Below are 137,008 nucleotides of genomic sequence, written 5' to 3'. Positions count from 1 at the left end.
GATCTACTCAAGTAGAAGTACTGTTACTTGATTGAAACCATACTCAAGTAGGCTACATGTATACATATATTTTTGGTAACAATATTATCTCCCTTGCATACAGCAAATATTTTATGTATAAACTTAAAAAAATAGAGACGAGATCGTGCACAGTTGGAACTTATGGTAATTTAATTTCCACAAAGACATCTGTAATAAAAAATAATTATTTTGTAAATAAAATAACACCAATAAATTCAATGCAAAATAAAAACACATAATATGCTCTAAGTATAGCTAGATTTACTAAGTCTAAAACTGAGAAAATAACCTCTGTTTAATGACATTTTGGTGTGATCCATTACATTTAATCTGATTGGTCGGCTAACATGTGATGCATTTGATTGTCATCTAGTCACTTCATTTTTTGTAGTTTCACAATGTCCTGTTGATCATTTTAAAACAAAAAAATTAAAATTTTATAATGAACGGTCGGGTGTAGAAATGTAATGAATTACTTTACTTTACTTAAAATGTACTTAAAGCTGCAATATGTAGAATCATGAAGCACTCCACACTTCCCCCTACCCTCCTAAAAAATCTCACCGGTCTTACGCTTGCGTGCACGTGCACAACTGTTGAACTCTTAGCGACTGTTTTGCGAGTCAGAGGAACATCTGCGGACTCTGTTCCTCCTAAACACGTTTGTGCCTTTATTCTGTTGCTTCTCCACCTCGCTTTTCCTTTTTCCTCTTGCTTTGTCGTGTAACCACTGTGATAAAAGCCACGTTAGAGACTTCAGCTTGAATAAAATGCCATGGGACTGTCCCTACTCTCAGATCGGGAACTCTGATTGGCTGAAGTCCAGCGTCAAGCTGCTGTATTTTAAAAGCTCATGAGCTTTAGAAATACAGGACAGGAGACAGAAGAAGAGGTTCACTGTCCACTCAGAACACTTTGGATTACAATATGCAATACCATATAATTACATATAGCGGCTTTAAGTATAAGTAAAGTTACTGATTTAACAATATACTGAAAGCACAATATGCACAGCTATAACATCACATTACACTCTCACCTTAAAACAGTCGACTCTTCCCCACCCCTTCCATTTTCCTACCCTGACTCCCTTTTCCCTGTACCCTTCCCCCTCACCTAGGTATAACATTGCCCTCTTTTTTGATATTCTCCCTTTATCTAGGTTTTTCTTACCCTTCCTTGGAGAGGGCTGGTGATGGTCACATTTATGCAATAAAATAAATTCATTTATTTAAGAAAGTGTCTATTTGTACGACTGCTGTACGGACAAATCCCGGTGCTATAGGTACGGTTGCCGAAGTGCACGTACGTAGCGTCTTAGGGTTAGGGTTAGGATTTGGTTTAGGGATAGGTTATAACCCAATATCGCAACAATTTTTAGAGTTAGGGTTAGGTTTAGCGTTAGTATGAGTCACACAACCTAAACTGGCCAATGACTGACCTATCACGTGACCTAAACTAGCCAAATAGGGACGCTGCATACGGATAGAATGTAATGTCGGTATATTGGGTACGGCAACCTTACTGATAGCCACTGCCTTTATTTAATTGCAATAATAAACAATGCATCACTGTCTGCACGGTGCGGCCCCCAATTAGCTCACTAAACTGCTCACTCCACACACCTCAACCAGGACCCAGTCGGGCCAACAGCACAGTCTGGTTATGCGACTCATGCCCAGGACAAGGCTCAAAAAAATGGGCAACGGGGCCTTTGAAGCCAATGCTCCCCATCTGTGGAACGCCCTCCCAGACCACCTCAGGGCCCTGCAGACAGGTTTCGGGGAAAGGTTTAGTCTTAGTCACGTGACCGAAACTGGCCAAATAGGGGCACTGCGTATGGATAGAATGTCGGTATATTGATAAGGTAACCGTACAGATAGCCACTGCCTTGTTTTAACCCTGTCGTCCAATGTACCACTTTGAGATTTGGTGTCAAATGTAAAGTGCATTACAAATATAATTAATAATAATAATAATAATAATTATTATTATTATTATTATTATTATTGTTGTAAAAAGATTGCACTTTTATGTTGTGTTGACCTTCGACAGCATGTGCAGACAAGGAAAACAAGATAAAAAGAAAGATCCTCCAAAAAGTACAAGTACTTATCTGTTACTTTCACCTCTGCTCGTCTCCATCTCAGCACGTTCTCTTGTTTCGCTCAGTTTCTGGTTTCCAGGTACTTCAGGGTCGTCTGTTATGATGAGAGGTCACGTGTTTTACAGGCTGCTGCCTCCCCGTGCTGTGACAGCAGGGGATCAGAGCAGGGATATGGATGTGAGCACACTTTAGCTGCTTGGAAAAAGGCAAACAGGAAAAGGTCTGTTTTTATGACAGTCCGGAACGTAACGATGCACCTGCTCAGTGATACGGTTGGTTTTGTGTTGGTACCACACAGTTTGGGCGTTAGGTAGCTGTGCGTGCGGGGTCAGTGGAATAACGGTGAACCTTTACAGCAGCTGTGAGACGATGCAGGCTCACGGGTTTTATTGCACATCTGCTCAATCCTAATAATTCCTGTCTTTGACGTGATATTCAAACCTGGACTGTCAAGCAGGGGAGTGCATGGACCTCTGGGGAGTTGGATGCTCATAGCTGTGTTAAAAACAATCTTAATGTAATTTTTATCAAAACTTTGGATGAACAAAACTAGTTACATACAGGCTGGTATGGACATAGACATCACATTCGTCTCACATGTGGGCAAAAATATAGGACTTTACCTGCAGTGTGAACATAGCCTTAGTCTCATTTATGATATTGTTTATGTTATATTTTACATTCACTCGAGTTGAAAAGGTCATACGCAGAATAAATATGTAAGTTTTGTATGTCCAGAATTAGCCTAGTTACTTTTAAAATTGCAATTTTTTTTGGTCTTTTTTCCTTTTCCAAAAATACTGTCTTGTGTCATTATTGTGGGCCCAGTATTGTATGTCTTTGTTTGGTGTCCCTCCCTTAATATTTAGTTGATCTTTTTTTTATTCAGCTGACTAGAAATAAACTCAAACTCAAAAGATTTCTGAAAGCTAAAATTAATATTAAGAGTAAAATATAAAAATGGGTGCTGTGTCACCACTTTCAATTTCTCTACACAAAACGCAATAAGCACAATATGCACAACTATAACATCACATCTAAATTTCACTTTAAAACTGTCAACTCTTTCCCACCCATTCCATTTCCTACCCCGACTCCCTCTTCCCTGTTCCCCTCCCCCTCACCGAGGTGCAACACTGCCCTCTCTTTTTATATCCTCCCTATAATAAAGTGTTTCTCACCCTTCCTTAGGAGGGCTGGTGATGGTCACAATTTTGCAATAAAATAAATGCATTTATTTAATTGCTATAACAAAACATGCTTTGCTGTCTTAAAAAGATTACACTTCTTGTAGTGTTGACTTTCGACAGCATGTGCAGATAAAGTAAAAAAAAAAACAATGATGTATTGGGTTTATATAGTTTCAAATTGCTGGAGCGAATGCCAACATCAAGCTGACCATTATAGCATCATATGGAATTGGTGTCTTCATTGGCATTCATCAGGATTTAAGACATATTGAAATCAAAATCAAAGACTCTATAAAGACAAAAGAGATAAAAAAAAAAAAAACCACAGAGGGGATAAAAGCAAATCACTTTCAATGGACCTTCAAAGTTCAAAGCCTTCATAAATTTAGCAACTAAGAGCTAATGCACACACACAACAGTCAAAAGCAATGCCACGTTGGACAAAAAGAAACGTTTTAATAGCTTCCCTAAAAGTAAGGCCTAACGTCACAACATCAGACAGTGATAAAACGACATGAGGAACAGGATCTAAGGCTGATTTACAGCTGCTTTGATAATAGAAGAGATGTGATTGGAAACCAAACACAGAGAGTTGCCTCCAATAAAAACCAAAGGGAATTGTTGTAAACCAAACATCCTGCATCTATAAACATTCATTTAGTGCTTTTTAGTTATTGGTGCAAGTAAGTTTTCATCTGCAGAAGGTTGGAATGCGAAAGTCATCATTTCACTCAAAAACTGTTCTTGCTCAAATATGAAGCTCATAATAACCACTGGAACGCTGTATGGCGAGCACTTTTCTCAGGGCAAATATCATCTTTTCTCTCAGCTCTAGCATATATCTTTGGTTTTTGATTTATAATATTCAACAGAAGACTCCTGAGCAGACATGAAGGCAGTATCTCATCCGTACTACATTTTTAACAAGCCTGCACAGTCCAGCAGGAGCAGATTTACTGTATCAGTGCAGACAAAGGGACATGGTACTAATCATGTCTCACATGCTATTGGTCAGGATGAGTTACCTCCTATTTAGATTGTATTACAGAAGAGAGCAAACCACGTCAGCTCCACTGTACCACACACCCAGTATATCCTATTCTATTCTACTCTATTCTTTCTCAACATTTCACATCTTTCTGGGGATCAAGAAATTCCTTGGCGGCGAGATTTACGATACGATTATTTTTGCTTTCTTGTTCAATTTGTGATGCAGGTGTTTTTTTTTTTTTTTTTTTTTTTTTCATATTACGCCAAATATCACAGATACTGTAGTTCCTGCACAATCTGTCTCTGTTCACTATTAGCACCAGATTTGAATGATATCATTTCTGCTCAATTGCCAGAGCAGCCGCTTCTTCTCATATATAAGGGCAACAAATGCCACAGTCAGCAGCCCGTGGAGTCTAATAGTCCTTTGTTCTGTTGTCGAATACGACCTACAAGAATGTGGATTCACTCTTTTGCATGATGGAAAGCTGTTTTTAAAAGGCTCCACCAACATTGCTCATCAAAGCAACGTGTGGTGCGCATGTGGGGAATGGAAGTTCTATTTCGTTTGATCGTGCCCCATAATAACTGTTTACAAAAACAACCCAAAAGGAATAATGAAAGGCATTGGCTAAACTAACATCTTACACATCAATTTCTTATGCTAACTCATCATCTCATCACCTGTTCATCAAAGTCAATCAGGGAGCTAGGTAAGGATAAGGTATTAAATGTTAAAGGGAAGTGTAATGGAAATGTTTGTATCATTCTTAGGCAAATGTCGTTGGATCCTATGCAGTGTTTACATCAGTCCATACCTGATTTTCTTTCTTATTTACATTTTAATCTCCACATGTCCTTTAATATCATTTCATTTATTACTATGAACAACACAATGACGTGTGTTAGATCTTTCAGACGTGTATGAAGCTCAGTATTTACATATGAAATTAAATCCGCTAGAGAAGTACAAAAACGTACCTGTTCTACAAAGACTTTTAACAAAAATAACCATACTAGGCTTTTGTTGAGCTTGGAGTTAGAATTCACCACCTTTAACAGTTTGATGCTTGAGTTCTTCTGAGAACAAGTTTGGATGTTTTCCACGAGCATACATGGGTTTTCTTAGAGTACTAGTGTGATTGTGTCCCCCACAAAATTAAAAGAATGTTAAGGCTTGCTTGATCCATTTTGATCCATGAAATAGAGTAATTTGGAAAAAAAAAACCAAGTTGGTGCCTTTGTTTCTTTAACCTGATCAAATCCAGGTATAAAATACACTCCACTCAATAATACAATATCTAAAAGCATTCAGCACCTTTATGCCAATCAAGAGGCTTTCCATTGACATTAGATGGCTGACACTTACAGGGGCCTTCAAGAATGGCACCTTATTTAATAAAAATATTTATCACTCTGTTCTAAAATTGAAGCTAAAAACTACATATTGTACGATTTTTTCTTATTTTTTCCTGATTTATACTCAGTTCTTGCTAACCTTGCCTGCAAGATGGATTCTCCGGGTGTTCACAAACGCCAGAATCCATCTTGTGCTGCTCCAGCTCTTACCCTTCGTAAGCGAACCGAACTGGTTCAAACCAGTCATGAGGCAGTGTTGTGGTTTAGGGCAGGATATCCGGGTGTGACAAAGGCAGAAGCGTAGAAGCAAAACTGGTGTATGAGCAAGTTGCGGGGAGAGGAACTTGCTGGGCTACCGCTATTAGCATAGCTTTGAATCAAAATAGATAGATGTCGACGCAGGAAGATGAACATGTAGAAGCTGCTATAAACTCAGTTTTAGAAGAATCCAGCATTTCATTTTTGAACCAGCAACAGCGAGAGGCACTTTGAGCATTTTTTGACGATAAAGACGTATGTTTTCACCAGCGGAGCCTTGTAGTTGTTGTACCCATAGCAGCGTCTCTGCTGTGTGATTGGCTAAAACAAATCATGGTGGACAGGCGTTTCGCCCAATCAGCTTCAAGCATTCTGTTCATGCCCCTCCCTGGTTCCGAAAGGATTCGCCAGACACAGACCCAGATCGATGTGGAGAACTGGAGTTAGAGGGAGGGGCTACACATCAATCTGACTCTTGACAGGTGAAGTATTTGCTCCTCCACGTGCATTTGCTGTATAGAGCTAATTTGCCCCAGCATTATTCAGTTGCTTAACAAATATGCTTTAAAAAGGTTGCAATAAGTGTCCGATCCTACAAGTGGATTACATACACCGCACTCTACCTGCCCTGGGAGGGAAGAGTGGGAACATATTTCTTCGGTGCATTTAAAATCAGCACCTCCAACCATGAAGACATGATTCTCAATCTGAAAAGTGGAGGAAAACAAAGTGGAGGAGTTTAAGTATCTTGGGATCTTGTTCATGAGGGAGGAGAGGATGGTGCTTGATCAAATTGCAGATCTGGGGGTGGTCTGCATTTATGTGGATGCTTAACAGGAAGAAAGTGCCAGTCAATTTATTTGGATGTTTGAACAGTCACTTCAAAACTATGAATACTTGGAATTATAGTAACAACCAACCATCTGCAATCTCAGGTTTGATCTAATCTGTTTCAAGGTTGCAGAACATTAGAGATCAGTCGTCCTGATGTATGCTAGTGCAAAGGGAACAAACAACTATAATATTTATATGATTTATAATGGTCTATTCTCACATTTTCACTTACTTGACACACATAATAGCCACTAAAGGCTTTTTTTTAAATTACAATACAGCTGAAATTGAATGTAGTCATCTATTGTATTTATTTGACTAATTCAATGTTTCCTAAGTCTGTCTGACTTAGAGATGAGCTGGGCTGCAGGAATGAAATAATGTATACAGAGTGTATGTCGCTTTAAGCAACGCTTTGAACATCCGAGCGTAACAGATGGGAGCGAGAATAACAAAGAAATGCCTGGAGTTTTAACTCAGCGCTTTGATTTTTTCAGAGGGCTTGAATGTTTCTAATAATTTCCTCTTGAAGTCAAGCTGAGAGAAGAAATGTGGCTTTGTAAAGACATTTCGTAAACACAAATTGGTAAAGCTTCTTACCCACGGGGATGGTTTGTTCCACAAAGTAAATCTGCATTCAGCAAAGTACACACTCCTCTCAACACTCACCAATTGTCATTACCAGCTGCGTTAACTTCAGCTTTAAGCTAATTTCGTAGCACCGTTGTAATTAAGAGTTGAATCGCACGGCTTGAAACAGCTGGGTTTTCTGAATATCTACAGGTGAAAGTAACAGATTACAAGTACTCGCGTTATTGTAATTGAGTTACTTTTATGGGTACTTGTACTTTTTTGTGTATATTTTGTCAGGGCAACATTCTAAACCAATAGTTTTACTTGTACTTAAGTACGTTTTAAAAAAAGTAAAGTAATTTGTTTCATTTCTACACTCAACCATTGCTGAGTAAATAATTATTACAGTCAAGATCACTTTAGTCAAATAGTTTTATTTAGCATGCAGTTTAGATTTGGCGTTAAGGCTCTATTCTGGGACCTCTTTGTCATTTCCACACAGCTACGTGGAACGAAGGGAGCTCCCCTTCGCTCTTCCATGAGCAACATGAAAAGGCATAAGCAGAGAGAGCGGTCAGCAGGACCCCCTTGGTTGTGAGGTGTTTGCAGACAAAGCGTGAGGAAGTGGGTGTGTTGCTGTCATTTAAATTACTCTAGCCAATGGGAAGCATGGAACATAATCAGCTGGATAATTACCTGAATTTAGGGGACGGATGCTGTCAGATTTTAACAGCTACGGTCAGAGGATTGGGCTGGATTAACTTGACCGCCTGAACTAACACAATGCTCAATTTTTTGTTTTAAAATTATCAACAAACATTGTGAAACTACAAAAAAGGAAATAACCAAACAACAATCAAATGCATCACATCATAGCTGACCAACCAGATTAAACGTAATGCACGGTGACAAAACAGCATTGTAACTTTTACTTTGAGTACTATTCAAATGAGCTACCTTTTTACCTGTACTTGAGTATTTTATGTATGACTTACTTGTACTTGAGTACACTTTTAACCAAGTATCAGTACTTCTCCTTGAGTAGTATATATCAGTACTCTTTACACTTCTGTGAATATATTTCTTCAATGTGGGTAAGCCACAAAAAAAGAGAAACTACCATATCAAAGCCATTGGTTACAGCTGGAGACTCTAAAGTAAACCAGGGACCCTGGGATGAAATAGTATGGTTAGCATTCTTTGGATCTGTTTTACATGAAACTAAGTGAACGTAGCAAGAAGACTCCCAGGCTCTCAGAAGACTGTGATAGGATCATCTGCCTGATAATCCTTTTTTATTTCTCTCTTTGAACCTCTGATATCTGAGAGTATGGTTGGGGACGTAACCAAGATTATGAAGATAAACCAAGGAGGACTGGAAGGTTGACAGTAGTGATAGCTTTTCAGAGGGAAAGTGTACGTTTCCCTTTGGATTTGGCGATGGTCCAGCCATGTACTTTCAGTGACTTAAACGATTTGCGAAAGGTGAGTGCGTCTTTTCCTCTGCGTGGAATCCCATCTATAATTTCTGTTTTTAGATCCCTAATAAGTCACAGGTGACACACTATCCCACTCTTGGCAGTATTTTTCAAACATGTGGCGTACACCCTTGAGCTCCCACTGGTTGGTTTTCTCACTCCATGCTGGGTTTTGACTTTACACAGTGGCCATATGGCTCTGATCTCAGCCCCAATCTGTCAAGGTAACAGCACCGAGATAAAGAATCACAGTGTGGCTCCAACATCACAACAGGATCACAATGTTGTATTAAGTATAGAGGGAAAGGTGATCGCTTGTCTTGACTTGAATGATTACCGTCACGTCACATCTGTACCCGAAACATTTCCTGGAAATTACACGATTTCACCCTCTTACATGCATACAAAGTTCTTTCTGTGTCTTTTTTTTTTTCTTGCAAAAGTGTTGAATTTATACAAAAACAGTGTCAAGTTTGTATAGATGGCCTTTGTTTTTGAATGATGCACTACATATATAAGGATAACATTATATAGTAAAAATGCTAGTTGTAGCACTGGGGGGGATCAAAGTCTATAATAGAAAATGCGTTTCAGACATGGTTTCCAATTTTCCGTTTATTTGTATTTTCTTTTCTTTTACTTTTTTACAGTTTAATTTCCTTTCAAAGACAGGAAAAAATGTCTATTTGATCCCTCCCCAACCATCTGGCCCCGTCCAAAGCCACGCCCCCACAAGCTTAAATGCACATCTGACATAAGAATAACAAATCCCCACCGAAGCAGAACAATACTGAGCTGACCGACAGAAAGACAACAGCCTCTGCATCACTTTTCTGCCCTAAACATCCTCATGAGTCCTCAATATTGCATGAGAAGGGAGGGACAGAGGGGCTGTGACGAGACATGAAGGCATCTGATTGGTTCTTTCTACTCAGACCGAATGGCAGGGATTGGTCAGAGTTTTTACAGGATTCCAGCTGATGAGTCTCATTCTTTTTGTTCTTTTTCGACAGAGGTCTGATTTTTTTTTGTCCCTTTTTCTGAATACATAATGTATTGACTACTCTCAGGATGGAAGGACCAGTTCACCCAGTATAACAAAAAGTGTTTCTGAACAGGTTTTCGACTCCACCTTTAAAATAATGTATGTACTTGTAGAAATACATTATTTTTGCATAAAGTTATTTAGTTTCTCTTTGTCTTTTATTTTTTAATCCAGCATATCAGGTCACTTGACTGTTAAATTTATGCTAAGGTGTTTTTATGAGTATAATTTCTTACTTAGGTAAAAAAAAAAAGACCCAAGTTAAAGCTCACATGGATGAAACCTGTTGGGCTTTTGTCCTACAATCCTGAGGCCTTTCCCTGGGGTGCATTTTCATGAATTTTGGCAGGACGGTATAGGTTGGTGAAAATTTTAATGCTTAGTTTTTTGATGCAATTTTGGGATTCGTCAGCATCTGCAATTTTGAATTCAATGGGCCAAATTTGGCTTTTTTTTTCTCAATTTTTGAATCTTTAAAAGCAAACTCCTCCAAGAGCGTTCATAATTACTTTTATCACCTTTAGTTATTATTTATTTTTACAACTTTTGTTGTTTTTTGCGTTTTAATTTAATGGACTTTGCTTTTGAAACAACACTTTGAAAAAAACCTTCACAGTACAAAGGTGTGTCTTTAAGGTTATGTGGTTGAATAGTCATTAAAAAAAATAAAATAATAATCAAACTTTGAAATCTCTCAATTTAAGCTGGAATAATATTGGCATTGCTGAAATGTGTGCAAGAAGATAAAGTTAACAATGTTAACAATGAAAAAAGCCAAAAAAAAAAAGAAAAATGTATCCTGAGAATTTCACAAAACTCTATTTACAAAGCTGATATTTATCTTCAATAGCATTGTGCTTTATTAATGACCTTTCAGGCTGACATGGCATTTCCTTTGCGGTCTCCATTTGTCTGAAACACAATACAAGAAGTGAAAAAAAACAGCACATAATGTTTAAACACAACACAACAACTAATGGTGCAATATTTAGAGGTCACCTTTCTATTTATGGCTTATGGATATATTTCATTTCTCTATTACACTGTTGTTTGCGTCAGACTGCAGCTACAGCGTGACTCACAGCTGTTGATGAGTGATCCGCATTCATCTGACACATGAGTTGTTGCAACAATGGATGTGGAGATATCATGCTTTAACTGACTGTCTGCATTTGACTGAAATATGAAAAAGAGTCATATCGATGGAGTAAAGGCCTGTCAAAGACATCACATTACGGTTCAGTCGCAGGTGCTGTAAGGGTTGATTTAAAGGGAGGATGTAGGAAGTGGGAAAATGGATGTGTCTCCAGATCAATACAGGAGAGCAGTGGGATTTCAAAAGTGTAACTAAATCAGCCTGTGGTTGGATCTCCTGCTGCAGCCTCTGTGTGTCCCCCTGAGCTGGTGATCGGTGTGTGAAGAAAGTATAGGGACTGTGGGGTCAGGACTCTGAAAGAGCAGCAAAAGGGCTTCAGCAGTTGAATCGTCAAAAGTTTTGTTGATTGCAAACGGCTTTGTTTCCATGCAGACTCGGATCAATATCCATCGACACCGCGGGATCGTTCAGCGTAAAGGCTGAGAACACAATTACCATGCTTAGATGTGCATTAGTGGTTTCGGAGTGGTCGCACCAAATTTGGTAACAAAAATAAGGCATAATGGACAAATGTTGAAACAACCTCAACGCGCTTGAAACCTAACAATCGCTAATGGATTCTGTACTCTACATTGTCTTAAAAACAAAGTTGAAACATGCTCGGTCTGAAGTACAGATTTGAGAGCGATTACTTTGGAGAGCTATGCCAATTTTAAATAAACCACTCCTAATGTTTGATACGTGAGGATATTTGTAGGTATGTATATTACACATTGCTCCTAAATCAAGGATAATCTGTAATGGAACACTCAATCTAATCTTTTTTTCCAATAATATGGGAATCATGCATTTTTTAAATGCCCCAAAAAAGCTTTTTGTGTTTAATATTACATTACACGTATTAAAACACCTTCCAGGATGCATTTATCATATAAACCAATCAGACATAATATTATGAACGCTTGCCTTACACGATACAGGTCGCTGTTTAGCTGCCAAAAACAGCCCTGACACATTACGACATGAGATCCTTCAAGAACTGTGAATGTGTGCTGTGAAATCTGGCACCAAGAGGGAGCCAACACAGCTGGTCCATTAGATGGAAAGGGCGGGGGTCTGTCCAGCGTGACCAAACCACATCTGATAGAACTGAAATCTACACTGATGTGTATTAGCATTAGCATGCTAACAAAAGATGAAACATGTTTATAGTCCCTTTGAAGCAATCTGTAAATACATTGTGTGCGGACGTTATACCTTACACCAGGGGTTCTCAACCTTAGGGTCGTGAGACACTGGGAGGGGGTCGCCAGATGCCTTCAAGTAACTAAGAACAATTTTACCATTTACACCAAACTTGTCACTTTATCTTGCCATATTTTTGCTTTTTCAAAGATCTTTTTGCTACATTACTCATATTTCTGCCACTTCGCCATCAAATTTTAATGCCTGTTCTGCACATTTTTTCCACTTTCAAGACATTTTCAACACTTATAAACTCTTTCCATCACTTTTCCCACCTAATTTCACACTATTGTCACTTTTAACCTCTTTTCACTGTACATCATGCGTATTTTTTTTAACCAATTTAACCACATTCCCATGGGTCATTCCCATTATTTGCCAGTTTAAACTAATTGTTCCCACTAAATGTTCCAATATTGACATTCTTTGAAACCTTTTTACCACTTTTTCTGTCATTTTTGGGCACTCTAATTAGCAACTCTTAGACAGTAAGTGAAATGTGATGCAAGACAACAAAGAGACAACAAACCTAAAGTGGCCAATGTTAGGTTTACTGTGTGGACAATACAGTCTCACTTTATTGTTTATATGCTGTTATGAGTAAGAAAAGATCAATAAAATCAATGATGTTCAGATAAAAACGATCAAATCTGTCATTTGTGTAATTAGAAATGATACCATTTAATCTAAGGTTGATAAATGTTAATTTAATCTTGAGCTCACTCATCTTTACACCTGTTGAAGCAAAGACACTAAGAAATAAAACAGGAAAATAATCATATTCATTATTACTGTCTTGGTATGTTTTTGTTGTTGTAACGTGTGAAATCTACAGCATTCTTAGCATATTTGTTGTGTTTTTTTGCTTACATGTTTACATTTTTCCCCATTTTATTTGGTTGAAACATTTTCTGTTATCCGAGCCGTGGCTGTGATGCATGAGAATTATAAAACACTTTTTAAAACTGTCACACAGTGCCTAAAACAAATGTTGTGAGATCACCACTGTTTTCAGTTTTTGGTTTCATGTTTAATAAGCGACATGTGTGACCACAACAACTAACAAATCATGTGGGTGCATGAATTTGCTTCCTAAAGGCAATTTTTATCAAACCATAAAAAGCTTGTTTACGATCAAATGAAAAAAATTTGGACAAATTGTGTCGAAACAGAATTAATCACAATGACATGTCTTAGTAATTAGTTACTTTCAGTTTGCCACAATGAAGTAGTAATTCACTTTCTGAGGGGATGCTATGGTTTATTAGCCTACGATGTCACTGGTCGGTCCCAGAAACACCCCCATATTGGATTTTCCGCCCTTCAATTTAATTACAGGGTAAGATAATGAAAGAAGACAAGTAATAACTTTAAAAAAAAGGTAAACTTTTAAGTTTCATATTTCATAATAATTTTTCTTACATTCTTCTAAAATTATGCAATTGTTTCATTGTCATTACATTTGAAAGGAAATCATCATGTTCCTATTTTACTAGCCATTACTTAATAACTTTTAACTCAAGTCACATGTTTGTACAATTTAACAATTATGTAATTTTTTTAAAATTTTTTTATAAAACTAAGATTAAGACTTTTGTTGTAATTTGCGCTATATAAATACAGTTGAATTGAATTGAATTGGTGACTAGTGCTCCTGTAAGAACAGGCCTAAGGGCACCTCACATGCTCCATAAAGGCCACGTGGTCATGTTGGTGACCCCTGATATAGTGCAATCTTTTTGCGACAGCTATGCATGTTTTATTATTGTAGTTAAATAAATACATTCATTTTTTTGGGCTTAATTGTGACCATCATCAGCCCCCCTAGGGAAATCTTTATTAGAGGGAAAGACATAAAAATAGAGGGAAGGGTTGCACCCGGGTGAGGGGGGAAAGGAACAGGGAAGAGAAAGTTAGGGTGAGACTGACTTGACACTAAGCTTTTTTGGTTGTACTGAAAGTGTAATGTGTTGCTACTATTGTGCATATTGTGTTGTAGGGTGTAATCTATTGAACCAGTCCAGTGATAAATGTGGAGAGATGTGACTTATCGCACCCCGCCACCACCGCCCTGAGGCCCCCCACCAGCACCCACCCCACAAAATAAGAGGAAATTATACAAAACCAAAAAAGCACAAAATGACAGAAAAACATACAAATCAATAGAAATATACAAAATGACAACAAAAACACACAAACCCTTTGTTCTTTCCTGAAATTTTGTAGTGCCGTGGTTCTCAAACTGTTTTGGCTCAAGTACCCCCTTTCTAATTTCTGAATCAAAGTACCCCCTTTGTCCGACTACAACATTTTGCTCTATAAAAAACAACTGTAGATCATAATGATGGAATGAACGAGTGATAACAGACATTTTAAAGAATCTAATTTTATAATAAATGAAAAGAAACCATATTTGGTGCAGTGGTTCCCAACCTTTTTTGGATTGTGACCCTAATTTCAAAGATTTTTTTCTAGAATTATTATTTTTAACATGTTTGAGCTCGGATAAAAAAAAAAAATGTTTACTGTATTTTTGTTGAACTCGATTCACAAAGTGAAAGTAGCGGAATACAGTTGTTTAAAATTGTGTTTTAATTTAAAAAAAAGAAGAAGAAGAATTAAAAAACTTGCACCCCGATGAGGGGGGAAAGGAACAGGGAAGAGAGAGTTAGGGTAGGTCATTAAGGAGTGAATGACTTGAAAGTAAGCTAATGAAAAGTATAATGTGATGCTACTATTGTACATATTGTGTTGTGGGGTGTAATCTATTGAACCAGTCCAGTGACAAACGTGGAGAGATGTGACCCAATGCACTCCCCCAGTCAACCCAGTGTATGCATTGTGTAACCTGACTCTTTTGTAGTGATCCAAGCTACAATGGCTGAGTTGTTGGAAGGAACCCCTACTCCTTGTCACTGATTCACCCCTTTTTTCTTCCTCTAATACCAGTTAGACACTGACCAGTGGAGACTGGGAACACCCAAGAAGAGCAGCATTTTTTTTTATTTTTTTTTTTTACAGATGCTCTAAGCGGGTCATTACAATGTGGCCCTTTGTCAAACCGGCTCCAACACATTTGCACGCCTACTTTTCCCCCATTTCCAACACATCAGCTTTGAGTAGAAAACAATCACCTGCTGCCTAATATATCTACACATGAACAGGTGCTACAGCTACATGTCAGTGTTTCTAATCTTATGGCTACTTGCTGTATGACACACAGACTGTGCTCGCTTTGGGAAATTTCTGGAGAATATTTTTTTCTGATGATCGTTTGTTTATGTGCACAGCTGTGGGGTGGAGGGGTGTTTGTAAGTTTGAAATGCAACAAATTACTAACAACGTTTGCTTAAATCCAATGAAAATCAAGATTTCTGTGAAAAATAGCTCAGATTTTGAATAGTCAATGTTAATCTTGAAACACAGTGGAGGCTGAGCTGCTGCTGGATTATATGTAAACTCTGCTTAGTCGCCTCCTAGTGGTGGAGAATAAAAATACACCTTCTAGTGCCTGTAAAAGAGCAGATGACTTGAAATATAAGCACCATTGGTGACAGCTTTTGAAAAGTCCTTAGAAACACATCATTCTATACACCACAAAATGAACTGACATGCAGAAAAATACAATCAAATGCCACGCAACAACATCAGTGGATCCTCTGAAATCAGGCCGATGAGGAAAAAAACCTGTTGAAAAACGTTGGATCGTACGCAATAAAAATATGGAGCCTTAGTGATGTGAACATGATAGGACTCGATGCAGTGTGTGGGACTTTTGTCACTTTCGTCAGCTTTAAAAATGTGATTCCAAAAATGAGAAATCAAGAGTTCAGAAATGCAAAAAACTGATGTTTTATTTATTTTTTTTTTAAAAAAAGAAAAGAAATCTGCTATAAATGAAATTTTGATGTAAAAAGGAAGACTATTGCTGTGTTCGAAATGTCATACTAACGTACAACTCATTCTAAGTCTGACGTCAAAATGAGTATGTGGTGCGTTCACCTTAGATAGTATGAAAAGATTGAGTACATAACAAATACCTGGATGTATTCTATATCAGAACATTTTTTAAAGTATGCAAGGTGGGCACACTACTCATACTCAATCGTCCCATGATGCATTGCGAGTGGAACATCAAATCATCCCGTACCAGCTTCAAGCTAAAAGTCAAACATCCCCTTTTCAGAATCAGAATCAGAATCAGAATCAGAATCCGAATCAACTTTATTGGCCAAGGGTGTATGAATACACACGAGGAATTTCTTTTGGTGACCTGTGCTCTCTCAGGTAGTGTAACATTAAATAATAGCAATCAACTAGAATAAAGAAAAATAAATAAAAAAAGAAGTATAAACATAAATATAAGAGTAGTTAGACTATGTGCAAACTAAATAAAAATAACAAGATAATAATAATAGTAATAATAATAATAATAATAATAATAATAATAATAATAATAATAATAATAATAATAATAATAATGAAATAAAATAAAAATACAATAATAATAATAATAATAAGATAATAGTGCAGTAGTGCATTGATGAGTAGTGCAGGTGAACATTTAAATGAAAAAAATTATGTCCATGAACATTTCGCAATGACAGGTTGATCCAGGGTTGTTATGTTTAGTTCCAGGTTATTTCACAGAAACAGGACTGACACTCTATGACTGTTTAGAGTTGATCAGAGTGACAGCCTGGGGGAAGAAACTGTTTTTATGGCTGGTTGTTTTGGCGTACAGTGATCTGTAGCGTCTGCCGGAGGGGAGGAGTTTAAACAGATTGTGTGCAGGATGTGAGGGGTCTGCAGTGATGCTACCTGCCCGTTTCCTGACCCTGGACGGGTATAAGTCTTGGATGGAGGGCAGGTCAACACCAATGACCTTTTCTGCAGTCCTGATTATCCTTTGTAGTCTGTCTGTCTAGTTTGGTTGTAGATCCAAACCAGACAGTGATGGAGGTGCACAAAACAGACTGAATGATGGAGGTGTAGAACATGATCAGCAGCTCCTGGGGCAGGTTGAACTTCCTCAGCTGTCGCAGGAAGTACATCCTCTACTGTGCCTTTTTCCTGGTTGTGTCTATGTGAGAGGTCCACTTCAGGTCCTGTGAGATTGTGGATCCCAGGAACCTGAAGGAGTCCACGGTAGCCACTTTGCTATTCAGAGTGGTAAGGGGGGGATTTCTCCTGAAGTCCACTGTCATCTCCACAGTCTTGAGCGGGTTCAGTTCCAGATAGTTCTGACTGCACCAGAGAGCCAGCTGTACCATCTCCCGTCTGAAGGCAGACTCATCCCCATCCCTGATGAGACCGATGACGGTGGTGTCGTCTGCAAACTTTAGGAGTTTCACAGAGGGGTCCCCTGAGGTGCAGTCATTGGTGTAGAGGGAGAATAGAAGTGGGGAGAGAACACACCCCTGAGGGGTGCCAGTGCTGAGTGACCGGGGAATAGAAGCGTCTCTTCTTCCCCTCCAACCTAATGCTTTTTAAATAGGGCTCTTGTTTTGAAGTTAACCGGAAGTTCTGTCAGTAGCACAACGGAGGGTCTCCCAAAATCTTCAAAATTTTGGCATGAAATGTGTTTCCGTGAGTTTTATGGATCAAATGACCACATGTTGATTTTCTACTTGGTCACTTACTTAACTTTCAAAGCTGGCAAATCAACTGAGATACTTAGCCTTAGTGTGCTTCCGTTTTTTTTTTTTTTGTAGGTTCGAAATACATCTTGAGAAGCTTAGAAATACACACTTCAGTGGGAATGTTCATTATCCTAATTATACTTATAGTATAGTAGACTGTGTTACCAGACCTTCAGCAAAGGTAAGGTCAGAAAATGTTTCATACTTTCTACAGTGAATGGTACAAAAGGAAGGATTGACTTTGTGGATGCGCCTCACTGAGGCTGTTCCGAGTTGTTGTTGTTGTCTTTTTCTCCATGTTTCTGTGTTTCCAACACAAACAACGGATGACTTTGTTGGAAATTGCTTTATACAAATAAAATTGATTTGAATTGAATTAACACTTGCCAGCAGAAACATATGAAATTGTCATTGGTGGTCTCGATTTGCAACGTGCCTACCCAACCCTTGTGGTCACGGCACGTCACTGATAGTACGGAGTGTGCCATTTCATACAGATAAATTAGCTTGACATGGCCCTACAGTGGTTCCCAAACTGGGGGTGCTAAATTGGCCTTGCTGTACCTTGATGTCAAATCTATGGAAGCTGAAGAGGGCCAAATTAACACACGACAGAGAGCAGATGGTGGCTCTCTATCGATGAATGCCTTAAAGGATACTTGGGTTTAATAACAGAGAAAATATAATCTCTTTGTATGTAATCTTTTTAAGAACTTTGAAGAAATATTGCCAAAAACTTATTCTGTTCAGAAGAAAAAAACAGTTTTGGAAGAGGTGGAGCATTTAGTCCCGTCTGTGGCTATTGAAGAGCTACAAAAACAGATTAGGTTTTAGCCAGTTTGAATGGAGATTGTTGTTGTATATGGTGAATAGGCCGTAGTCCGCTATAGAATTGACTTTAATAACAAACCTTATTTTCATTAAATTTTGACTTTAATTTCAACATTATATTTCAACTTCCATTCGTCCACTTTCTGACCCGCTTGTTCTTTCTCTCAGGGTCCCTTTCAACGGGTGTTAGGCAGGGGTACACCATAGACAGGGCGCCAGTCCATCACAGGTAAACACACAGACAAACAACCACTCACACACATTCACTCCTATGGGCAATTTAGAGACTCCGATCAACCTAACAGTCATGTTTTTGGATTGTGGGAGGAAGCCGGAGCATACGGAGGAAACCCACGCAAGCACGTGGAGAACATTTAACCTCCACACAGAAAGGACCCCAAGTGTCCACCCTAAGGCTTAAATCCAGGACCTTCTTGCTGTGAGGCGGGCGTACTAACCACTAACCCTGGATTTCCACTGGATGCGTATCAGCTCCGAAATTGCTCTGCTGCGTAAATGCAGTGCAATTTGCTGTCCTTCAATCTCCACCGCCTCCGGTTTTGGTGCGAATCTGTTTCAGCAAGGACTCAGAAGATTCACATGTAATTGTGCAATATATATATATATGTGTTTCAACTATGGAAAAGTGCAATATTTATATGTGAAATATGATTTTAAAATTGCTCGAATTGAGCTAAATGTGGCATCAACGGAAAGGTCTGGACTCGCCGAGTCCGAATATGTTTTTGGTTTTGGGTAGAGTTCAAATTACACAATTTTCGGGCCGAAATTTTTTATTCCCGAGTTCGAATATGTGCTCGGTTTTTGGTTAGAGTCTGAAATGAGACTTGGAGGGTCTGTGTTTTGGTCAATGGATGGAATTACGATCTGACTTGAACATGGCGTATTTCATTTTGAAAATAATCCGGAAATTTTATTCTGTGTCTATGCAGTATTTCCTGTCCCGCACGGACTTATTTTTGTTGAATTGTTGCAGCACAGCTCCAGCGTCTGGCAAAAATAGAAGGGCTGCGTATTTACTGCAGAGTGTTCCAGCATGCTGCAGCAGAGACAGATGAGGTGGAAATGGGGGCATTGATATTAATGGGAACATATCAGCTGTGTTGCAGTTTGGGAGAAGTTTTGGATGCAGTGAAAACTCGGGGTAAGCCACCATGCGCCCTATATTTCCATTTTTTTCTCAAAATTTCAACTTCATTCTTGATCTTCTTTTTTACTATGGACTTTATGTTTTGTTCAGCGCGTTGAGATGACTTTGTTATATTTTGCGCTATATAAATAAAGTTCAATTGAATTGAAAAATTTGACCAAAATTATTTCCTCCATCAAAATTGGCCCTAATCCTCTTCCGCAATTATTTTTCTGTTGAAAATCATGATGCTGATATCGCAGACCGATTTTGGTCCGCGGGCCTTGAGTTGGACACACGTGTCTTACTGTTTGCCCAGATGCGAACACCTGGCTCTCTGCACTAGGGACCAATGTGAGTGCGTCAGGCAGTGATGCGGGTCTGTTAAAAAGCTGAAGGGAGGGGCGGGCAGGGGAGCACCGGGTGATAAACCGGATTCAGGACGAGCCCCCCTCTTCTCCCCCTCCCTCTGCAGTGCACTTGCAACCCAGCAGCTCTCCGCACTCTGCACGGATCGCTCTCCTCTCCTCTCCTGTGTCCGGTGCGCACCGACAGCCGGGGACTGGCGACGCGTCATGGTGCGAAAGCATTGAGACAAAATACCGCCTCGCTGGGATGGAAGTGAGTTTTCCTGCTGCTGTTTCTGCTGCAAACTGATCCGACCCCAAAGTGAGTCCCGCACACTGAGCCAGGATGACTGCTGCCTACCCGCTGCTGCTCCTGTGCGCTCTGGTAAGTTACCAGCTGCTACTGTACCTGCGCGCTTACAGGAATTAATCCTCCAGTGATGCACGGGCATTACTCTACACCACTTTTTAGTGACGTCATAAATCATTTTCGTTCATAATTTCTCTAAATGTACACAACAGTTAACCCCAAACCATCCTGAAAAAACTATTTTGAATGGTTTTTAATGCTTTCTTACACAATTATTGCGTCATTTGAAAAAAAAAAGTCAATAGGTAAAAGGTAGAAAACTGATCAAAAATTGTGTGTGTGTGTGTGTTTGTGTGTGTGTTCGTGTGTGTTTGTGTGTGTGTCCATGATTTGATTGCACTCCAGATTTCTGTCCAAGGTGCAGGAAAAAGAAGCTTCAGTGTCCTCCTGTCCCAGAGAGGATAAACCAATCTATAGATAATTCATTGATAAACACATAATCTGATAGATATGATCGATCCAACTAAACTGATCCCACACTGTACAATATTACAGTATATTTAAAGGGCATATGTTCTTGTTAAACAACTAAAGCTGCATGCATGTATAAACACACATCAGCTGATTTGCCTTTTAACTTTTATACGCACCCTCATACGCACACGCAAACGCACACATGCATGTTTGCTCAAATCTCGCTTGCTTGGTTCTTCTTCAGTCAGAAAAGGAGAAAAAAAAAAAAAAAAAAAAAAAAAAAAGTTAAACAGCATTGCTTGGCTCTGCCTGTGGAAAACTGAGGTTCCAACTTCCCATTGGGATGCAATCAGACGTTCAGGAACATGGGAACGTTCTACTGGCAGACGCCTTGTCTCAGACTGTTGGTGTTTTGGGATATTTTGCAGGAATAGATAAGAATTCTGCAGCTCACAGTCACAGACAAGTCAGAGCTACAATTATTTCCAAGATTTCATGAGGTAATAAAAAAATATTCTGCTGGAAGCCACTTTGCCCTAGAAACACTAACTTTCCCCATATTTGAGAGTATAATTTGCTTTGTGTTTTATTGTTTGAGCTAAAAATAGACTGAAAGAAGTGCACCGACCCATCCTAATTAAACAAAGCAGTCGTCCTAATGACTTTCTTTGCTGAGAATGTTGAAAAATGTGCGTGTGGGTATGAGTGGGTGGTGATAGATGGCAGAACTCTGGACAGCAGCTGGTTTAATTGGGCTGTGTGTGATCAGCCTTCGGACGAGTGTGGGGGGACACTGTTATGACAGCTGGCTGAAAGACGATTGATGGACGCTCTCGCACTGTGGTTGAATTAAATTTAGAAATAAAGCCACAAGTTGAGCGTGAAATTGAGGGAGTACAAGACAAGCGTATCAGAGCTGGATGTTTTCTAGTGCGTCTCTGAAGATGATTCCCCCTGAACAAGTCATTAATCTCTGTTGGTGTTGAGTGAAAACTCCAGAGATGACAGAGAACAGGAAGCTGCTACTTCATTCACTTGTATGTAGAGGAATATATAGGAATGCAGCCAAAGTTTGCACAACCATAGGTGGAGTTTGAGATTGTTGGCCCAAAAAAATACAACTAAATATAGAGACCATGTCAAAATTCACGCCAACCACAATGGCCACATTTACATGGGAGCTTTAATTACTCTTTAAAGCAGAATAAAAGTTAATTCCTCTTTAAACTGGCCTCGTAAACACTTAATTCCTAATGTTAATTTAATTCCGAATTAAACTTAAATCCGAATTAGGTGGCTGGTTTATTCTGATTTTAATTCCAAATGAAATAATTCCTCTATTTTGTAAACACTTAATTCCTCTTTAAGTTAATTCTGGTCGTTCTGTGCATGCGACTTGCCGCTATGACTCGCTGGTGACAGCATAATCCAAGATGGTGGCCCAGAGACTAATTTATTTAATAAGAGCTTTAGAAGACATGGATATAATGAAATGAAACACCAGAGCTTCACTTGTGACGCACGGATAATTATAAAATTATTTTTTCACTCAACATCCTGTGTAGGGCTGAACAGTTTTGGAAAATAATCGAATTGCGATTTTTTTCCTCGATATTTCCTCGATTTAATATGCAATAATTTTTTCAAGGGCCTCTTGTCATGTATTTTTCAATGAACACAAGCAATAAGTCAATCTGTTTCATAATAAACAATTTCAGATTTATTTAAACTTTAAATAAATATAAAATATACATTTTAAAGCACAGATTACAACAATAAAAGAAACAAGTGTCTGGCTTTACCTCTTCAACATATCTAACTAACTTCACATTTCATGACACATGTAAACATGTGGACTGCACTTCTTAAACACTCTGAACTTAACAGGACAGTACAAGACAGGACAAGAAAATAAAAAATAAAAAAATTGCAGCTTTTGCGATTAGATGCATTTTATGATATAGCGATAATATCGCAAATGCAATTAATCGTCGTTTTGCCTTAGTTCTGTGTAGTGGAGGCATATCTGCTATTGCATTAACCACTGGCTTTGATTGACCAAAGTACGGACTTCTATTTCCCTGATGTGAAGAAGAATTGCGCAACAGAAGAAGAACCAAAGTCGCATGACTCAAGCGCCTTGTATTTTTAAAAGAAGAACAAATGAAATCATATATTTAGTACAGTCCCTGTTTTATGGCACTTAAAATATATGTATTTTATCATACATTCTATTAAGAATTGTATTTTTTCAAATGAGTTTGGAAAAACTGTGATGAAATGCTTCCTCTATCCACCCTTCCCGGCAAACTTTGAGTATGTCTCCAACATGCACAGAATGAATCTGTGTTGAGATAACATGTTGGCAAAGTGGGAAGTTTTTCCGATATGAGAACATAGAAGGCAGGGAATGTGGAGCAGGAGTGCGACTGCTGCTCAGGGCATGAATTTCTGAATGAAAAAACAGAGTCGTCAGAGAAGGAGGGGGAGGGGGGATACTAAAACTGTTTTGTTTACTCCTGAGAGGAGGGGAGAGGGTGACAAAGGGGAGGGGGAGGCAGATAGATGCTGATACCTGGGGCTACGCACAATTTACGCAGCGATGGAACAATGTCCACAAATGAGAGCGTGCGTGAAAAGCGCTGCTCAGGAGCTCAGACCTGCTGGATGATGGTCAGTAGATCATCTTCAAATGGTGCTGATCGACTGATTGACAGACGCTGCTGCTGCATTCATTTAGATCAATGCCATCAACAGATCAATAGGACGGTTTCTGTCCAAATCTGCCTGTTTTTAAGAGCAAAGTTACAGGACCTAGCGGAGCACCCACATTCAATTAGGGGGGAAAAATGTACGTTTTAGGTAAGATTTTAAAGTTTTTTTTTTTTTTAAACAATATTTTTGGTTATTTATTTTGTTTTCTACATTATTAAATGTTTGTACAGCAGACAGAGAAGTCCACCAGCCTCCAATTGAACTTCTCCAAATGTCATTTTGTGCTTCTGTGCACTCACCTCTCCACATTGAACGAGCAAAATGCTAATATAAATAGGGCGGTCTCTCAACCACGTCAACCACGGCAGGTGAGAAAAACGGCGCCACCTAAGGAATTAGGGACTCACCTGGTTTACCACCCTTTATTTCAGATCTTAATGAATCCGCCCCATAGTGTAGTAATAATGGGACACTCTCAATATCGCCTGGTGAAAATCACCCAAACTTGTGCCTGTAGGAAAAAGTGGGCTTTGGAGAAGATAGTGAAGCTCACCCGGAACCCAAGAACCTCTGACAAACACAACTTCATGAAAATATTGTAAATACGTTTGCTCAGGTGGAAATCACCCTCCGATAGTGTTCTAGGGTTAACACCAGACCAGATGAGAACTAATGCTGTAAAAAACAAAACAAAAAACAGAGTTCAAGAAATGAATGAATGAGCGAATGAACACATAAACATGTCCATGTGTGTATGAGGTGACAGGAAGCACAGGCGAACCCACACCAAGTCTCACCTTTAGACATTAATTAGGAGCGGCATGTGTGTAGTTCTGTGCACGCTGGATTTTATGCTTCCTGCCTGGGCTGCAGTGTGTCAGAAGTTTACTATTATAGCTGATGTGTGTGTGTGTGTGTGGGGGGGGGGTTATTAGAGGCAGTTTAGATGACCACCTCGCTCAGAGTACGTCCGATACAGGCAGCGACAACATGATTTATGATGAATCCTGATAGCTGTTAGGTTTGAGGGACAGGAGAGACACCTGGAAGTCATTTTCATCAATTTGTCTTTGTGTGTGTTTGGCGGTCCAGGAGTGTGTGTTTGTGTGTGTGTGTGTGTGTTTGTGTGAAAGTTTACTTCCAGACAGCTTGTGCTGGTGCTGCTCTGATGATGTGTAATGTTGTTCCACTGTGCTAGGTGGCGTTATTGCTGGCGTCTAAGACTGAGCGGGCCGTGATAGTCCCCTGTGACTCTGGTCATTACACCAACAGTGGGGAGTGCTGCGAGGAGTGTCCACCTGGAGAGGGAGTGGTCAAAGAATGCGGGGAGACACAGACAGTCTGTACCCAGTGTTTGGACAGTAAGTACACACACATTTTTTTTTTTTTTTATTCCTTTTATTGCTTTGTTTCTTTTGGGGTGTTCAAATAAAGTTATTTTAAAAACAAACAACCAAATCCTAACAGGATCATAAAAGACATGAAGCTCAAACTTTCCTTTTAAAGTTGTTAAAGATTTGTTCAGTAAGTGTGGAAAAAGCAGCAAAAACATTTATAGACATATGATATTTATAAATTAAAAAAATACCAGTAATGCTTTACTTGAAGTTTTGTACATAAGGCTGACATTACTTTGTCATTATCTGTCATTAGCACGAATAAGGAGTCATAAAGGCTGCCATTAAGTGTTGTTTGCTAAATATGACACCTTTAGAGCTATGTTGGCATTTTTTGGGTTAGGTGGAAGGATCTAGTGGGGTTAGGTAGGGTTAAGGTTAGGTTTAAGGTTAGGGTTAGAGGCTAGGTAGGGTTAGGGTTACGGGCTAGATAGGGTGAGGGTTACGGGCTAGGTAGGGTGAGGGTTATGGGCTAGATAGGGTGAGGGTTAAGGGCTAGATAGGGTTAGGGTTACGGGCTAGATAGGGTGAGGGTTACGGGCTAGGTAGGGTGAGGGTTAAGGGCTAGATAGGGTTAGGTTAGGGTTCTTTAAAAATAGCACTGGCCAAGGACATCCTCTCACCCCCAGGTAAGATATCCCCTTTATCATTTTTAAAAAAAATTTAAAAAGTAAATTAATAAAACAACCAGTTAGGGTTAGGGTTAGGTTTGGGAGGGGCAGTTAGGGTTAGGAAGGGGGTAGGGTTAGGTTAGGTTTTAAGGAAAGGAATAGGGTTTTAAAATTTAGGGAAGAGAAGGGGGTCAGGGGGATCCAGAGGTGAGAATAATAAACAGTGGAATAACTAATAAATATATATTCTAAGATAAGACATTAAAATTGGTTAAAACTGGCTCCTCCCTGAACGTTATAGGTTATTGTCCTGTTGGATTAAATCTAATAAAGGTTGAGAGAGTGAGGCCGGGTTGGGTTCCCATAGTGAGGGGGCTACAAAGGGCAACCTGTTGTGATTATTGGTAAAATTGAAGTGTTCTGAAATTTTTAGTTTATTGTGGTATAGGTGAATGTCTTTACGGAGTTGGAGTATGTTAGGAGGTTTTGGTGTTGGAATGAATAAGGGTTACGGGCTAGGTAGGGTTAGGGTTATGGGCTAGGTAGGGTTAGGGTTATGGGCTGGCTCGGTAGGGTGAGGGTTACAAGATAGGTAGGGTGAGGGTTACGGGCTAGGTAGGGTTAGGGTTACGGGCTAGATAGGGTTAGGGTTACGGGCTGGCTAGGTAGGTTAGGGTTCTGTAAGGGTTCACCTTACAGGCTAGGTAAGGTGAGGATTACAGGCTAGGTAAGGTGAGGATTACAGGCTAGGTCGGGTTAGGATTACGGGCTAGATAGGGTTAGGGTTACGGGCTGGCTAGGTAGGTTAGGGTTCTGTAAGGGTTCACCTTACAGGCTAGGTAAGGTGAGGATTACAGGCTAGGTAAGGTGAGGATTACAGGCTAGGTCGGGTTAGGATTACGGGCTAGGTAGGGTTCGGGTTATGGGCTGGCTAGGTAGGGTTAGGGTTTGGATAACCAACGGCTCCTAATGAGAGCCTTCATGACACCTTATTCATGCTAATGACAGATAATGTCGGACTATCTTACAGATTGTAATGTAACAAAACACCATCAGGTCCTATACAGGACTTCTCATTCTAAAAGGCGGGATCACTAAAATTGAGATATTGTTTCCATGGTAACCTTTTCATTGAATCAAACTTGCTCCCCAGCAGGATAGATATATATTAGGCCCAAGAATCACTGTGTGAGCTGCAGACAGAGAACAAGGACATGGTTGGATGCTTTCAACCATGTTCAAAAAGGAAAAGGGATTGACAGTGGTGCCAGGAATATGTCAGTAATCATTTCAGCTGGAGGTTGAATAGTTTATTTTTGTGGTAATGAGTGCTGGGGGGGACTAACATTACATTCAAATGTAACACCAACCAAGACTTGTGCTCCACATTCTGATAGTGAAACCAACTGTAACGTTTCATAAATGCGTTGAAAGGCATAGCATTACAAAATATTTCCACACGTTATGAAACGTGTGCTGTTCCGAGTGAGAAATACACACACGTTTCACTTTCAGTAACACACGCGTCTTCTCCACAAAGCTTACTGTCAACAGCTTTCATCCTGGTTATGGTCTGTTTCCAATATGTCAGTCTGAAAACGTGCTTTTATTACACATGCTCAGGTGAACAAATGCTTAAACAGATTGGAAATGTAACCCAAAACATCAAAAGTCAGTGTTGCATTAAACTTCCTCCAAAAGCATCAAATGAGAATGGATTAAATTCAACATGGAAACAATCAAAAAGGAACGTATTCATGTGCACAGCTGGGAAGTGACCGAGAAACGACATGTCACCAATAGGATTACACGTGTCTGATTATTTACACTTACGTCATCTTTTTACACACATTCACATTCGGCTTGTAATACAAACATAAGGTTGTAGAAACCTTTACTTTCGTAAAGTGTATGATTTACCCTTTTTTTCAAGCACCCCAAAGCAAAATAAAAAAGGCAGGAATTTATTATGTTTGATGCTCGTAAGTGGCTCCAAATGTGTTCGCTCAGAGATCAGCTCAGGCTGTGAACCATTAGCACTCACTCCACACATCCAACCTAGGAGACGTGCCAGCATCCAACCAGCAACATGAAGGAGAGAAGGAAACAATGAATGGCAGATAGATGATGTTAAGTCTAACCGTATCTAATCAAAGCAGCTTTCCCTTTCTCTCTCTCTCTCTCTCTCTCTCTCTCTTTTAGACCTATGTGGTGCAGGTCTGTAGCTTTGTCAATGTGTTAAGTCACATGTGTCAAACTCAAAGCCCTTTAGACCAGCGATAAGGTTTTGCTGGCCCAGGACCCAAAAGGTTTTGTAAAAACTCCGATACAGCCTCCATTTTTCACCAAAATAAATAAACGTGTCCTGGTGTCACGGTCTGAGTTTACCTCGTACTGAAATCGATTATGAGCATATATGTGCATGCGCGCGTATGTAACCCTAGCCCTAACCTTCACCCTAATCTAGTTTAATAAACTAATAAAACACGTGTTCGTTCACTTTGAAAACAAAAATAAACAAAACTGAATTATTACTTTTTTGTAGCAAAAATTCATTTTCAGGTAGTGCGCATGCGCATATATGCTCATAATCGATCTCAGTACGAGGTAAACTCAGAAACAGTATTTAGCGCAGTGGTTATCATCCTTTTATGGATCGTGACCCCATTTTGATATCAAGAATTTCTGGCGACCCCAAAGACATTTTTTTTTCTAAAATTTGTTTTTAATCATGTTTGAGACATTTTGTTCGTTTACTGCATTTTAGTTGAACTCGATTTATATTTCACAAAGTAAAGGTATAGAAATACAAAGACACATTAAACAACCATTTAAACAACATGATTACAAAAACAACAAAAATGTGCGTTTTAATTAAAAAAAGGATAATAATTAAAAAATTTCAGAACTCTTATTTTAATTTCTCAGAAATTTCAGGCAACTCCACACAGGGTTCTGACCCCAAGGTTGAAAAATACCAATTTAGTGGCTCCTGATTAGATTGTGTTCATAGTTTTTATCATTTCCGGTCATCTTAAATATATGAAATAAACAGCAACTTTTTGAACCATTTAGCAACAAACCATGTTTAAAAAAACACGTGAATTTCTTTTTGTGACTTTTGACCAGATTTACAGCAATATTTGTGATATTTACCTTTTTCTCAAAAATATGTCAATGTTAAATCTAAATATTAAATCTAAATCTAAACGTGAAATTTAAATCTGAATGCGAAACGTTGAATCTAAATCTAAATGTTAAATCTAAATGTTAAATCCAAATGTTCAATGTTGTCTATCTACACTTGTCACCCCATACTTAATCTGCTAAAATCTTGATACTGTATCATGACTTTTAAAGAGTTTCTTGTTGTGTGATGGTTTATGAATAATAATAAAAAAACAAACATTTGACAAGTCTTTGGTAAAATAATTTCACTGCTGTAAACTGAACACCCTTTGCACCATATCTAACATAATGGGAGAGCGATCAATATCAGCGTTCACGGCTACGCTAATGGTAGAGCGTAGTAGACGGAGACTGACACAAACACTTGAACTAATAGCGACGCAGCCCCTCTAGCCATCTACTTCTGTTTTTATTGAACACTTAGAGTTTAGATAACATGGCTGCTTTTCACATGGTTGACAAAACATACTCTCAGTGTGTGTGTGTGTGTGTTGATCAGTGGTTGTGAACGTTTTTAGAGGTACTTAACCCTGCATGTTTCATCAGTGCATTCACTGAACCCTTCGTAATTACCTCTGCGGAGGAGGTTATGTTTTCACCAATGTTTATTTATTCGTTTGTTTGTCTGTTAGTAGGACTGAGCCAACAGTGCTTAATAGGTTTTAAACCACCATGGAAGATTCCATTACATTTTGGAGGGGATCCGGATGAATATAACGATTCTGGATCAGTTTCAATAATAAAAAAAAAATCCCTTTTTTTTATTATTGGCAAAATTTCAAAAAGTCATATCGCAGCTCGAACAATCTTTATGAAATTTGACTCATTTATGTTGGGTTGGTTCTTCATTTACCTTACAGATTTTCATCCAGATTGGATTTCATTGCAAAAAATGGAGGTGCCCATTTATTTCAACCTGTTGGTTATCATTGGGGATCATTTTCTCCCAAGTCTTTACAGTGTGAATCACTGATTCACAGATCACTGCTCTTATTGGAAAAATAGAATATGATTTATTTCAAACATATGAAGATATGTATTATATATTAGGGGACACTCACGTAAGCTTGGGCTGTTTTTTGTATTTTTTTATTTTAGAACATTTTACAATATTGCCATAATAATTTTGGAAAAATTGAGACTTCTTTTAACAATTTGGATAAAAAATTTGATTAGGAAAATGTAAGAACTGCTTATTTTGTGAAGCTTCATTGAATTTGTGTATTATTTCGGAGAAATCTACCAGAATTAGTTAAATGGTAAATTACACAATTATTCATGGTTTTCCTGACTTTTTTTTTTATCCCTGCTGCGGGCCAAATTTGATGCTCTAAAGGGCCGAATTTGGCCTCCGGCCCTTGAGTTTGACATGTTCTAGTTGGTTGAGTTTATTACTCCTAATAAAGCAATAAGGCCGGACTCCTATCCAGTTTTAATTATGATCATCTTTTATAATTTAGTATTCAGACATTTTAGCTTTTATAGATTTATCTCCTTTATTTGGTCCTCCTGTAATGAAAGAGCTGCAGCAATGATTACAAATGGCAGAGAGCCAAGTCTTTACATTTATAGCACAGCAGTGGGAACAAAAGTCATCGAGTGCTGTGAGTCAGCGTCATATAAAACAACTCTTTCAAAGTCAAAGTTAAGAATTTCAGTAGTTTTAATGTTATTTACATTAAAAATGAGGAATACTTTGACTTCCCCCTGCGTCAGGACTTAAAACACTTCCTTGACGTCATGAGGAAATTTCCCTGAAGGTTTTTACTTATCTTGGAAGCACAGGCGGAGAAAACCAAACACCGGTCCGAATCCAAATACCATGGGCCTGTCCCTCAGGAATACTGTTTTGATGGATATTTTTCAAATCCCTCCATCAATTCCTTCTGTACAGCACCACCAAATCCCACCATGTCTTGTTTCTTTTTACCCCCCTAACTCCCTATTTCTCTCACCATGACTCATCCTCTGTATTATTGTATAAAAATAGCATTAAAAAGGCATGTCCCAAAGGGCATGATCTGCTCGCTCATTTATCAAGCGCACCGTTACATCAATGGCTGCATCTGCTCATTTGATCCTGCTAATTAAACACAGTTGAAAAGCCTATTGTACACGTTAATAGTGAGCAATTATCCTGCTCTGCATTACAGAAACAGTGTGTATACTGGAGGTAAACAGTAAACACAGATACTCACACTTCACGTCAGGGATGCACTGGGACAAAAACTCCGCCATGGCATTTTCTGTCCAGACCAGCCCACTACATTATCAGCGACACCACATAGAAGCCATTATTAAGTCAGTGATGCTCAACGTATGGCTTTTTACGTCTTAATTTTAGTTATTATTCCCCTAGAAAAACTTTTTTACTCCTTTTTACCTACCGTATTTAGGGCGCTATTTTTTCCTTTAAAGTTGATGTGACCAATGTGGCGGTGCGCTCTATGTGTGAATTTTTCAGTCAGTCACACGCGTGTCCAGTGAAATCGGCTGTCAGGAGGCAGAATATTACTAACAGTGCCCCCCCTACAGCAGAATGAATGAACTGTAACAGTCACTGAACGTCATGGTGAACTGAACGTTCAGAAATAAGCTTTGGATAATGTGAGGAAAGGTAAAGCTCTCACAGGTTTAATAACAGGACAGATGCGTCATGGTCCATGTGCAGGACGGCGTCTGATCGTGGAGGGAAATTGCGTGACAGCAGAAGTTATACATCTGTTGAATATTTGTTTTTGTTTATATCTTTATGTTTCTATATAAAATAAGATTGTTGATTCTTTAAATAGAATAAAATCCCTGTAATGGATGTGATTTCATGTGAAGGAAACTTATCAGCTGAAACTGATCTGAATACGCAGACACATCCGTTAACCGGAGTACAGCAGCAGCCTATACCTGTTCGTTCTGATTGGCCGAGTCATTTGAAGGGCACCCTCATCAGCCAATAGGGTGTGGCCTATGTCACAGTGCAGCCTTTACGTGATTTTTTCTTGGAAAATTGCTAAATTATTGGAATGTGGCCAATACATCAGTGTATTTAATAGCGGGTATTTCCTTTGGCCATTTTGCAACACTTTTTTCAGACTTTAGCTATACCTTTCGCCAATAAATATCCCTTTTTTCTATTTTTCGTCCATTTTTCCAAGTTCTTTTTGACACTTTATTCAAATTTTGGCCACTTTTCATCTAAATAAGCTTTTGCCAAATAAATACCACTGGTTTCCCTTTTTCCCTACATTTTGCCTCTTTTTGTTCCACATTTTTGCCCTTTTTCACTATTGTTTGCCACATTTTGCCCATTTAAGCGACCTTTTGCCATTACATAGCACTTGGTTCTTCTTCATTTGCCCATTTGTTGGCCACTCTAGACTTCTTTTGGCACATTTTAGTCACTGTTCACTCTTTTCTTGCCACATTTTTGCCACTTTTGGACTACTTTTGGCCACCTGCCTCCACTCGCTGGTCAAAAAAAAAAAAAAAAAAAACATGTAGTGGACCGGCCCGGCCCAGCCCACTTTGGGTTGACGGTCCATCGGGAAGATGCCCGGTATGCCAGATGGCCAGTCCACCCCTGCTTCACGTCCATTGTGAAGGAGCTGAAATAAAAAAAAAAAAAAACAGTTCCACATATTTATGGAGCGCCTGCAGGTCTGAGTAGAGTTCCTAAAGGTTAGAGGCTAAAACACAACTGACCTCAGAAACTAATGCTATAAATACATTTACTAAAGTGCATCAATGAATAATTAAAGAGTAAACTTCAACACATCCATTTCCGGTTTCACGGTAACTAAGGGCTATTCTGTATTTACCACAGCCTACCCTAATTTCCCACTTCCTTCCGATGAACCCGCTCCCCCTCTAGCCCCAGACTGGGATGATTGCCAGCATCAGCAGCATTGAAATATTTATTAGTCTCCTCCACTTTTCTCTTCTATCACGGGAGACAAGACGACCAGAACTGCCTACTTAGTGAAACCCTCAGAAAAAAAAAAAAAATGGACTCAAGATCAGTGAGGAGGAAGGAAAAAGCTCTCCAGTCGATGTGGATTTTGAAAGGAGGTCGACTGGACAGATGCTCACTGGGGATTTGAAGACGGAAGGAAAGTGGAATCACAGACTTGTCTGGAGCGTCAGGCACAGTTTCCAGCTTTGGATTAGGAGGGATGAAAATGAAGGAAAAGGGGATTATCCTCCTGGCAGGTCTTTAATTGTCAAATAGTAGAGTTCCTTAATCCAATTAGGACTTGTACTACAAAAATGGCATAACTCAGTGGTCCCATTTGCTATTTAACCAACAAAACTTTTTTGATCATGTTAAAAAATGTGTTTGCCAAAATTGTATTTAATGTATGCTCATGAATGCACAACAAATCAATGAAGTGCCTAAACCAGAGTTTGCTACTTTGGATCTTTTCAGAAAGATATGAATACAATGTTAAACCACCCTTTATGTTTAGGGCCGTTTACTGCAAGAAAATAATCTGATGGCTGTTTTACACTCATTATGATACACTTTTTTTCCTCTAAATGTCAGGATTTTGAATGCCTATCCTCACTAGAAGGAGTATTTAATCTAATTAACTACTTTTTCAAGACCCTTACTGTTTTATGAACTCATCAAAACCCACAATACCCTCCTACAGATACAATATAGACATAACTACATAATCAAACTTTAATGAATTAACTAAACTAAACATTGATCCATTGTTGGACTAAACTACAGAAGATCTGCAGTGATGTATTTAATCACCCTATTCTAATCCTTCTCATAGTCCCTGTGAGGGTAATACAAGTTGTTTATGGGGTGATTGGGGGGTCTTTCATCTCTCTCTGTTTTCTCTGGCCAGAAAATCGCACTTGCAACTTTCCCTGCCTCCGACCCGGAGGCAAGACGTACTGCTTTACGACGGCTCAATACAAACTAATGCTAGATTATGACCAGCCCCGTGGCTGCACAGGGTTGTCTACAAATTCACGTTTCTCAAACTTATATCATGGCGGAGCCTGCAAAAAAAGGCAGAGAATACCTTTGTCCGAGGAACTGAGCAACTACATGCAGTGACAGCTCAGCAGCAACACACAGCAATCACGTACTGTCGTCGCAGCAACAGGCACGCACACACACTCACAACCCAGTGCTCCATCAGGCAGCACACACACAAATATCCATCCATTCATTTTCAGAGCTGCTTTGTCAGCACACAAACAAACACATCATACACATTTCCACACTCCCTTCCATATTACTTCCGCATCATTCATTTATTTTACTTGTCTCTCTTCCACATACTGTTCACATGGTCACATGGGACTATATGTGTGAAAGCACCCTTAGTGTCACTGTTGTATTAGGATTTTTCAGTGATCAGTTGCTAGTGTCTTGGGAGAGCAAAGGTGCGCATGCATAGCTGTGGGGTGGGGCAGGCGGCAGGGGGTGTGGAGTGTTTACGACAGTGACATAACCAAAAGGGACCTTTAGGAGGAGTGCTAAGCGCAAGTTACTTAGTTCTGCTTTAACAGAATGGTTAAATCCAAACAAAAAACAACACATTGTTAGGAATAGAAGAACTAGACTGCAATTATATAAGTCTCTCTGAACCCCCCTTTATCATTACCACTCTCAAACATAGTAACTGCTTTAAAAACCAAGTGACTGTCTCCACCTTAACTGTGTGTTAAAAATCCCTGAAGATTGCGACAGCTCCAGAATAGAATAGAAAAATACCTCTTCATTTCATGGGAAGAGACTTAGGTGATATATATATATATTTTTTTTCTTATTAACTATGATTAACCGGCCCATCCAGTTCTCTGGGGGCCCACCCACAATCAAAATCCTGGCGCCGTTATTGCCTGTAATTTGGACTTGTAAAAGTATAATTGTCTGTGAATGCCTGTGATGGACCGGCATTATGTCCTTCATGGTACATTGAATTGAAAAACAACAGCATTCAAAAATCTTTCTCTACTACCATGCCTTGCTAACAAAGTTCTTACATAGCAGGTCAGACACAAGTGTAACAAAGCAAATATTTCATTTCCAACCAGTAGAGAGGAGATCTCTCTGACCTGCAGTATATTCCCAATGATCACAATACAGAAGAAAATCACACACAGGATGCAGGAGTTACTGTTGATTGTTAAATTGCCGTGTTTGGTCTCCTTTATAATAAGCTTGTTAATGTAGAAACACCTGTTTTCAATATGGAGTAAAGCTAAAGGAACCTGTGAAGTGGGCGATAATTACACAGAAACAATTTGAGTTTTAAAATACGAAAAAAGCCGTCACGCATCACTCTGAAAGTCCGTTAATCCTAGAAAAAGGTCTGAAAAGGAAACCCCCTTTCATTTTGTATACTGGGGAGGGGTGGGGGGGCTAAATATCCAACATTCGCTAAAAGCTTACACCTTAAGTGCTGATTGTGAGGCAGTTTCAATGCCATCCAGAGCTACATTATTGATGACACTAATGGGACCCAACCATATGAGTGTCGGAGGGGAGGGGGAGTGTCTCCTTGAGCTGAGGTGGCACATTTTGAGTGCCCCCGTTTTGGACCACGTTGTCCTTTACCAACAGTGGTTTTTATGACCAAACATCAATGCTCTAAACTGCACCGATCATTGCTCAACTGGGGACAATTAAAAATAAAGGTTCATATTTTATTCAATAGGGCACTCCCTTTATCATTTTTGATGGCTTTTAACTTTCTTCCACTAGCTTTTAAAAGAAAGCACTGTCACATAAATTACACACACTCACCCTGAGCTCTGCTGTGTCTGTTGAACACTCACTGCATATGGTCACGTTTAGACTTGTTTACACACAAGGGCTCATGCATGCACGTTAAAATTAGCAGGGCAGCTTGCCTGCTGTGGGATAATTGAAACGAATGAGTAGGGGAGTTTTACCGGTTAAGCTTGAGTGCAAAGAAAACAAAGCTTGCAAAACCGTACTAATCATTCACCTCTTTTGGTCTGTTAGTTGTCTAGGCCTGAACCGTTCACCTGGTGTCACTAGAGCAAAGGGTGATGTCAAATATGAAGAAAAAACCAGAGGGTATCATGAAGCTGACTCTGGAGGCTGGATTTGGACTTTGAGCATGAGCTGCTCCCTACCTGTCTCTGTACCATTACCCCGTCTGTCGCACTGGTCCATCTGTGTAATGTGACATGTCTCATAGGCGGCCCCTTTGCTTTGCTGCTGTATACGAGGTGTTTAGAGCGTTAGTTGGTGCCAGTGTTTACTTGCCAGCACTGCTTACAAGGAAAAAGCAAGTGCTGGGACATTGCTGCGGGGCATTTCACACTACACACAGTATGCTGTTGCTCAAAGGAACAGCCGTCAAGCTGGTTCTCACGAACCCCAGTTTAAATCATATGGAGATCCATACAAGAGCTGTGTAACAGTTCGTCACACCAACAACTGTAAATAATTACATTGTTATACTCTTTATCCAGAACCAAAATTATGGATAGAAGAATTCTAAAGGCTTGTGATTTTTGGAAAAAAAAAGAAAATTGCAGTTAAAAAGCTTGTAGTTGGCGGTCCACCGCCTGGACGAGCCCGTCTCTCGGCGCCCCCTAGAGTGTTTCGGCTAGAGGCCGAATTGTGACCACTCTGCCAATGGCAGAAGGAGTGTGTACATGAGGCAGAGCTCCAGCTTTGATATTGCTTCTCCCATCGGTTTTCCAAGAGATCAGGCCAAACGTGGTGTCAGTAGAAAGGTCTGTTCCCCCGGATCCGAATATGTGCATCATTCTTGAGTAGAGTCAGAACTGCACTAGAGCCAAAACAAATTTTTTTTGTGGTGCAAATAAAAGTGCTCATTTTGTCAAAAATATGGTATCAGCGGACAGGTTTTATGTCCCAGAGTCCAAATATGTGCTTAATTTTTGGATAGAGTCCGAAATGGGCCCACTGGTGTTTTCTTGCTTTAGTGTTACTACTTAGCAATAATAAGGGAAGGCAAGAAAACATCCCCAGTAGCCTAAAACTAACCTTTATCATGAAGGTCTTTCTACCTACTGCACACCATCGTTACCGCTTTACAGCTTGGCTTCATATGCGTAAATGCATGGGAATATCCCTGTGTAGCGTACTGCTCTATAGAAAACTGACATGACTTCTGTTGTGATCTGGTGCCAGATGCCATTTATTGCATAGGTGCTTTTACCAAAGGAAGCTGCACATGCTACCATGTGGCTGTTATCTAAACCGACTCCTTCGAGGGTCATGACTCTCACTGATGTCAAGGACATGCAGTAAAATATGGAGGGCAGTGTTTGCAGTGAAACAATTTTTTAGCATCTCGTTCAACCCATAACATGCACTCGAAGGGCTCACAAACACACTCACTGTAGCTCTATGCATAATTCAGCAGGGCATCCAATTAAATCTGAAAATAATTCTATATAAAATGCAGTATTAATGGAAGACTATGTGCCCAGAGGAGCAGTTGGAGTAAGAAAAAGCTACTTCCACAACAACATGCCGCACGTATGTCAAACATCACTGAATAGTAACTCTGATGAGTTTGATTATACTTGAAAAGCAGAAGGTAATTACTCACCAGTTTTCCCCACTGTCTGTTTAACATTGTGCCCTGTGCATTAGCTGTGGTCTTATAAAGTTTTGCTGCTCACTACACTGAAGGAAAAATCAATGATCTTGTGCCTTGAAATAAATGTGTTTTAGATACTTGTATTGATTTTTAAGGTGTTACTTTATCTTAATATCCTTCAAGAAAAAGGACACAGTTAATCGACTGAACCACAATGAGTGCAAATCCTGTCCAAGGTGCTGTAAGACACAAACCAGAGCTGTGTTTTTTTATCATTCTACTAGGTCTGACCATATGCAGAGTTTGAGATTCTTGCCAATATGAATTAATGTACTAATCTAACTGTTTTTTATTAATATTTTCCATTTCTGTAACATATGTTTCCGTGGGAAGTGAGAAACGTCTTCTCGATTCCCTTGTATGTTTGTGCATGCAAATAAAGCTGACTTTGACTTTGACTTTTTGACTTTGACTTTGACTAAAGCTGTATTATGGACCTGCCAAAACAAATTCAAAATGTAGCTTGAAATGTTTAGCACCCTCTTGTAACTTAAAGAATGAGAGTAAAGTTGCTCAAATTAAGCAGTGTTATTATTTATTATGTTCTCCGTGATATTTCATACAACGCTCGATACATGTGCTTTAATATGGGAGATACACTTTAACGTGGAAGGATAGACTTGCTGGCAGTTGTAAATCACTGAAGTTAAACAACAGGTAGGAGAGAATCAAAGAATCCATATGGATTAAAAGCATTTAAAAGTCCAACAAAGTAGATTATGGCATTAAAAGCCTAACAACGTTACTCCGCATTCTATGTGCTTCATATTTTGTCACGGGGAGGCTGGCGGGAAGATTATCACAACACCGCTCAATCCACCGCTTTATATCCAGACAAGCGCGAGGTTTGCTCGTTCTCTGTTCCAGTCGGCTTGTTTTCTCTGTGTATCACTACAAACATCAGACTTATGAGACTACAAATCACCCACGGTGTCTGCCATGTTGTAAACAAAGCTCTGAGCTGCTACGGGAAGCAGGAGGGTCAAATGTCATCAGCTGCAGCCAATGGCAACACCATTTTTATCATTTCCTAGTCACTGTGTTTTTGGCACTTAAAATATTTGAATATTATGTAAATTATAATTAAGAATGTTTTTTTGGGGGCGATGCCCCCCCGGCCCCTGCAAACTCCGCTTATGGGTCTGACCCTTTAAATAGATTGTGTGCATGGATCTCATGAATTTTGTGATCAGTTTGGTGAATCTCTACATCTCAGATCAGCTTCAGAAAAATGGTGCATCCACTCTACATCAGCCAGTACACAACTTTTGATTTGTAATTCATCAGATTCTGTTCCACAGTTAATGTTGTTTTAATGGATGCTCGCTGGGATGAGCTTTAGTATCTGGCTTGTAACAGGCTTCATCCAAATAAAAAATCTGACGCTGAGGTGAACTTTTGTTTTGGTTTTACCAAGACATGTCCACTCTTATCAACCTTTCCGGTCTAAATCCATGGAAATGTCCGAAGTTCCCACCTGATGTGAACGCGGCTAAAGACACTAATAGACAAGTGCACTTTCTTTTAGTCACTGGGCAACACTTTACTTTAAGTTTTATACATAAGGCTAACATTATGCCATCATTAGCATGAATAAGGTGTCATGAAGGCTGTCATTAAATGTCGTTCGCTAAATTATGACACTCCTGGAGCTATGTTGGTGCAAGATTCAGATGGTTCTCTTACAGGGAGTAGCTGAGGTGCCCGAGTGAAAAATTAAAAAAAAAAAAAAAAACTGATGAAGCCAGCTGATGTCATAGCACTGGACATTTATTTTTCCACATCACACAGGATAAACAGTGTGTCCCCTTCACAAACAACAGGTCATATCAACACAGACTCACATTTACAGCCCCTAAATAGATAATGCATGAGTGAGTGAAGTTCCACATTTAGCCCATTTCAACACCCACAATAAATGTTTACAAATTCAACAAAAACATTTAACAAAAATAGGTCTTCATTTATTTACCATTATTTTTTTTAAATATGTATAACTGATACTGTACCCTTTTACTTTAAGCTTTCTAGTTTTAACCCCCCCACACACTGTACAGGTTTATGGAGTGCATAAATCTGTACAGTGAGGGAAGGCCCCGGCTCTCGCTATGGAACAGGAAGTCTGCCACCATATTCTGCTTCCCAGGGACATAGCAGATGTTGAACTTGAATGGCTGGAGGGATAAAAACCACCTTGTGATCTGACTGTTTGTGTCTTTCATGGACTCCATGGACATTTTTGGGTTAGGTGGAGGAATCTAGTGAGGTTAGGTAGGGTTAGAGTTAGGTAGGGTTAGGTAGGGTACGTTTAAGTTTAGGGTTTGAGCACTGGTTCCCAAAAATTTCACAGTCCACCTAAAGCCATGTACCCCCTACTCCTGTACACCTAATAAATATGATGTCATAAAATATAGAACTACAGTGAAATTTGTCCCTGCATTTTACCTATCCTGTTGAGGAATAATAATAATAATAATAATAATAATAATAATAATAATAATAATAGCCTAGCATTAGCATTAACCTAGCATTAACGTTGTCCTAGTATTAGTATTAGCCTAGCAATAGCATAAACCTAGTGTGACGGAGTTTATCATTCTCTGAACTGTAATTTCACTCACACGTGACAAAGGCCATCGAAGCCGCCACTTTGTTTGACGAGAACATCAGAAACAGGACAGAGAAGTCATGCTTCTGTTCAGTAATTGTGTGCACGTTCAGCACGGAGCATCTCTAAGATTAAAAGGGTTTACTCAACAAAGCACAAGCATATTGGGATCGATATCATAATGAGCACAGCAGCCTTTTGACTCGCTCTTTACCAAGAGCATCGTTGCACAAATTACTAAGAGCCCAGTGGATCAATGTGTCCTTTGTTCTCATAAATGTACAGTAAACATGATTAATGTCATTAGACTGAAGACAAAGGGAGAAGGAAATATGAGGAGAAAAAGATTTGAATCCTAAACTCTGCCCCATTCTCTCTCCTTCCTTTTGTCCAATCTGCAGGTGAGACTTTTTCTGAGAACTACAGTCATACAGAGGTATGTGAGCCGTGCACCGAGTGTACCGGCTTGATGCGCATGGATACGCCCTGCACTGACTCCAACAACGCTAAATGCGTCTGCAACTATAACTTCTTCTTCAGCAAGGTGACGGGCCAGTGCGAACCGTGCACGGTGTGCCCGGTCGGACAGGGCGTTTACTCTCAGTGCTACCATGCTCACGACACTGTGTGTGAGGAATGCGTGGATGAGACCTTCTCTGACCGAGAGAGTTCCCTGGAACCCTGCCTGCCCTGCACGATCTGTGAAGAGGATACAGAGCAGAAGCTGGCTGACTGCACACCGGAGAGTGACTCTGTCTGCCATAGTAAGTATAACACAGTGGTTTACAAACTTTTCACAGTCCCTTACCCCTTCAGATAATTGACCTGAAGCCTTGTACCCCCTATTCCTGCAAACTTAAAAAACATAATGATATAATGTCATAAACAATGTAGCCCAATAGTGATTTTTTTCCCCTGAATTTTATCTATCCTGTTGAGGAATAATGAGCTTAGATTAGATTAGATTAGATTAGATTAGATTAGATTATACTTTATTTCTCCTGACTGCTGGTCAATTTATATTCTCATTTTCAATGTTGTAATGCAGTTTTTCATTTTCACTCAAGTACCCCCTAAGACAATATGTATACCCTTGGGTAGGGCATCGGCCTGAATAACTTTTCATTATCATATGCAATAGAAAAATGATTATTTTTTATGAACCGTTACGATCAGTTCAGTGACAGCCAATTATTGACTTCTATGGTATAAGACTAAGATATGATTGGAATCCATTTTCACTGACATATTACAGTTACACAGTTGTTCCCAAACTTGTGGAAAATTTTGGAACAGTTGTGGCAAACTGGGCTTCCACCTGAACTTTTCTGTATAAAAACGTGTATTTTTGGTCTATTGTTTAGTATTATCACCAAACTTGCTGCAGTTGCTGTCCATACATTAGTTAAATTAGTTCTGCTTTTGTAGCCTTCCCTACTGAGAATTGGCTTTATACTGTATTTGATGTAAATCTCTAGGTTTGTTTTGGGTGGCTATAGATTTCTGTATTTAAAACATGATTTATTGTCACTCAGTGTCATATATTTCCAAAATTTTACATCATCTGTAACCACAATCTGAACAAAAATTAGCCATGTAGGTCATGTAGAAGCTTAGAAACACATTATTTGTTATGGGTATGTGATTTTCGGAGAAAAGTGGCTGGGGCTAAAGAGGTTTGTCTCTTTTTTTTTTCCTGACATTTAATGATTTGGTGTGGAAAAATGAAATGTTTGGAGCCCAAAGCGTGGTAGATGAACCATTTTTGTAAATACAGCTGCATATATGCATAAATATATTTTTTCTGAAGTTCATCTTTCTTATCAAAGGCAATGTCATCCAGGAGGGTGTGAGCATCTACTGAGACTGGTTTGAATGTGGGCCGATCCTCCAGAATGAACCATGATCTGAGATTCATAGTGGTTTGAAAATGTTCTCATAATTAACAGTGGAATCTAGAAGTAATACATTATTCAAGCTATTTTGAGGTCGGTGCTACCTCTATAGTGAAAGAGTTTGTCATCCCAGCCAAAAGTTTTCTCACAAAATATTGAAAAAAAAAAAAAACAAAACAAAAAAAACGTGAGGTCTAATTTATTCACGCTACAAAGCATTTTGCCTTATTGATGTTTGGCAAGATAAAACTTGTGTAGTAGCTGTTGGGGCTTCTTCTTTAGACTGACAGAGTAAAGCTTTTTAAGGCAGGTCAAGAAAGCGTGAGAATGCATGTATGTGTTTATTTTTTTAATATACAACTTAGTGCCATTTTTTCTATTTGAACTTTTCAATACAATCCAGACAACTCACTAGAACAGACCGTTTCCTGTGGTTCTGGTTATGTCTCATGGTTAACCTTTGCTTATTTTGTGCAGAAAAAGAATCAGCCACTTTTACCAAACTTTGTACTTATTCAGAGGTGAGAAAAAAGCTTCAGACTGTTGCGTGCGGTTGTTTGATATCACAGGAAGTCTCAAACATGCAAACCCATCCTAGCTTATTTGTACCACACCAAACATTAGGGTAGAAAGCAGAACACAAGTTTCATTCCATTTCAGACCGCAAGCAACATTCTGCCTGTAAGTAATTTAGAGCCGGTGCTAAAAGCGTCATATGTCTAAATTACATCCAAACAAGCCACGAGGGGTAGCAACTACATGTGTCCATGTAAACAGGCATGTCCAGAAGTTTGCCTAGGACATACTGTCAAGCAACAGGAAGTTGAATGATTTACTTTTAAATGGTTCAAGACTAGTGCAGTGTCAAAATGGAGACCGTGAATAATCGGCGCTCTCACCAAACAGAGGCTAAGTGTGGATTAACAGAGTAAATGCGGCTCCTTCTAAAGGAAGCTATTAATTGTCTTAGGCCAGACAGGGCATGAAATCCTACTCATCAGTGGATCCTCAACCTCGGATTCCACAAGACAGAATGCCTGAAGCGAAATTGCTTACACTTTTCTACATAAAAATGCACGAAATGTTCAGTGCTGCTCACAACAAAAACAATGTTTTCTCACTAATGGACTTTAAGTAGAAATTTGTGGTTTGGGTTTGTTCCGGGAAACGTCTCCAGTGCTACTTTGTGGGCTTTAATACTGACCAGTGAGATGATTAAAAAGCTCTCGATATACAACAATCCGACTAATGCAGAAAGGCAACTTCCATGCAAACTTTGAGTTTAGACTTCAGTTGTAATATTGCTTGACTGGAATCTATTGGCTTTGCAGCCACAAACTGGGCAATGTCTCAAACAGGAAAAATGATTTCAATCTTACAGAGTTTTTCTTTCGTAAACCTGTAATAAAGCTGGGGAGAGGGTTTTTGTTCGTGGAAATGAACAGCTGGGTTTGGCCCATTCAATTCCTATTTAAAACTTTGCTGTCATCACAAATGTAGGTTTTCTGATTTTCCATAATCGTGGAAAAAACAGAATTCTGAAACAGAAAGATCTTTTTTTTTCTTCCTCTCTCTCTTTCTTTCTTTTAAATTAGGCCCCAATATGACACAGAAATGCCTGCATGTTTTGGGACAATTACTAATTTATACACATTTTTTCCCAGAAAAAGTGATTGAATGCCTAGAAAGTGTGACAAACGCATTGCCGGAAATATGTTAATTTCCGGCAATAATCCTGTTTGAAATCTGAAGTGTGTTTTTAATGTGTTGTGATGAACAAGTGATTCAGATTATTATGACTGCATCCAAATCTGAATAGGCTGGGCTCAGGTTTCGCTGTTGGTGTATTAGCTAAACTGGTGGTCATTATACCTGGTGACTAATCTCAACATAAGCATCTCATTTCATGCAAGACGTGAGGGTGATTCTCTGGTTGGCAGTAATTAAAGTTTGCCAAAATAATGTTTTGGTACCATATCACACTTTTCCATGGTATTTTTTTTTCCTATACACGTACAACTGCGGGCCTAGCTAAGTGGGTAATCTGGCCTGATTTCAGCGTAACGTTCTAGTTTTTTTTTTTATAAATCATAAGAAACATATAAAATGTTAAAGTAATAACCTTATTTACCATGTTTGATGTGATCTAGGGGAATTTAATTACCAGTAAAGTCATCTAAATAGTGAAAGATGATGAAAAGGAAAAGTTTAATGTGATTGCGAACATGATGTGGAAATGGATAAACTCTAAAACGGAATATGGGAAATTTTGAAACAGAAAATCAAAGCCCCTACAGATGTTTATTGTTTTTGGTGATCAAATCAAAGACTACTGTTTTAGCTTAATGTGTTTTTAAGAGAAGATATGGGGAAATATATTAGTCTTACATACATTAGTCCGTTTCCTTGGCTCTTTATTCGTATTTTTTGCAATGCAATCCAATTATCTCAGCAGAACATAAACTTTCATGTGGTGTTGGCCATGTTTTATGGTTAACCTGTAAGATAATCAGCCTCTCTTACCAAACGTTGTACTATTTCACCCTATATGCTGCATATTAAGTGCCCACCCACACAGCTTTGACCTGTGTCCCATGTGATGGCACGCTAAGTGACCATATCAGACACTTATTTTAAAGATACGCGCTGTGCAACAGAACCAGTGGGCCCACGAGTGACAGCTGTAGTCACATGTGGTCATGATGGTGTTTCCACGGTGGTCTCTGCCAGTACTGCACACAAGCTGCCTGTGGAATTAAAGAACACCGCTGAAATCCTTTTTGACTGGCACAGAGGAGTTAGACCTGCAGGAATTTCAAATCCCCCAATCTCCCAGCTGTCAGCCAGTATCATATATTCTGTGCAAGAACAGAGACAGAAATATAGGAGCAGAAAGAAAGATGGAGAGAGAGAGAGAGCTGCAGCAGCATATGTGCTGTGCTGGTATTCTACGCTGAGAGGGTCGATATGAGTCCTGGGATTTCTTCTGCTCGTGCTCAGGTTTCGCTGAGTGACCTCTATGAGCAGACACACTTGACTGCAGGATGCACACAAACACAACCACACATACACAAGCTCAGCACTTCAAACACACAGCTCAGGAGACCATTTTGCATGCAATACCTTTTTTCCCTCCCTTTTTTAACATTTTTTATTAAACTCCGGACACCCACACATGTGTGAACCTCTTTGATATGAAATTGAAAACACCCCCAGCCTCTAATAGTGAAATATTTCTGTTTCATTTTTGGCCAGTTCTTGTTACTACTTTTCCCCAAAAGGTGCTTTGGAGTCTCCAGTTGAGCATGATTGCGTCAAAAGTGAAATGAGGAGCATCTGTTTGCATGTTTGTCAATGATTTGAAGAGAGGGAAAGATTAAAAACACATAAAAATGAAGCCCTCTTTTCTTTTTGATCACTCCTCTTCATTTCATCTCCTCCCACAGTAGCCCTGGAGTGACTGGGCTACCAGAGCGGTGGAAGGTGGCCAACGTGCATTCAGCGCCTTCACCGCTGCAGTATAATTACTCGTGCTAATCAGAGCACTTTACAGCAACTCCTCTGTTCTCCTCACTGTCTCTTAACACTCTGCTTCTCTGTCCGTACTCCCTTCCGCTCCTCCTATTAACCCTCGGCAACAGAAGACAGAGCACTCACTTGAATAATTTGGCCAGCGTGTGTGTGTGTGTGCGTGATGAATGTGTGCACACTAAGCTTAGCTTGGACAGAAGGGAGAGTGTTTGTCGGCCGATAAAGAGGTCATTGTGCATGTGCCGCGCCTGATAGTTGCTCATCTCCACCCTGAGCTGATAGCAGCCAAACCATCAACCTCTGCATAGCACCCCGGGGTTAACTCCACCGTGAAGACCTCAATGACTCATAAAAATGCAATCTTTCTTCTTCTCCCCCATCTTGCCCACACCCTGCTAATGAACACATCCCGCACCGCCAGGGATCACAACAATTTTTGGCTAGTTTTATATGGTTTTCATGGGTTTTTTTAACCATACTGAAGCCACTGCTGCCACTTTTGGAACACGTTAGGCTACGTTCACAATGTAAGCCGTAATGCTCAATTCTGATTTTTTTGCTCAGATCTGATTTTTTGTTTGTCCGTTAACATTACCCATTTAGAATGTGACTTGTACCAGATTCCAGTGTGAATGGTTTGCGGCTCCAAACCGACTCGCTTGTGCATGTTCGCGTTTGTCTCAAAGTTTATGTGCAATGGTAGCCAGAGAATGAATGAGCAGGTGCAGAAAAGGACGAGGAAAGAGATAAAAGAGACAAATATTTAGTTTAGGCTTTTTTGCGGTGCTGATGTTGCTGATATTTATATTAGAGCCCGACCCAAAAATGACAGTTAAAACCAAATTTTTTCCTCATAGAAATGCCGTACTTGTGTTTGTTTTAGTGGTAAACCTGCTTTTATTAACAAACAACTGTTGATGTCAACATCAGATCTGCACACTGGGAAACAAGCCAACGTCAAACACAAAACGCGTTTTAAATCCACTTTGGATTTAAATCTGATCTGGGCCACTTTTGCCTGCAGTGTGAATGTAGCTTTAGCTGAGATATGCAGTCCTTTTTTCATACCTTCATTCATACTGTTACATCTTTTTTTTGCCCCCCAAATCTCTGTCAAAGTGACTTCCCAACTCATTTATGGTGTTTTCACTGAAAGTTGCAGCAAAACAATGGAAAGATCCCAATTGTGCTGAATTTGAATCTCTTTGTGAAGTGAGGTGATATAAGATCAAACTAGAACAAAAGTAATTGATCAAGCCAATCCCTGTCCACCTTGTCTGGTGAACAAAACGCAAAAACACAGTAGGAATTAAGGAAATGCCTCCGTCTCCAGCAGTGATTCTCAAACTTTTTTGGCACAAGTACCCCTTCCTCTGATTTCTGAATCTAAGTACTACCCCCTTTTGTTTCACTACATTTTGATCAGAACACTATAAACAAAACATCTATAGAGCATAATGATGGAATGACTGAGTGATAACACACATTTTAAAGATTCTCATTTTGTAAATGGGTCAATGAAACAGTGTTTAGTGCCTCCTGAATAGATTTATTTTTATAGTTTTTGTCATTTCTGGTCATCTCCCACCTGGTATGAAACCAACACTGACCTTTGTATTTTCAGTCCATGTTTTAATTAAGATTGTTTTTATCATCATTATTATGATAATCATATTATTACATGTTATATTATTATTATTATAAAACCCCATATTTTTATGCTTTCATTTGTAAAATTTTCACTCTCTCTCAAGTACCCCCTGTGGTGCCATCGCGTACCCCTACAGATACACATACCCCCATTTGAGAAACACTGCTCTACAGGACTCCACATCCCGCAATGCAATGCACAAAACTTTTACAGTGGAGATCAAACCAAACCTTAGAACGGCAAATTCAACTTCACATCTTTGTTTTGCAAAAATTATTTTTGATTTAATGATCTACCAGACTTACAATATGTCTTTATCTGATGATAATAATATTAATTAAAAAAAAAAAAAAAAAAAATATATATATATATATCATCTTCAACAGCTTAAGGTACTTTGATTACTTATCTCAAAGTAATTGACACATGGTCCAGTAGGAGGAGTTACCTACGTACGCTCAGGAGGAGAATGCCTGAGTTGATAGACAGTAAACAGACATTTATTGCTCTAATGGCTGACTGCAACCTTTTACCCAGAGTGTACCAGTGGTTAGATCGTCTGCACACTTTTGCTTCTTTCATACACAATTCATCCTATATTCCAGCTCATGTTGCGTTGCTAACACCATTAGCGCGCCTCTGCATTAGCCAGATGATGTATAGCAAAGCTGAGGAAACTCGACTACTGTCTAGCCAAGGTCAAGAAATGCATGTGTTACAGAGCCCTATGTTCAACTTCTTTTTGTGGGATGGATCTGAGTCGATAGCTTTAAATAGTCTTTCTAAGTATGGCATGCACATGTGCTGTGTTTTTCTATTTCGAGCAAAACATCTTTCAAGCTTTTGGTAAAATGATCCTTCTCACAGGAGATTAGATTGCCTCGTCATCACCTCGCAGACAGACAGACAGACAGACAGTCAGACCAACGTGGACCCATAACGACAAACAGAAATCTTTCAATGATGGCCATGTAAGTTGCTCATCCAGATCCTGTTAGATTGTAACAGGGAGTCAAATGTATGCAACAGATCAGCATGGAGAAACATGAGAATCTGCTTTGTCGGCATTTGGCCGTGATGGTCCAATGATTGAATGGGTTTTTCTCGTATGGTCTTCATCAGTATTCACATTAATCAATTATTACATGTTTCCTTCAAAGATTGTGCTTGGAGGAAGATTTTCCCAAAGGGCAACAAAGCAAATCAGTAATTTATAATGCAACAATGCAAAGATAAAAATGGAGCTGTTTAAGCTCGCCAAATAACATCAAGCTCAAAGAGAGTCGGCCTATGTAAATGTTATACTTTGTTATCCAAGTCTTTCTGGCAGTCTATTCGTCCGTCCATAATTTCTGAGATGTTGGGAAGTAATGATTTTTGTATTGTTTCCAAAACCAGGTGTTGTAAATTCCCTATAAGGGCACCATATTCATGTTTACAGAAGTACCCAGTTCCAATTCCAACAACACGAACAACATGTATGATATATAATATACTTTTTTTTTTTATTCATGTTAACCAAACTGTATTGGGTGGACAATGAAGAAAAAACTGAAATTCGAACATTATTCTTAGATCCTGAGACATACCGTTATTACTGCCTTGTATTGTGCCATTACCATATCATTATATATTTAAGCGGTCGCAAATGATAATTCTGGTGAGGAATTACATTTCTAACGTTTGAAAGAAATGTTTGAATCAAAATACAAATCTAAATCAAACATCCACACGAGTGAATCATTCATATTTTGTTTGTGCAGAACAAGCCTTGAGTTTTTGATGAGCGACCCAGACTTTGGCCTTGAAGGAAACCTCAGGGGTCTCCACAGGGTTAATCCAGTGAGCGCCAACATAAAGCTAATGAGGAGCAGCCCGGGGTTCTGCCGGGAATTACAGAGTCAGATCTGAACCAGGTTGTGTATTCTCCAGCTAGACGCTGGGCTCAGAGGGGTGTCAGTTTTGGCTTTACAGACCCTCTGAGTGGAGGAATAATCTGCTGTCTGCACATTGACCACTTTGCCCGTCTTACAAATTCAAGCTGCAGTGTGTGTTGAACGTTTTGAACCAAATTAAAGTCGCCATGGGTGCAATGACAAGACATAGAGTTAAAGATAGATGAGCAACTGACAGAGTAGGCAAACTATTCATTGGAATGACTTCTCCAATTATGTTGGAAACCAGAGCCATCCAGTAGCAGAGTCTGCCCTCAAATGAGGCTAAACCAGTGGTGGACTATGGGACAAAAATCCCACCCTGGCTTTTTCTGTCCAGACCAGCCCACTATGGTAGATCATCAGCGACACCATGTAGAGGCTGTTATTAAGTCAGTGATGCTCAACATGTGGCTTTTTATGTTTTCTAATTATTATTCCGCCAGAAAACCTTAAAAGGGGGAATATTTTTAACCCCTTTCTACCTATTTCCTTTGTCCAATTTTTGCCTGTTGACACTTTTTTCGGACTTTAGCTTTTTTCCTATTTTTTGTCCATTTTTGCAAGTCATTTTTGACACTTTACATATAAGTAAGCTAACTTTTGCCCAATAAATACCACTTGTATCTGTTTTTCCCTACATTTTGCCTCTTTTTGTTTCACATTTTTGCCCTTTTTCACAATTTTTTGCCACATTTTGCCCATTTAAGCTACCCTTTGCCATTACATACCACTAGGTTCCTCTTTATTTGCCCATTTTTTGGCCACTCTTGACTGCTTTTGGCCCATTTTAGTCACTTCTCACTCTTTTCTTGCCACGTTTTTGCCACGTTTGGACCATTGTTGGCCACCTGTTACCATGTTGGTCTCCACTATTAAAAAACAAACAAACAACACAGCGGACTGTATCGGACCGGCCCACTCCGGCTCGACGGCCCACCGGGATGATGCCCAGTATGCTAGATGTCAGTCCACCCCTGGCTAAACTTAAAATGACAACCTCTCCAAAGCTGCTACAATTCATATGGTCCTAATGTCCTAAAATGTAAAATGACATAATAGGATGGGTGAAAGGAGCCTGACCTAAATGAGTTGACGCTGGTGTGTGGTGAGCTTGTGTGTGGCTGATATTGCACCTCCCACCCCCTACTCTAGATTGGAGAACATTCCTTTTTCTTCCAATACATAACATCTTTAGCAGATCCCATCTGTCTATCATAAACAACTGCTATTCGGGCGCAGAGAAAGACATCTGGTTGGGGACTTGGTGACTACACACACACACACACGCACACACGCACACACACACACACACACACACACACACACACACACACACACACACACACCGCCAAACAAACTCTTTATAGGCAGGAATCTATACAATGATTCCGATGAGTTTGGATAACTTTGCTACTTGCTATCGTCCCTAAAGAGTGTTTTTCCATTGTTCTAAAAAAATGAATGATATCTCAAAGATGTTGGAATCATCTTTCTGTTGTCATTAGTGAGAAATGTGTGGCTTTGCAGTAAAAAGTGCTCCTACTAGATTAATTGCTGTGAAATCCGTAGCAGATCCCTCAGAACACATCGTGATGACATTTGTGAAAGCTTCACTTTTCATCCATAATCAGGGCAAAATTTCAATTTGTTTCTCAATGTCTCTAGAAGCTCTAACTGTCATCAGCCATTACACTATAATAGTTTGAAGATGTCCAGAGATACGGTACTTATTTACAGTATCGTCTGGTTTCTGGATCCAACGTTGGCAATTAATGGCATGTGTATTTAGAAATATGTTCAATTTATTTTATTTGTCATTGAAAAGACATTGAAATTTGAACTTGAGGTAATAAAGATTATAAAAGAGCAACATTAGAAAATATGTTGTCCATTTTTGTATAAGATTTCTAGCAGAAAGTGATGCTTACAGTATTACTTAATTAGTGGTAAAAAAAAAAAAAAATCTGAAACATAAAAAATGTGAAGGTATATCTGTCAACTCTCTCATTTTGGCCATTAAACTACCGTATTTTACCCCTCTTACCGCCATCCTCCTGTATTAGTAATATCCCGTATATAAACCATATTATAATGCAATAATAATTATAGGATAAATAAATGAACTGAATGCTGTCACTAGCCTAGCGAGAATTGCCACCTGAAGTGGCCTGGGTGGCATATATATATATTTATATATAAAAATATGTAATGAAAATAAAATATGCAATGTGTTATTAGTATTAGTAAATTACTGTAAATGAAAAAAAATATGCTTCATATTCCCTTGTATGATTTAATTTAGGCTGTATTATATTGTAGGAATGTTCACATCATTTCAGTGTCAACACAGGTAGGCCTACCACATTCTAATCACCTAATTGTGTTTAGTCAGTGGTTGACAAGTGGGTATTTTAGATTTCTTGTACACTTGTTTTAAAATATAAGGGACACTGGAGCTTACACATATTTTCAAATCCAAAACTTGACAGATATGTGTGAAGGATGAAATGATCTTCTTTTCTTCTAGATTGATTGATTAGTGTGTAAATACTAATCCCCAACTTTTGTTTCCTTACGCATCAGTAAAAATGGATTTAATGTTATTATTTAAGTTTGTTCGTAGTTGTTTATACGTGTATTAATATGATGTTTGTTTACTTTAAGTCACCAAATGTGTCTTTTATCTTGTCGTCCACACAGACCCATTTCTTCCCACTTATGTCATTCCGACTTTGGACATGGATCTGTCTCCGTCCTCCTTCCCCGATTACATCCTTCTCGACGGTTCCGAGAGCACGCTGCCAGGAGAAACCACGACGTCCAGCTCGGATTCACCTCGCTTCCTGGGCCACGGCTTTAACGAAAACCTCATCCCCATCTACTGCTCCATCCTGGCTGCAGGGGTTGTGGGCCTGGTGGCTTACATTGTTTTTAAGAGGTCAGTAAGAAGAAAAAACGATATGAAGCGGCTGCGAGTAAAGACATTAGCACAATTGGGTTTTTGCGCCTCAGCCATAATGTAATCTAGGACAGGGGGATGGTGGTCTGGATGTTGCCACGGGGCAACATCTGTCACTTTAACACATGTGTAGCTCTGGGAAAGAGCTGGTGGTCTTTTATCAAAACAGACATTCAAGTGGGTGGTGAAATATTCCACTTTACTGTGGTTAAGGAGATTTTTGACCTGTTTTTTATTCAGCTGACTATAATTAGCTTTATCTAAGATGAAAAACACCTGATTCTTTATAGAGTTGGGACACAGATTTACATGAAAACACTCAGACAACCCAAGCACAAACACATCTGTATCAAGTAAGAAGGCTCATTACAAACACTGATTGGTAGGAAAACTGTTGAACATGGGAAATGTTCCACTTCATGCAGTCGTCATGAACAAACAGCCTCCAATATGTCCAATATGTCACCAGGCCATTACATATTGTGTATATACTGTATTCAGGGTCTTATCTTAGTTATTATCAAGGAAACATCCAATGGTAAAGTTATACATTATTTTTTTTTGTATTTTATCTATATTTGTAAATTGACAGCTTGGAATATAATTTTGCTTTTAGAGATTATGAACTGAAATACCATTTTGTTCTACTAGTGTTATTTAGCGGTCCTATCGCTTTATTGTTGTATTGTTTTAAGTAGGTTATAAGTTTTCCGTGTTAATTTATTTTGTCTATTTTGGTGTTTGTTGTTGCTGTCTCTGGTGCATACTGGTGTATTTTTGCACAAATATTCCAATGTGGTTTCTTTTCACCGCAAATGGCAAATAAATTGAACTTGACGTTTAGCATATCTTTGATTTGAGCAAAACTATTTATTTTCCTTGTATAAACCTAAAAAGTTAATGGACAGAAAATGCTAAAGCTAGCATCTTATCCATTGTACTTTTTAACACCCAATTTGGCCAGAATTTGCAATTTTTTTAAAATTATATTTTCAGTTGCATTTGATAGTTTTTTGTTATTTGCAATATAGTACACAGCACAATTGCTCCTATTCTGTGTTCTGTGTATCAACCTTTCAGAAGAAGCCGATGGTATTGAGCACCACTTGAATCAATCAAATGCAAGAGTTGAAGGATTTTTCAGCAAATGTTTTTGCTGTTAGAAGATTCCAATAGTCCTAAAATGAAAAGAAATATAATAAAAGGAGACTTTTGAGCTCACTGATTGTATCTGGCTTGACTCTTTTCTACAGGTGGAATAGCTGCAAGCAGAACAAGCAGGCAGCGAATAACCGTGCAGCTACAAACAATCAGATGGTGACGCCAGAAGGAGAGAAGCTGCATAGCGACAGCGGCATCTCAGTGGACAGTCAGAGTCTGCAGGAGCAGCAGCAGCAGCTGCAGCAACACGCTAAGGCTGAAGTCCAGGCCCAGCGTTCACACTCACTCACAGCATCAGAACACATAGGTAAGGCAGCATCACACCACTTTTTTCAGTGTTTACTATGAAAATTGTATTATTTCCAGCGATATCTTGGGGCCCCCTGATTGTGCAGAAGTTAGTGACTATTACAATGACAAAATTTCCAGTGTTTCCATCTGGTCTTTCATATTCTGAGTATAAAGGAGAGAAACTTTAATGAGTTTAAATCAACCAAGCAAGAAAAAGGATAACAGCAAATGTCTCACAGAAAGCTTCTATGTCCATCCTGGGACTCAAACCCAGAACCTTCTGAGGCCACTATGCTACCCTAACCCTAACCATGTTTCCAAACTATTTTTTAACCATAACAATTCATTTTATTTAAAAGCACCTTTCAGGCCACCCAAGGACAAATTACAATAAAAACAGAATCATAAAAACAGTGTAAAACATTAAAAACAGAATAATAAAAACAGTGTAATACATTAAAAACAGAATAATAAAAACAGTGTAATACATTAAAAACAGAATAATAAAAACAGTGTAATACATTAAAAACAGAATAATAAAAACAGTGTAATACATTAAAAACAGAATATTAACAACAACAAAAAAAAAAAAAAAAAAAACAATCAATCAACTGTATTTGCTCCCAGTTGGGGTGATTCAGAGTTCAAAGATGTGGGGAGCATAAAAGACACAAGCCACAATAAAAAACAAGAGTACATAGTACATAGAATATATAACAACATAAAAACATGTAGTAGTGCAGTTTGACCCAATAACAACATAAAAACACAGTCTCGTCTATTCAGAGTGAATAGACGAGTGTGATGACTATCTTCTTTTAATGGAGTTAAGAAGGGAGATGACAGAAGGGATAAAGGAGTGTTTGTATCTGTTGGTTTTGATCGTTGGAGGTCTGAGACGGGAACCTAATGGGAGAAGCTCCAGTTGGTGATGTGAAGGATGTGAGCAATGTAGGTGAATCCATGGAATGAGAATTACAGAGAATGGGCAGATTGATAGAGTTGGGGTTTGAGTTTTGATTTGAAAAGGTGTAGTTGTTCTCCCGACCCATACCAGTTGGGCGATGACCAAGGAAATACATTTATTCAGCAGGCAGTAAGGATGGGAATTGATAAGAATTTAGCGATTCCAATTCCATTATCGATACTGCTTATTGATTCGATTCCTTAGCGATTCTCTTCTTGATTCTCATTGAATGGATTTGTTTGCTTTAACTCTTTATTATCTTATCTTTGTCTCTTTAATTTCCTGCCGGAATATCAGCTCACTATTAATCCACCAGGTATAGATTGTTTTCACTGGATAATAATATATACCAGTGTTTTTCAACCACTGTGCCGCGGCACACTAGTGTGCCGCGAGAGATCGTCAGGTGTGCCGTGGGAAATTATCCAATTTCACCTAATTGGTCTAAAAAAAAATTTTGAAAACATATTAATTATTATCTGCAAATAATATACCATTGTCGAGTGTCCGTGCTGCAGTAGTGACTAAAGGTGCGTGCACACCGAACGCGACGGAAGCGATGCCGTTGCCTTAAATCGTCCCTGATCGGTAGTTTGCACATAGTGGTGCTTTTTTGTCAGTCCATCATTTCATCGCTCCAGCGACGCGATCACTAGGGAGCTGTGTGTGTGTGTGTGTGTGTGTGGCCCCGGTAACAGGGTAGAGACAGAGAGAGAGAGAGTGTTGATGACGTCTTTTTTTTCCCTTCTTGCTCCGTGTGTGTGTGTGTGTGTGTGTGTGTGTGTGTGTGTGTGTGTGTGTGTGTGTGTGTGTGTGTGTGGCCCCGGTAACAGGGTAGAGACAGAGAGAGAGAGAGAGTGTTGATGACGTCTTTTTTTTCCCTTCTTGCTCCGCTTCTACGGTTAAATGATCAACTTAACGGAGATATTAAAGGATGACTTCACTCAGAATGTGTTTGATCAGTAGTTACTGTGGTTTTAAAGAAATTTACCGCTTTAATTTTGAACCTGATACTTTGAGGAAGTAGAACAGCCTCCGCTGCAGCCGTCAGCACTGAAGCGGGAGCGGGAGGGAGGGGCTGCTGCCTCCGCTCTACAGACAGTGGAGGACGGGAGATATCGCTTCACGTCGCTTAAAAAGTTAAAATTTTTCAACTTTGATCATGCAAGTCGCGTCGCTGAGGGGGGGATAAATTGACGTTGCGTCATTTACATTGATTTTTAATGTAATCGCATCGCTTCAGTCACTTCAGTCGCGTTCGGTGTGAACCCACCTTGAGAGCGTAATCATGTAAAACTCTTCCAAAACACTAGGTGGCAGCAGGTAGCGAATTTCATTGTCCGTTGAGACAAGAGAATTAGTGAGGCATGAAAGTGACAGCTGGCTGTAAAAGCATTGTGGGTAAGCGAAACTACGGTGAAGTTTTTGAAGAGGAAAAATACCAATTCCGAACTGGGCCCTGGACAAAATTCGGACCCAGAAGAAGGCCCTAGTATGAGTGGAGGAAAGAAAGCAAAGACGGTGAGCTCGAGGCAATACAGCGAGAGTTATGTTTCATTTGGATTTACTTCCACCGGGGATGCAACGACATCGATCCCGTTGTGCTTGGTGTGTGGCGAGAAGCTATCCAACATTTTTGAAGTGGACATGTTAAGTGCACTTTTTATTTGAAAGAAGAAATACAAATGATGATAAAGTCCTTTATTCTTTGTGTTTATTTGATTCCTATTCAAGACACTTTGATGAGAATGGCTATATTGTTAATATAGGCTACAGAGTATCATTTTTTAACATGTTTGGCTGGTGGTGTGCCTCGTGAATTTTTCAATGAAAAAAATGTGCCTTGGCTCAAAAAAGGTTGAAAAACACTGATATATACAATATATGGCACTATGGCTACAAACAGTTGAGAATATTTACAGTGCTCCTTTTGAACTTGAACAACTTCATCCAAAACTAATTCAAACATAAAATAAATAATTCTTCTGTAAAAAAGAACATATTAAGCAAAATTACAGCTGAACTTATTGTTATGTATTTAAATGGTAAAGCTTTAGTTTAGCCTTGGTTTACATTTCTATAAATGGACCTTCAGAGACGCCGTCCCCGTTGTTACATGTGACGTCATTAGCCGTGTGTGTGTGTGAACCAGTGAAAGAGCAAAGTAAAGACAACAATCAGTACCAGTCCGTCCATTGTGTCTGATTACTTGTTATGAGGACATAAACTGGTGTGTGTTCTTGCTGAAGTTTGTTGTTTTCGGAAAGAAAAGTCCGTGCAAGAAGCAACTTTAACGCGAGTGTACAGAACCCGGAAGTGAGTAGCGTAGCAACAGAGACGCTACAAACACAGCATGGAGGGCAGCACAGCTGTGGGTGGAGGAGGAGTTGGATTCTCCGCAGTGGACAACAAACAACTATATGGTGGAAGTAGCTTCACTTGGTGCTAGCATAAACACAACATACAGGACCTGGAGGAGTTTATCGTTACGTATTTGTGACGTAAGAGGAACCGATAAGCGGAATTGACAGGCAAGCAAACAAACGATTCCTAAGAATTGGATTACTGGGAAGCGGTTCTCAGAAAGAAGTGGTTTTTGATTCCCATCCCTAGGAGACACTAAATCTAAATCCAGTTTCATAACACTTTTTTTTTTACAAAGTTAGATTCTTGGAAATGTGTGTTAACGCTCATTCATTCCATCATTACGTTCTAAAGTTGTGGGTTTTTTTAATAGTATTCTGAGCTAAATGTTTTAGGGGGACAAAGGGGGTACTTTGATTCAGAAATAAGAGAATTTAGGGTACTTGGGCTAAACAAGTTTGAGAATCACTGCTCTACTCGACAGTCGTGTTCTAGTTGCCAGGTATAGTTCATATTCATTGCATCTCGATGTTCTGAAGAGACTTGTGTTGGTTTTCTGAGCGTTATGTAAGACTTTTTCTCCTGCAGCACTCACACATTTCTGTGGATTGAAATAAAAAACAATATATCACCTGATAGGAGGATTAACACCTTGGTGCATCTGCCAAGAGCTGATAGGCGAGGTCAGATCGCACTAATGTTCAGACAAGCAGTGCAGGAATACAAATTTACAGCTTCAATTCATATGTTGTGCAAGTGTATTCCCCCTAATCAAGATGATCTATTTAAACGTCAGTGGTGACTGAGAGTTAGCTCTAGTTTCTATTTCAGTGTACAGACTTCTTTGCAGAACTCTCACTTGCAAATGCTGGATCTATATTTGTGTTTACTACAACTCTATATTACTTTCTACACACTCGGGGAAATATTGTGAGCACGAGGCCATGTGCAGTCTCTCCAGACAAAAGCCTAAAAGGTTTTGTAAGATGAACTCAGTAAACGAAGTCTGGCTTTGACCCAACAATGGGCACTTTACTGATCTATTGCAGAGCTGTTTGCCATGTGCTTCATTTATTTCTCGCGGTGCAGGGTATTAAGACGGGAAAATAGTGATGAGGGTTTGAAGTTGTTTTTTTTTCCTGTTAGAGTTGCTTTTTGTCGGCAGTAACAGATGTAGGGGTCATACTGTGTCAAATTTACAGATTTCGGAAATATTTTCAGGTAGCAGCAGATACTTCCGAGACTTTCTTAGACTTTGACTCATCCTAAACAATTCCCATACATGTCTGTAGTGCATATATATATTTGTCTTATTCAAATGGAAGAAATAGGCCTCTTTGGTGCAACACTCCTCTGCAGTTACCCACAAGCCGTAACCTGACAAATATGCAACCGTTTGCCAGCAGTTATAGAACAGTACAAAGCAATACTTTTAGTGCCCAGCGTGAGCGTAATAAACAGAGCACCACAGCAGCACCTGGTTGTTTACAGATTGTAATACTTTTATTTAATAGCTTTAGAGACTTTCATCAACCATGTGTTGTGTATCTGGTAGGCAATCAGAGCATCCATAAAAGAATGTAGGAATACAGTAGGTGTCTGTGAGCCAGTGTAGCGATCCTGGATATTTTGGAATAGTTGGTGTTTTTCCAATGCTGAAGCTCCATATATTTATTTGAAGCATTAGTATCAAGGTTGGGGTCAATTACATTGTTCAGTTACAATTACGTTTTCAATTACCCATATTCAATTACAATGAAATTACGATTACAGTCGCTAGCGCTTTTGCCAATTACAATTATTTTTTAATTGTCAGAAAGTCAATTACAATTATGTTGTCAATCACTAAAGTTCGGGTACAATTACTCACAAATACTGAGCCTGAAATAAGTGACATAATAAAACTTAACTTAGCTTTCTGTTAGCATCTCTTACAATCCTGAATCAGCTGTAAAATACACTAAAAACAAATATCTATCATCAATTTTTTTTTTTTTTTCCCGATCTATTGGTTACCTTGTCAGGCTTCCTAATCAATGAAAATATTGGTTTTAATATTTTTGGTGTGGGCGTCCGAGCCTTTTTTGTTTTCAGTATACCCTGAGATTTGAAAATGTGGGAAAGCTTGACGGCAAACATTTTTTAATAATTGTTAACTACATATGTGTAAAACTGTACATAGTAACTGTAACATGGTTCCCCAGTTTTGTGTTAAAATAGTAATTGACAATTTTTGTAGAATTTTCATGGCAATTACATTTACAAAGGTAATGATCTATTTAATTATGATTATGACAGCACCAGATTTCTTAAATTACAATTACAATTTCAAATTACACCATAATTGTAACTGATTATCATTTTTTTTTTTATTTTTTACAATTACATAATTACAATAATATTTGGCCCCAACCCTGCAAACTTTTGTCTGTGAGCCAGTGTAGCAATCCTGGATATTTCTCAATAGTTGGTGTTTTTCCAATGCTGAAGCTCCATATTTTCATTTGAACCATCAATATTCTTACTGATGACGTGTCCAAGTATCACCGTGAGGTGCATTTGAGTTAAAAAAAACTGGGACAACTCCAGTTTTTGTAGCTGCATAATATTAATTCGCAAGTGAGCCATAAAACAGCAGGTCAGTGGATACACAGTTCAAGAAATGGGTTTTTAATTGTGTTTGGACATCAGGGCTTCTCTTCAGAGGATGTGTAATGAAGCCCTGGAATAAAATAGGCTGCAGTCAGTGGTTTGCAGACTTCTAGTAAGAGGTTAGTGCCTAATCTTACCAGCTTCATCTTTAGACATGCTTTTCTAACAGAGAGAACCTGACATGCAAAGCTTTCAAACAAGTCGTTTTAACGAGGACAGGGCAATGAAAGACAGAGATTTTTAATAACACACGAGGCTGGAACACAGGTGAAGCGCTTCTGTTGCTTCGAGGGAAAAGTAGAAACAGCTCAGCAGCACTTGGCAAAGGAAGAAAAGACATACCAAACCTAAACAGGCTGCTCCATATCACTGACCTGATGTCAAAGGAGAAGACAGACAGACAGACAACCATTCACTTCAAACACTGAGCTACTGAGGCGTCAGGACGAATGAGGAGCAGCTGGCAGAGAATAATAAGGGGCGTGGGAGAAGGAGAGGATACACACTACCCCAATTTCATCCGTCAATCTAGTTTCTGACCCGCTTGCTCCTTTTTTCAGGGTTGCGAGGGTCTGCTGGTGTCGATCTCCAGCTCTCATTATGGCGTTAGGTGGGAGTACACCCTGGACAGGGCGGCAGTCCATCGCAGACTACGTCAATGGAAAAACTGAATTATATGTAAACCAAATATGAATAAACTTTTAACACGAGGCCTGTCGCATGAAGCCAAATATTACATAACAAGATAAAGTCTGGATGGAAATATTATCCACCAATAAGGAAAAATTGGTCATTAATAATACTTTTTTTTTTATAGTAATCTGTATAGAATGTTATCTAGAGCAGTGTTTCTGAAATGGGGTAGGGGTATACGATGGTACTACAGGGGGTATGTGAGAGAGAGAAAGTGGAAATTTAACAAAGAAGGTGTTAAAATATTTGGGTTTATAATGTTTATTTCTGGTTAAAAATGATAATCATATTAATGATGATGTAAATTGTCTTGATTAGAACATGAACAGAAAATAGAAGGGTCAGACTTGGTCGCTCACCAGGCGGGAGATGACCGGAATTGATAAAAACTATAGAGATAAATCTATTCATGACAGACTAAATACTGTTTCATTCCACTTATTTACAGTGGGATTCTTTAAAATGTGTGTCATCACTTATTAATTCTGTCATTATGCTCTATAGTTGTTTTTTTCACAGTATTCGGAGCAAAATGTTGTATTCTGACATTTAAAGGAAGTACTTGGATTCAGAAATAAGAAAAAGGGAATACTTGGGCCAAAAACGTTTGAGAACCACTGGTCTAGAGCAGTGTTTCCCAACCAGGGGTACGCGTACCCCTAGGGGTATGTAAGCCCATTGCAGGGGGTACGTGAAAAAAATTAAGAATTTATTTCCAAGTTCGTAAAAAATATTTGCAAGTCTGTTAATAATATGGTACGTGTGCGCTATGACTTGATTTTAAAATTTAAATGACTGTTTAAAGGGGACATATTCAAAGAAGCTCCTTTTGTGGTAAATGTCATAAAAGCTTTATATAGCACAGGCAGGTTAATTATTTGTTTTGTATTTATTTATTTATATTACTAATTATTTTATTTCTTCCAATTTTTTTTGCAATTTCAACTAGTATTTTTCTTTAATAACAATATAATCATAATATAGTATATAATATATTTATCATTTTTATTGCCTTGACGGCAACATAATTTTATGTTTAATTGTTTAATTTGAGTTAAATGAGAAGATAATGCCTGAATATTAATTGTTCAATTTATGAAGATGAAATAAAATGACTTGCGTTGAATATTCAGTTGTGTTATGTTCTACTTTTGGAGAATCATGAGCACGTATGAGTGAGGGGGTACTCATGGTATGACAAAAAGGTTCAAGGAGTACACAAGACAAGAAAGGTTGGGAACCACTGGTCTGGAGAAATGTAATGACTTTAGTCATTTTAATTATACATTTAAAAAAAAAAAAATCTAATTTCACATTGATCATGTGATTTGTAATTGGTAATGGCGATTAGTAACAGCTGGTAACACATTCACTGAACGGTAATCAGTGAATGGCCCGATACATCCTGATTGGTAACTGACTCTTTTAAAAATGCAACAGTAATGGTTTGCTTTGAAAATGAATGAAAATTCATGAATACAAAATAGAAAATTAACAGAGTATAAGATGACTACATTTTATAGGCATGGGAAATTTATTTGCATGGCGCATTTCATACACAAGGCAACTCAGATCATTAAAGTCGGCAAAATATAGAACCCACAAAACAGGTAAGAATTTGAAGGCAGGCTTGTAAATTGACCTTGGTCTAGGTAGTAACATTGCAGAAACTGGGATGGATACAAAAACGAGGCTCGACAAATCTGTAAGTGTTTAAATGGCTCAGCTACATGTGGTCATCACAAGTTATCCCCACATCAACAGAGCTACGCCTCTACATGTCAGTAACTTTCCCAGCAGCGTCCCACGCCTGTGAGACATGGACAAAGACATCTAACATTACTAATACATGTCCTTCTTCAACCAGCACAAGAATTCAAATTACATTTCAAATGTAAAGGTGATGAAGACAGTATACGGTTGACATGGTCGTACAGAAAAAGAGAAAGCTGGCAGGACTTACTTGCATACTGTGATTGGGTTGCGTAGAAAACGACCAACAAGCTTGACTATTTACTGAGTGCCCGAGGGCAGAAGACCCAAAGAAACACACGTTCAAAGACGTCCTAAACAAGATGAGCTTTTATTGGCAGAATGCAAGGAACGTTGCCAGTGACCAAAGATTTGAGAGAACTCGTCGCCTAACGTTCTCATGGGAACAGGAGAAATCAAACCAAGTCTTGCAACCTCAGTTTTGACATCTAAGACTCTTGTTAAAACTTGACAAAGTTGAACTCTCTTAATAGCAAGCTTTTACGAAGTTGCTCTTAGAGTGCTTTTAAACCAGCAAATCCTGGAACGTTTTTAACTACTCAAGGATCCATTTGCCCAGAAACTTTGTGTTTTTTTTGGGGCAGTGTGAACACGCAAACCAAGTCTAGAGCAGGGATGGGCAACAGCAGGGGCCACAAAAATGTATCTTTATCCGATCCTTGGGTCACATTATCAACATTTATGTCAGCATTTATCTATACGTCAAGGAAAGTCAGTGTGTGTGTGTGCGTGTGTGGAGGGCATATCTCTCTCCCAACAGCGTTTATGTTGTCAATTTGTGTGTTTCTGGGGTCACTTTCTGTATTTTTGTTGTTTCTGTATTTTCCTGTCATTTTGTGTAGTTTTGTTGACATTTTGTGTGTCTTTGGAACTATTCATATGTGGTGTTGTTTTTTGCGTTTTTGAAGTCATTTTGTTTGTTTAATTGATTGTTGTGTCTGTCTTTTTTGTCATTTTGTGTTTTTCTAATCATTTTGTGTACTGTATATTAGGAATTTTTTATGTGTTTTTGTGTACTTTGTGCAGTTTGCTGTCTATTTGTGTGTTTTGGGAGATATTTTGTGTATTATTTTGGGCTTTATATTATACCAACTTCTTAAAGTAACATTTTTTGGGGATTTGTTTTGAGGGCCGCACAAAATTAGACATGTGGCCCCTGGGCCACCAGTTACTTAATAATAATATTAATAATAATACATTTTATTTGTAATGCACTTCACATTTGATTCCAAATCTCAAAGTGCTACAGGATTAGAATAATAATAATAATAAATAAATAGAACACAACATATATTAAAAGACTTATGTCTGGTCTTGGAGCATTTCCAATCAAATTCACACCTCTGACGGATAGCACAAGTAAAGTAAAAAAATCAAATATTAAAACATTATAAATGGCACAAATGCAGGCGCAAAGCTTGGGATAGGGATAGATGCTGCAACTAAGTTTTCCCTAAGTGCTACCTGCTGGTACAACTTGCAGTCACTGACCTTCACCTTGCAGCTCCTGTTGCTTTTTAGGCTTGTAAATCAAATCCACACTTTACAATGTGAATAATGGGGCATCAAAAACAAGCAGCTCTTTAACTGGGTTTCCTCTCTCATATGGGAATGGATCAAAATGTGAGCTCTGAATGCAAACCGAGCCAAATCAAGGTGATGAAATGATCAGCTGTTATTTGTATAGTGATTGCTTGAATGGTATGTAACCAAAGATCCACCTGAGTCAATTTTCCACGATGGAGAAATGACCTGTGAATCTACTCTATAATACATCGTACTCTATACATCACAGGGCCAATACACAGGAAAAGATAATTACAGACACATTCCCCTCTGACAGTCTTTTCTGTTTTAGGCTCTATGGGAGGAAACAGAAGTACCTCAAAGCTCGGCCACTGTTTCAAATAAACCGCATACAACTAATGTTTAAGAACAAACATATCCGTGTACGGCAATAAAACGTGATAGCTGGTAACGGACAATCATAAAGCACATATTTATGTACCAAAAGCACTTTTAAGAGGAAAATCCTGTAAAACAAAAGGTGAAAAATTAAACAGCCCTTACATTTATAAGAAAATAGACTTTATTGCTTGATTCTTCAAATGAACCTGAGGAAAGAACTAAACCGTCGTCGTCTTGTTTTTTCCTTATCCTGTCTTTCATGTTTTCCTCCTGTGTCCCATTATCAGGATTTACCATTTTTTTTTACACTCGAGCCTTAATGTTGTAATGATTAGAAAATGATTGTGTGGGGGAAATGTCACAAGCAAGCCATACAGCATACAAATCTAACGATCTGTGCTTGAGCTTCTTCACAGAGACTGCCTTTTCATTATAATGAGGTTCCCCTACTTAACGAATGCCAAGCACACAGTATATGAAAGAAAATAAGGGCATTTCTATGGGAAATAGGAACAATTTGGCTTTGGTTCAGTAAGGAGATGACTGCTGGGTCAACCCTGCCACTGCTTTAACCTATTGGCTCGTTAGCTGCTTTAAAAAAAAAATGGTTCCACGGAGGTCTGTTTTTCCCTGCTTTTCCAAACCTGGAGCAGAATCACGGTTTAGCATGTGCTAATTGGCTGTAGTGTGCTGGTGTGGATGCCATTAAAAAAGCGATTGTGCGGAGGTTGTTGTTTCTTGCTGTTGGGTCTGGTAAAAATACTCTCAGGCATTAATTGACAGTAAATCATTCATATTTACCAAAATGTTCTGTTTCCAATGAGCCCTATTCACTTTTTGTCCAAAAATGCTTTTAAATAGTGCAAAAGAGCAATAAAAATGTCCGATACACTCAGTGAAAACATTAAAAATGTGTGTATTCTGAATGAGTCACTGGCAAGGTGGGGAGGGGCTTGCATATGAAGGGTGCTTGGTTGCTCATCTCCATCAAAAAGAAGCATCTATCAGCACAGATCCCCTCCCCCTTTCCACTGCCTCTTCTACAGCCTGCTTCTCCTTCTGCTGATTGAGGGTGTTTAAAATTTAAACTAGACTCCAAGCCTTCAGTCGTATTGGCCAACGTCAGACCCCCGTCTTGTATTTGACCCAGCAAGGGACAGAACATTGAATTAAAGCAGCTGTTAGTCAACAAATCCTTCAAAAAATGATAGTTCTCATGGGAAAAATGAAAAATGTGGCTATTTTGTTTGTTTGTAGTCTTTATTTGAAGGGACAATGCACAGAGACATTAAGCTCATACAAGACAGAGATGTTCTATACTAGAATATAGCTAAACAGCTCATTTCTATCTGTAGTCCCTGGTTACATGTATAAAACATACAATAACATGCAATCAATTACAATAATAAAATGTACAAGAACAATCAATTAAGGCAGTGGCTATCTGTACGGTTGCCGTATCAATATACCAACATTCTATCCGTACGCAGCGCCCCTATTTGGCCAGTTTAGGTCGCGTGACTAAGACTACACCTTACCCTAACCCTAACCCTAAAAATTGTTGTGATATTGGATTATAACCTAACCCTAAACCTTATCCTAACCCTAAGACGCTACATACGTGTACTTCGGTAACCGTACCAATAGCACCGGGGGTTGTCCGTACGGCAACCGTACAAACAGACACTTTCATCAATTAAGATGCACTCTCACTAACACTGACCTACGCACTTAACTTTTGAGTCATAGGCACCATTGTTTCATCTCATTGTCTAGTATAGATATATAATTCCAAACATTCTTCCTCTGACTGATGGTATGTTGTAAGGACAGATGATTTTATTCCTGGGATCCTTCAGTTGCTTTGTTACTACAGGAATTACAGACAATGGGCCAACCAATCAGAATGTTTTTGACTATGTAAAAGAAAAATGTCTTTCTTCTGCTGTGTTTTCCATTTAAAGGTATTTATAATCAGTATTTTTGGACTATTCAACAATCAAGCTCGCTTCAGCTCGGAGTCGCATTTCAGACGAGACTTGATTTACCCAGCGCACCAAGAAATAGCATTCATTGATTTTTGAATGAGTCTGGACCGAGAAGCATTGGAGCGTGTGGCTAATATTATCTGGGCTGCCTGTGAAATGAACTGCAGTGTGAGTTCAGAAGCACCTGGGTTTAGACTTCTGCACAATAGTGTGTGTAGAGCAGAGAGCTGTGATAGTGTGGCTCTGCTCTGTGATTGTGGACTCTAGTGTGTTTTGTGAGAACAGAACAGACAGAAGAGTAGTGCCAGAGGCAGGACACGATAGATATAGTCACAGAATAGAAAACACAACATTTGCAGCCTCTGGGTAGAGAGGATCATGAAACAGTAGAAGATTTTGGAATAATACAGAAAGACCAGAGGAAGGTATTATTGCAAAAAAAAAAAAAACCCACAAAAGGCACCTGTTCCACCAAACCTTCAAAACAACACTTGTTTTCCATCTCTGTGGCACATAAGGGTGCATAGATACAACCCAAAAACACCCATCAGACTTGTGGGGTCCTCTCAGGAACGCCTTTTCATTCCTGAGGCGTTCCCATGGCTTCCCTCGATTGAGAGCAGGTTAAGAGGTTTGTGGGAAAAAAAGGATTTGTCTCACATCCTCATCTAGTCCCTGCTAATGACTCCAGTTTAACAGGTTTGGATGAGTGAGTGACACCACAGGGCCCCCTGCAGGGGATCCCACAACAAGCAAGGACTTTGGGTGCTTCCTCACACTGGATTAACATTGTAATTAGTGCCTAAGTGAGGTCAATCTGAAGATATTTTATTATATGTGACAGACCACACACAAAAACAAAATCAGACATAGAACAGTATGATCTTAGTGTGTGTGGTTTGACTAACCACCAATCTAGAACACAACACTCCAAATAGAAGTGGACACACAAGAGGAGGGAATGACACTGGTCTGAGGAGTCTGGAGTATTTTGACGGAATAACTCCGAACTAAAAAAAAAGAAAGATTTTAGCACATTACGCTTTACGCCTCTTTCCTTGTTTCTCAGGCCTTGTTTATATGAGGACATTTTCTAGTGAATTTTAGTGATTTACACGTGCCGACATGCCCTGCCGGACGTACAAAGGTAGACCAGACCTGGGCCATAACCGTCCGAATACGGCCGAATACGGCCCGAACCCATTGCTGCCTGACGCTATTGATTTTGGTTCATTGCAAAACAACACTGCCATCTACTGGCCTGGCATGTTTACTACATCGTTTTTGATGCTTCCCGCGGTCTCATGTAAACTGAGATCGTTTTGTGAATGCGGGACTTTTTGGAAACAAAAATGGAAACGGAAGCAAAACGTTGTTGTGTAAACAGTGCCTCAGTCAGCTCGCTTCTTGATTGGCTACATTCCTCTGAACATCACAAGTCACGAGGCTTTCCCTACACACATGAAGATTTTTGGAAGTTTAGTATTCATGATCGTCGACCTGACACTTTTTGAAGTCGATTACCTGGACAAATTAACTCATAAAACACCTCAGACCTCAGGATCATCGAATAGGATAATCTCATGAAACAAAAATATTTCTGGCGTTTGTCATCCTTGGTCAAAAAGCAGTAAAATTGGGACAAAAACTAAAATATATGAGACTGAATTTATTCCAAGAGGCCCCAGTGGATTGTGCGAACAAATGAGTCACACCAACAAACTTGTTTTACAGATTTCCTGTGGTGTCATTGTGATGCACTGATGACTCGGCACTATAATAATAACAATAATGGCTTATATTTATTTAGCACTTTTGTTGGATGAAATTCCAAGCACCTTACATAAACCATTATTAATTTACCATTCAGTCATTCCGGTTGTGGTATTAATTCCTACAGCTAACAACGATTCTGCAAACAACTCTAACCTTAACATACTGTTGTTATGTGAATGGAGATAAATTGCTGACTCTACACACATCGGCGTCCAAGTCTAGTGGCATTATTTTATTTTCACACTTGCTCAAAATAAAATGAACATTTGAATCAGAAGCATGTCCAGGAGGAGACTCAATGTTTTCCCATTCACACAACGCCTACTCAGGGAGAGATTCATGTGATTTTCAATCTTCATGGGACTCCTTTACTTTTCATTTTTGAAAATCTTTTTTCTTACCTTTTGGACACTGATTTCCTAATCTTTGTTTTGTAAAATTGAATGAGTGCAAAACACAGTGGAATTATACACTTGGGTTGGTGTGTAATTGTTATTTATCCTGAAACTACAGAACTTGAAAAGGGTAAATTACAGGCTTTTTATTGACCCAAAAATGGGGAAAATTAAGAAACACTGAACAATGTTAAAATATGTATGTATAATGTTAATTTTAGGGCGTGAAGGTTTGTGTTGCTGTGAAAACTTGAGTGGTGTTCATACTTTCAAATTTTTCAATAAACATATTTAAACACTCAATATCTGTTTTCTTTGTTGAGGTAAGGATGATTAGGATTGTTGTTTTCCTCCTATTTTGCCTTGCTTGAATGGCTAATCTTAATGTGTTTAATTTTAACAAGTTTGTCATGACTGTAGCCTATTTAAAGTCTTGTAAAGGGCAAGTATTGGAGCAGTTTTTAGACCAATTACCGTGATAAGGTAACTCCAACTTGGCACCCAAACTGAGGGCCCCCCCAAATGGTATTTGGCACAGGACTAGGGGCTAGAAAGAGGTTTGGTTCCAGAAGCTCCCTTTGTGAAGTTTGTTGTTGTGGTTTTTTCTCCTTGATACGTTTCCTCCTCAATCTTACAAATGTTGCCATGCCTCTGATTTAAAGACCAGCATGAATCCCCTGTGCTTGACATGTATCTTCTTACCATCTCTTTGCAGTGGTAAGGGTGGACAGTGGACCCCAGGCGGACTCACCTCCTCCTGAGGTTTGAGGAAGAAGAGGAGCTGCTGGCAGGGAACAGAGATTTGAGGAGTGGACCAATGGAATGGGCAACAGAGAATGTACAAAAACTGATTTCTAACCAACGTGGTCACAGCTTGACCTCTATGGACCTCCTGGGACTTTAATCTCTATGTAGAGATTCCAACTGGGTCATTCTTCGTGCCTGGACTCGATTTACTGGACTATAACTATCACTATCTGAACCAGATTAACACAGATAGGTAATCCTAAATATACACCAGTGCTTCTCTATAGTTGCCAGCATTGTCCATTATTCTTTCCCAAGTTTTTGTTAATTTTGTTAGTCATTTCCCATCAAACAGCTGTGCCTGAGAGGTATTAGGTAGAGAGGTATTTAATTATCTCCTCATTCTCTTCCCATTCATCAAAGACAGTGTTGTAGCTTTTTCACTCTTGTTTTTACTCATAGGTTGTATTTTATTAGACCTCCGTTGTCTGAGAAAAGACGACAGCAGAGCCATGATTCACTCTTTAAGTTTCTGGCGTCTGTAATCTCTAATTGCAGTTGTATTTCACGTCACGTCGTGTGAAACGTTTGCGTCATTCTCTAAAATTGGCGGCAAGAGATGCAGTAAGGAGGTCAATTATGTTACAGGAAGCTCTGTCGTCAGCTATATTTTTCTCTGTAATGATTAGAGGCTGATGTATCTATGAGACTGTGCTGCAGTGATTGGATATTTTGTCTAAGGCTAACAGTATTTTCATTTTTGGCTTGAGTTGCACAGGTGAATCAGCAGGACTCGACTAAGGACCTTCTGAGCTGAGGGAGAAATCTGTACATCTAATGAGATTTTTAGAAACATGTAACTGCATTAAACATAAGCTAATATGAATCTAGGGGCAAATTATGCTACAAAGATTCCTATTTATCTTCGTTCAGACGTAATGAGCAGAATATTGCTGCAAACCATAGAGACACATTTGCTCGCAGCACTTTCAGCTCCACAAACTCGCCCCAGCTCGGCTTGTGCTACAGAGCCTGATTACTAGCGCTGAAGCTTTGTCATCAACACATGAGCCATTAGCGTGAGATGTTCTGACAGTCTGGTAGTATTTACCTCAGGGTTTCAGCTTCATTTACGTCCCGCTACAGTCATTTCTGGACTTATACTGCGGACAAACATGGGCTATATGGCCTATGCTGAAGCCTCCCATTGATATTACACATCCACCTACTAAGGCCCTGACATTTCCTACAACTCAGTGGTGATACAAAAGCACTTAGCCCAGCCTCACTTCTTCTGAGGCAAGGTGGCGCCTTTTATCGCAACGGTCCACTTTTATGTTGCCCCCGCATCTCTCCGACATTAAAAAAAATACTGAGTTTAAATGCACTGCTTGAAATGACATTTCATTTCCTACAAAGGTCCCACGGTAGGAGGCCTACAGGGTTACATATATGGAGACATTTAAGAGCATATCTTTGGAAAATCTTTGTAAAGTCTGTAGATAAAGGGTTGAAGGTTCTGGTAGTTCAAAAAGTAGCCACTGTGTCTACATAACATCTTTTTAACACTTACCACCAGTGAAAGCAGTTCGTTTTGGTCAATATTCCCCATTGCTAATGAAGATGTACCAAACAGTAGACTAATAGCTTTGTATGACTAGGAGCCGACATGGCTGAACTGCTCCAAAAATCTGATTTGAGATTATATCTGATATCAGATATACGGCTATTGCTGTCAATAAGATTCTTAGACAAGACAAAACTAAGCCTGGCTTCCATTTTTTGGGTTTAAAGTCTCTTCGGTTAGAAAAGCTGCCTCTTAGTTGAACATTTTTGCAAATGTCACACTCTTATGATGTCCAGGAATGGGCCTGGAAAGTCTGGTGTTGACCTTCCGATGAACTGGCCAGCTGTCCAGAGTCAGTGATAGGCTTTAGACTGTGAGACAACCTAAAAGAGGGTATGGAGAATCTCTCGAATGATTAATAACTGTGCTTTAATCAAATTTGCTATAGTTGCACCACTTGAAACGGTTAAGGCTAATTTGGACAAAATTGTGACACTAAAGTAAATCAAAAGTACTATGTACATATTTTTGAAGTAATACAATTTTTTCTTTGATTTAAGTATTTTCGTTTTCTCTAAAGGTCCGGTTTCCCAGAAATGAAGCTAAATGAAAAACCGAGTTAGCTTAAACAGAAAAACTTGCTAACAGTGCCTTTGTTTTACACCTAATTTCTCACAAAATTGCAAACATACTAGTCTTAAGCTTATCTCTGACCATTGATTTGAAGGTAAAGCCAGTTCAGTCGAACTTTATTGCTCAGAGTTTTCCATCATTGAATCAGAAGCGATGCAATGCCACATGGATCAATCGCCAACTTCATGAGAATGTCTTTTGCTTTACTTTCTCCATCAGTGCAGCACAACGACTGGAAATAAGGAACAAAAAAAAAAAAAAAAAAGACCCAGCAAATGTGAAGAGGTCATGTGACCATGACTGAAAGTCTATGATTCACCAGAATGCCAATGGGAAATCATTCTGATTCTCACCGGTAGCTGCAACAATAAAGTACTACAATATGAGTGATCAGTGAACATGCCGCGCACCCATGAGGTACAATCAGCACCCCACCACTTCAAACTACTAAATCATTTGTTCTTTCTTTGCCTGAATGTAAAAGCCTAAATTAAACCTACCTAATCATATACAAGTTCACACCTTAGTCCTCACGTACATAGGTTTTCTTTTTAACACATAGAAATGCACAATTTATTATCTCCTTGTTAAAGACTTGTTCAATGTTTTTTTTTCTGCTCTAGTCCACATTGATATGTAAGATCTCCATTACTCACATATGTATAGTTTTTTCACTGCTTTTCCCCACATTTTCAGTCCAAGCAAATGCTCCGCTCTTTCTTAGATGTTCATTTACCTGTTTGAGGGAGATGGGCATTTTTCTCAAAAATGCCAGTGTACGTGTGGACAAGGCCAATGTTTGTTTTTTGTTGCTTTCATTGTATACATTTTTTGTGGCTTAATATCAAATATTAATAATTAGCATTGAAAACATTGTTTTTGTACTTGTTTATTTTGTAGCACTTATTAGACAAATTGAATGCACTCAAAGACTTCAAGTGCCTGTGTGCGTGTTTGAGATGATTTTTGTTGTAATTTTTCCACTTATATGTTCTGTTTTTTTTTTTGTTTTTTTTTGGTGTGTGTATTTTTCTATATTTTGAGAGCTAATGAAGGTTTCTAGATGATCAATGTCAGCACTATGGTTGGACCTTGGAGACGCAAGCAAACTGTATACACTTTATATCATAATGTAGAGACCTAAACCGGCCGCAGTCATTTTGAACAATTTTCCCAAACTGAATGCTAATGGCAGGGTTGTGTAGCATTATGAAAACATGTCACATAGGACTGTAGTTAGCATACGTAGATAGCTCTGTCAGCTCTACAGTGCACATGTTTTGCATGTAAAGTCAATTTAAATCATATTCCTCTATTTCAGAGACACGCCAACATGTAATTTGCTGTTTTAAAAGATGAATCAAGAGGCTCACTGTGATTCTCTTTTAAATTATTAATTAGTACAGACACATTTTGGAACAGTTTTCCCAAATAAACAAAATGTCCTTTGGAATTACCTACTAATGTAAAATGCGTTGTGTAAATGTGAATTTCTTAGAGTTGATACAAGATTTGAAACTGTACAACTGTAATGAGCATTGATAATAAAGACAGATGTCATTGCAAATTATCTTTGTGACAAATATTTCTGTATTGGTACAAGTCATGATCTGACTGAAATAAAAAAAAAACAAAAGGTGAGATGATAATTGAGCAACAAGATACTGCGATATCAAACACCAAGACACCAAATTGTTTGTTTTCCTTTTTTTTTTTTATTCCTACTGAGTTGAAAAGGTCATACCCAGAGTAAGTATGTAACTATGGCCTGATTCAATATTAAATAAAACTATGTTTTCATTGTCCAAATGCTATTTAAATTACTTTTCAAAAATATTGTCTGTTTTCAGTATTGTGAACTCCACCTTTAATTTGAGATTTATGAAATTAAGAAGTATCAATAAATCTAAAAGGCTAGCATGTGGGGATGCCAATTATTGAATATACAAGACAAGAGTAAAGCTCCACCAAACACCAAATCTCCTCTTTGCCAGATATTAGCAGTTATCTGAATAACCATGAAATGCGCATTTTCAATCTGTTTCCTTTTCTCCCCCAACATTGTTTGCCACATTTTTCCCTGTTTCCCTATTGTTTGCCACGTTTTACTATTATTCATTACCGTTTGCCACATTTTGCCTATTAAAACTTCCTTCTGCCAACACATACCCCCTGGTTCCTCTTTATTTGCCCATTTTTTTGGCCGCTCTTAACTGTTTTTAGGCCATTTTAGTCACTTTTGGACCATTTTTGAGCACCTGTTTGCATGTCTGTCAAAAAAATAAAAAAATAAACGTAGCAGACTGGACCAGCCCACTTTGGGTTGACGGCTCACTTTGGGTTGACCTCACCTGTCTGATAAGATGACCATCCATCCATTCCATCTTTACAAGTGGCCATCTCTGATTCTCTTACCATTTGCTTTTCCTTCCTTGGACTAAAATCAATCATGGCAGACCTCCAACATGCTACAAGAGCTAGCCTAAATCTTTGGAAATTCTCTGTCCAATATAATTCTTGTCAAACTTCCTTAAGCTAAAATATTCAACTCACAAACGGGTACCGCAATAAAGAAATGACCTAAGATATTCATTTATCCTGTCAGTGGTCATAATGTTGTGGTTGACCTTATTTTCATCCTTTAAATACATATTGCCTGTTTCTTATGAAAGAATAATAAATATTCTGTAAGCACTGGAAATTATTAACATAAAAGGCTTTGGGTAACCTCACTGAGCTTGTAGTCTGTTTGAGACATGACAAATTATGCAAATAAATCCCAAAATTGAATGTATGGACCAGCAGATGTCCCATCACACAGACCTGCAACATGACATTTTGTGTTTTCACTCCTTTTCACAAAAAAACACCCAAAAGCATTTGTAAAAAAAATAAAAAAAAATAAAATGCTGAAAGCTGAGGTAATGGCCTAACATTCAAACCACAGGTAAAAGCAGGACCATATGTGAACACAAGTGCGTGAAGAAGTGTGTCTTTCTCCAGTCTTATCAGCACTGAAACATTCAAGGCTTGACTGGGGGATTTTCTTCCTGCTGGGTGTCAAAGATTAAACCGATCAGTGATAAATCTTCCCAAGACACAAAACGGACAAAAAAAAAAAAAAAAAAAAAAAAAAAAAAAAGGAAAACACCACAATTGAATATGGATCCACTGAAACGGTGGAGTTTCTCCTCCTCTTTGGTTGGTGAGCTGTGAATAGCAGATCAAAATGGCAGAATTCAAATACAATCACGGTTTAAATGCTGACATATCAAAATAAGTGTCTTTTTTTATTGAGATTAATCAAGACTTTGAAAATGTGTGAAAAACCTAAATTAAAGAAACAAGAATAAAGAATGTTAAAAGAAAAAAAAAAACACAAAAGATATTAAAAAGCACTTTAACTTGTAAATGTGATGCATTTTAATCATGCTTTCTTTGCAACAAATACTGTATTAACATTATCTCATTTTGGTCAGGGTATAGTAGTAGTGCAAGTTACAAAAACTAGGATACAAGTGTAATAGTTTCTGGAAACGTACGACTATCAAACAGCAGCTGCTGATGGGATGGGAACGCACATTTATTACAGTTTTCCCAAATTCATTTGGAAAAATACAATTCTTAATTCATACAAATAAACAATATTTTTCTGCTGCTTTGATTCTAATATATTACTGTTCGTTCTACCTCAGGTGTGTACTATACGTTTTCAGTGAAATGGTCCCAAACATTTGAGACTTTAGGTTATTTTAATACTTTATATTTTTGTAAATTCCTCTCTTCTCTGCTTTGTTTTTATCTCTGACTCTGTTTGAAATCTTTTTCATTATTTTATTAAATAACTTATGTGTGCAATAGTCTCTAAACCTTTATCATCTGACCTTTTGCCAATCACTTTAGCAAAATTATGTGAAGCACTTTGACCTACAATTTAATTTACTGGATAAAAAAGGTGCTTTATAAATAATGTCTGTTTGATTGAGTGATTTTAATTCAATTTACGTTTGATGTAAAAAAATCTTCACTATATGATTACCCAATTAAGAAGGCCACAGGATCTGTTAATGTGAATTTAATATATACATTTTTTGGCTTTTATTTAACCTGGTAAATCACATAGAGATTCAAACTTATTTTTTTAAGTGAGAACTTGGAGGACACAATAAAACATTTCAGTAATACAAACCTAGATTTTATCTTTGTTTATGTATTTGTTGTAGGGAAAAAAATTGTGTACCAAAAATATGGCAGTTTCCTCCTTTGTGATTGCTTTAGGATATTAAGACGACTATTCCAAGGCTGTTAAAGTCCAATCTCTACCAACACATATGTCAAAGTGTTTGTGGTCAACCAAATAAATGCCTAGTTTCTGACGCTAAGCTAGCAAACAGCCTGAGCCCCGCCACTATCAGAAGACTTGCGTGAAGTGAAAAAAAAACAAATATTGCAAAGTAATAAGGTGACAAGACACACAACTGTAGCAAGCACTCAGAAACTGAAGAAATGAAAGATTTTACTGCTTATACACAGCTGCTGAAATACGCAAATGCTAATGTGATGCAAACACTAGAATCCACCGCAGAGGCAACACTTTTCTTTATCACAGAATTTTTATTAAGTGGTCTGAAAACACAAATACCCAAATAAAAGAAGCTTAATTTTGAGAGGCTGGTGAAAAGTAAAGCTATTTTGAATCGCTTAGGTTGGAAGGATCTCAGGCTTTATTTGCATAGATATGAGGCTGTAAAAGTATTTTGGATTGTTTGGTGTGACTTGACTGCTTTTTAATATGAAAAGCTCTATATTAGTATCGTTGTTAAACCACACACTGTAGAACTATTTACAGAGGTGTGAATTATAAGATATCACGTAAAATGTGGTTAAATTGCGATAAATTGCAGTGGACAGGGCGGTTTTCTTTGGCCACGCTGATGTTATTAGATCATGAAGGAGTTTACAGCACTTGTAGTGCAGGGCGGTCTAATGTTTCTGGCTGTACATTTATGTGAGGTAACTTGGTGTCGCCCACTCGTGTCAAACTCAAGGCCCAAGGGCCAAATCTGGCCCTTTAGACCATCCATTTGGGCCTACGGGTAGGAGAAAGTAGAAAAAAAAAAAAAAAAAAAAATATGAACTATCCTCTAATATTGGTAGATAATGCATGACTGTTGTCATTAAATCTTAAATTATTCAAAAAAATTGAATTTCTTCACATAATTACCCCCAAATTATATAAAAATGTCACAGAATCAATCAATCTTAAAATAGAAAATCCAGCAGAAACGATATCTGTCACTTATTGCTTGGATATTGACAGCACCTCACATACTTTATGAACCATTTATAGGTCAAAGTGCAAACTTTGGGACATTGTTGTTGAAATTGCTTGTTTTCCCACCTAAAATCTCTGGCCCACTGAAGATCAAACTACTTTATATGAACCATGAACTAAAAGGAGTTTGACAAGCCTAGTGTAGCCCATCCCAAGTATCAAGATTCCATTAAAGTCAATGGTTTGCAATCGTCAAAGTTTTAACAGTGGAAGGAAAGCAGTGCGGCTTCACTGATCAACCACTGTAACTCAAACTGGAAATGTCCATGTTGACCTCTGATCTTTGCACAAATCATTGGTAATTGGCACATGTCTATCTGAACTGCACCCAAAGAATGGAACGTAATGGTCAGATGAATCATTCTTTCCTTGACATACGGTGGAACACATGGTGTCAATATGTACAAGGGAAAGAATGTAAACCAGGGAGTGAGGGTGACAGCTGGTTCTGCTATGGGAACATGGGGGTCCAACATTACAGTGGCCTTTTTTAACACTGTAACATAAACTCACATATAATTAAAATAGATTAATTAAGATTTAAGATTAAGATTGAGCAGGAAAAAAACATTCCAGAGTGAATCGAGAAGAATTTTAAGAAAAGCGTAACGATGCACAGGAGGACACATGTACAGGAAGAGATTGAGGCAGTAGGCACTGCAGGCATAGTGTTCATAATAACTGTCAAAGTTTAATGAGAAAAACCCAAACGAGGCACAAGGAAACCAGGGAGCAGGAGACAACGCACAGCAGCACACAAGGAGGGCAACATTGACAATGAACCAGAAATTGTGGCGTACCCAAACACTCAGCTAAATAGTGAAGGAGACCTGATTGTAAATGAGCCACACCTGGGTGCAAAAACATGAGGCAGCTAATCACTCACTACCCAAACACACTGGGTGCATCTGAAGAGTCCTTCCTCCTATCTCCTTTCCTATCCACTTTTCATCAACCCCCGGTGATGATAAGAAGTGTTCCAATTGTCTAAGGGCCTATAGTACAAAGCTACGAATAATTCTTTAAAAATATGAAGAATTAAAATCCATAATTCAGACCAAAAACAACACTGTTGCTGCAGTAAAAGCAGCAAGGGCTGAATGCAGGAATGGATGAGTGTTATTACTTAATATAGTACTCACAAGGGCTAAACACAGCTAAAACCAAACAGAACCTGTCCAAAAAATGTCTTATATCTTAAAACCAGTAAGTGCTTCGCTCTTATTTACAGTCAGAATGGAAAAGAATAGAATTCTAATGCTGATGTATACTAAAAAATGTTAGTATGGAGATGTAATAAACTAAACAACATAAAGGGTAATAAGTGAAGGGATTTTCCCAGTCTGCGAAGGGACTGACTCAGCATATTTGAACTTCTGACTCCTATGTGGAAACACCTCACAGATAAACACACAGCATGCACACAACCAACCACAGCAGTGAAAACATGAGGTCTCTCTTCTTATCATGTTAATATTTGTGTTGCTGTTTTTATTAGTGTTTTCACGCATGTCCCTCAGGGTGAGAAGTCCATGTCGGAGAGTTTTGGCTCCACGCCTGAATGGGGCACATGAGGAACTCATCCAGCACAGCAGCAGTTAACGCAAGAGCAAACCAACCAATTCCACCCCTTCAGTGAAACGAAGGGGACCACCCTGTTGTCGTCCCCCCTTCTCAGCTTTATGAATGAAACCAAAAGTTTCAAAAGTCATTTTTCTTCCTCTTTTTTTTTTTAATTTCTCAAGAAATCTGAGTTGGAGAATATTGTACGAATGAGGCTTGAGCGTGATGGTGACCAGCTGTAGGAGCTCCATTTGAATTCCAGGAAAGTCAAACAAACCTCAACTCAAACTTCATCAGTCACAGTTATGTGAATTCATTACTTTGCTCTTGTTGCTGCAGGGGACTAGAAACAAAAAGACAAGACAGAATGTTTTGTCTCAGCTAACAAATACACCTTTTGGGATCTATGTGGCCCACATACATCTTTCACCAACTAATCAAGTCCACGTGCGCCCTCGGAAATATCATTCACGCCTCGGAAAGAGAAAAGGTTAGCATGAACTAAATGCCTTTGTATGTTGAAAGACAAGTTTTAAATTTCTTAGTGAAATTCAAAACAGTTTTTTTAAGTGGGGCCCGAACAATACTATACACCAGTGTTTCTCAAATGGAGGTACGCACCGACACTACAGGGGGTACTTGGGAAAGAGAGAGAGTGGGAAATTAACAAATAAAAGCATTAAAATATGCACAAAACAAAAAAAATGCATACTCACTAATTAAAACAACAGATAAATAACAACAAAATACACATAATGAGACCAAAAACACATGCACTAAGAGAGAAAAATATTTACTTTTTTAAATAGCAACACACAAAAAGACACCAAAAACACACAAAATAGGAGAAAAACATACTGAATGATAAAAGAACAAACAAAAAACAACAAATGACACAAAATGATCTCGAAATGATCTTACAATAAAATACAAGAGTCAGTTTGGTCCCACACTAGATGGGAGATGGAATGTAAATGATAAAAACAATATCAATAAATCTATTCAGGAGGCACTAAACACTGTTTTGTTCCACTTACTTACAAAATGGGATTCTTTAAAATGTGTTATCACCCATTCATTCCATCATTATGTTCTATGGTTTCACAAAATTCTGAGTTAAATGTTCTAGTCAGACATTAGGGGCTACTTGGATTCAAAAGTTAGAGAAAGAGCCAAAAAAGCCACAAAAAAAAAAAAGTTTGGGAACCACTGTTATAGATCATGTATGGATGTGGTTTGTTGTCTAATGAAACAATAAAGTGGAATCCAGCAGAGTTTGCATTGCCCACATCCATAAGTTAACTGTCGCTTTGTATCATGGCAGAGATTATTCATTATATGGTTTGATTATTATGTTTCTGCTTAAACCAAACTTCAAATGAAGTCAAAGACGAGTATGACAGACAGCATAATCAAGGCATATGCAGTTTTTAATATTAAGTCAGACATTCAAACACTAAAGAACGTGACAGAGACGTACGCATCCAACAAGGAACTAAAGCAAAACAGATCCCCCAGTTTGGGAAACTTTGACAGTGGGAATCAACATTGTCAACCTTTTTCATGAATAGTGACTCGTTACAGGATGAATTGAATTGTTGGTGCAGATAGAATTATCTGCGCCAACAAGCTCTATTTTACCGATTTCCAATGTTTTCTCTTTTCAATTCTGCAAAAACCTCTGTTGTGTTTGAGAGTAGCTATCAGGAGATATTAAACACTTCTGAACACATGATAGGGGCTATTACGCTATAGCCCTAAGGCAAACAAAGTGTAACCCTGGTAATATGTAATATTTGAAGGATGACGGAGTTTGTTTTGAAATAGAAAGAAATATGATCAAAGGGCAGGCTGATTTGATAGAAGTTGACTTGGCAGTAATTACGAGTTTGAATCAGACACAAGTTTTTCATCCATCCATTAATCTATTCATCCATCCTTAATGCAGTATGAAACCCACAACAATCACGTGCCTTGGCACATTGGAAACTGGTATTTAAGGATACATTGAAAAAATAAAAAGAAGATTAGCATTTCATCAATTCACTCAACTCCCGATACAATTCGATTCACGATACTGGGTTCACAATACAATTCTCTCATGATTTATTTTACAAAATGGGACTGTAGACAAATGATGACTGAAAAATATTCCTTTATTTATTTTGGGAAAAAAAACCTAGAAAATACTGTACTATTTTACTTTTATTTTTCATTCTCAAAAGAATCCCTTGATAAACTATTCAAAACAATGCAATTTAACTAAAAATAAATTTTGAATGAAATAAATAAAGTAATAATACAAATGAAGAAGAAGCCCATTCATTTAAATTCTGGTTCTATAGTAAACAATGCAAAACTGCATAATAGTTCTTTTTCTTTTTAAAAGTGCGACTGAAAATGTATTTTGTGCGTTAACAATTGGACTTTTTTTTTTAAAAAAAAGTCCAAGTCATTGCATTTTATTTACATCAGATTTGTTTGGACCAGCAGAGGACTTTTATTCATTTTGTTATTTTTCCCATAAATGTTATAGAGAATATAATTGGATTTGATATGTTTTAGGACTACTGTTTGTTGATTTTGGATTGAGCAACCTGTATCCTTAATAAAAATAACTTTGTACAAAACTAATATATTAAGGAAGATTATTGCCATATTATAAAAAGTAGCTGATCTTTTTTAGTATATTCTTGCATTTTTGCTGGTGAATGCTTTGGTTTTTTGGCAGTGTAGGAAAAAAAAAAAAAACATTCCATTGTTGATTTTGACCAAGTTTACCCCATGTTATGCCTGATTTGCTTAAAAAACAAAGCAAAAAAATAAATAAAATGCATGGCTGTAGCTTTCCCATACTGCATGGAGTAAACATTGGGAAAAGCTGAGGTTTAGTTTGGCAGTCGTCAGTGACTCTGTGAAGGAGGTGCAAACATGAACTCGGCAAGTGTGGGCAGTAACCTGGAAGAGCGTTTTTGGCTGATTTTATGAAACAGAGCTCTGAACTCTGTCTGACTCTGTTTGTTCTCTCACCTCCTTCTATAGAGTCAAGGAAAGACAATGTAGCACTTACTTCATTTGAAAAACATATTACCATATTACACTGCATACTGCCCATAAAGCAGATTACTAATGGCTCAGTATTACACATAAATAATCAGTCTGGGAGGTACTGTAGGTTTCGTAAGGATTATTATTTCTACCGTTGCAATTCAGGGTGTAACAATTCATCCATTAGATCGATGAATTGATTGATATTCCTATGATCCAACTACATCGATCTGTGCTCAGCAAGTTTGCCTTCCGGATGACACATGTCAATCTAAAATCGTTTTAAAAGGGTAATCAATCGATTGTATCAATACAAGGGAAATAAAACAACTTTTTTCAAAATAAAACCAACGTTAATTATAATTTAACACGGACAGAAAAAAAAAAAAAGATCCGAAATGAATTTTTTTGACTAAAAAAGTTATGGAATCTATTTTAAGACACTGAATCATTTCGGATCAAATTGTTCTAAATTAATAAATATTATCCATGAATCGAATCTAGTAACAATGCTTCTTGGCAATAGATCCTTTCCCATCAGAAATCTTTTTTTTTTTCATTTTTTTTATGTTGTAATATTTGGAAGGAAGATTAATTTGTGAAATGAGTACACTGTAAACCCAAATACTGTAAGTTACCAGAAATAAAAAAATAAAAAAATAAATGAGTCAATTGATTGCCTCAATTTTGAAGTTAATTAATTTAAAAGTCAAAATTATCCAGAACGTAAAAGGTTAGATCACTGGCTACTTGTACTTTTGATAACATTTAAATTAAAGTGCTATATGAATGAAGTTTATTTTTGAATCATTCGTATTTGAAATAACAGGACTTTATCATTCTTAGCATGTAATTACTTAATTCGATTAAGTTGTACTTAAGTTGTGTTTTTAAGTTTTGCTTACTTATAAACAAATATACGTAGATCCATTTACTCAACAAATGTTATTTAAAAGTAACTCAAAAAGGAAGAACATGTTACAATAACGACATATTTAAGTTGGTAGAACTTTTTCTATAACTTTGAACATAAACTACTTAATCTATTTAATTACTTTGAACTTTCAGGATTACAGTGTATGTGTTTCACCCGTGGAAAATTGGCTAAATCGGCTCTGCCAATCTGGCTCAATCTGTATAAAATATGTTTATATGGCTGTTATAGCCTAAATATCAAAGGCAAGTGTGCGATTGGTTTACAATTGTTTACTGAAGGCTCTGGATGAACCCCCACAGCGCTCTAGTATTCTCTGTCATTTTCACTTAAACCACCGTGACTACTCCACATGTTTATCTTTCTTACCCACCCACAGGTACAGAACAAAGCATAACTGTTTTTAATACATAAATATTTACCAAATAGTTGCTACTTACACTAAAGTCTGGATTTGATCAATTCTTCCCCGGTGAGTAGTTGCACAACGAACTCAGGCGCCTGGTTTCAAGTTCGAGGCAATAGAAGCAAACACACAGATTGTGGTAATTTTAGGGACACACCTTTCCTTCTTTTTGATTACAAGCAGGATTATTCTCTTCTAATCATTTTCACTTTTGATCCCCTGGTTTGTGTTTGACAGAGGGGATAAACAGCTCTACAAACACACAAACCTTCCTCACATATACAAACAGCTATAGCTATATCGCTCACCCTTGGCAGCATGACTGATGACTACACTTCCTTAGGCTATAGCAAAGGATCAGACTCGTCACAGAGGGCTTTTTTTTTCTTCTTTTTTTGGTTGCAGTGATTTGCAGAGCAGAATGTAAACTGATATTACGCTGCCACACTAAATTTAGCTTTGGTTGATGTTGATACGCGTTAGAAAATCAAAAAAAAAACTAAACACAACCTGAGATCACAATCTTCCTCTCTCTAACCAGGGCCAGATAGGAGGACATGGGCCTTCATTTAAATGTTGCAACACGCTGTGCCTGTTAACAGTTATCAGAAGTCCTTTATTTATACACCCGTGGCTGCTCGATTAGTCATGCTTTTTCAGCAGCTGCAAAGTCCGGATACTCTCACTTTTATGCGAGGTGAATACAACATAGTATTTGAGGATTATTTTCCTAAACTCGCCTGTTTTCTGGAGTTTTAGCCCTCTGAAAAGTCACTATCAGAGTGCTCCTAAAAACAGACTGTTTTTTGGGCTGTCGTGCACATGCATGTGTGGGCGACGGGCGTAAATACACACGCTGTTTTAGCGCTGCTTCAGCGTGTGTATTTATCACAGCAGCACAGCAGTGAATCATTAACAGCTGTCCTTCTCCTCCTTACTCCTAACAGAAATAATCTATTTAAGACGATAGTCCATTGTTTTGTCCAACCGCTGCGTCGCATTTTGTCACGAACGTGTCAAATCATCCCATAAAAGCGATACGAGGCAGTATAACGGCTACTAAAAATGGAACTGATTGTCACCGCTCATGCTGCGTTGCAGTGAAGTAAACTCTCAACTATCAGCTGAGTCAGCTGTTTCAACATAAGTTGCTACTCCGCTTTCTTTTCATCTGCACCTCTTCTGGTCACATAAATAGTCTATTTAAGACAATAGTCCATTGTTTTTGTCCTACTGCTGCGTCGCATTGGGTCACAAACTTGTCAGATCATCCCATAAAGGCGATACACGGTGGTATAACGGCTACTAAAAGTGAAACTGAAACTGTTAAACCGCTCTTTGGTTTATTTATATACTGGATTAGCTATAAACTGAATGTTAAGATATTAACTGGAATATCAACCTGCCATGACTATGTTTGTTTTACCTGTGAGGTAGTTAAAGAGGGAGGAGCTCACGTTCTTATAGGGTAGGAGGAGCGAGGATTGTCAGGAGGAGGAATTTCGGCATTATGACATCACAACCCGAGAAAAATCCAACTCGACTGTTTGAAGCTAACTATTTAAAAAATGTGGGATGACATTGGCCCTCTGAATGAGGCTAAAGAAATGTATATCACAGTAGCAAAAACCATTATAAAGTGATTTTTTCATAATACTGCCCCTTTAAGCAAAAGAAGTGAAGAAACCTCCAGTGTTTTTACAACAAGAGAGTGAAGAATCCATGAGCAAGTGACTGATAGACTCCAATCCTGGGAGGGGTGGGCTGGACATCTGGCATATCGGTGGCCGTTGACCCGAAGTGGGCTGGTCCGGATCGCTACCTGTTTTTTTTTTTTTTTTGACAAGCAAGTGGAGGCAGACATGGTAACAGGTGGCCAAAAATGGTCCAAAAGTAGTAAGAACATGACAAGAAAAGTGACTAAAATGAGCCAAGAGCAAAAAAAAAAATGGGCAAAGAGGAACGGTGATGGCAAGGGTTGCTTAAATCAGCAAAATGTGGCAAACAATATGTGGAACAAAAAGGCTATTTGGGCAAAAGTTTGCCTTTTTGGATGAAAAGGGGCCACAAAAATTCAAGAAAGGACAAAAATTGGATATAAGTGTCAAAAAGAACTCTCAAAAATGGACAAAAAATAGGAAAAAGAGGAATATCCATTGGCAAAAGGTAACTAGAGTGTGGAAAAAAGTCAGAACCTTTTGATAAGGGGCAAAAAAAAGTTGCCAAATGGCCAAAGGAAAATATTTGAAAAAGTTTACACCTTTTAAGGTTTTCTGGGGGAATAATGATTCAAATTAAGACATAAAGAGCTGCTTCTACGTGGTGTCACTGATAATGTAGTGGGCTGGTCTGGATAGAAAATGCCAGGGCTGAATTTTTGGTCCCAGCCCACCCTTGAATCCAGGTATAATTATATGATAATGTGAGACACAAGGGTTTTTTGGCATTAAGATAAATTGATAGTAATTTATAAGATGATGAGTTTTCCTGGATTTTCACGCCTTGCCAGTGGGTTTTCTGGGCGTCCACACTGAGTGTAGATGACAGTAAGCTTGTTCTGCTCTACTGCACTTAGTACACAATGCAAAAAAATGGACCTGGAGATCTTTTTTGGTATAAGGCATCATAACCTGCATATGTCAGGGCCAGACACTATTATGCTGGGGAAATGAAGTTGCGCTGACTCATGGCGGAAAAAAATCATTTCCATTTTCTCTGCCTTTCACAGAGTAAATTCCTCGGTGGAAGTCATTAGTCAGAGAGGCGAAGAATAAGATATGGCTTACAGTGAGTGAACACTTTCATTTCTTTATTTTCTTAGGAGAGTAGATGAGATGAAAAACACTGAACATAGGTAAGAGTGAAAGACATTAACATTAGGAGTATGTATGACTCACTTAAAGTTAAGGGGCGTTAAAAATTCAGAAGAGGTGCTCTAAACGTAGGGGAAGAAAAAACTCACTCACTCACGCCCACTTTTTGGAGTGCTACCACTTATTTTTACATTACGTGAGTGTCATGGGTGCCGGAGCATTCTTATGCTGAAGTAAACCAGTGGGAAGAAGGGCGAGGATAGACCGGATGGATTCAGGAAACACAACAGTGTACACAGTGTCGCTTTTTATTAACATATATTCTGACCTCTCCAACTACCTTTTTTTTTTAAATGGACAATCGCCAAATCTAGCAACTTTCTCCAGTGATCAATTACTCAATGTGTGCCCCCCTCGCCCCCTTTGGGCTGTTGCATCTCAGCCAACCACCGCCAATTCAATTCAATTTTATTTATACAGCGCAAATTACAATAGTCATCTAATAGCACCTATAGAAAAAAACCCAACAAATCCACATAAACATTCATCAGCTCCAGTGGGGAGAAAAAACTTCCTTTTAACGGGATGAAATCTCCAGTAGAACCGGGATCAGAGGTGGCAGCCATCTGCTTCGACTGGTTGGGGTTAGTGGACAGAAAGAACAGGATGGAGAGATAGAACATCAGAGTGTCCCAGACTAGTCATGAACCACAGATCAGGAACTGCCAGCTCCAGCGTCAAGACACCTGAAACAGAAAAGATAGTCAACCATTTCTTACCTCTATGTGACATTTTACACACTCTTTTCTCTCTGCTGCCTAATATAACACTATATGAGGTCTTCTATGTCACAGGAGTATCTTAGAGGCCATAGTCATCATCAAACAGTTTCACAGCAGATATCATTTGATGACATAGTTAGTGATTTCATTTTGATTTGTGTTTCTTTGTGTCTCAGTACACAAGTGTATTTGTGTTAGGATGCCTATCATTTATTATCTATTTCTCTCTCTTCTTGCAATAGTTATTGTGTGAACACATACTGGAGCATATAAAACAATCACACTTGGCACACATGGTGTGATTCAGTATTAGGGGGCCTTCCTCCTTTCTCTTGCACTGCTAAGAAGCACAGGTCATAATGATAAAATGCTAAAAGGTTTATTGGGTTTGGATAAATCAACAAGGTCCACACTGACATTTCCTTGGCTTGATCCAGGCTTTTCTCAAAACTTAAACACAAATGCTGTGGTGCTCCACTAACCTCAGGTTCAAGCTTTTTTTTCTTTACCAGGTCTGTAGAATGGTATTTGAAAATAAAGCTCCAACTGCACCATTATTTCACAGGGGTCAGAATTGGTTCATTATGAATTCTTTTTATTTGAATAGTTGTTTTGATGTGTCAGAGTGCTGTCCTGAGTTTATTAAGGGGTGCGAAATGTTAATGGTGATGCAGAGCCTTTGAGTTGGAGGTGTTTCCTCAGGTTGGGTTTTGCAACTTCCTGTTTCCCCTTAAACGCAACCTGGCGGTGAAAGACAGCACGTCGTCTTCAATGATCTCACTAAGCATTGGATTTTTCATGTCAGTACATGAAGGAATTTTTCATAAATTACACTGTAAGGTCACTCCCTTATGATTTATCAGTATGTTTTGGTATTTTAATTTTCATTTTTTGCTTTTATGGCTGCTATTATGCACTTTACTTTATTATTTTCCATTGAAGAACATTTATTCAGAGGTTGATGAATGGCGCCATGTTGATTTGTTGAGATGTTGTTTTGTATTTTTGTGGGTTTAGATAAATTTTGGATTTAAAAAAAAAAAAAAAAAGAAAATGCACTTGTACCGTTCTTACAAGTAGAAAGTATAAGTGAAAAAAGTTACTTTGATCATAAAATATTTCAGATAGTGTAAACATTTAAACAGTTTTACAGTATCCACATTACATTGAATTCCTATATGTTCACCTGTATGGGGTGGCAACAACACATTGTAATTGTTGACAGTGTATGTCATTTAGAAACATGAAATCCACTGTGGGAAGTCAAATTAAGCCTGGGCCACATGCATTCTGTTACACAGAGTTGTAAACAGAACAGAGAGTACACAATTGTGAAATCCAGTTTATTATGAAACAATGCAATGCAGCGTGTGCACATCTGAGGTCAAGCAAAGAATAGAAACTGTACACAGACAAAAAAGGTAGTGAGAACTCACTCTCTATACACCAGTAGAGAGGAATAGAAAAATGTTGTGGCAGAATGGAAGACGAAGAATCAGGAGGAGGGAAAGGAGCAAGACCGAAGGAAAATATGAAAAACATACACTATACCAGTGTACCAAGAACCCCCTTTCCCTTAATTCTGAATCAACCCCCTTTTTTCGACAACAACATTTTGCTAAAAATACTGTAAATGAAGGAATGAACGAGTGATAACACATTTTAAAGAATCCTATTGTAAATAAATGGAATTATACAATATTTACTGCCTCCGAAATTGATTTATTTCTATAGTTTTATATTGTTTCAGGTCATTTTCTGCCTGGTGTAGAACCAAGACCAGCCCACTTGTATTTTCAGTTCATGTTCCAATCAAAGGATCAGTTTCATCATCAAAATTCTGATTATCATTTCTAACTGATAATAAACATGATAAAACTCCATTTTTTTTTTTTTAAAGCTTTCGTTTGTTCATTTCCCAATGTTCCTCTCTCAACTACCCCCTGTAGTGCCAACGAGTATGTGTTTCTCAAATGCGGGTACTTTTAGGAGTACACTTACCCCAATTTTAGAAACACTGCACAATAGAATTGTATATTTGACCTGATTCAACTTAAAAACTCAAATTTGACACACAAATAGGAGGAAATATCTTTGAAGAACAACATCTTAAAGCGCTATCAAAAAATAAAATTCTTATGAAAAAAAAAGCCAATTCACATGATAAATAATAATAATGATATATAAGATGCCAAGATTAGATTGTTCTTTTTTTCTATACCAAAACAAATTCACAAGACTTTCCAAGGAAAGACAGAGGCTACTGTTAAATAACACATTGTGGATCTCATTCTGGGTATTAATAAAAAAGAACTTTGGGGTCATCAATGAAGGTTCTCAATCAGACACAATATGGTAATTGTGGCATTACCAGTACTGGGTATAATGAACGTGAAGATATTTCACCTTTCAGTGATTGACATCTTTAGTTCAGGTGTGATTTTTATACAAACCTCATCCACCAACAATGTATGGAGTTCCCAGTTTTCCTGAATGCCAAAGAAGCTTTAAATCCCATTTACATCTGTATCTAAAAATGACTGTTATTATTTTCCTGAAGATAAACATCCGTACATTCATTTGGTTTAATGCTTCAACAGAAAATCCAGTCAAAGGTGAAGTGCACATCTTTATTTGGTTTGGACTGAAATGTTGTACAGTTAAATATCATAATGGGATATGGTGCAATAGCTAATGTTTCTGTCTGGATCAATTGTCATCATTTTCACTTCACTCCTTTTGTGCTGCTGCCAGATACAAGTTTTAATTTGTTTGATACTTTGCTTTATGGCTCAGTGCTTAAAGCAAATGACGTTCCTCTGTCTCAGCTGTCTCAAAGATTTACTGTTTGGAAGGCCAACAAAGTCCCAATCACTGCAGACAGTGTCTTGTACTTTAAACGCTCCAATTTGTCGGTTATATAAAAGTTATAAAGGATTCAGATACTACACAAAAACAGAGAACTTTCTTCCTGTGGTGAAAAAGTGAATTGATTGTGATTGTGATTGTGAATGAAGTTATTATGGAATGTATGGCAGTAAATGGAGTTCTGAACACCTGAGGCCAACAAATGACAAAGGAAATTAATGAGGGGATGCACATGAACTATTCCAGAAGGTCTGTGATCACTGCATGTTTCTGGTGTCAATCACAACTTCAGTTCTCTGACTGGGCCAGTCCACATGGTGTCATTTCTTCAGTTGAAGTCTCTATTGCTGATTTACTGCTGATTTATTTCTGTGCCTGCTGAATCACTCCTCCTCTGTTGAACTTTAATTATCAGATTAATGGTATGAAGGTCTCCAGCAAAATATTTTGATGAACTACCCTGGATTTCCAATGGATCCGTAACTGCTCCAAAACTACTTCGCTGCATAACTGCAGTGCAATCTGCAGTCCAGCAATCCCCTCAGCCTCCGGTTTTGCTGAGTATCTGTTGCAGCAAGGACTCAGAAGATCCCGCTAATTAATGTATATATATATATATGTGTGATTCAACCATGGATAGATGCAATATTCATATGTGAAATACAATTTTTAAAGTGCTTGGATTGGGCCAAACGTGGTATCAACCGATAGGTCTGGTTCCCCCGAGTCCGATTATGTGCTTGGTTTTTGGGTAGAGTCCGAATTGGGGCCGCTAGAGCCGAAACGCACAATTTTCAGGTACATTTTTATTCCCGAGTCCGAATATGTGCTCGGTTTTCGCATAGAGGCCACGGAATATTGGTGTTTTCCTCTGCCAGTGGTAACCTCGGCCAATGGATGGAATTACGATCCGCCTTGAATACGAAGTATGTTATTTTAAAAATAATCCAGATATTTTATTCTGTGTCTATGCACTACTTCCTGTCTCGCAGAAATGTATTTTTGTAAAATTGCTGCAGCAAAGCTCCGGCAAAAATAGAAGGGCTGCGTATTTGCTGCAGAGGGCTCAGCATACTGCAGCAGTTATGCAGCTGTGCTGGATCAGATGCGCATACAGTGGAAATTTGCACATTGGTGGAAACCGATCAGCTGTGTTGGGGTTTCAGAGCAGTTACAGTTACAGATGTGTTGGAGATTGGGGGTTGGGAATGTATTTTTCTGTTATTGCAATCCATCCATGCCCCGATACAGCAAAGCAGCCCCATGCCATAATACCCTCATCACCATACTTCACAGTTGGGATGAGGTAATGTTGTACTCAAAATCACTATCCAAGATAAAGACATGCCCCAGATCAGAATACACCAAGGCAAGGCCAAAACTTTTGGGAGTCAAGGCCAAGTCAAGAACAAGATAATTAAAAATCTATTTTTAAAAAACATGACAAGGTTAAACATTTAAAGTGTATTTTTTCTTCAATTTTTGTTTTCTTTTAAATCCTGATGTCTGCAACTTTTTCCAAAGCACAACATCAAAGTCAAATTGCAGCATCAATTATTCAGGAACAGTTCAGGAAGAGTTTTTCCTTATTACCACTTTAATAATGTAAACAAATACCAGATCTTGACTGGTCTTGATGGAAAACCATCTGGTCCGGGACCAGGTCAAGAAGACCAAAACCTTCAAAATGTGGTTTCAAGACCAAGGCCAGTCTTGAGAACGACAACACTGGGATGGGAGGTTTTGATGACAATGAGCTATGTTTACTTTTCTTCAAACACAGCATTATTTTTGCCTTCCAAACAACTCAACATTGGTTTTAAACTACAAATGTGTAGCAGTATTTCTTCTTCTTTGGTGTCCCCCCATCAACAGTTTTACTTTGACAAATCTCTGGCACATGTTAACATCTGAATCTATAAGTCTGTAGACAGTTTGCATGATCTCTACTCTGCTTGGTGGGTTTCCTCCTTTTACTACAGTCCCTAGGAACTTGTCATAAGATGAGTTAAGATGAGCTACTTAAGATAAGCTCCCATATTCATCTCACAGTGGGACAGTTAGGATTTTCACAGCGGCGTAATAAAAAGGCTGCAAGTAAGATGCTTACCATATTGGCATGGGACAGAAAATAATAAAAGAATAATAAAACAAGGAGTAAGAACTTTATGCGTCTTAATGGCCCTAATGATTAGGATAATATAAAAATATTTTTTCCACAACCCCCACCAAAAAAACCCAACAACAATTAAAACACAAACACAATAGGTCAATAGATTAGATTGCTGATCAGTTCTGGTGGTTTACTAAAGGAGCTCTCCAGTGCTGTCACTGTGTCTTTTAGAACAGTGGTTCCCAAACAGGGGTACGTAATTCATTTAATAAATAATCAGCCTTTTGTAGGCTATTTTTTGTACAGATTTGCCACAAACTATCAGTAACATTGCACAATAAAATACTATTATGTCTTGTAATTTATTGAAACATGATTATTTTATCACACTTCTGACAATAGGAGACAATAATTAGCTATATTTTACACAGGAGACCATAACTTACTATTTAAGTAATCACATACACATAGACAATCACAAAGTTGGTAAAATTGGTATTTTAACTTGAATTGTGATATGAAGAGGGGTTACACATGATTTGATAAAAATGCAAAGGGGGTACACGGGACAAAAAAACATTGAGAAACCAGTATTTTAGAGGGTGGGAGACCTTTTCCATTATGGATGAAATCCTAGTCTTTATTCTCCTCTCCTCCTCTAAACAAGCCTGTCCTACTACTTCACAACTTACTGGAAGAAAAAAGGTCTTGAAGACCGACATATGCACTCCAAAAAACCTTCTTCTCCTAAGCAGGTGGAGTCTGTTTAGGCAGACATCTGCTAAATCAACCATAGGAGAGAATGTGAGTGTTTCCTGTGATGGATTGCCAGAGTCAGCTGGGGTCGGCCCTCCTGCATTGTGGACCTTACCAGGGTTGAATGGAAAAAGGAAGGAAAACAGATGTGACAACACTACAAAGAAGACGATACAGAACAAGTTTACCTTCAATGCATCATAAATGTCTTTAATATAAAGTACAATCGTAGATAGAAACCATTATTCATTGACAAACAGTGAGACAGGTGCAGGTAAGTACAGTTGGTAAAATTGCCGATGACATGGAGATTGCTGGTTGATGTGGTAATGCTGCTTCTCTGGTTGTGAGTTTTAATCCAAGCCTTAGTGCACAATAATTTTTCTCCATAGGTTTTTGTTTTGCTCTTCAAGTCAACAGTGGGAATAAGAAATAGATCAACAGAGAAGATCATGTAAGGTAATGTAATCGTTTCACCAAAGTGAGGTAGAAATCCGACTTAATTTCTTATGCTACTTACCTGTGTGTGTGTGTTTTTTTAATGAATAAAATAATGAATAAAATCTCAGCTTTTTGTAGAGCTTTAATTTGGGGTTTCTAAAGAAGTTCAGCAGCTGAAAGTTTAGCATGACAAGATCTTCAACAAGTGGTTTCATGATAAGTCAAGTTAATTGTAATTATTCCTTCCATATACAACTGTCATGTTCTGTTGGTTAAGTTCAGTTATTCTGTGTTTTTGTTTATTTTGAGTCTCGTCTGGTGTTAACTCTTGTCTGTGTTTCAGGGATTCCTGCTTGTGGCTCCACCCCTCAGTGATGTCTGTGTGAGTGCTTGGTGATTGAGTAGCTTCCTCATGTTTGCACCCAGGTGTGGCCCATTCCTAATCAGGCCTCCTCCACTATTTAATGAGTGCTTGGTCACAGTGTGGTTGCTGGTTCGTTGTGTGTAATGTCAGGTTCGTTGTCTCCCTCTTCGTTTTCAACTGTGTCTGGTCTTGCTCCCTGTTCCTGCTCCCTCCTGTTTTGGATTTAAGTTTTGATTTTGATTTTGAAGAATAAATATGGACTGGTTCCACGAACGTTATTCATCTATCCTGCCTCCATCTCTCCTTGCATTTGGGTCCACACCCACACCGGACCGTGACAACAACAGAGTTATCCCATGGGGATGATCACATAAAACTTTAAGCGTTTAGTTTATTTATTTAAAAAACCTATGTCTCCAAATGAGCTACAATGGGCAACAATATAGAGATAAAACTCCAGAGTGAGAGAACAGCAGCCATTAGTGAACAGGAAGAGGAGAACAGAATAGAACCATAGTAACAGGTTGGACCACAAACCACAGATCAGAAACTGTCAGTTATCCAAAGCTAGAATGGCCAAAGTAAAAATGAGAGATGAAGGAAGAGAAGAGGGGAAATCACAGTAATAAAAGGCTGAGGATTACCTCACTGAAATAATCCTCCATTTCATTACTATTTAATAAAAAAAAAAATTTAAAAAATGATTGATCTGTTTTTGCTACACCGTTAAGGGAAGTTTCTCAGGGTAAAGATGTAGAGCTGGTTGTTGTATTACGTATGTTGCAAATCAATGAAAGTTAATACATGTTTAGATAATTATTGCCAAAACAGATTAGGTAAATGTAAATGGAATGAGGCCCAGAACAGAGTCCTGGGGCACACCAAAAGCAATGGATAGTTAAAGAAAAAAAATAAAACAATGTTTTATCCAGTGTTGTGCTGAAATGTGTTGGAAATAGTAAGGTTTCATTTTAAAATTCTCGGTTGGCCTCAACATGACGTGCATGAATAGAATTTTATCAAGCTTTTAAACAAATCTCACCTACCCCTTGTAGTAAGGGTACATATACCCAACTCTGAGAACCACTGGTTAAGATTATGACAGGTAAGCAATCTGAAATAAGCCCAGAATCAGTTACCATGTTTAAACTCTCACAACTGTCAGGAAAAAATAAGCTCCCACAAACACAAAGAACATCTGATCCACCCGACACAATTAATGGATAATTACCTCTAATTGAAAAAAACACTTACAAACCACAGTGGCTCTTAGCGATTTGAGGGATAAAGTGGTAGCTAAGACACACTAAAGCAAAGCGAGGCTGCATTACAGAGTAAAAAATGAACAACGAAAGAGGATCCTTGAAGAGGGTTATAACTTCAAGCAATCTTTTGCAAAAAAAGAACGCTCACACCCTTGTGTGGAGGAAAATTCAGTCTCCTCTCTGAGGACACCCACGTTTTTCAGATGAACCTCAGAGCACTAGCAGTAAAGGTGCAGTCATCAATCACAGTACTCCAGTTTCTCCATCAGAATGTGGGTGTACTTAGAAAAAACATAGCAAAGAGAATGTTTGTTTTTTGTCTCGAGTGCTCTAGAACATGTAACGATATAGGTAGGAATGGAAGAAAGGATTCAAGGTATCAAGTACTGAGGACAGTATTGTGAATACAGCACTTTGACAAATTGACAGAAACTGTGTCGTGTTAACTCCCGGATGAGGTCATCAATCATAGTCACATTATGTGGAGGTCTAACAGCGTCTGTAATTCTGAATAAGGAATGAATTAAAAAATATCTGTAAGTGAAACTGAGTGGACTGAATCATTTCTTCTTTAGTTTCAGCTCCCACCTCTCATTTCTCCATCCTGCTTTGTTGCCTTTTGCAGCTTGCGCTCCTTCCTTTCGGGTCCTTATCAACACATCTGTCCCAAGTAGTTAGTGTTCCCATCAGTTTCTTTTCTACACCATGTTTTCCTAAAGCGTCACCAGATCCCTGAGCGACCGTGCTTGCAGTATTTCTCTTTGGGCCTCTCAGAGAAAAACTGTGTGAAACTAAACCACTGTCCAACATTAGCCCGTTTAGATGGTCTGCCCTCGTCGGAAAACACAGCTTGGGAATTAATGAAGACGCGACACGGTGCCGTGGCTTTCACTGAAGCATGGCTGACTTGTCGTGAACAGGTTGCTCTATAAACATCTGTTAGGGTGTGTCATTCTTTTGTGAGTTCTCTAAAATAGAAACACCAGATGGTGGGCTAATAGTTTCCAAATGCTACACCACCATTTTATAATATTGATTATACCAGCACTGATAATTGGTGAATTACAGTAGTGATATTCCCTTTCTTCACTTTCCTTTTCTTCAATGGAAATAAAAATGAATAACTGTACTTGACATTCCTCGCTGCTTTCACACTTTCCCAACATTGACAACAGAGCTGCAAAGCAAGGTCTTAATCATCCAGCAATGTAATGTTCACGTACCAACTTCTACACAGGACATGTATCACAACTTTCAGGTTTTGATTGTGCTGTGTGTGTGGGTGTGTGCTCAACACAGCACACCACATATACAACCATTTTTTCCAACCAGCAATCTTTCTCCACGACCAAAATCTTGCATAATCAAACAAGATCTAACAACATAATCTACTGTAATGCTGCGTTTGAAGTACCTCCGGAATATTTCGATATCCTACTTGTAAAATGACTTGGAACGCCACCCTAAGACGGAGCTCCTACTCGCTCAAGTCTGGAAATCTAATATTATATTGGTCAGCCATGTTTGAGATATTTCCAAGTGTTTCTAGCTGCCTTACTTCCTGATTGCCTACATTCTGGTCCACATCATGATTCACAGGTTCACGAGTCGAGAGTCGTCGGCTTCACCCTCACACAAGCAGTTTTGGTTAGCCGTAAGTAAGTAGTAAGTAATCTTTATTTATAGAGCGCTTTTCACAGGTAAAAACCACAAAGTGCTGTACAAACATTTCAGTATCATCCCGTCTAAAGAGAACATGGAAGAACAGTCACAAATAATACGGGAGACAAGAACGGGAGAACCGTGACCACTCTTAATACACCTCAGATCTCAGGATGTTCTTATCGGATAATCATATAAGACATAAAGGAATCTAGTGTTTATGCTTTGATTTTATGTGAGAAATGGTTGAAATGATATGGTAATACAAATCATAAATGGAATTTAAAATTTGCAATTTTCTAAGTGAAATTAATTATTGGACTTTTTGTCAGCCAGGTGTTTTCGGGAGGGTCCTACACAAATAGTTCAAAATATTCCGCTTCACATACAAGGTACAAATGAAATAGGCATTCCCATTGACAAATAGTCCCCAAAATATACAATCTGGTGATAAAAAGCAATAAGGTTAAGTCAGACCAATTGGTAAAGGTTCCACATGCTACATGTTTAGCCACTGATTGCGTTGAGCAATCTTAATCGTCAAATGGCTACAAATTTGGAACACCAGCATTTCTGACCACATTTAAACTTGCACTGACATTTCTAGATTCCTTGGATGTGTTACTCATTTTAGTTAAGGGCCCAGTTTAATGTCAAGTGAGCCTATCCAGAAAAAATTCCTGTCACTTTAAAAAAACAAACAAAAAAAGAAAAAAACGGTTATTGATAATATTGTGTGCCAAATTTGTAAGAAGCCATAATCTGATCCAATGACATTCTCTTAAAATACATTGTTATGGATATTTGGAACTATACTATATAGTGATTTTCCTAATAATTCATGTTTTTACTCTAGCACTTCAAGCTGAATTATTCACAGGCCAAATTACAGGGTTTTAGGTTCTGCTGTTCTAAAGTGACCAAACAAACCCAAGGACCTTGTGTCAGAGACCAAACAGCAAAGGCTTAAACACAAGTGTAGTTTTCCAAAACATGAGTTGGATTTATTTACAAAAATACACAAGTAAAGTAATATTAAACAAAACTGATGGATGGTTGTTAACACAAAAAACACAGGAACTTAATTTCTCCTAACTGACTTGACAAATGACACACATGGTGGGGTTTATATACAAGGTGGTGAGCCAACAAAGATAATTAGCGGGGCAATACAACAAACATACCAAATGGTGGAACCCACACTTAAAATAACGGGAGCAATTTATCTGAATAAAACTATACGTGTAATAAAATATTCTAATATAAATGTAAACTAAAATCTCTTCTTCCCTATTAAATTAGTGAAACAATAAAAACAGGCAGCTTCCTGCCCCCGGTGGCTCCACCAAGATGGTAGCTTCTGCTTTAACTCCACCCTTCTTTAGAAACCATCACGGATGATGCCACTTTCTTTATATTCTGGGGAGAGCTGCAAACCAAAAAAACAAAACAAAAAAAAAAACATGAGTTTCAACTGAAATAAATATTTCTGACAGAATGCTAATTAAAGTGTGCGCACTCATATTAATCAACAAATGTTCATAAACATATTTGAAATAATAAGCTATGGGTTGTGCTTGAGAAAAAGAATAATTGAACTTCTATACAGCCACATAGTGTGGCCTCCACACCTAGGAAGGGTTCAGGATGCTACAATCCTTTAGGGCTGATATTTGACATTTTTGGACATTTGGAAATTTTCCAACAGGGAATGTAGCCGTACATTATTAAGTCATGATTTCTTCTCTGTGAACACACCAGGATGAAATATCACTCTATTGTGTGCAATTCAGTGATATTCATATATTCCATTCTTCACATTGTGCACTGACTGAATACATTAGTGTGGCACCTTATTTAAAAAAAAAAAGCCATCTGGATACACCTAGATGTAATGTTTTTCTACACATAAAAAAGGGGAAAAAACATAGAGCCCGCTAGCTAAATAGCCAAATCCATCTCAACCTGAAGAAGCACTTTTTGACAGCCAGGCAATCATTTTCTCACTGAGCTCAAGGATCGGGCAAATTTCGGGCAGCTGCGTTTGTCGTTAGCCATCCCACATGGATCCACTCACCATCTTTATGGAAATGCTCAATTGTGTTAGATTAGATTTGCTGGATATCCCCTCCCTTCCTCTGCTGTCACACACTCCCTCTTTCCAAGCTTTAAGAAAGTATCACTGGGCAGCATTCATGACACAGTGTTTGCATCCCCGCAAACCAGAACTTCTAGTGAATCCCAATATCTTCATCCCATTACAGGATTGGGAAGAGTATAGATTTGCTCTTTCGTAATGGTAAATGTGCAGTGAAAAATACCCAAAGGTCTTTTTCACTGCACATTAGATATAGAGCTAAGTTGTGCTTGTTGAATGTAATAAAGACTCTATTATTGTGCTAAGTGCTATGAGGAGAGTAACTAAACAAGCACTTGTTAACTCAGCAGTGCTCTTAGTACATGATAAATGCTGCTTGAGTCACAACAATGTTTCTAAAAACAGCAGTTGAGGTTAGAGTTAACCAAGCTTTAAAAGTACAATCACCACAGCATTAAAAAAAAACAAAAAACAAAATACATTTTTACAAGCTTGAGCGTCAATATGTGCAAATACAATCTGCTTTATTTTTTTTCCTGTAGCTCGAATGACCACATTTCATTTGGTGCATGATAAGAACCATCTGCTTTTAAATTGACCAAAACTGTGTGGATGTGCCCAAAAACCAAACCCTAAGAACACAATGTGAAATGATATATAAGACACATTAGGTAATCCTGCTAACATGAAAACAACAATAAAAACAGGAAAAACAAAAACTAATCTTAGGATGTCTGGCAAAAATAGAAATAGACACGCCAAAGCAATGAAAAAGAGTTGTCGTCAAAGAGAGGCCGGTTCCTTTTAACAAAAGCCAAAACAGGCTCATCACACAATCTGGTAAGCGTTAAACATTAAACAAAGATTGAAACCAGACCTTATGTAACCCCTTCTTTTGTGGAGCAGGTAGGATAAATCCAGAGGAAGTTGTGATTCAATTTAATTCAACTTTTTTTATGAAGCGCAAATTACAACAAAGTCATCTCAAAGCGCTTAACAAAATACACAAAATGATTGTCACTCATATCTTAAAGCTGATATCTGGAGTTTCTGAGAAGTGTATGTTTATGTATGATTCTTTTGAAATGCGAAAAAATACCTAACTGGTCTTTTACTATGGTCTACTGCTGGTGGTCATTCATATACATTAATGTATATAAGTCCCCCCTTCGTCCTATAGACCCCTATACAAATGGAAAGAATTGCCGACTGCACCCAGCCAATAGGCTTTAACTTCCTGTTTTGGAGACTGTCAATCAAAGCGAATGTGGAACTGTGCATGGAAACAAGGCCGCCCGTCACAACAGCAAACAGTTAAATATGATTTTGGCTCGTACCTGACCCATAAACCTATATCAATGCAACCTTGTTTTGTTTTGCGCGTGCAGAAAAGTAGAGGCGTGGCTTCTGGGAGATTGCAGAGGCAGGGGGAGGGATTGGAGTTGTTGAGGGCGGGACATCAAGACGTTTCTCAGAAACTCCGGATAGCAGCTTTGAACATAACAGTTTTGTGAATAATAAAAGCCTGTAAATAGCTGAAGTTAATGATGTAGCTAAAATCACAATACTGGAATATAAAAACAAGTTGTTTTTTGGAGTTTTTTTTTTTGTACAACATAAGATACACGCTCATTGCTTTTTATCATTTTTGTTTATTCACGTAAAATTCAGGTTTTATGTTTTCATATAAAATTGATTTACTGAACACAACCCAGCAGTTGATTTGTTCCTACATTTTTTTTGTAATCTAAATGTAATTATTTATTTCCTCTTGTAAAAGCTATGTCTAGGTTTCTTGGTAGCATGCAGAATCTTTGTCTATGTTAGCTCTTCTCATTTGCCTAACAGCCAGTGTCTGAAGATACCTTTTTGTATATCAGAGCTACATGGAATACGAATTGACACTGCACATGCCAGTTACACATCCCAGCACAATCATTTGTTGCGATGGATGTAGACGTTTGAGTTTTAGCTAACGGTATTTGATTTATTACAATGGCAACGGTAACGTCTAAGCGCGGGGCAATATATGTATGTCCAGAGTCAAAAAACCATATGGTTGTTTTTCAAACAGAATTTTCTGGGGCTCTCTTCTTCCATTTCCAAAAAACATTGTCCCTCTTTATTGTGAGCTAGCCCAGTATTTGTATTAACCTTGCCTGCAAGATGGATTCTCCTGGCGTTCACAAACACCTGAATCCATCTTGTGCTGTTCCCGCCTTTGCCTTTCGGAACCGAACAGAAACGGTTAGAACCAATCATGAGGCAGTGTTGTGGTTTAGGGCAGGATATCCGTGTGTGACGAAGGCAGAAGCTTCAAAGTAAAACTGGCGCATGCGCAGTTGCGGGGAGAGGAACTAGCTGGGCTACCGCTATTAGCATAGCTCCGAATCAAAATAGAAATATGTCGATGCAGGAGGATGAACGTGTGGAAGCTGCTATAAACTCTGATTTAGAAGATGCCAGTATTTCTTTTTTGAAAGAGCAACAGCGAGAGGTGCTTTGTGCATTTTTGGACAGTAAAGACTGCAACGCGAAGCCTTGTTGTTGTTGTAGCAGCGTGTCTGCGGCACATGCCAATGATGACATCATCATTTGTTACCGTGTGATTGGATAAAACAAATCATAGTGGACAGGCGCTTCGCCCAATCAGATTCAAGCATTCTGTTCATGTCCCTCCCTGGTTCCGAAGGCACAGACCCAGATCGATGTGGAGAACTCGAGTTAGAGGGAGCACTACACATCAATCTGGCTCTTGCCAGGTTAGTATTGTATTCCATCTTGTAACTTTGTATATTGTCCCACAACTAGTGACGGGCTAATAGCAGGAACATTTCTCCTTTGACTGAGTGTTTTTTTTTTTTTAAATTTCAGGTATTTCCATTACCAGTTTTTATTGCACTATTTAGATTTTGGGCATTTCCAAGGGTTAAGGAAAACAAGCTAGTGATTGTCTGACTAGGTTTTTCGCTGCTTCAGGGGGAGCACCGCTACATGTAGTTTGTTTCCACCTGTAACTGGGAAATCGATCACGTCTTTCCAGAGCAAGTAGACACCTTGCCCTACCTTATCCTGGCAATACTTTTTGGTTGAGTTTGTTCATGGCAGGTTGCTCAATTATGTATACACACAAAGTCTACAACTTGAAACCCATTTTCCACAGGGTGATTAACGAAACTTTTAGTTGGACTGTTTCAGTAATCGTTAGGGAACCTTTAAACATCCTTACCGGCAGTCTAAAAAAAAAAAATACTTAAAAAACTCTGTAGTGTCCAGCTCGTATTTCAAACATTTAAAATTGATTTGTGTTCAACTCAAATGTACACCATTATGCGTTAAAAGCAGCATGATGCTCTGTTAATGCACATCATCACTGCATTATGTTATTATCTGCTTGGAGACGATGGTTTAATGTACCAAAGAGTCACATTGTGCAGTGAGGGCTGTGAGGTTGGATGTGAAAATGAGTCTCTAACAACTCATTGACATGAATAATGACTTGTCTCATTTATGAGTTCATCTGGTGAAAGAAAGGGGTTAATGCAGCTGGTGGAATATTAAAAACAAAGACCTCAGACGCCCCGGAGAGTGGACTTGTTTGGTATAAATACCAACTCCGATGTATCACTCAAAGAGATCCCAACCTTTAATGGCTAGCTATCTTGGTGCTGTGCTTGGATACACATGCAAACAGTGCTTTTAATGGGTTTGGATGAAAGCATTGGTAGTGCTCTCTATTTCTGTCTGTAATGAGCTTAGTGATAGCAACGTTATGAAGGTATGTTGTGTACTTTCTCGATATTTTAAAAAAGGGTAAAATGTTCTCGGAGGATTCTCCAAAGTTGGGTAAACACAAACTTTACCCCAACCTAACCAGTCTTTAGTCCAAAACCTTTTAATACAGAATTAACACAGAATTGTCCAGAAATACCCTGATTTTCTTCCTGTGCGTTGAAGTCAATTCTCTTCAAACTTTGAGGTCTCCGGGTCATGCTCCCCATGCTTTCATTTTGATGCTGCCCAAATGTATTTCACACTAGCTGCAAAAACTAGCCATTGTCTAGGGAAATAAGTAAGAAGTGAGTGCAAAGATGTGAAAATATGTGAGTTTTTATTTCAGCGAGCTTTCACTCCTCCTCATCACATATTTCTGTGCTTGGTCTACTTTCTTTGGGGTGGGGTCTATTACTTCTGTCTTCAATTTTTGGGGCATTTCCACCACTTCTATGTGCCAAAACAATCTCTAGAGGTGGCAAAAGTTCTAGTCTTCAGTACTCAAGTAAAAGTATAGAAACTTGAATAAAAATGGTAATAAAACAAGGTTTTTAAACCAGTAAATTCCATGTACCTTTGAAAATCTGTAGAATTTAGCACTCATAATCAATAAATGTAAATTAATATTTATGTCTGTAATGAGCTCAGTGGTAGCAAAGTTAGGAAGGTACATTGTGTACTTTCTTGATATTTTCAAAAAGAATGATTGTTCTCGGAAGATCTTCCAAAGTTGGGTAAACACAAAGTTTTACCCCCACAGAAGTAACCTAACCTTTATTTAGTCCAAAACCTTTTAACACTAATCCTTCTTACAGCACCCAGAATGCTATTGAACACTTTTGGCACATGAGTTCAATATTCTGAGATCTGAGGCTTTCTGCATTGACCGCTGTCATCGCCGCTGATGAACAAAGCTTACAGACAGCAGATGCTCTCCTCTGTGTGGTGCCTTTGGTGCGAGGCAACCTCATTCTCACCTTCATCCATCCACTCACACCATCCACGGAGTCACGTCACCTGTGAAATAAACACTGAGCAGACCCACGGAGACGTGTCGACACATGCCCTCAACAAATACAGTACTTCAAACAAACATGCAACGTCTGATTCTGGAAGTTGTTTAATGCATTTGAGGCTGTCTCTCATTACAACATTATACCACCTGAACCAAACTGTTGCTTGCTATATAGCGCTTTGTCACACGGTGTTATCATTTTGAGTATTCTGAGCCACAACCCAAATATGTTGTAAAACTTTAGGTTTCTTAAACTATGCACTATGTAATATTGAGTAAATGCACTGTTTGCATATGTATCAAACTTTTCAATTGGGAGAACATGTTAAATTATGCAAATCTGTGTCTTTTTTTTTTTCAAAATCTGTCCTCTCCTCCACTTAATCACTTTGTAAACAATACAAATGTCACTCATTGTAACACAAGTTGTGCAGTAAGAGGATTCTGCACAATCCCAATGAGAAAGAGTGCATTTAGCAAGTCAACCTTTGCATTTCTAGCTGCCCTTTACTGGAATGTATTTTCTGTAAATACTAGGGACACTCCCACACATCATTCATTTAAAACCCAGCTAAGAAAAGGGCTTTTGAATAATCAGACCTGCAATCAGTCATGAGTTCTCTTGCATTTTATTTTATAGATATATTTAGAATATGTATTTAACTATTTAATTAAACCAAATTGTACATTTTTAGGTAGATGAATTTCTATTAATGAGGATAGATTTTGTTTTTAGGGTGACTATTAACAGCTGTCCAGAGACAGCAGAAGAAAAATAGTCATTAGGCTAACTCTAGTACATTTACTGTAATGTTGATGAATACATTGTCTCTGTCATTTAAACAAAAAAAATAAATAAAATAAAATTGATTAATAATAAACATAGCTAACGAGGTGTACCTGAGTGTGTTTTTTCAGGTGAAATTTGTGTTTGTTTAAGGAAAATAAGAAATGTTACCCAATCGAAAAAAAATAAAAATAATCTGCACTTATCCATTGCTCTGTTCTTTCTGCTTCATCTTTAAAATCACAAACTATTTTTAGAATTTATGTCTTGGCTAAAACCTTTGCTGATGCATTATTGCTGCTTTGTGTACATTGAGTTTAGTTTGTTTCGTGAAGATTCCAACAGATCTGTTTCTTATTCAGTCAACAACCACGTTTCAATCCACATATAAGACTGACAATCACTAGCACCTGTTTGGTATTATTGGTTCATCACATGCCCGATATTAATATTGATTAATTAACTATTTGAGTTTTGACATGTATCTATAGTTTATGATTTATTAAAGATGGTTTTGTTGGTCGCTCATTTTTAATTAAAAAAATATGTTGATAGAATTTTTAAGATTTTCAAAATTCTTACGTAAACAAAAGCTGAATTTCCCATTTGGAGCGCACACAGATGGATAATAAACCTCATTTGGTGTGAAATGAGCAGACAGCGTCTCAGTCTCTGCAGCGTTGTGACAGGTGAAACAGCCGTTGGTGTCGGGGTGGACAAACGTGAGAACCAAACTCCAACGCAGATGTTTCAACTCCAGTCAGGGAAAAAAATGTCAGGTGTCAACTGCTGAAATTTCCAGAAATACCTTGATTTTCTTCCTGTGCATTGGAGTCAAACTGAGGTCTCCAGATTATGCTCCCCATGCTTTTATTTTGATTTTGATGCTGCCCAAACTTATTGCACACTAGCTGTAAAGGGAGAATGTTGGTAATATTAGCAGCACCATCTGTCTATGCATTTGGATCCACATCCACTAATCGTGACAAGTACATGGAAACAAGTTATATCTGTTACCTTTGAACATCTGAGGGGTATTCCAGAAAGTGGGTTATGTTCAAACTCTCAGTATGTTTGGACTCAAATGAGGGAAACTCAGAGAAGAACACACCTGACTTTCAGGAAATAGATACTCAGAGTAAGTCACCATGGTAACATTCTCCGTGAACTGAACCTGTTTGCTGGAAGGTTTTGTCTAAGAAACCCTGGGTTTCTACCGGGCTCCGCCCACCTGAACGCCGCTTCTTAAGGTATACTTTAATGTATCAATATAAATAACGCAACGTCAAGCAGCCGTCACTGTCTTTATAGCCACTGCAGCGGGAGGGCTGAACAGTGTACACTTCCCCAACTTACTGGGGTTAAATGAATGTGAAATATTCCTTGAACACACCTTTCAATTATATTTTTAATTAACTCATCCATTAGTATTTTTGTAAGTTGATCATTTAAACCGCAAGTAAAGGTGGAGCTGTCTATGTAAAGTGCTGCAAATGTACGGCTGTAGAAGAAGTGATCAGCCCTCTCTATTATTAATATTATTCCCCGGTTGTCACGTCACTGTAGCGATAAAGTGATGAAGCGACCAAAAAGCGTGATTCATCACAAGCAATTTAAGCGACTATAGTTGCTGAAGTCGCGTTCTGTGTGAACACCTTATAAAGACTCATATCTATAAAAAACACTCTCTTCCGGGTGGTTGCCATGGTAGCTCGTGTTATCTCTGCTCTATTGATAATGGCTTTTTGTCGCACTCATGCACGCAAGTAACCCAAAGTTTACATACTCAGGGTTGATTGACCCACTTCATACCAGCTGTAATGGAATCAGAGTTTCCCATCGTGGGGTATGTGGACCCAGAGTTTATGGATAGACTCAAAGTTTGTTGAACCTTCTTTCTGGAATAGCCCTCTGGAGAATTTAGCACTTTGGTAAATAAAATATATATTAAAAAAAATAATTCAAAATGCTCAAGTAAACCCAGAGCAGCTTTGAGTTTAACAAATTTAAGAACTTGCATAAAACTGGTACAAGGCTCCTCCAGCTTCAAGGTTGTTGGTTTGCGTCTTTTTACGTTGTTAAGTCATCTTCGGAGATTTTAAAAGTAACAAGCTCATTTTTTAAGTGTAAGGAATAGAAAGTACAGATATTTGTTTAAAAAAGTATGGAGTAAAAGTAAAAAGTGGCAAAAATAAATAAATACTGAAGTAAAGTACAGATACCAGAAAAAAAAAAAAAAAAAAAAAAACTACCTAAGTACAGTAACAAAGTAGTTGTACTACATTACTTATCACCCCAGACTATTTCTGAAGATAATGAGTAAATGAACACTAACTGGTATTATATTACTTTAATTTTTGTAAAATAAAAGTGGTATTTCTCAATGTCCACAAATTATGTTTACGTGTTTCCATTGAAGGTTGTTTTGGGCAGGAGCCTCGCAACTTCCATGAAATCTCAGCCCGTGAGACTTTTGTTGCAGGAAGATGGATGCTCAGAATCTCCTTATAACACTCCGTATTCCTTTGTTGTTTCACGTCTAATGTGGCAGCAATCATGTACGTCAGTTTCTGTGACATGTATTTGCAGAAAAAGTGTTTCCATACCGTTTTTGCAACACATTTCAATATCGAAACGTCTGAAATTCCTCCTCATGAAAGCATACAAACTTTTTAGCAATATTTGAGTGTTTTTTCAAAATTCAGGTGTTCCCATTACCAGTTTTTATTGTGCTATTTAGATTTAGCACATTTTCAAGCGTAACGGAAGCACAGCTACTTTCACCCCTCCATGTTTTCTTTTGCTAAATTGGAAAATGCACCATATGATATCGGGCCCACAAAGCGGAAACCCATCCACATGTTGTCGTTGTGGTCTGTTGTTGAGGCGGCACAGAGGCTGGAGGTTAATTTCCCACTGCAGACATGCTCTCAGCTCTGTGGAGGAGGGGGTGGGGGGAGCAATGGTGCGGAATAAAGAGCTTTTTAAAAACCTGTGAATAAAAGCTTTGACATCTCCTCTGCCCCACAGCACTGAAGTCGATCCCATCTTCTGCTTCGTCCAAACGCCCTCACGCCCTCACGCCACTGTTTCTACCCCAGCATGTTGAGATGCTGCGAACACAATTAAGCCTGATGTAATGAAATTACACAGTTCTGGCTAATGGTGATGCTGGTGAATGGGGTCGCGGAGTGAAAAGTGCATGTGTGCGTGTGTCCGTGTGTGTGTGTGTGTGTGTGGCAGCTGTCAGACCTTTTCTTTGATGTTTTTAAAATAGACCACTAGCCTTAATGCTTCTAAATCAAAGCCAGATAAGTCAGATATCTAAAGTGTATAAAACCCTATTAAAAGCTCCATATCGTGTTTTCTGATCAATAGGAGGACGTATTATGGCACACCGGTGGGTCTCTTTGGACCTTTTTGCTTGATTAATTTGAGCCTGGCTGTGTGACAAAGCACAGGGATCTTTCTTGGCAAATTACTGTAGTTAAAATGGTCAAATGTTATTGTTTTTAAGCAGGACAATCCATACAAAAAGCAGGAAACTTGTGTATTGTTACAAATGCATGTCCTTCTGTAGCATTACCACTGCACAGTAGAAATAATTAGTCGTTGACATTTAATGCCTGCACCACAGGTTGTGGCCTTTTGATTGCAACACTTTGACCTTTCTCACTGTATTGTACGGATTGGGAATTAAACTTTATTTTTTCACACAGGAGTACGTTCAAGTGGCAAAGCACTCCTGAGCAGTAAATCAGCCAGATAATAACAGAAGTCCATAGAAGCGTTATGAGTACATTGTTTGATGTAATGAGCATTGTAGAAATGAGATGGATCACAAGTTTGTTCATTTTGTTTCACTTTTTTGAGGAATGAGAAACATCTTTGTTTTAAGCCTCTCATGTTAAAGCAGCAACATATAGTTGTAAGCATGGAATCAACTATTGATTGTGAATGGCTTCTACTTGCCATTGGGTGTGAACATATTACTTCCCAATTAGACATCCATTTAAAGGTGTATTTCCTAAATTACTATATCCAATTTCCTCATGTGAGGTTGGATTCATGTTCAGAGCCAATAGATCAGGTTACATATACCATAAGTAATCAGATTTAGAAGATTATAAGAAGAATATACCGCTTTTATCCCAATCAATTCTTAGTCAGGTCTAACGACATATTAGATTGCTTTACATTTGAGTGGCTTTGTCCATGTGATGATGACATGAAGTCATTATTCTTGTACCACTGTTAAAAGCTTGCTGTTGTGATGCATTCAGAATAAAAAAAATTGTGGTAAGACCATGTTGCTCCGAGTTGCTGACCTATATCGGGCAAACAACCAATGGCAAATCAATCTTCAATACATTTTCTAATGGTTTTGTCTTTTGTCTTGGACTGTTGCAAACAGAATCAAATTATTTCCATGATCTGATAGCCAAAACACCATACAACTATTCAAAAATGAATTAGAATTAAAAACATAACAGAGTGATAGACCTCAAAGAGAAGCTAGCCTCTTTGTACCCTCTGAACATTTTATTATGGGGAAAAATCTGCATAAACTCTCCACCCCATAGGCTACTTGCCATCCATATGGCCAATTACACTTTGATACATTACAAGGAAAGATGTGGAAAGTGCGACCAAAGAAACTCCCCTTGGCTGACTTGTTCCTGGTTTTCTCATGGCACGTCACATATGTGACTGGCCACGAGAATACCAGGAACAGATAGTTTGCAGGTATGTTTGGAGTTATTTACAGATTATGAAAGTGTGGTTTCTAAGCTTTTCAATGATGTCACACACATGGAAATCAAAGAATATTTAAAAAATGTAAGTGTTGGCAGTCTGAACCGCAGCTTAGTGAGAAATCAAGCCTCAAAGTTTAACTCTTAACAAATCAGAGGATTTGCTTTAATTGCATTAACCCAACCCCACAGCAATGGTTGTCAATGGATTTGTGTGGAAACCCTTAACTTTACTGGAGTGATAAAAGAGAGTTATAATTTGTATTTAGTCACACCATCAGCATGATTTTTTAAAAATATTGCCCCGTTTTCTCATTAAATATTTTCACCTCCATGAAAAACACTGACAATGCCTAAAAACTGCATTTTTATTCCATTATAAATCTCTGCTGAAGTAAAAGATATGAGCAATTTTTTTTCAACCTTTGCACTTTTGAACTTTGTTCCTTTCTGTTCAGGATCTCAGCCTGTAAGAAATCATAGTTAGTTAGACACGATTTGACTCACTACTACTGCTTAAGTTGCTATGTGTTCCACCTCAACATGCCATTGATTGGCAGAAACCAAAAACCAAAGTGTGTGAATAGCCAAAGAAAGCTGGTATGGTAATCAGTAGAAAATGAAGGTTTTCGTTCGTTCTCGATTTCTGCAAGACCGACTTGTTCCTGCTTTTGCTGTGGCATGTCATAGTCATCACCATGACATTCTTTGACATCGTGAACAAAAGTTGTTTATGATCCACATACTACTTAGCTGAGCTGTAAGGGCAACAAAATGCCTCTGCTGCATCTAGTTTATTAGTAGAACAACAACAACAACAACAATAATGGAGGGTAGAGAGAGTCAGCAATCCCAAACCGTCCCTACAAACTCACTCCGTTTACACGTTCTCACAAAGGCTCTACCATATTAAGGGCCATCCTGAACCATTTAGTGCGAATGTATGTTCGGCATTTGTCCAGTAAGTTCAATTCAATTCAATTCCATTCAACTTTATTTATATAGCACAAATTACAACAAAAGTCATGTCAAAGCGCAGTGGGAAGAAAAAACTCCCTTTTATCAGGTAGAAATCTCCAGCCGAACCAGGTTCAGAGGTGGCAGCCATCTGCTTCGACTGGTTGGGGTTAGTGGACAGAGGAGGAGAACAGAACAGGATGGATAGATAGAACATCAAAGTGTCCCAGACTACTTGAACTGTGAACCACAGATCAGGAACTGCCAGCTACAGCTTCAAGACACCTGAAACAAAAAAGAGAGAGAAGGGCGAGGAGAAAGCACAGACTGCAGAAAAACCTGATACAGTATTAGCAGGTGTGCCTGCATGATTTTGGGCTTTGTTCCTAGTGGTTAGGTTAACGCTTGTTAAAAAGGCAACAAATCTCTTCCCGTAAATTGGTAAGCGAGTGGCGACTCCATGGTCGGTAAATGCGACCGTTACAGATGAGCCCATGTCCACTCTAGGGGTTAGGTTAGCTCTAGCGGCGACTCCACCTCACACCTTTGTCACGCTGACAGATAATCCCAATAGGTGTGGTTTAGAAAGGTTCAAATGTGCCGCCCTGGTACTTCAAAATGTAAACAGAATTGTCAGCATGAGGAGGGGGTCCGATTCCTGCCCATCATATCTATACCTTCCTCCTTCAATTAAAGTGCCCTCTCCCCAGCTGTGAGTGTGACTAAATTTGGCGTGATACACTGTAGTGAGGGGGAAATGTGTAGGAGCGGTTTGGATCTAAAAGGAAAAACAATGCCGGAGCAACCCCCCCCATCAATTGCCTGATACAACAGGAAACGCATTGATACATCTTATGATGGTCTAATATCGTGGAAAATATTGTCCAACCTCCAAAATACTTTAACTTGTGTTTGGGGAGAATATTTATTCCTGATTATTTTATTGCAAAAGGCTTCCAATTTTATTCACAAATGAAGTAACTCTAACTTTGTTTTAGAAGTAGCTTTTTTATGGTTTTGATGGTGTATGGTCTGAGTAAGCATCATAAAAATAAGGAAATGCCACTATTGGTACTTTCATTGATAATGCCATGGAGTCACCTTGAGCAAAGGGGGATGCCACATGGGATGCCACATGGGTTATTAGTTACCATTTCTTCATACTTGTGCTGAACAGCACAATTTTTATTAAGATGTGGGCTTGTTGAACGGGATTTATGTTCTGTATCTGCTCCTCTGACCTTTCCAGCCCCTCCCTCCACATCATTTTCATTTAGCACTGAAGCAGCATGAGTAATAGACCAACAGTTGATTATTAGGGCCCTCAGGGGTATTAATCAACTAACTAGACACGATGAAGGGGGGGGGGGGGGTTGGCTCACAATGTCTGATGATGTACTGCTTTTTCAATCTAAACTTCCAATGGTTAACTGTGACAGATTTGAGATCAGTTTTAGTCTTTAATGCTGAGCACGTGTGTTGAAAACTATGTAAGAAAACATGCAGATATGATAAATGTAGCCAGTCGGGCTTAAACCCACACTCATCTGTACACGACATAATAAACGGTATATGAATGATATTTATTTTTATTTTTATTTTTTTTTATTTATTACAGCAGTCTACAGAAAAACAAAACAGAACAAACAACACCCAACTATCTATTTATTTAGCCAAAAGGGTGAAGGTTGAAGCAAAAGCTTATACAAACCTGCCCCATCTCAACAAAACAAAACAAAACAAAACAAAACAAGGTTCTCTGGAAAATATCACACACATTTTTTTTCAACTTATATTACTATTTTTTACAATATAAATTTAATATCTATTATGCTGTTTTATATATACAGTTTGTACATGCACATCAGACATATATACATACATGTACATGACATTATATATTATATTATTTCATATATACAACACAAATTTCATCAATTAAATTTCATGTGGCAATATATACACTACAGGTGAAACGTTTTGGAACACCACACTTTTTACTGAAAATGATTCAGTTTATTGAGTCATTGCACTTTGAAATTAAAGCATAGAACAAATAAGCAATTTGAGTTGAAACAGAAATGATGGATGCAATTTATAGACCAAAATGCATTACAAACTTTTGACTCAAAGTACAGTGTTCCAACACTGCTTTTATGCAGACAGAGGGGATTGTTAGTAATCAAGAAAAGTAGGAACACCTGTAGGAATTAGTAGCACCAGCTTTCAAAACTGATTCAACCTTCATTGCTGCAGAACATCTTAAAAATGTTAACTCACTTCATGTTCCCTGAAAAAGGCCTATTTGTATAATTCTGAAATAAACAATTTTTTTTTTTATATAATTTTGGGTAACCAAACTTTTTCTTTAACCTCTGGCTGTTCAGTACTTACCTTTGTACCACTTTGTGTGTGTATATATATATATATATATATATAATTGCTGTCTTTGGTAAAATTGTTGCTGTTCTTTCTTATACTTACTAAAGATATATGTCTTAAAAGACGTTTTAAACTGGTTCATGTTGATGCTATGACATAAGACTCAAAAAGCAAGTGAGAGTGGGTGTTTTTTGTAAAAAATGGTTTTTAGCATTTTCTTTTTGGAAAAAAATCAGCCACAACACTGTATTTTGTTGGCCTTTTCATTACCTTCTTGAGTACACATAATATACAGTATGTACTTGAGAAATAAATTGCAACCACTTGACTGAATGCAAAGTAAAATGTGTTTGTAAAAGCAATCGTACAGGGCTCTTGAGTGCACTGTTGAAACTCATCTGCAGTCCATTAAACAACCTCTTTAAAAGGCACACTTGAGTTTCTGAGAAGCGTTTCTGTCAGAGTTAGTTTTCTGTCAACCAGCTTTTTTCCCCCTTGAGATCTGCAGAAATTAAGAGGTACGCCAAGTACATTTCAGGAGTCAACAATGAGGACAGTGGCCACACATCCAAAAGCCAAATGACGCAGATAAAACAGATCAAACTCAATGAGTAGAGATTCAATCTCTTTGGGAAAAGAAGCTGTTTTGTACAGCGAGATTCCAAGAAAGCACAAAGCCACTAAAGTAAGAGTACACTGAAGTGCATCAGGGATGCAAAACAGAAGAGAACTTTGTTTTGAAGGGCTGCTCAAGTAAGATGCCATCGAGTTTAAACTGGTGAGCAGAGAATTTAGAGTAACACTTAAAGGATGAGATCGATGGTAGCAGTGGCTCGATGGGGAGTGAGAGAAGAAGAAGCGAGTAAGAGACAATCTTCTCCATGTTTCTGCCACAGATAAGAGAGAAGAAAACAGAAGGGATGGACACAGTGAAGGTTCATTTCTGTTCATTGGCTGCTTTGGGACTGTTTACATTAGTCGTTTCAGGTATGTTTGTGCTCTCTGTTTGAAACACTAAGTGAAAGATTGATCTGTTAAAGCACTAAATTAGGTTTACAAGATGGGTTCATCCAGTTATATAACATCAAGTAATAGATGCCACTAGCTGGGTTTCCATTACAGATTTTTTGCAAAATAAAAGCAGTATTTCTAAATGTCGACAAAGTATAATTGTGTTTTGAACGTGTTTCCATTGAAGGTTGTTTTGGGCAGGAGCCTCGCATCTCTCGTGGAATCTCATCCAGCGAGACTTTGCCGCAGGAAGACGGACGCTCAGAACCTCCTTATAACACTGCACATTACTTTGTTGTTTCACGTGTAATGTGGCGGTAATCATTTTTTAAGTATAATGCTAAGAAATGTCCCGGTCTCCTCTTTTGTTTACATGTACCACGTCATGTTTTATCAAAGAGCAGTGCTCATGTGACAATGTACGGCACACTCTGTGATTTTGCAAAAAAGTGTTAATCGAAAATTCAGAAATTCCTCCTCATGAAAGCATAAAACCTTCTTAGCAATATTTGAGTGTTTTTTTTTTATTTTATTCAAGTGTTTCTATTACCATATAGATTTTGCGCATTTCCAAGGGAAATGGAAACAGCTACTGAAATTAAACCCTGGACAAGATCCCTTCAGACAACTATGCATGCATGCTGGAGGAGTATAACAATGAAAGCTGATTAACATTATTGTGTTTGTCAGAGGCAATCAGTAAAACCCAAGTATACCTAGCAGGCCTTAGATAATGAATATCTTTAAGTCCTGCAAAGAAGTCTATGTTTTACTAGATCAACAAATGTTTTATTGGTTTGAAATCTGGGGAGTTTTGGAGGTCAAGTCTACAGCCTTGCATTATATGAGCATCGCTACTCTTTCCTGACAATGTGCATGCAGCCTGCTGCTTTACATGTCATGTAAAAGAGAACAAAACCAGACCAAAACATGTTTTATATTGATATCTGATTTGTTTTCAAAAAGAGTTTTAACACCAACATAGTAATGGTCAGGACTTTTTGCCATTGTCATTGGTAAGCATCTGAAAGTGGAAAGGTCTGCATGCATGGGGCTCAGATTTCGGCAATCTGTGTATTTTTGACACCTTCCTGTCAAAACCGCCAGAATCCTCTTTCATAATTTCAGCAATTGTTTCCTCCAATGTTATTCACTTGACCTGTCAGTAGCACAATCTGTGAAAAAGATTCCTTTGCAGCATTTAGCACTTCACAGAGCTACAGCACACCTGGGTGAAAGTGGCATCTCTCTTCTCAAAGCAGAACAAAGCTATTTACTTAACTTTTTCAGTGCCAGCCGGTTTCAGAATTTCTACCCTCCTCAGTGCCAGCCGTTTTTGAGCATTTTGACCCACAGAATATTTTGTACCATGACAATCTGAATTCTGACACTAGATTCTGAACGATTAAAGTCTCTATATTCATCAGAAAAAAATCATTTTGTTTCAAGCTTGTTTTGTTCTTCTGTAATCCGCAGTTGAATAGAGGCAAGTTTCACGCAAATCACCAGTTTGTGACAAAAAGCTGAGTCAGAGTTGTATGGTTTGCTTACTGTATTTTGGCCTTCCTCCAAGTCTCTCCCCCCATCATTCTCCACACACGCAACTTCCTCCTCATCCCGGACATGTCGAGTCTCACTACTTGCCCTATTTTTTCATCGTTTTCTCTCACCATCGCCACACTCTCCATTGTCCACTTAGTTCTACACATGGTCTGGTCGAGTGTGCGCTGCTGGGAACTTCAGCATCAACTCTCGTAGCGCCATTTTCTGTTTGGTAAACTCCTTTCTTCTCCCTCTGAGCTCTGCCACCTACATGTCACCTATTATTTTGTTAACTGGCTCACAGTTGAATGTTTTGCTTACTGTATTTTGTATCTGCTGGACACCTCACAATAACAGTGGCTAATCTCTCAATCAAAGGTGCGCTGCTACCACTTTCAGAGCACAGTTGGTCACTACATCACACGACAGCTTAGATATTGATGAGGGACCTCCGCCAGGGTGTCTTTTAGTAATCACCGAGAAAAAACATAATTGACGTAATATTAAGTCAATGGCACTGCGCGTATGGATTTGAAATTACGTATCAATGGCACTGAATGAGTTAAGGTAATCACTGGGTCTAAAGGGCATTCCATCTTGTTTTGATCGTTAAAACCTTTAAAAATATGTTTAGCGAATGAGCTACTTCAAGTACAGAGCAGTAGTAATACAGATATTCCTTTGAGAAATCTTGGCCTGCAATGCCTTTTTTGTTGATATTGGCATAAGGATGACAAGCAAGTCCAAGACAAACTTTTGCCTTTGGAAAGTCTTTAGTCTACAAAGGTCTGCGACCGCCTGCCAAGAAGAGCAGCAGCAGTGATTAACTGGAAAATCTCTTTATTCAGAGGGATCGCTGCACTCTCACTTCTCACTACATGATCCAATGCAAAGAACATTGTAAGTAAACACAGTTTAAGTTCTGCTCCAGGGAATGTTGCAAATGGAAAACAATAGATGTCAGCAAAAAAGCATGTCAGTTATAAGGAGTCATGTAATATGATCTCATGGTAAGGAACGGAGTGTTACCAAATGGCACCATTGCAGAGTGAATATTAAAAAGACGTGTGAACCTGGATCTCACTCAGTCAAAAATCTCACATATCATAAAACATATTTCAGGATTTCACTATTTTTATGAGGCCCCTAGAAATGTCCAGACAGCCAGCTCGCAGAGCAGAGAGCAAGTTAAAAACGTACTCTTTTGCACGGAATTGTTCAGTTTATATAATTGCCTTATAAAAGTGTCAGACGAGCCAACATGCAGCCGGTGGTTACAACTGTGTAAAACCTCGGCTAAAAGCGAAACCTGCTTCATGTCAGACCTGTACGTTGACCCCTACAGGAGAGACACTTTCAAATTTTGTGTTTAAATACTGCAACAAGATGCTTGTTGGAGGGAACATTGGTAATGGCAGAAAAGTCTGTTCCTCCTCGAATTTTGTTCAATTGTAGCTGGGTTTCCATTACTGATTTTTGCAAATTAAAAGCCATATTTCTGAACTCCTGTGAAATCTCATCCCGCGAGACTTCGCCGCAGCAAATGGATGCTCCAAACCTCCTTATAACACTCTGGTTTCCGTTGTTGTTTCATTTTTAATGTGGCACAAATAAGTTTTAAGTATAATGCTAAGAAATGTCTGGGTCTATTCTTCTGTCCACGCATACCGCACCTTGTTTTCTTGGAGAGAAGTGGTCATGTGATCAGGTTAGTCTCGTTCTATGGCGTACATTTGCAGAAAAATGTTTCCATAGTGCTTTTGCGACACATTTCAATATTGAAACGTCTGAAATTCCTCCTCATGAAAGCGTAAAAAACTTTTTTGTGATATTTGAGTGGTTTTTTTTTTTTTTTCTAAATTCAGGCGCTGCCATTAGCGGTACCAGCTTTTTCGATTTTGTGCATTTCCAAGAGTAATGGAAACACAGCTAATGATATGCAGATATAGGTTTCTTATGTTTTCTATAAAAAACAACAGCTAACTGTGCATCCACTCAGGCAGTGGGTGGAGGTTAGTTTAAAGTTCCCTGACTGTGACATTTATAAAGCAAGGTAAAAGCTTTAGACATGAATGAGCCACCCAGCTTTTTATTTTCCACTCCATTCTTTCCCACAATAATACTTTTTTTTCCCCTTCTTCCTCATCTCTGTGAACAATGTTGAATTCATCAAAATGATGGCTTGGCTTCAGACTCGACACACTGCAGGGATCATAAAATAGATTTCAATTCCAAATAAACTATTCGTTCATTGTTCCCTCCCCTGAGAGTAAATCCAAAGTCATTTCCTTTGGTTCTCATGGTTTCTTGTCTGTTAGATGTTTTATAAGTATATATTAGACTTTAATTTGGTAATATTACTACTCTGATTAGAGTCACAAACATTAAAGAGCTTCATAAGCCATCACGTGGGTTTAAATGAGAACATGGAGGAGAATTCAGCCAGCTGTCATACAAGATCCCCAATACAACTTCTTTATATCTTTATTACTTTAACTAAAGTAAGCATTGTGGAATTCTTGCGGTCAAATCCTGCTGCGAGTGCCACTATTCATAACTGCCGGTGTGTGAGCTTCAGATCACTAAATGAAACCTAACCATTCCAAAAGCAACTCAATATCCAACTGTAGTCTAGACTTTACGGGATGATTTAAAGCCCGATAAGTCATTGTCCTTGGATTTTCATAGATTTGGTCCTTTTAGATCTCTTTGATTGGAATTGTGATCTAACGCACATGTGTCAGCTTTATGCCACCACTGAAGTTTTAGGAGAAATATTAGTTCTCTTAAAAGACTTGAGACGAGGGAAATGAAAAATCAATATAAAGGTGTAAAAGCAGTAATGACGGCAACAATTTGTGGGTTTTGAGAAGAAAGGAGCCAAAGTTATTGTGAGAGCTGCACATTTATCTCAATATAATCTGCTCCGTTGATTTATTTTTCATCTTTTCATGTGATTCTGATTTAAAGATCGCACTTTACGTTCGAAGATGGTTTGAGAGGACAATGTCTTCATGCTGACTAGAATAACTTCGAGTTGTAGTGTATTTATAGGCAGATGAATATAACAGCAGGTCATCAGGCACTGCATAGACAGACCTTTGAAACAGGATGACAAATGCTGTGTTCCGGAGAAGGCTTACCTGTCTCTCTGTTTTTTGACATGTGTTTGGCTTTAGTTTGGATGGACTGGGGACTGCTGTCAGGGTGATTGAGTGTGTTAACTGTGGTGGGGAAGGGAGAGGGTGATAATAGTGGTAATGTCCTATGTGTGGCACAGCCCTGCTGTCCACTTTTCTCCTCTGGTTACAATAAAAGTGATGAATCAAAGTGAACTTTTAACCTTGACAGCCGGAAGACGTGAGTGAAGAACATACATGTTGGGGGAAGGCACATGAGTCGATGGATGGATGGAAACCATTGTAATGCTAGCAGGGTTGGGGTCAATTACATTTTTAATTACCCACATTCAGTTACAATTACAGTGACCACCATTATTTTTTTATCCTCAGAAAGTCAGTTACAATGATGTTCTCAATTACTAAAATTCAATTACAATTTATCACAATTACTGAGCCTGAAATATACAGTATAACCTAATAAAAGTTAACCTTCTTCTTGTGTTCGCTTTCTGTTAGCATCTCTTATGATAACTGGTTCTAAATCAGCTGTAAAACACACAAACATCTAATTTCTTTCCTATTCAATGGTTTCCTTGTTGGGTTTCCATAATCAATGAAAATATGGGTTTTAATATTTATGGTTTGAGCGTCAGAGCTTTTTTTTGTGTCAGTATACCTCCCAATTTATTTAATTTTTTTTTAAATGGTAAAATGTGGGAAAGCTTGATATGAAATATATTTTGATAATTGTTAAGTACATTTGTGGAGAACTGTACATAGAACTGTAACACGGTTCCCCAGTTTAGCGTTACTTTATAATTTAGTTTTTACATAAATTTCAAGTCAATTATTTAAACTCAATTACAATTTCAATATAATTACGACAGCGACAATTTTTTTAGATTAAAATTACAATTATAATTGAGCTCAAATCCTGAATGCTAGCTTGTTCAGCATCTTGATACTGTAAGTCCCCCCTTCCCCCCTGTGGTGACCCCTGTGTTACAGAATCACTCCTAAATCAAGGACTTTCTCGGTTTTGCTAAGTTACTGTACAACCATGCGCCCAGCTGGAGGTCGGCCATGTCTGTTTTATTTTAAAATCCAAGCTTCTTATTACAAGAGTTTAGAGTCACTCTGAAAAATCCATTATGAGGTGTGGTTTGATGTGAGCCAGTCTTTGTGTAGCTACAGTAGTAGAGGACTCAGTCTATGGACTGGAGCGCCCCTGTCTCTCCACTCGCATGAAACAAAAGCTACTTAATCTTCAGTCTGACTTTATAAGGTGTTCTTTCAACCCCTACAGATCCAAGATAAGTAAGACAAATCCTTATAAAGACCTGCATTTTGACTGACCACAGCAAGCAGGGCTGACATCTCGCTGACATCTCGCTGACACGCAACACTATGTAAGCTCACATCGCTCACGCCTACTTTATGAAAACTGCTTGTTTTATTGCAGCACACGATGTTACATTCCACAGCTAAAGTAATTCGGCTGCAAATCCATTGTTGAGTGGGGAGAGTGGTTGCCACGAGAGAGGGAGACGTGCAATTAGAGCAGTGAGGGACCACCTGGAACATTCAGCTGCCGTGTGTGTGTTTTAAATATCCAAATAAAATAGCAGCAACACCAGCTGTGACAGAGGGTTTGGATGAGGGGGACAAATATTTTGGGAGTCTCAATAGGGACAGAAATGATCCTATTGACTGATGTGAACCCCAGGGTAGAGCAAGAGACAATTAGCAATACACTTTGTTTTTATCTGTCAAATAAATTTAAAATAAAACTACAATTAAAGAGAATAATCTTCAACTGTTTAACCTTGTCATAGTTTTTAATTTTCATGGTCTTGGTCTGACTTTGCCTTGATTCCCAAAAGTCTTGGTCTTGGTCTGGGTGCATTCTGGTCTGGTTCCTTGTATTCAGAACTAATGGAATGTTACCAGACTGTTTGGAATAATGAGAATAATACAAAGTTATGGTAGCTGCTCCATCGTGGTCTTGTGCAAGTGAAAGTCAGAAAGTCAAAATGTAAAAATCACTCCAACGTCTTCATCACTCAGTTCATTTTAAAATAAAGAATTATATATCTGTAACTTCAAATAAAGCAGTTTAGTTTCACAAATAAACATCCTTTTTTATAGTGAAAAAAACTAAAATATCTGTACATCTAGGGTCCTATTCTCTGGTCTGGACTTAAGCGCTTTTTGACGTATTCTCCGGTCCAGGTTCCTGACATGCCCACCACGCGTAAATCGACCAGAAGTAGTCTGTGAATGAAGGCGGTCTGAAGCAAAGGAGGCAGACTGGGCCATGATGTCATTTTTTGGGGCTGTCTAGAAATCACGGAACATGGAGTTTTCCCAACGCTTGTAAATGTCATTGTAATCCGTGAAAATGATTAAGCACACTTTATCATTAACATTTGTTTGTGTGGAAAGCCTGATTTTATTACCTTCTTACAGCCCTGCATTCAGAAATGATCACCGTGCATTAGTCATCATCATCATCATCATCATCATCTGTCATCAATGCTTCACTTGTTATTTACTCTGTAGTGGATCAAACTGTAGCTTTATGTTATACACTGCAGCAGTTGACGCACGCACCGCGGCACACACACAGCTGATCAGCTTTTCGACGCAGCTCCCACACCCTCGCAGGAGTCATGGGTAATGGGTAAAATATAATAAAATCGACACATTTTGTCCCGTCTAGAACTGGTAAATGTGAACATATTAGAAATGCTGATGGTCAATCTGATTGGCGTGCTTGTGTGACTCCTCCCATCCCCGTAACAGCATGACAGTGTCACTTTGGATAGATTATTTCCGGGAGTCTTTTCTGCAATATTATGAGTGTATGTGGCTTAAATTGTAACTAAGTCCAAACTTCTAGTGCATCATAATGTTTCATCTTATCGGGGCGTTGCACTTATTCCAGGTTTAGAAGCGCGTAAAAGTAAAATAACTTAAGTCACCCGGAGAATCTTCGTAAGGGCAGATTTGAATGGGAATGCCCACGCCACTCCACCCAGAGTGTTTAACTGCGGTGGATTTTGTCTTCTCTTTTGAAATATATGTTAAGGTAGGGGTATCAAACTCCTTTTAGTTCAGGGGCCAAATACAAAGTAGTTTGATCTTAAGTGGGCCGCAGATTCTAGGCAGGAAAATTAGCAATTTCAACATAAATGTCCCCGAGTTTCGACTTTACACAGGTTACAAAGGTTTGTAAGGCACCAATGATTTTTTCATTGACTTTGTGACAAATTTTCATTTACTTTGTGGAAATTATGGGAAATAATTTCAGGAAAATTTGAGATCTTTTAGATAAAAACATCAGAAAATTGCAATCCTCCAAATATTGTGGAGTTTCAATGAATTTGTATATTTAGATATCTGAGATTTCTCAGGTGAGATATGTACAACTGAATAATTTAGTAATTTAGACAATTTACATCTTTTTAACTTTCTTCTGCGGGCTGAATCGGATGCGCCAATGGCCAGATCTGGCCATTGGAGAAACCTTACCACACGTGGGTTTGACACTTGTGGTAAGGTTTCATTCATTACGACAAGTTTTTTTCAGGAAATTTTATCTCCTGACATGTTTCGACTGTAAACTGCCAGTCTTCCTCAGAGGTGACTGCTTTGATGTATCCCTACAAGTTCTTCCATAAAGAAAGCATCAAAGCATCTTCTGATAGCTTTGATGTGTCCTTTTTATTTCCAGAAAAAAACTTTAAAAAATGTATTGAATTAGTCACAATAGACATTGAGTACTTTTTTCCAGATATTTAAGATTTGATTTGTATTCTCTCACTGAATTTTCTTAGTGTATTGAATAAAAGTCTAGACTGGTACCAACGAATGCTAACCTTAGCTTAAAAGAAGCTCCCGTTGACCTTAAGAAATCATTTATAATTTACAGCCACCAACAACAGAGCCAAGAAGGTCACCACATCAAAACTGAACACCAGACAAAGCAGGCCCTGTGACTTTAATGAAACAGATACCTTATTACTGAAGACCTTCTGGGAACAGAGAAGCTGCTATTTCCTGCCTTAATAGAACCATCAACGTGCTCTGCATTACATTGTTTCCTCTAATCATGTATCTGCTGATAATTAAAGCACAGACTGTTTTTCTCTTCTGTGTAACGACCCTTCGTTAGAGTTTTCATCCTTTCCGTGACTGTTTGTGTTTGTTTCAGAAGGGTGAAATCTGAAACAATGAATGTGTTTACTTAAACTAGAATGTGCTGATTGATACCTTGATTGATTGAGTCTGAGGCTCATTAAACGAATCAAAAAGATCACTGTTAACCATACAAAGTAAACAAGCCATAACCCCTGAGCCTTTCCTTCCTCACGAGCCCCAGTCGACGAACAGGTAGTGCGTGTTCTCACATTAGCGAACCCTATCCTGCTGCGTCCCCATTGGTTCAATGTCTATGAATCAACCCCCATTATGACCTAAGGTGACCTTTTTAATGGGCGAGAAGGCGCTCAAGAATTGACAGGGCTCTGGTCCTTCATCATGGCAGAAAAAGTAAAAAGGAAGGAAGTGACAATTTGAGAGGTTTGATGCTTCCCATATGTCACCTTCAGGACGCTTTTTTTTTTTTTTTTTATAAAGACATAATCCCAATGAAATGTAGACTCAAATCTAATATGTACATGGAGTTGTACATATATATATATATATATATATATATATATGTACAACTCCATTGAGAATACAATGGCCACAGTTACATGATGTTTTTTCATTCAGAATTATTTATTCAGAATTAAATCATTCGGAATTAAAGTGTTCTGCTTCGTGTTTACATGGAAATGGTAATTCCCGAACGAGGTTTACATGGGAAACAGGTTTATTCGGCTTTAGATAATTTGGCTTTAGGTATCCGGGTTGGGAAGGCTCTGATTGGGCAGGGGGAGAACGTGACATATCACTTCTATCCGGAAAAAACACACAACAAACCTTTTATTGTCGGCTGTAACACAGAAAACCACACATGAGAGCTGTTTTCACCTTTATTTTGATTTAGTTTTGTAGCAGCAGCTCAACAATAACGCACGGTTTCAGTTTGGACCGCTGAGCCAAAGGGAGATAGGGACTAATCACTGGTAAAAAGCCCAGTAACCCTCTGGAAAACAATCACCAGGAATAAATATTTGCTCCCTGGTAAAGATAGTAGCTCTAACAACTGGTAAAATGATAAATTTGATGATATTACAGCTTGCACATACAGTACGGGGACACATTTACTCTACCCTAGTGCCAGCCGTGCAGTGAAGCTTGTTCCATTTACCGAGGTCCCTGTGTGTTTAATAAGTCAGTGTGTGTCCGTGTCAATGTCCGCATGATTTTGAGTTAATATTTATATTTAAATGTAAAATTTATATTTAAATGCAAAATGTATATTTGAATGTAAAATTTAGATTTAACATTTTGATTTAGATTTAATATTTAAATTTAACATTGACATTATATTTTTACAAGAAAAATTTCACAAATTTCACACATATTGCTGTAAATCTGGTAAAAAGTAACACATAAAAAATTCACATACATTTGTTAAACATGGTTTGTTGCTAAATGTTGCAAAAAGTTGCTGTTTCTTTTAGCGTGTGCAACAGTCGACGTCCCATATTATACTGTGTGTAATATTGCTGCATTGCTATAGCTATATCACCTGCTGTGTTGAAGCAGCAATTCACTCTACTTTTGTAACTTACACAGATGTAAGGCTGGACATTGTTTATAGCAGGATGTCAGTTAAACGTTCAGAAAACTTATCTATCGTAGCAAACCTGCACCTGGACAGTTTATGCTCATTTGGCTGCAGTATTGCTCACTGGCTGTGATTCTGGGGGACTGAGAAGCCATCAAACACCACCTGTGTGTTGATGCAGTGAGGAAACCTTTTGTGACTGTCAGTAAGGATTACACAGCCTGTGTCTGACTGGCGTACAACGGACCCCCTACCTCACTCAGGCTGAAAATTGGTTTCCCAATACGGCTTGGTTTTCTGATTCATCAACCGTCAACCCGAGTACACTCACGATGACTCATCAAAGACCGTACAGCATAGCCCATTCTCAGTAAAAAGCAACTAACACATTCCAACAAGAAGAACTGCAGCTATCTGTCCAGGCACTGGACAGATGACGTATAGCTAATACGTTTAAAATATTAGTAAAGACATGGGAAAATATTATCACAGCTGGGGCCACAAACAATGTGATTGTCTGATCTGGGGGTCACTTTATCAACATCAGCATCTGATCATTAATACAGGAAAGAGCAAATGGCTTTGTTGTTTTTTCTTACCATTATACGTTGTAATTTTGGAGGGTTGGTTTCTGTCATTTTTTATTATGTGTATTTTTGTTTGGTTTTTGGAGTCATCTTGAGTATTTTTGTTGTTCTGTGGTTTTTTCAGTGTTTGTATGTCTGCTGTCTTTTGTGTATATTTCTGCCATAAAAAAAGAAGAAAAAAAAAAAAAAAAAAAAATTATAATTTTTTCATGTTTTTTGCGTGTTTTTGTATTTTTGCAAATTCACTCACTCCTTCCCTCTGTTCACGGCCACCACCATTATACTTAAGCTGGGTGCTGTGTCACCACCTTCAATTTCTCCACACTTGTCACCAGACTGGCTGAACTGATTACACAATACAATAAGCACAATATCACATCTAAATCTCACTTTAAAACAGTCAACTTTTCCCCACCGCTTCCATTTCATACCCTGACTCCCTCTTCCCTGTTCCCTTCCCCCTCACCTTGGTGTTAAACAGCCGTCTCTTTTTATATCCTCCCTTTAATAAAGTGTTTCTTACCCTTCCTTAGGGAGGGCTGGTGATTGTCACAATTATGCAATCAAATAAATGTGTTTATTTAATTGCAATTATAAAGCATGCATTGCTGTCTTGAAAAGATTGCACTTCTTGTAGTGTTGACCTTCAACAGCATGTGCAGACAATTAAAAGAAAATGGAATAACTTTAAAGTGATTTGGTTGTATTTGTTGTGATTGTTGTGAAATTTGTAAGTCACTTTGTTGAATCACTAATTGTTGGTTTTATCCAATTATACTTGATAGTCCAACGACATTGATAGACATTCAAAATTAAAGCCACAACTTTATTTTTGAAAAATACATGTATAATAATATTTTATGCAGACATTTACTGTTAAATTAGATTATTTTAGGACTCTAAACAAGCAACCAACTTTTTGTAATTGATAGAATACTGCTGACTATAGTATGAATCAATGTAGTAAGAAAAACTGTGACCTGAAATATATCCGTCAAGCCTTTGTAGAGTTTTGAGAGCTGACTGTGGTTCACACACTTGTCATATCCCTAATTTGCTCCATTGAAACTGTTTTTCTGTGGTGGTCAATTCTAAATTGAATCCCAACAGACTTGGTTTGGAAGCAGACCAAAAACAACTCCTTAAAGGATTTGGATCTGCTACTTTAGTATCTAGCTCCAACACACTTGGGGCAAAGCCCTGAGCTCTACTGTGGCGTGATAAGCAACCATTCATTGGAGTCAGGTGACGCTTAAAGCCTGAGGGGCCACAGCTTCCCAGAACCACAGTTGGGGAACGTTAGTCCGACGTTTCAGTTTCCTTTATTCCGAGCATGTTTCAAACTACTCATCTATGTAGGCCTCAAAGCTGAGCTTGACAGCTTTTTGGCATACTTGATGAAGACCTTGCGGTAAAATTTTGCTTTGTCAGTTTCTGTTCCCAAGATCTCAAATGAACCTAATCTCTGCCTTGGGTAGCTTCGACTAATAATAATATTTATTTCTCATTACCACTATTAATAAGACATGTTCTTGCATCTCCTTCCAAAAACCCAACCTTTTCCTCATTCTTAGCTGGTGGATTGTTTTTTTTTTTTATTTAAGAAGATGAAAAAAGTAGTAAACTGAAGTTCTCTTACGCTTTTAGTTAGACTGTAAAGGCTGGCATACACTGCGATTTTTTTCAATCGTTGTAATTTGGCGCCAGCTCAAACTGTGCGACTCGAGTCCAAATGTGCGCAGCTCACGATTCATGTTCTCACACTATACGGACCAACCTTCTGATGCAACCTGACTGCTCACACTGTACGTCATACATGACACGTCGGACTCGGGGTCTTGTTTCTTGTAATGCAATGTAAAAGAAGAAGAAGAAGAAGAAGAAGAAGAAGAAGAAGAAGAAGAAGAACCGAGAAGTGGAGAGACACTCAAAGATCTCAGCAAAAGTAGCTTCAAAAAAGATGCGATGGACCAGGAACTGGCTGTGTAGAAGTCGGCAGTAGGTCCGTCAATTCTACCACGATCCTACGGTGTTCGCGTATGTTTGTGTGAGAATTTGAGGTAAGCTGGTTCGTGGCACTGCTTCAACATTGCGATACTCTCATGAGGGGCAAGAAGAATTTCAAAGAGGTTTGATTTTCTTGCGACCTTACGATTGTTGAAATCAGGAGCTTCTCGTGAAAAGTCAACTCCAAACTGGCGAGTTGGATTTCTCCTCCTGACAATCCTCGCTCTTCCTACCCTATAAAAATTTGAGCTCCTCCCTCTCAAACTACCTCACAGGTAAAACAGGTTGATATTACAGTTACTATCGGAGTTCATATCTTTACGTTCAGTATATAGATAATACAGTATATAGATAAACCGAAGAGCGCTCACAATCAGTTTCACTTTTAGTAGCTGTTATACCGCCTTGTATCGCCTATATGGGATGATTTGACATGTTTGTGACCCAATGCAACGCAGAGGTTGGACAAAACAGTGGACTATCGTCTTAAATGGACTATTTCTGTGCGGTGAAGTGGAGAAGGAAGACTGTTCATGATTTACTGCTGCTGCTGCTGCTGTAATAAACAAGCAGCGCTAAAGCAGCCTACTCATGCATATGCACGGTGGCCCAAAAACGGCCTGTTTTCAGGAGTGCTCTGAAAGTGACTTTTCAAAACTCTCTAAAACCCTAGAAAACAAGCGAGTTTGAGATAATGAACCTCAAATACTATGTTCTTAGAACAATTGGAGATGGGTGAAAAATAGTGTAATACTGGACCTTTAAGTCTCATTCAGAAATAATTTCTGTACTGGTGTTTACGCTCGTATATGCTCAATGACTACAAACTGAATGTGCTTGGAATGTTATTTGTAGATGGTGAGACAAATCCTTTCCAGACAAACAGAGCTTATCCATTTGCCTTTCCAGCTGAATCCCACATTGCTCCTTGAGTTCAAGGGAGTGTACGGTTCAAAGAATGCCTCCTCAAATGGTTTTAATAACAGTTCAGCATTTTGATAAAGCAGGTAACAGATGAATGCTTAAATTCAAAAACACGTGAATTCTTCAATAAAAGGGCCTCGTACTGGAGTGAAAATTCTTTCATTGCTGTGAAAACAAAGTCTGCTGACTAGAAAGTGAGCTGATCAGTCAAAGCCACTGCAGGATGACATAAAGATGTCATCGCTGGAAGGCGTTTCGTCGTGTCTCACCTGAGTTTAATGAGTCATAAAGGCATTGTGGGTGACTTTATATTCATCTGGGTGTTGAATTGTAAGCTGTGAGTTTGATGGCTTCATTATAGGGTCAGGAAATCATTGCTCCCACTGGACAAGCAGCAGCCGCTTACCAGCAAGAAAAGGAAGAGCTACGCTTGGAGAGCATCCAGAATGACGCCTCCCTCTTGTCTCTTGTGGACAATTAAAATAATTATATTGTCCATGTGTGTTCAGGTTTTATAGAAGTGTGTGGGTGCGTAAGACAAGAGTAAACCAGTTCTTGGATAACTTGAACTGGCTTCTACTTATGCTGATGTCACGGAGACATCAGAATGGTGATACGTTGTGTGTGTTTCATTAAGAGTGTAAGATGTTTATTTCATCCAAGCTGTTGAAAGAGAATGCATATTTATGGATGGAAGGAGTAATTAAAGTGAATAACACATCAAGATGCCCATATGCCACACGAATGTTCCTCATCTGTTCTTTGTCATGTCATCTGCAAAGATACAAATGCAATAAATCCTCAGAGAGTTGATTTGAGATTTGTACCAAGAAGAAAAAAAAAATCACTCTCCCAGCCCAACAATAGCCTGATTTACAGTCTGGGAATCTTTCCGCAACAGTAAACCATTGATTTACTTTGTTTTCAACTTTTCCTTTTCAAACAATGAGTAATTAAACACCATCAAAACCATTCGAGAGCTCATACATCAGCAAATCCCAGATATCCAAACACTCGTGACGCTGAGCTTAGATGCAGGAAAAAAAATCTTTGATACGATTAATGGGGTTGTTATTGATGCCTCCCTCGAGACTGTGTCTCCTTTTTGCTTTATGGACAGGTCAAAGGCCAACATTCAGGCAATTTTAAGCTAATGGAAGGAGATGCCAATGTCAAGTGTAGATTCACTTAGAGATTAATTTGAACTGCTCATAAATGTTAAAACTGTGGTAACGTATGATCTGCTGGTGTCACATTAACCCGCTGAGGCTTAAAACAGGTCACATGAAGTGATAGAAGAATATATATGGGTTTGGCCCCAACAGGAAGTTGAAACACTTCACGATATAAATTCAGTTTGTGGCACTTAAACAAATTGAAGAGACCTTTGTGTTTTGAAAAATAAAAAAAAATGAAGACTATTTTTTTTAAATTTCAAGTTTAAAAAGGTAAAATGTAATTCAGGATACATTGAGAATTAAACATTTAAAAAAGTGAATGTGTGAAAGTTAAAAAGTCAACCAAATGCAGCGAAATACAAAACTGCAGACAATCTCAGTTTCTGTAGCGTTCCAAACCTTCATTTTACACGGGCATAACAAACATCACTTCAATGATGTGTTTTGATCAGAGCGAGAAAGATGCACAAATGGATGTTGAGGAGATGAATCAAAGTCTGGCGTCTGGAAAATAAATACATTGTGTTTAAAAACGTTTAAATGACTTTTTCTTGACTCATTTTTGAGCTGAGTGCATGCACAGACTTTAATATATTGGGCTGTAATGGTTCAGGTTAATAAAAAAAAAAGTCACCTTTACTCGGGACTGGCCCAATTAGAGCTCGTGTGTGAAGTGCGCTAAGGGTCTTTGCTAATCTTTGTTTTAAGGTCCACATCTGGTCCTAAATGACTATAATCACTTTTAACACACACTCCAGGTACTCCTGTCATAAGTAATGTATACCTTAAAATTATATTTGTCCTTTGCTTTCAGAATTGGTAATAAAATCTATTCTGACCAAAATATCCCCAGAACAGATAAATGTATCGGTGGAATTGTGGATAGGAAGTTTTCTACTTTCCCAGAACTTAGGGATAAGTCGCTTAAACAAATCTAAAAAGCCAATGATGATGATTGGGTTCTGATTATCAGAATAAATCAATAAACAGTTGATTTTTAGGTTTATCTGGTTTTCTGTATGGATTTACAATTTTAGGGTTTGCTTCTTGAGAAAGTGCCATATGCAAGCTCTAGAAATACAGTACTCTCACCCCCATTAGCTCTGATTCCATGTGCACACGTGAATTAGTCACTTTGGAAAATTACGTTAGCTATGTTGCGTCTTTATGATGGTCTTTCCTGCTGTTGGATTTACAGCAGCAGGGTTCAGACTGAGTTTTAATAGACACGTGGTTTTGGTCACGCGTTCAGATGGTTTATAGAAACAAAGGTCCTCTAAACTGGGTCCAGAGGTGGACAAAGTACTCAACTTTATTACCTAAGTGAAAATGCAGATATTCCTCGTCAAAAACTACTCCAATACAAGTGAAATTAGCTCACTTACAAAAACATGAATTAAGTACAAAAGAATTTCAGTGTAATTTGAATAACTATAATTATTACAATTAGGAAAACACTGTTCTGTTACAGGTTTACAGTAGTACAAGTGAATTACACTGTGTGGAGTTTCATTAGCTCCCAAAACGTTTAGGTTTGTGTTTAAAAATCACATGCAATCAACCAAACTACCATTATTAACAAAAAGAAAAAAAGAGCTGCTTAACAGGCACAGAGTCTCCGTTAATTAATTGTGCCAATACAAGTGTTTAATAAAGCTAAGAAAATTAATTATTGTCATTTAATATTGTCATGTCATGTTAACATTTTAGAGTTATGAGGTAAGCAAAAACTAAACAACCAATAATGCAATGTTCAGTGCATCATTAGATAAGCTAACAAGACTTTATCTTGCCAGCATTAAATGGCTATTATTATTATCATTTATCAATGTTTGTTTTAAAAACCGCGAACATGGGCCTAATATACCATCTATGGCTATTCAGGCGGAGAATCTTCATCCTTCTCAGTGTCCCTTTCTGCTAAAGCGATGGTTCGAACAACAACACTGGGATTGCACTTTACTTGCCTCTCTCTGGTTTGCTCTGGCACTGATGAGCATGATTTATTAAAGGTTTGGTAGAACTGGGTCAAGCCATTGGAGGATCAACAGAAACCATTTTTTTTGTATTAGAAGAATTGATACAAAGAAAACAACATTAGTAAAAAAGGTATAGAAGAGTACAAAATAGTGAAGGAAAAGTTAAATACCTGTCTTTCAAATGTAGAGAAGTGAAAGTAAAAGTATATCCCCCCAAAATATTAGTCAAGGTATGTAAATATACTCAAACGATAGTGTGCATGTACAGTAGGCCTACTTGTCCACCACTTAATGATCCCTAACAGTTCCTCTTGATGAAATGATTTTTAAATGATTAAATCTATGAATCACTTAATAAATAAGCACAGCCACAAAATTTGTGTTATGAGGTTTATAATTTAAGGCTTGAACTGAACTATTCCAAATGTATCTTTACACCTGAAAAAAGAAAATCATTAGGTCAAAGCCATGTTTGTGCAAATGCGCAAGAATAAAGTACGATTAAAAGAACCATTGACTCATAATAGAAAGGGACAAAAGTAGGCTACTTCAACTAAATCTGTTACTCAAACAAGTTATCTCTGAAACCCAGGGGATGACTGCATTTACAGCTTTTGGTGTTTTGGACTTTCCTGATAGAAAATCTTTTAGTAATATCACAATTCTACCCTTGAATTCTTCCAATTGGTATTAACCGGCAGATAACTCATAGGTCATTTTTCATTATTTTATTTACAACTTTTTAATAACATTAGCTTAGCTCTGTGTGCTAATATCACTGTCAAAGCCTTTTTCTGCAAACTGACTCACAGCAAAACCAACCTATGAATAATCATCTTAATGTATTGTCTTGCTTCATGTTTTGGTCAGTTTTCTGGCTCACCTACTTCCTCTATCCAGCTGAGTCAGTGTTTGGTTAGCATCTCACACACAAAGCTATCTGCTCGCTGTTGCCAAACACAGCTTATGATTCCTGCCCAGAAACTGTCAGAGATCTACAGAATCGCTTCTTCAAACTCAACTGGATAAAAATAAAACCTTCGATGTGTCGTCATCTCTTCCTCTTGTAAATTTTACATCCAGTTGATGACATTAAAAGAGCTGGGATTTCAGGTAAAGGGGTCTTATTGTGTTTTTGGAGTCATTTTTGTTGTTCTGTATATTGTTTTATCATTTTGTTTATTTTTGTTGTCATAATGTGTGTTTTTGGAGTCATTATTTTTCTGACATTTTGTGTGTTGGGGAGTCATTTTTTTTCTCCCAGTACTTTAGGGGTCGCACAAAATTAGACTGAGGGCCACATGTGGACCCTGGGCCACCAGTTTCCTATGTTTGTTGTACAATATGATAGTAAAGCTCAAAGATAATATTTTTGGAATAGTGTGAAATGCATCCAGCTTCCACAGTCATTATGCATGACTGGTTAAGGTGGAGCCATGAGACAGTTTCTCTCAGGTTGCATTACAGCTTGTTTTATACTGGAATAAAGGCCATCAAAAACAAGGTCAAAGTTTGGTTCAAACAACTTTTGAGCGTTGCACTCCATCAAAAAGTCTGAGTAGGTGCCACACTCAGAGCTTTAGGCTTTCACTGGAGAGACATTGATTTTTTAATGGCTTAATGCAATTGCAATGCCAATCATGAATAAACTGTATTTGATTTCATATTTGACTTGTAAACAACACAGAGAAACTTTGAAAGCCCGTTTTATTTTTTTCTTCAATAGATATCCATTAATCCATTAATGCCAGGACCTGGATACACTTTTGCTTCGCAGAGAAAAATTGATGGCATGAATCCAAACTTGTTTATAAAGCTGACGCTGGCGTGAGGCCCAGTATGTGGCAAGGTTGTAATAGGTGAGGACTTGAGGAAGACCATTTGCAGAAATCATGAGGTATGAGACATTTTTTTACACCCCAAACACTAAAGCATCCATTCATCCATCCATTTTCTGACCCCTTCCTTTTTTAAGGGTTTCGGAGGTTTCTCATTGGGCATTAGGTGGTGTACGACCTGGACAGGGCTCAACAACCACTTTACTCCTACGGCCATTTTAGAGACTCCAATCAACCTAACAGTCATGTTTTGGATAGTGGGAGGAAGCTGAAGTAAAGACACGTAACAGAAAAGACCCAAGTGTCCACCCCAGGGCTTGAGGTGGACGTGCTAACCACTAAGCCACCGTGTGCCACCATGTGCAAAACAAATTCAACACAAATCTGGGCACAATTACAAACCCCAGATCATAACAATTTGTTCAAAGATGATTTGACGGGGCTTTGGCCGACTGCTTTTTCTGCCTTTAGTTATGAAGTGTGTGAAGATGGTGTGATGGGTATAGCTTTCCTCCTCAATGAACACACAGGTTCTATCTGCTGTAGCGTTCTTGATTACTGAGGTTCCCTCTCCCACAGTTTAACTGGAAATTCCCTCAGTGTTTTCAAACTGCACCATGCTTTCTCCAAGAGTAGGACATGACTGGCTCCATCACCCCAAGAAACGTAACTGGTTGGACAGAAAACGAATGAATGGAACAAAGTCTATTGTAGTTCTAACCACTTTACTGAATTTAACTTTTTTACACACTAAATTTGATGTTTTGTTCATTGAAGGCAGATGTTGGATTTTGCCTGTCTGCGTTTTTGCCAGAGTTGAGATCGATAGGATCTGGTATCCACATTTACAAATTATAGTGTGCTGCTGGCTCCTTCATGAAATATTTGAGTCATCACCTCTAAGCAATGACTTCTAAAATATGATAAAAAAACTGAATGGTTACAGATTTTAACTCTACTGTGTGATGAGTTTGGTATCTGTAAAGGGGAACCAGTTAAAGCAGTCTAGATATCTGATCAGGTTGTCCCATGGGTTCTTACTTTAAAGCCATACCTGGCACTTTAAGTGGGTTGGACTTTAGGGTCGGGCCTGAATAGATTATATCTCATGACTGGCATTGAAGTGATTTAAAGTCCCCCCAGGATGGGCTAAAGCTGTGGTTTTAACCTTATTGGAGCTACTGAACCCTGCAAGCTTCATCAGTGCATTCACCGAACCCTTCATAATTGGAAAAACTTCTATCCATCCATCCATCCATCCATCCATTTTCTGACCCCTTCCCTCAGGGTCAAGGGGGTCTGCCTATCTCCAGCTCTCATTGGGTGTTTTTTAAAATGCTTTTAATTTAAGTTTTTATTCATCAACATAAAAATTTAACATCGCCATGGTAATTTATCTTTTAACACATTTTTGTCGTCCGTGTCTTGACCATATCGAACCCCTGAGACTGGGCAAGAGCAACCCCTGGTTGAGTGGGATGCTGTAGTATTAAAGGGACACTGAACCCTAATCACAAAGACAGCTCAATTGAAAGATTAATGAAAAAGAAGAAATGAGGGGAGATTGAGACGCTCCATAAAAAGCACTTTAAACACAAGCTTGTGTCAAAATATTTCCATCTTAATCATGGTGTTCTTAGCAATATTATTGATGTTGTCGTCCAAGAATTCTCAATAATTGTAAATAGGTGCTAAACAAAAGATTGAAATGCTATTTCACCATAGAGTAACACTGAAATGGAATAATTATGACATGATACGTGAACACTGTTTGCCTGAAATCTCCAAAATTGCGATGCGCACAAATTAGAGGGGGTATTTGTTTTAATATTTAGCTCTAGACCTATCATCAAAAGTGCATTTATGTCATGGGTTTTTTATTACTTTAATGATAATAATGAACTAATCTGGATGCGTCCATGTTGTAACTTTTATTTGATTATCAATGTATATAAACATTTACCAGTAGGATATCTTATCTTTCCAGTGAAATCTATGTGCGTCTTGATCCATCAACCAGTAAGAATATCACAGTCCAACCTACACTGCAAAAAAAAGATGAACCACTGAATAATTCTTAAAAGCTGACAAACCCAAAGGCCAGTTATGTTCTTCCACATCTTACTTTTCAAGAGGTTGTCTTTGTTCCAATAGCTGCTGTCATTAATACAAAGAGGTTTACTGTGTGTCCTTCAGTACAGTCATAAACAGGATGAATTTTCGGATCTACATTCAGTATAAAGAGATGATTCATAGCAGACATGCATATGCACGTGTAAAGATCTGTGGCTTGACAGCATCCTGGGTTTGCTCCTTATTCTAGTTTTACCACCCAGAGAGCAGCTTTCAGCTGGTGGGGATATGTTAGGGAGGTGGAGGAAGAGGACGTAGAGGAGGAAGAGGAGGTGCGTGGGGGTGTGCAATGAAAAAGGGGACTCATTCATCTTCTCTTTAAATGGAGATGTTGTAACAAAGAGGAGCGCGCTCAGTCCAGGGATTTTAGGCATTTCAACTTAGTATGTATAGAGCAGACATAAGCAACTGGCGGCCCCAAAGTGAATGTACAAAATGACAGAAAAATACACAACACAAAAGCAAGAATACATAAAAAAAAATGCATACAATTACAACATTGCAGGAAAATTCAGTAAAAGACAAGAGAAAAACACAGAAAATACTCAAAAAACACACAAAACTACTCTAAAATTATAAAATTAAATCTAAAATTATAATAAAACTATATAAAATTACAAAAAATGACCCACCCAAACCCACAGTACAAACTAGCGAAATGAGAAGAGAAATGTACAAATTACTCCAAAAAAATGCAAAATGACAGCACAAATATGTAATATGGCTCCAAAAAACATATTTTACAGGAAAAATACACAAAAGTACAAATATGGAAATGCACAAAATTCCCCCGTAATGAGCAAGACAACAACAAACATACACAGAATGACAGAAAAACACACAATATTAAGACAAACACTTTTTTTCCTTTCCTGTGTTAACTCTCAGATTGGTCATTATTCTAAACGCTGACATGAATGTTGAACATGTGGCTCTCTAAACAAAAAAACACATTTTTGTGGCCCCCGCTGTGATAAAAGTTGCCTACGTCTGATGCAGAGCATGTGCCTGCGATACTGGGATATTTTGGATGCCTCTGCTGCTCTAAAGATGGAGCAAACTGTAATTAGACGTGACTACATATGAAGCAAATTGAGATGGATCGGGATGCTAATCAATATCAATAAGTGACCGGCTGTGCTGGGCTCTAAAATAAACTCTTTCTCCACTCTCTCCCTCTCAGTGTCCAGCTCTCATTTTCACCACAACATCATAAAGCCACTAGTGAGTGTGATACAGGGTCATTAGAGGCTGATGGAAGAGGTATAAGCCATTACAGGAACCACCTGCCTTTCTACCCCTCACATTACTGTGGCCCCCTGCTTCTCACCCATCACACACACTCTATCCCATCCTCAATACTGTCCACTTAAAAGCCCTCTCACTCTCTGTATCAGAAATCCACTTTTATAAGATTAAAGTGATGGAAGGGGGAACAGACACCAGAGCTGGTGGATGGGGTAGGGGGTGGGGGTGTATAGTGTTGGTGGTGGAGTAACACTCTCTGACCATTTGTTGTGAGCGGTGAGTAATGCCGCGACCTTCGCTAGGCAGCCCCTGTCATCTACAATGAGGTCGCTACGGGTGATGGCACAGTGGGCAAAAAGAGAGCAGTGATGGAAAAAAAACAAGTGAGACAGAAGGGTGATTCACCAGCTGTAAATGAAATCTTTATGAGGGCCGTGTGATGCGCTGAGGAAGCTACCAAAGATGTGTAGTGTCCGTTTATAATTTTATACCAAACGAAAGCGCCCGAGGCCTTCGCCGCTTGCTGAGGAATGCGAGCCTGAGATGTGTGTGATGAGTGAATTAGTAAAAAAAAAAAAAAAAAACTTCAAATCTAGCATTGATCGAGGCATATGGTGCACACATTTTTTATATGACCATGTCACGGCCATTAAACAAGAAATTCAGAACGCCAGTAAATAATAGAATCATGAAGCCGTGTACAAAAACATGTGACATCCATAGACGTCGGAACTAGGGGTGTAGGGGTGGGGTGTGTGTGTGGGGGGGTGAACTTATGGGTGAAAGCCATGTTTCAACTGAGAGAAAATCCACTTCAGGAAATGCTTGACAGCTCTGCGTCAGGAGCTCAGACTTCATTATTATTATTATTATTATTATTATTATTATTATTATTAATGCTGTTGTGATGCAAATAATGATGGTTTGTTCCTTATATGGTTTGATTTATTTATCAAATTTTCATTTTCTTACCAATAACAATGCCGTGTTCTTCCGTTTTAGTTCTAGTTTATATACTGCATGCAGAGGTGTAAAGAGTACAGATATCTCCTCCTACTCAAGTAGAAGTACTGTTACTTGGTTTAAATTGTACTCAAATACAAGTACGTCATACATAAAATACTCAAGTACAAGTAAAAAACAGCTCAATTAAATAGTACTCAAAGTTAAAGTTACTAGTTACTTTCCCAACATTGTTTATTTTTGGTAATACGTCGTTGCCACGGTTCCCTTGCATACAATAAACATCTCATGTAGAAACTTAAAAAGAAGAGATCAAATCTAAATTAAATTAAAACTTCATTTATTTTCCACAAAGGCATCTGTATAAAATAAAAGCTTAGTCAAAATCTACAATTATTTTTGAAATAAAATAACACCAGTGAGTTTAATTCAAAATAAAATCAATTATCAGGCTTCAAGTTTCGATAAATGTATCTAAAACTGATTAAATGACCCCCATTCAATGCTGTTTTGGCATCCTACATTACATGTCATGCGATGCATTTGATTGTTCTCTGGTTATTTCATTTTTTGTAGTTCCTCAATGTCTGTTGATCATTTAAAAAGAAAAATATAAATAATTTACTTGGTTACAGTTTGGTGAATGTAATGAATTACTTTACTTCTTTTAAAACCTACTTAAGTACAAGTAAAATTATTGATTTAGAAATATAATCAATAAAATACAGTACAAATACCCATAAAAGCAACTCAATTACAGTAACATGAGTACTTGTAGTATCTGTTACTTTCACCTCTGACTGTATGCTATTATAAAATCAAATTGAATCTCTAATCATCGATATGTGTGAGTGCTTCCCCACACTGACAAAATAGTTTTAATGTCCATGGTGACATTGTTGGAGGAAAGTGTCAAATATTTTTAACAAAACCAAATACAGCTTGAATTAAATGTCAACTGTATTCTTTATACCTTTTAGAAAAAATAATTTGTGAAATTTTATGTCAATATACCACACAGAAAACCCACAAAAAAGCCTTTTTTTTTTTTTTTCTTCTTTTACCATCCACACTATTTCATTATCCCTCCTAAGGCTCTACAAAAGAACTGTCAGAATGACACACATATGTGGTTTTACTCCTAATGAGTAGCACACACACACGTCCCCATAGTGGCATGAGACGCACTGTAAATATATAACAAGGCCTTAGCATCTCATCCTTCAACATAATCTCCTTTTCAGCATCTGAGATCCGGTGGTTTTACCATGCTAGAATAAGTTATTTAAAACAGCTGTGACTGTTTTACAAGCCACCTCAAAGTGGCCAGGGAACCTCTGAGGGGGAAGCAATGGAAGCTGTTCAGAAGCAGTAAGCAAGGGATGTATACATAGTGTCTGTCCCTATGTGAATATAAGTCTTGTTTTTTTCATTTTCTTAGGTTTACAGTAAAATAATAATAATTGCAAAGTACATACAATAGTGTTAATGGACTCATAATACAAAATATGTATATAGACTTGTAAACTGTTACGCAAAATCAATAATTGCAACTTACAATAAAATTAAAGCTGCAGTATGTTTTTTTTTGGCATCATTTGGTTAAAAATCCATGATCATCTTTCAGC

General features: G+C 38.3%; 1 protein-coding gene across 1 annotated transcript; it reads left to right on the top strand.

The window, feature by feature from the left end:
• The first annotated feature begins 20,170 nt into the window (after positions 1–20,170).
• On the top strand, positions 20,171–72,558 carry ngfra (nerve growth factor receptor a (TNFR superfamily, member 16)). The gene is made up of 6 exons (XM_028455553.1): positions 20,171–20,551; positions 24,864–25,026; positions 40,502–40,864; positions 51,815–52,052; positions 53,327–53,541; positions 68,757–72,558. The coding sequence occupies exons 1-6, from the start codon at positions 20,513–20,515 to the stop codon at positions 68,807–68,809; spliced, it is 1,071 nt and encodes a 356-aa protein (XP_028311354.1). The 5' UTR covers positions 20,171–20,512; the 3' UTR covers positions 68,810–72,558.
• The last annotated feature ends 64,450 nt before the right edge of the window (positions 72,559–137,008 follow it).

The sequence above is a fragment of the Gouania willdenowi genome, chromosome 8, assembly GCF_900634775.1.
Source record: "Gouania willdenowi chromosome 8, fGouWil2.1, whole genome shotgun sequence".
NCBI classification, from domain to species: Eukaryota; Metazoa; Chordata; class Actinopteri; order Blenniiformes; family Gobiesocidae; genus Gouania; species Gouania willdenowi.
The sequence above is the reverse complement of the archived record's forward strand: the minus strand, read 5'-3'. Positions and strand labels throughout refer to the sequence as shown.

Excerpts from the sequence above, each read along its gene's own strand:
- ngfra (XM_028455553.1), top strand. The coding sequence starts at position 20,513 with ATGACTGCTGCCTACCCGCTGCTGCTCCTGTGCGCTCTG. Across the intron at positions 20,552-24,863 it reads TGCTGCTCCTGTGCGCTCTG|GTGGCGTTATTGCTGGCGTC; the intron begins GTAAGTTACCAG and ends CCACTGTGCTAG. Across the intron at positions 52,053-53,326 it reads GCTTACATTGTTTTTAAGAG|GTGGAATAGCTGCAAGCAGA; the intron begins GTCAGTAAGAAG and ends TCTTTTCTACAG.